The sequence below is a fragment of the Anomaloglossus baeobatrachus genome, chromosome 10 (genome assembly GCF_048569485.1).
Source record: "Anomaloglossus baeobatrachus isolate aAnoBae1 chromosome 10, aAnoBae1.hap1, whole genome shotgun sequence".
NCBI lineage: Eukaryota > Metazoa > Chordata > Amphibia > Anura > Aromobatidae > Anomaloglossus > Anomaloglossus baeobatrachus.
In genome coordinates, this window is record NC_134362.1 from 205,906,575 (window position 1) to 206,050,109 (window position 143,535).

At 51.2% G+C, this 143,535-nt stretch overlaps 2 protein-coding genes across 4 annotated transcripts; one reads left to right on the forward strand and one right to left on the reverse strand.

Annotated features, from left to right (window-relative positions):
- The first annotated feature begins 59,969 nt into the window (after window positions 1–59,969).
- SIAH1 (siah E3 ubiquitin protein ligase 1) lies at window positions 59,970–121,482 on the forward strand. Of its 3 annotated transcripts, XM_075326188.1 has the most exons (3): window positions 59,970–60,167; window positions 104,583–104,652; window positions 119,008–121,482. In XM_075326188.1, exon 3 carries the CDS (start codon window positions 119,010–119,012, stop codon window positions 119,856–119,858), a length of 849 nt encoding a protein of 282 aa, XP_075182303.1. In that variant the 5' UTR covers window positions 59,970–60,167; window positions 104,583–104,652; window positions 119,008–119,009; the 3' UTR covers window positions 119,859–121,482. The 3 variants fall into 3 exon arrangements, with proteins under 3 accessions (XP_075182303.1, XP_075182304.1, XP_075182302.1); XM_075326189.1 differs by lacking the exon at window positions 104,583–104,652; XM_075326187.1 differs by lacking the exons at window positions 59,970–60,167; window positions 104,583–104,652 and adding an exon at window positions 112,413–112,736.
- A 6,598-nt stretch (window positions 121,483–128,080) lies between these two features.
- On the reverse strand, window positions 128,081–140,758 carry LOC142254851 (lon protease homolog 2, peroxisomal-like). Its single transcript, XM_075326190.1, is given in 6 exon segments — window positions 128,081–128,929; window positions 135,384–135,574; window positions 135,655–135,798; window positions 135,801–135,824; window positions 135,827–135,860; window positions 140,460–140,758. Coding segments are annotated over 6 exon segments (882 nt in total). The 5' UTR covers window positions 140,727–140,758; the 3' UTR covers window positions 128,081–128,707.
- Between the last annotated feature and the right edge of the window lie 2,777 nt (window positions 140,759–143,535).

The window sequence follows — 143,535 nt, forward strand, 5'->3', positions numbered from 1 at the left end:
CCCCATATACACCTGTAATATACATCACTACACCCCCATATACACCTGTAATATACATTACTACACCCCCATATACACCTGTAATATACATCACTACACCCCTTTATACACCTGTAATATACATCATGACACCCCCATATACACCTGTAATATACATCACTACAACCCCATATACACCTGTAATATACATCACTACACCCCCATATACCCCTGTAATATACATCACTACACCCCCATATACACCTGTAATATACATCACTACACCCCCATATACACCTGTAATATACATCACTACAACCCCATATACACCTGTATTATACATCACTACACCCCCATATACACCTGTAATATACATCACTACACCCCCATATACACCTGTAATATACATCACTACACCCCCATATACACCTGTAATATACATCACTACACCCCTTTATACACCTGTAATATACATCACTACACCCCCATATATACTTGTAATATACATCACTACACCCCCATATACACCTGTAATATACATCACTACACCCCTATATACACCTGTAATATACATCACTACACCCCCATATACCCCTGTAATATACATCACTACACCCCCATATACACCTGTAATATACATCACTGCACCCCCATATATACTTGTAATATACATCACTACACCCCCATATACACCTGTATTATACATCACTACACCCCCATATACACCTGTAATATACATCACTACACCCCTATATACACCTGTAATATACATCACTACACCCCCATATACACCTGTAATATACATCACTACACCCCCATATACACCTGTAATATACATTACTACACCCCTTTATACACCTGTAATACACATCACTGCACCCCCATATATACTTGTAATATACATCACTACACCCCCATATACACCTGTAATATACATCACTACACCCCTATATACACCTGTAATATACATCACTACACCCCCATATACACCTGTAATATACATCACTGCACCCCCATATACACCTGTAATATACATCACTACACCCCCATATACCCCTGTAATATACATCACTACACCCCTTTATACACCTGTAATATACATCCCTGCACCCCCATATATACATGTAATATACATCATGACACCCCTTTATACACCTGTAATATACATCACTACACCCCCATATACACCTGTAATATACATCACTGCACCCCCATATACACCTGTAATATACATCACTACACCCCCATATACACCTGTAATATACATCACTACACCCCCATATACACCTGTAATATACATTACTACACCCCCATATACACCTGTAATATACATCACTACACCCCTTAATACACCTGTAATATACATCACTGCACCCCCATATACACCTGTAATATACATCACTGCACCCCCATATATTCATGTAATATACATCATGACACCCCTATATACACCTGTAATATACATCACTACACCCCCATATACACCTGTAATATACATCACTGCACCCCCATATATACATGTAATATACATCATGACACCCCCATATACACCTGTAATATACATCACTACACCCCCATATACACCTGTAACATACATCACTGCACCCCCATATATACATGTAATATACATCACTGCACCCCCATATACACCTGTAATATACATCACTACACCCCCATATACACCTGTAATATACATCACTGCACCCCCATATACACCTGTAATATACATCACTGCACCCCTATATACATCACTGCACCCCCATATACACCTGTAATATACATCACTATACCCCTATATACATCACTGCACCCCCATATACACCTGTAATATACATCACTGCACCCCCATATATACATGTAATATACATCACTGCACCCCCATATATACATGTAATATACATCATGACACCCCTATATACACCTGTAATATACATCACTACACCCCCATATACACCTGTAATATACATCACTGCACCCCCATATATACATGTAATATACATCATGACACCCCCATATACACCTGTAATATACATCACTACACCCCCATATACACCTGTAACATACATCACTGCACCCCCATATATACCTGTAATATACATCACTGCACCCCCATATACACCTGTAATATACATCACTGCGCCCCCATATACACCTGTAATATACATCACTGCACCCCCATATACACCGGTAATATACATCACTACACCCCTATATACACCTGTAATATACATCACTGCACCCCCATATACACCTGTAATATACATCACTGCATCCCCATATACACCTGTAATATACATCACTGCACCCCTATATACATCACTGCACCCCCATATATACCTGTAATATACATCACTGCACCCCCATATACACCTGTAATATACATCACTGCACCCCTATATACATCACTGCACCCCCATATACACCTGTAATATACATCATTATACCCCTATATACATCACTGCACCCCCATATACACCTGTAATATACATCACTGCACCCCCATATACACCTGTAATATACATCACTACACCCCCATATACACCTGTAATATACATCACTACACCCCCATATACACCTGTAATATACATCACTACACCCCCATATACACCTGTAATATACATTACTACACCCCCATATACACCTGTAATATACATCACTACACCCCTTAATACACCTGTAATATACATCACTGCACCCCCATATACACCTGTAATATACATCACTGCACCCCCATATATTCATGTAATATACATCATGACACCCCTATATACACCTGTAATATACATCACTACACCCCCATATACACCTGTAATATACATCACTGCACCCCCATATATACATGTAATATACATCATGACACCCCCATATACACCTGTAATATACATCACTACACCCCCATATACACCTGTAACATACATCACTGCACCCCCATATATACATGTAATATACATCACTGCACCCCCATATACACCTGTAATATACATCACTACACCCCCATATACACCTGTAATATACATCACTGCACCCCCATATACACCTGTAATATACATCACTGCACCCCTATATACATCACTGCACCCCCATATACACCTGTAATATACATCACTATACCCCTATATACATCACTGCACCCCCATATACACCTGTAATATACATCACTGCACCCCCATATATACATGTAATATACATCACTGCACCCCCATATATACATGTAATATACATCATGACACCCCTATATACACCTGTAATATACATCACTACACCCCCATATACACCTGTAATATACATCACTGCACCCCCATATATACATGTAATATACATCATGACACCCCCATATACACCTGTAATATACATCACTACACCCCCATATACACCTGTAACATACATCACTGCACCCCCATATATACCTGTAATATACATCACTGCACCCCCATATACACCTGTAATATACATCACTGCGCCCCCATATACACCTGTAATATACATCACTGCACCCCCATATACACCGGTAATATACATCACTACACCCCTATATACACCTGTAATATACATCACTGCACCCCCATATACACCTGTAATATACATCACTGCATCCCCATATACACCTGTAATATACATCACTGCACCCCTATATACATCACTGCACCCCCATATATACCTGTAATATACATCACTGCACCCCCATATACACCTGTAATATACATCACTATACCCCTATATACATCACTGCACCCCCATATACACCTGTAATATACATCACTATACCCCTATATACATCACTACACCCCCATATACAGTTAGGTCCAGAAATATTTGGACAGTGACACAAGTTTTGTTATTTTAGCTGTTTACAAAAACATGTTCAGAAATACAATTCTATCTATATATATAATTGCCTTATTCTGTCTGTCTGTCTGTCTGTCTGTCTGTCTGTCTGTCTGTCTGTCATGCTCCAAAATTGTGTCCTTACGGTGACACAAAGCTGATTGGCCGCTGGGCTCGCCATGGCCCCGCCCCCCCACACGGATTGGCCGCTCGCCCAGGCTGCGCCCCCACACGGATTGGCCAGCCGCTCGCCCAGGCTCCGCCCCCCCCACAGATTGGCCTCTCGCCCCGGCACCCTGCAGGCATTGGCAATTCAGCCACGCCACGCCCCGCCCCCCTCACGCAATGCACGTTAGCTCTGGCCCCACCCCCTCCCTCCCCCCGCGCATTTCTCTAACTGACACGGCTGTCACGGAGGTGAGTACGGTACTCCCTATCCCCCCCCAACCCCACCCCCCCCCCCCCCCCGGCCCCCGCTCCCAAAGGGGTGGTGTGGATACTCGCATGGTTACAAGCGCTGTCACGGAGGTGAGTACTGTACTCCCTCCCCCTCCCCCGGCCCCCGCTCCCACGGCAGTGGTGGGAGTGGTGTGGATACGTTGGTAACCATGCTCGCATGGTTACAAGCCCATCAAGGTCCTGCTGCGCCGGAAGGTCCACACGCACACACACAAACATACACACACATCAGATCACACTCACACTCACTCTCATACACACCTCACACACACCTCACACACACCTCACATCGCATCCACATACTCACGACATCCTGGGATATCGCTTGCTTCTCGGCGGCGAAAATGTGCTGTTGTGATCTTCCAGGACCTGACGGAGGATCACATGGCCAGAAGCATGTGATATCCCCGGATGTTGTGAGTATGAGCGCGTAAGTGCGATATCGTCAGTGTCTGTGTGTGTGAGTGGATGCGATCGGGTGTGTGTGAGTGGATGCGATCGGGTGTGTGTGAGTGGATGCGATCGGGTGTGTGTGAGTGGATGCGATCGGGTGTGTGTGAGTGGATGCGATCGGGTGTGTGTGTGAGTGGATGCGATCGGGTGTGTGTGTGAGTGGATGCGATCGGGTGTGTGTGTGAGTGGATGCGATCGGGTGTGTGTGTGAGTGGATGCGATCGGGTGTGTGTGTGAGTGGATGCGATCGGGTGTGTGTGTGAGTGGATGCGATCGGGTGTGTGTGTGAGTGGATGCGATCGGGTGTGTGTGTGAGTGAATGCGATCGGGTGTGTGTGTGAGTGGATGCGATCGGGTGTGTGTGTGAGTGCATGCGATCGGGTGTGTGAGTGTCGGCAGAGGAGCAGGGCGTGCTGGAGAAGGCTGGGAGCAGAGAGGCTGATCATGGGGAAGAGGGAAATGCTGATGCTGAAGGAGGCTGGGATGGGAAGGCTGGGAAGAAGGAGGCTGGGAGGAGAGAGGCTGATCCTAGGGAAGGCTGGGGAGAGGAGGCTGATGCTGAGGGAGGCTGGAAGGAGAGAGGCTGATGCTGAGGGAGGCTGGGACGAGGGACGCTGATGCTTAGGGAAGCTGATGCTGGAGGAGGCTGGAAGAACAGAGGCTGATGCTGGTGGAGGCTGATGCTTTGGGAGGCTGATGCTGGGGGAGACTAGGAGAGGAAGGCTGATGCTGAGGGAGGCTGGGAGGGGGAGGCTGGGAGGAAGGAGGCTGGGAAGAGAGAGGCTGATCCTTGGGAAGGCTGGGAAAGGGAGGCTGATGCTGAGGGAGGCTGGAAGGAAAGAGCCTGATGCTAGAGACAGAGACGCTGATGCTGGGAGGAGAGAGGCTGATGCTGCGGGCAGAGAGGCTGATGATGCGGGTAGAGAGGCTGATGCTGGCGCAGCATGGCGGATGGAGCACGTTTGGGAGTGCGCGGCATGGCGGATGGAGCACGTTTGGGAGTGCGCAGCATGGATGATGGAGCACGATGGGGGGTGCGCAGCATAGGGGATAGAGCACGATGGGGAGTGCGCTGCATGGGGCATGGAGCACGATGGGGAGTGTGGAGTATGGCGGATGGAGCACGTTTGGGAGTGCGCAGCATGGTGGATGGAGCACATTTGGGAGTGCGCAGCATGGCGGATGGAGCACGTTTAGGAGTGCGCAGCATAGGAGATGGAGCACGATGGGGAGTGCGCAGCGTGGCGGATGGAGCACGATGGGGAGTGCGCAGCATAGAGAATGGAGCACGATGGGGAGTGCGCAGCATGGCGGATGGAGCACGTTTGGGAGTGCGCAGCATGGCGGATGGAGCACGTTTGGGAGTGCGCAGGATGGGAGATGTAGCACGATGGGGGGTGCGCAGCATAGGGGATGGAGCACGATAGAGAGTGCACACCTCCCCCCAACACACACACACGCGCGCGCGCGCACTGCACAACACACCACACACACACACTGGAAACCACAAACAACTGCCCTACACAGACACCCACACACAGACAACGCTGCACACACAAATATACGCACATACCGCACATATATATAACAAAAATCATACATGAACTACACAATACGTAAATTCTAGAATACCCGATGCGTAGAATCGGGCCACCTTCTAGTATATAATATGGGCTGAAAGTGCACACTCCCAGCTGCAATATGAGAGTTTTCACATCCAAATCGGAGAAAGGGTTTAGGAATCATAGCTCTGTAATGCAAAGCCTCCTCTTTTTCAAGGGACCAAAAGTAATTGGACAAGGGACTCTAAGGGCTGCAATTAACTCTGAAGGCGTCTCCCTCGTTAACCTGTAATCAATTAAGTAGTTAAAAGGTCTGGGGTTGATTACAGGTGTGTGGTTTTGCATTTGGAAGCTGTTGCTGTGACCAGACAACATGCGGTCTAAGGAACTCTCAATTGAGGTGAAGCAGAACATCCTGAGGCTGAAAAAAAAGAAAAAATCCATCAGAGAGATAGCAGACATGCTTGGAGTAGCAAAATCAACAGTCGGGTACATTCTGAGAAAACAGGAATTGACTGGTGAGCTTGGGAACTCAAAAAGGCCTGGGCGTCCACGGATGACAACAGTGGTGGATGATCGCCGCATACTTTCTTTGGTGAAGAAGAACCCGTTCACAACATCAACTGAAGTCCAGAACACTCTCAGTGAAGTAGGTGTATCTGTCTCTAAGTCACCAGTAAAGAGAAGACTCCATGAAAGTAAATACAAAGGGTTCACATCTAGATGCAAACCATTCATCAATTCCAAAAATAGACAGGCCAGAGTTACATTTGCTGAAAAACACCTCATGAAGCCAGCTCAGTTCTGGAAAAGTATTCTATGGACAGATGAGACAAAGATCAACCTGTACCAGAATGATGGGAAGAAAAAAGCTTGGAGAAGAAAGGGAACGGCACATGATCCAAGGCACACCACATCCTCTGTAAAACATGGTGGAGGCAACGTGATGGCATGGGCATGCATGGCTTTCAATGGCACTGGGTCACTTGTGTTTATTGATGACATAACAGCAGACAAGAGTAGCCGGATGAATTCTGAAGTGTACCGGGATATACTTTCAGCCCAGATTCAGCCAAATGCCGCAAAGTTGATCGGACGGCGCTTCATAGTACAGATGGACAATGACGCAAAGCATACAGCCAAAGCTACCCAGGAGTTCATGAGTGCAAAAAAGTGGAACATTCTGCAATGGCCAAGTCAATCACCAGATCTTAACCCAATTGAGCATGCATTTCACTTGCTCAAATCCAGACTTAAGACGGAAAGACCCACAAACAAGCAAGACCTGAAGGCTGCGGCTGTAAAGGCCTGGCAAAGCATTAAGAAGGAGGAAACCCAGCGTTTGGTGATGTCCATGGGTTCCAGACTTAAGGCAGTGATTGCCTCCAAAGGATTCGCAACTAAATATTGAAAATAAAAATATTTTGTTTGGGTTTGGTTTATTTGTCCAATTACTTTTGACCTCCTAAAATGTGGAGTGTTTGTAAAGAAATGTGACAATTCCTACAATTTCTATCAGATATTTTTGTTCAAATCTTCAAATTAAACGTTACAATCTGCACTTGAATTCTGTTGTAGAGGTTTCATTTCAAATCCAATGTGGTGGCATGCAGAGCCCAACTCGCCAAAATTGTGTCACTGGCCAAAGATTTCTGGACCTAACTGTACACCTGTAATATACATCACTACACCCCCATAAACATCACTGCACCCCCATATATACATGTAATATACATCATGACACCCCTTTATACACCTGTAATATACATCAATACACCCCTATATACATCACTGCACCCCCATATATACATGTAATATACATCATGACACCCCTTTATACACCTGTAATATACATCAATACACCCCTATATACATCACTGCACCCCCATATATACCTGTAATATACATCACTACACCCCCATATACACCTGTAATATACATCACTACACCCCTATATACATCACTGCACCCCCATATATACCTGTAATATACATCACTACACCCCCATATACACCTGTAATATACATCATGCACCCCCATATATACCTGTAATATACATCACTGCACCCCCATATATACCTGTAATATACATCACTACACCCCCATATACATCACTGCACCCCCATATATACATGTAATATACATCAATGCACCCCCATATACACCTGTAATATACATCACTGCACCCCCATATATATACATGTAATATACATCACTGCACCCCCATATATACCTGTAATATACATCATGACACCCCCATATACATCACTGCACCCCCATATATATATGTAATATACATCACTACACCCCTTTATATACCTGTAATATACATCACTGCACCCCCATATACATCACTGAACCCCCATATATACCTGTAATATACATCACTGCACCCCCATATATATATGTAATATACATCACTACACCCCTTTATATACCTGTAATATACATCACTGCACCCCCATATACATCACTGAACCCCCATATATACCTGTAATATACATCACTGCACCCCCATATATACCTGTAATATACATCAATACACCCCTATATACACCTGTAATATACATCACTACATCCACATATACATCACTAGACCCCTATATACTACACCTGTAAAACTACATTGCCATATACTACATCACTACACCCAAATATTACTCACCAGTTACCCCCCCCTCCACTCCACTCCACTCCCCCCTTTGTCCCCTCAGATTACTAGTCACCACTCACCTTTCCCTCCTCAGGCACCTCTGTACGGGCTCCCGCTGACATCATTCTTCTCTTGTACGGCCCCCGCTGAGCTGCTTCCTCTCTCCATAGAGGCCCCGGCTGCTGCATCTTCTTCTCCTGCCGGGCGGGAACTTTTCAAATGACACACACGCGCACCGTACTGACGACATCAGGGCGCGCGCGTGTGTGTCACAGAGAAAGTGCCGGCAGGCAACAGAGGACAGATTCCTGCGTTCCGCTGCTGCACTGTGCGGCCCTGCAGGATCTGTCCTCTGTTCCCTGCACGCCGGCACGCAGCGTGTGATGAGGGCAATCTGACCACGGGCCGCCCGGAGCCTGGAGCTCCGAACAACAGGTCAGATTGCCCTCATCAGTGACCGGCCAGCAAGGACGCCCTGAGCCAGGCGGGCCGGTCACAGAGAGTAGGCGGGCCGGATGTGGCCCGCGGGCAGCCCCTTGCCCAAGTCTGTCGTAGACTATGTTTTGACAGGAAAATTTAACCCCACGCTTTACAGTTACTCTCCAAAAAACATGCCTTCATTAAAGTAAACGGAGCCTGGAACTACAGGTTATTAGTAGGAGCTGTGATTGGTTGCTATAGGAACAAAAGACATTCATAGTATAAGAAGCTTATATGTGAGGTAATAAGATGTCGGTGGGGAGACGGATAGAGAGAGACAGACAGACAGGGAAAGAGACAGACAGAGAGACAGAGACAGACAGGGAGAGAGACAGACAGAGACAAACGGTGAAAGAGACAAAGACCTGGAAAGAGACAGACAGAGAGACAGACAGACATGCAGACAGGGACAGAGACGGGGAAGGAGGAGACAGCCAGAGAGACAGACAAAGATAGATGGGGAAAGACACAGACCTTGATAGAGGCAGACGGGGAAAGAGGCAGACGGGGAAAGAGGCAGACCTGGAAATAGGCAGACTGGGAAAGAGACAGATGGGGAAAGAAACAGATCTTGAAAGAGACAGACGGGGAAAGAGACAGACGGGGAAAGAGACAGATCTGGAAAGAGACAGACAGAGCACATTACTTGGCCAATTTAGTTAAATCTGTGTGGAATATCTGTGGTGTTGAAATATATGTTGTGAAATACTTCTATTAGCTTAGTTTTTGCCTTTTAATAATTACATTTCTATCTATTTGTTTTGTGGTTTTTGTGTGCAGAATACATTTTTGTTAATACATTCTATTTTGTTAACAACAGTTATTAACCTGGGCGAAGCTGGGTAGTACAGCTTGTGTGTGTGTGTGTGTGTGTGTGTGTGTGTGTATATATATATACACACATACACACACACACATATAATAAAAAAAATAAAATAATGTAAAATAATAACATATATATAAAAAATAAAATAATAACTATTATATATATATATATATATATATATATATATATATATATATATATATATATGCCAAAAATTACGAGACCACTTCCAAATTTTCAGTTTTTCTTATTCTTCTCTTTATATTTTTGAGGTAGCAACACATTTTGTATTTATTTTTTGAAAATGAGAAATGGTCGTGTTGTCGTTAGACGGAGACCCGGAGAGGCATACAAGCCCCAGTGTATTGCACCCACTGTGAAATTTGGTGGAGGATCAGTGATGATCTTGGGCTGCTTCAGATATAAAAATAAATAAAAATATATAAAAAATATATAAAAATAATAAAAATAGTAAAAATAGAAAATAAACTAGTAAAATAATATATAAAGCATTATATATATATATATATATATATATATATATATATATATATACACAGTTAGGTCCAGAAATATTTGGACAGTGACACAAGTTTTGTTATTTTAGCTGTTTACAAAAACATGTTCAGAAATACAATTAAATATATAATATGGGCTGAAAGTGCACACTCCCAGCTGCAATATGAGAGTTTTCACATCCAAATCGGAGAAAGGGTTTAGGAATCATAGCTCTGTAATGCATAGCCTCCTCTTTTTCAAGGGACCAAAAGTAATTGGACAAGGGACTCTAAGGGCTGCAATTAACTCTGAAGGCGTCTCCCTCGTTAACCTGTAATCAATGAAGTAGTTAAAAGGTCTGGGGTTGATTACAGGTGTGTGGTTTTGCATTTGGAAGCTGTTGCTGTGACCAGACAACATGCGGTCTAAGGAACTCTCAATTGAGGTGAAGCAGAACATCCTGAGGCTGAAAAAAAAGAAAAAATCCATCAGAGAGATAGCAGACATGCTTGGAGTAGCAAAATCAACAGTCCGGTACATTCTGAGAAAAAAGGAATTGACTGGTGAGCTTGGGAACTCAAAAAAGCCTGGGCGTCCACGGATGACAACAGTGGTGGATGATCGCCGCATACTTTCTTTGGTGAAGAAGAACCTGTTCACAACATCAACTGAAGTCCAGAACACTCTCAGTGAAGTAGGTGTATCTGTCTCTAAGTCAACAGTAAAGAGAAGACTCCATGAAAGTAAATACAAAGGGTTCACATCTAGATGCAAACCATTCATCAATTCCAAAAATAGACAGGCTAGAGTTAAATTTGCTGAAAAACACCTCATGAAGCCAGCTCAGTTCTGGAAAAGTATTCTATGGACAGATGAGACCAAGATCAACCTGTACCAGAATGATGGGAAGAAAAAAGTTTGGAGAAGAAAGGGAACGGCACATGATCCAAGGCACACCACACCCTCTGTAAAACATGGTGGAGGCAACGTGATGGCATGGGCATGCATGGCTTTCAATGGCACTGGGTCACTTGTGTTTATTGATGACATAACAGCAGACAAGAGTAGCCGGATGAATTCTGAAGTGTACCGGGATATACTTTCAGCCCAGATTCAGCCAAATGCCGCAAAGTTGATCGGACGGCGCTTCATAGTACAGATGGACAATGACCCCAAGCATACAGCCAAAGCTACCCAGGAGTTCATGAGTGCAAAAAAAGTGGAACATTCTGCAATGGCCAAGTTAATCACCAGATCTTAACCCAATTGAGCATGCATTTCACTTGCTCAAATCCAGACTTAAGACGGAAAGACCCACAAACAAGCAAGACCTGAAGGCTGCGGCTGTAAAGGCCTGGCAAAGCATTAAGAAGGAGGAAACCCAGCGTTTGGTGACGTCCATGGGTTCCAGACTTAAGGCAGTGATTGCCTCCAAAGGATTCGCAACAAAATATTGAAAATAAAATTATTTTTTTTGGGTTTGGTTTATTTGTCCAATTACTTTTGACCTCCTAAAATGTGGAGTGTTTGTAAAGAAATGTGACAATTCCTACAATTTCTATCAGATATTTTTGTTCAAACCTTCAAATTAAACGTTACAATCTGCACTTGAATTCTGTTGTAGAGGTTTCATTTCAAATCCAATGTGGTGGCATGCAGAGCCCAACTCGCGGAAATTGTGTCACTGGCCAAATATTTCTGGACCTAACTGTATATATATATATATATAATGTAAATGAATAAAGAAATATGGAATTAATACTCACCTGTCAGATCCCTCCACTCATTGACGGCCGCCTTCCTGGTCCTGCATCACAGATGTCATCATTCGCATGACCGCTGCAGCCAATCACTGGCGCTTGTGTGTATGTCATGTGACTATTGAAGTGAATGATGTACATGGCGTGGACCACCAGAGCTGGAGCAGCAGGAATATAATGAATGGTTAATGGTTATTTTTATAAAACTTATTTTGTTTCTCTTCTCGCAATCCCTTTAACGCTCTCTTTTGGGAGATGAAATATTGTTTTTGAGCCTTTTTGATAAATAAAATCCCGCACTCAGTAAATATTATTGTGGGAGATTATGATCAGGAGCCCAGTCCTTGCAGTAACCCGGGGCCCGATCCTCTCGGGCAGGAAGCCTATCGGTACAGATGTGACGGCCCGGTGACACCGTCCTGCTGGGGATACTTCCGTTTATTTTCCTTTCTGCTATAAGTGATCTTGGCTTTGTTCACACTGTATGGCGCTGCAGCTGGGCTGGACGCTGTATGATCTATGGTGAAAGCCGCCTGCACATTTGGAGAATGGACCTGGAAAGGAGCCCGCTGTCCTTAAATACGCTGCAGACAGATCAAACCCAGATGTTAACATGGAATAAAATATTAACAAATGGTCCCCGAGAGCCAAGAGGAAAAGAAATCTGTAAGTGGAAAGAATCCATAAAACTGAAGACATAAAATTGGACACAATGGGAGATACTTAACGAGGATGATTATTTATAGATGCTGGAGAAAACAGAAATGTTAATAGTGTCAGATGTGGCGGAGGTCTAGACAGAAGGGGCTGCCACTGCCTGACATGAGAGCTGGCACCCAGAGGCGGGCAGAAGACATCTCCCCCAGAGCTGAGCTCACGAGACAAGCCATAGTGATCCATTCCTAGGATTAAAGATGGATGCTCGGGTCATGGTGTGGTGCGACGGGTCACGGGAGCCGCCGCCACCGCCGGAGATCATATAGGGACCGGCACAGTCACTCTACAATTATGGGCAGGTTTAGCACCAAGGTCATAATTGGTGGGGGTCCGACACACGACGCCCCCACCAAGCAGATGTTTGAAGTTGACTTCATATGCTGGAGGGGATGCCAATGAGAAGACTGTGACCAGTCAGTGCTGTAGCCCACCCCCACCCCAATGAAAGGTGGAATAGTCGTATTGGGGTCTTAAAACCTCAATATCTCCACCCTACTAGACTGTTGAGGGACCTCTGCAAAGATATTTACTGTATGAGCCTTAAAACATCCCGGCCATTAGTTTTTCAAGATGTAAGACCCCTATAGACAATAGATAGATGTCGGGCGGACAATCGCTAGGGTGAGAGGTATGTCTCCCGACTCCTCCATACACAGGAATGCTCAGCCGAGCGCTCCTGTGTTCTCTATGAGAAAGCCGCTGCCAGACACTTCTGTCCTCTTGGAGACTCCTCTATCCTCTTCTGTCCTCCTCCAGACTCCTCTGCCCTCCTCCAGACTCTTCAATCCTCCTCTGCCCTCCTCCAGACTCTTCTATCCTCCTCTGCCCTCCTCCAGACTCTTCTATCCTCCTCTGCCCTCCTCCAGACTCCTCTATCCTCCTCTGCCCTCCTCCAGACTTTTCTGCCCTCCTCCATACTCCTTTGCCCTCCACCAGACTCCTCTGCCCTCCACCAGACTCATCTATCCTCTTCCAGACTCCTCTGTTCTCTTTTGCATTCTTTAGACTTCTCTGCCCACCAGACTCATCTGTTCTCCTCCTCCTGACTCCTCTGTACTCATCCAGACACTTCTGTCCTCTTCCTCCTAATTCCTCTGTTTTCCTCCTCGAGACTCTTCTATGTTCATCCAGACTTCTCTGTGTTTCTACTACAAACTCCTCTGTACTCCTTCAGACTCTTCTGTCTTCCTTCAAACTCTTCTGTCCTCATTCAGATTCATCTGTCCTTCTCTTCCTGTCTTCCAGACTCTTCTGTACTCATCCTGACTCTTCTGTCCTCCTCCAGAGTCCTCTATCCTCCTCTCCTTCAGACTCTTCTGTCCTCCTCCTCTGGACTCGTCTGTCCTCCTTCTCGAGACTCCTCTATCCTCCTCCTCACTATTCTGTCCTCCTCTAGACTCGTCCATTCTCCTCCAAACTCGTCTGTACTCCTCCTCTGGACACCTCCATCCTTCTCCTACAGACTCCTCTGTCCTTCTCCATTCGCTTCTGTGCTCCAGATTCCAGTCATCCTACAGACTCCTCTTTCCTCCTCAAGACTTCACTGTGCTCCTCCAGACTCCTCCATTCTCCTCCTCCAGACTTACCTGTCCTCCTCCACCAGAATCCTCTGTTCTCCTCTAGGCTCCTCTCTTCTCAAGACTTCTCTGTCAACAGCTTTCCTTGCGGAGAACAATATCATCTTTCTGGGGTGAATAAGGAGGCCCCATATACATTAGACCATTGGAGTGAATGGAGCCGGGATACCACAATTCCGTACACTGTTTTCTAGTACTGCAGGTTTGATCACATTCACGACACTAGGAGCAGAGTGCAGTACCTGAGAGCGGCCACTATTTGGTATGCGGCGCTGTGGTATCCCACCCTTGTTCACCATTATTTTCTGGCTGATCTGTGGTTGGGCCACGTGTCGGACCCCACGGATCTGACAGTGACCTCTCCTATCTCCTCCTATTTCGATTCATGTTTTTTTCCATATCTTGTATGGTGAAAGTGTAGTGCCCATGAGCCACTCAGGGCCCTACAATGAACTGCATCCTGTTGGGGATGCAGGACCTACCCCCTGGGACCTGGAGTACCAGTGCCGATACCAACAAAGCACAACCAAAATCCTTCTGCTCCACTCCACATCGGGACTACAGGGTTAACCAAGTAAGCGGATAGTCGCCTAGAGGTAGGAACGAGCCCCGGGTTTAGCCAGCCTGGTGAGAGGGGTCAGTCAGTCAGATGTGTGGCACACAGAGAGGTGTGCGGACGTGACTGAGCAGGGTCCGTGCAATGATGACTCCGGAGGCATGAGAGACAGGTCGCCAGGGCGGGTACGGACAGATACCGCTGGAACCGGAGCACGCACGGGGCACAGGGCCCTAGATCAGGTACCAGTTCTACATGGCTTGATAATCACCTGCACAGTGATGACACCTTCATGGACTTCACCGAACCAAATAATCCGGGGGCATCTGCAGTAAACTAGGATCGGGGTTCGGACACTTACCTCCCCACAGGGTCCGCACTGCTCGGAGTATGGAGAAGGGGACTGTTACCCCAAAAGGGACAGTCAGGCCCCAAACACTCCACGCTACGGGGACCCAACCAACAGAGTGCCGGGGACATAGCAACCTGGGTCCCTACATTGGCACTGATACTCCATGGAACCTGAACCAGTAATCCAAGGGTCTGAGTGAGTAGAGACTGTTCATGATAACCTGGTGTGGTCTTCGTTATTGCCCTTCACATCTCCCAGGCACGGCCCTACCTGCGGAGGGCCTAACATCATTGCTGCAACCACCACCAGCCCTGGGAGTACCCACATTCAGCAGCCGCGGTTCCACATCCTTAACCGCAAACCGCAGGTGGCGTCACGTACACTAAAGCAGGCTTTACACGCTGCGACATCGCCCGAGCGATCTCGTTGGGGTCACGGATTTTGTGACGCACATCCGGTCGCTTTAGCGATGTCGTTGCGTGTGACACCTATGAGCGATTTTGAATCGTCGCAAAAACAGTCAAAATTGCTCATCGGTGACATGCCCCCTATTCTCGAATATCGCTGCTGCTCGGTGTACAAAGTAGTTTGTCGCTCCTGCGGCAGCACACATCGCTATGTGTGACACAGCAGGAACGAGGAACCTCACCTTACCGGCGACCGCCCGCAATGAGGAAGGAAGGAGGTGGGCGGGATGTTACGTCCCGCTCATCTCCGCCCCTCCGCTTCTATTGGGCGGCGGTTTGGTGACGCTGCTGTGACGCTAAACGAACCGCCCCCCTTAGAAAGGAGGCGGTTCGCCGGTCACAGTGACGTCGCTAGGCAGGTAAGTAGTGTGATGGGTCAGCGCGATGTTGTGCGCCACGGGCAGCGAATTGCCCATGTCGCACAACCGATGGGGTCGGGTACGCATGCTAGCGATATCGGTCACAATATCGCAGCGTGTAAAGCGGCCTTAACTTTCACTCCTACTGTAAATACCCCCTTTTACAAGAGAAGCCCCAGGGCACGGGACCGGGCAACGGCCACCAGAGTGACATTCCCATTTGCAATCGCCGGGATCGAGTACCCCCTTCCGTAGGCGACACAAAAGCAGCTGACAAATTTCGTGCACTTTTTACCTTTTCCCTATATGGATAATATTTTATGCATTAACCTTTACATTGACCCCGAACCTGTCACCTTTTCCTTCCACCTTGGCCCTAAACCTCATCACGGCAGCCATTGCCTTGATCTAGAGAGACCGCTACAAATGTTTCTTTCCAATATTACAAGCCATAATTTGCAACTATGGGAAACATAATCATTTGGGAAAAGAACATTAACAGAAGAGAAGTGAGATCAGTTTACAAGACAAACAAGACTGAGACCAAAAAGCCTCCGCGCCGAGAATAAACACGACTTGTGCAATAGGACGACCGCCCCCCTAATTAAAACACATAGCAGCCAAAACTGCGCGGCTCCGACCCGAGGAATCCCATCCTGGATCGGCTTCTTTCCATCATTTCATGGAGCTCGTTCAGCCCCGGACATCTGTCACTTCCACAAATAATCTGCCTCTGTTTTGGATACTAGAAAACTGTTTATTCTACGTCCCCTAGCAATTCGTAGACCGCGTCGATAAAAGCAAATCAACAAATAAGAAAAAAGTTGATCTTGGCGTCCGGCCGGCCACGTCGTAGGCATGTGTCCACACATTCGAGCCCCGGTGGGCTATAGGAGTGGGTATGTGGAAGGTCTTCAAAGCCGAATAAATCCACAAAACTGGCTCCGGGATTGTTGAGATGTTCTTGGCTTCTCCGCTTGGTTTTCAGCCACCGCAATCATTCGCTGGACACGACGAGATCTGGTGCATTCTGCAGGCAAAACCTGGGTGTAAATCCAGCAGCTTCTCTCATCAGCAGCGTCCATGAAGTCATCATTCTTGGTGGCTCCATGGCAGAAACTAATTGTTACTAATTATCATCCATATTTCTTTTTGTTTTACTACTACAATGGCGAGCACAGACAGAAAAGAGCCCTGGTGCAAGAACAATTGTAACACTCGCGGCCGGTGTAGGAGCAGAGAGCGGAATTACTGCACCCACTGGACTACAGGGGGGACCTGGGGTCACCATTAAGGAGGAGGGCGCCAGGTACCACTCCCAGGGCAGTAACCGGGACCGTAGCAGCTGACCCCAAGGACAGGAGACAGACTCGAGTACGGATCCAGAATTCGACAGTTACAGGTGGGATGACCGGAGCAGACAGTCAAGCGGGTATGGACAGGTATGGTGGGCACGGCAGGAACAGATAGGTATGGGAAGGCAGGTATAGGGTGGCGGACACAGGGATACCAGTACAGAAGCACAGGAACCTGACAACTATCTAGCAGCACACTGGAATATTAACTGAGGATCTTGTGCAGGCACCTCCACTAATGGGAGGGTGCCTTAAATACATAGTGCCTTTCATCCATAGGCTGAAAGACATTTCCTAGAAATAGCATGCCAGCTCTTTAAGAGGAGGGCTGAGGTGTGTGTGCATGCCTTAGGCACACTCCCGGGAGACCTGGGCTGCATGCTCAGGCCCCAGGAGGGGAAAGAGGCAGCAGCACACATGGATGGCCGGGGGAGTGCTGAGGAGGACACGACTCAGCCAATGCAGTGAGTAAGTTGGTGTCCCTGCAGGCATGCTGGCGCTACAACAATATATGGGTCCTTTGCTGTCCAAGAGCTTATCAAATTGCACAATTCCTCCTGGTTTGAAGATACAAAAGGGCCCCCTGATATCTTGAGCCCCTGTAGGTTGCACCAACGATATGTCTGCCCCTGAAATCTGCATTACAAACATTAATGCTCCATCCTTAGGAAGAACAGACATAATAGCCAAGAAACAGATATCATGTACTTTACAGGTTGTTCCCAAACTACGACGTTATAAACTATCTGTCAAGATGTTTCTGCAGGATAGGGAGGGACAAGGGGCTCTTATGCTGTCCCTCACGCAGGGGGACCAAAAGCTAGCCATAACCTTACCCCTAATGGTGGAGATTCCTGAGTCCCATGCCTGGCTATTCTCCTGACCAGAACTAATTGGTTAATCCCCCCTCTCCCTAACATTACCCCTACCAGTGGAGTCCCATGCCTGGCTATTCTCTTGACCAGATCTAACCATTAACCTCCCTACCCTAACCTTACCCCTAATGGTGGAGATGCCTGAGTCTCCTGCCTGGCTATGCTTCTGATCAGAACTAATCATCAGGGAAGGAAGGGACAGGAGTGTGATGGTAACACAGAATAAGACAGACAAAAAAAAACAAATCTCAGACACACTGCAAACTCACAGAAACAAACAGTAGAAGAGAGTACTAAGGAGAAAAGCAAGAGCAGCAAGGACAACAAAGGACAACAAGGGTTAACACCAGAACTGCTCACAGCAATAATGCACAACAACCACAAGTAAGTCTACATCAAAACACTTCACCAGACCAGTATAGACAAGCTATAGCTGGCATTAATGAAATAGTCCAGTCAGTATATATAAGAGGGGAGGGGAGCACATGGGGCTCCCCCACAGCATGCGATCAAAGAGACTAACAAGCAGCCCAGCAGAGATTAACTCTTGCAAACCTGCCTAAGCCTGTGGGTTGATGCTAGTGTCTCCCTCCGTTGATCACAGACCTCAGAGAAGTTAGCAGGCAGAGTGCCAGAATCTGTAGTTTCCACAAATCCAGACACCGCCATAAGAGTTGGCGAAGCCACAAAAATCTCCTTATAACACAATCCATAGGAGACAGGATTACCCACTGGGATAGCCCCAAGGTTGGGGATCTATCTTGAAGGGGTTGTCCAGGCTTGGGGCGCAAGTCTGCAGTTACTATCTGTGACTGCAGACTTGTGACTCTTCACTGTTACGACTGAGCCTTTCCACTCATATGGGAACAAACAAACCAGGGAGGATGTTAACCACAAGTCCCTATACAGACTAGAAGTACCCTAAACCTGACCGTATTTTGTCCCTACCTGACCGCGGAGATTGGCACCCTAAAGTTACAGCACCCTCACTTAACGTCGGCTGACCCCGAGTGCCCTTAATTGCACCCTAAACTATAAATAAAGTGTAACACAAAATACCAATACACATAAAGAAAGTGTATACAGGCAGAGGGTGATACACAGGGCTAAAGACATGTTCACACAGCTGTACAGGGAAGACGGAAGAAACTGAAAGAAAACCCAAAATTATGAGGTACGAGGCATATTCCGAACCTTAGATGGCATCTTACCATTTCTCCACTGTCTATCATATATAGAGAGGAGGCATTTCCCCAATCTTAGATGACACTTTCCTGTTTCTCCGCTGTTTACGTATAGGTACGAGGCATTTTCCCAACCTTAGATGGCCCCTTCCCATTTCTCCGCTGTCAACGTATCGGTAGAAGGCATTTTCCCAACCTTAGATGATGCCTTTCCATTTCTCAATTGTCTGCATATAGGTATGAGGCATTTTCCCAACCTTAGATGACATCTTCTCATTTTTCCACTGTCTACGTATAGGTACAAGGCATTTTCCCAACCTTATATGACACCTTTCTATTTCTCGTTTTTTACGAGGAATTTACCCAATCTTAGATGGCGTCTTCCCATTTCTCCTCTGTCTACGTATTGATGGAAGGCATTTTTCCCAACCTTAGATGGCGCCTTCCCATTTCTCCACTGTCCACATATAGGTACGAGGCATTTTCCCAACCTTAGAGGTGCCTTCCCATTTCTCCATGGTCTACGTATAGGTATGAGGCATTTTCCAGCCTTAGAGGCACCATCCCATTTCTCCTCTGTCTACGTATAGGTACGAGGCATTGTCCCAGCCTTAGATGACATCTTCCCATTTCACCACTGTCTACGTATAAGTGCGAGGCATTTTCCCAATTTTAGATAGCGCCTTCCCATTTCTCCCATGTCTACGTATAGGTGCGAGCCATTTTCCCAATCTTAGATGGCACCTTCCCATTTTGCCACTGTGTACGTGGCATTTTCCCAACCTTAGAGGCGTCTTCCCATTTCTCCAAGGTCTACGCATAAGTACGAGGCATTTTCCCAACCTAGGATGGCACCTTCCCATTTCTCCACAGTCTACGTATAAGTGCAAGGCATTTTCCCAGCCTTAGAGGCGCCTTCCCATTTCTCCATGGTCTACGTATAATAGGTATGAGGCATTTTCCAGCCTTAGAGGAGCCTTCCCATTTCTCCACTGTCTACGTATAGGTACAAGGCATTTTCCCAACCTTAGAGACGCCTTCCCATTTCTCCAAGGTCTACGCATAGGTATGAGGCATTTTCCAGCCTTAGAGGCGCCTTCCCATTTCTCCAAGGTCTACGTATAGGTACAAGGCATTTTCCCAACCTTAGAGACGCCTTCCCATTTCTCCAAGGTCTACGCATAGGTATGAGGCATTTTCCAGCCTTAGAGGCGCCTTCCCATTTCTCCAAGGTCTACGTATAGGTACGAGGTATTTTCCCAACCTTGGAGGCACCTTCCCATTTCTCCATGGTCTACGTATAGGTACAAGGCATTTTCCCAATCTTGGAGGCGCATTCCCATTTCTCCAAGGTCTACGCATAGGTACGAGGCATTTTCCCAATCTTGGAGGCGCCTCCCCATTTCTCAATGGTCTACATATAGGTACAAGGCATTTCAGTGCTGGAGGCAGATACTCACTATCACTTTCAGAATTCATTTCATTCCAATCGCCTGGGAATCTGAGGAACGTTACATCCACTAATGATAATCTTTCACTGTGTCGCTTTCATTTAGGAATCTCATCGTATCATCTCCTCTTTCTTTCCATGCACCGCGGTTGTTTCTGTGCACACGGTCAGGACAGACATCATGACTTTCTTCCTTCTGCTTTGTCTTTTGGCCTTTAAAACAAATGGCTGAGACCAGATGTTTCTGATGGGATCATCTTACATTTTCTGTTGCTAAGTGCGTTCCAGAGTAAAAACAAGAAAAGAAAAAAAAGTGAAAATAAATATTATTGTGAATCAGCGCGGATGGGTCCCGGGGGAATCCTCGCTGCTCATTTAGTGATATCCAACATTTTTTACATAATAGCAGCTGCAGAGCATTTTACATTCTTGCTGGATTTTTTTTCTTACAGAAAGACTTGCGATGAGTTAGTATAACGCTCAGATTTATGTACCATAAAATACACGTTATAGAGCACAGCACAAAGAAAATATCAAAGCCTCGTATGTGCAAGTATGTAAGACCCCAGGGGGGCAAGAAAGAGAAGGTTGCACCAACCGTGCCGTCCGGAAAGAAATATATAAGAAAGGAGCCTTTTTATGTTCCCTGCGTGATTGGCTGCAGCGGTCACGTGGATGATGGATAACATGTCATCACCGCAGGATGGACCAAGATCGATGTAGCTGTAGCAGTGACCTTGGAATATTGCAAAAGTCCCGATTGGGTACTGTCACACAGTGTTTGGCTCTAAACTCGCTGAGTGTCATGGCGGCATCAGACGCTGTTCAGACTACAAACTCTGACACTCCACACTATTCTTTCTCTGGTGTTTCTCAGTTGCAGAGACAGGCTCAGGCATCGACCAGCTGTATGTTCATTAGTGATCGGGCTAGCAAGAGTTCATTTCTGCTAGCCTGCTGGTTACCTGTAGAATCACGTGTTGCTGGAGACCTATAAGAACTACTCTCTGCCTTTTTAAGATGGAGGAATCTTTCTTCCCATGCCGACTATAGCTTTTGCTAATCCAGTCCTTATGCTGTTGTGTTCCAATTGCGTCCTGCTTGATGTGCTGTGGAAACCCTCTCGTCATCTGGTTATTTCTCTCCTTAGCATGTATTGTCTTATATCTCCATGTGTTCTAGCTGTGTGATAGTTTTGGTTTACCCATTTGTCCTTATGTGTGGGTTCAGCTACTCCTGTCTTGGCCCTCCCCTGGGTTTGGGGAGAGGGGGTATTATATCAGGGCGATCAAGGAGCAGGAAAAGAGGCAGCCCAGACATTTTCACCATCAGAGATATCTCTGGGATCAGGGACAGCTAGCCTTAGGGTCAGATTAGGAGACCCGGTCCCCTATATTCCCCTCACACCCTGTGACAGGTACTCCTTATCACTATGTGATGGCTTTTATACTTTTCAGGGCTGTCCAGTAACAGGGCAAGGAAGGTGGCCCAGACATCTTCACCATCACAGGTATCTCTGGGATCAGGGACAGCTAGTCTAAGGGCCTGATTAGGAGCCTCAGTCCCCTATAATCCTCTCACACCTCATGACAGGTACACCTTTTCTGGTGGGATGGCTTTTATGCTTTTCAGGGCTGTCTAGGAACCGGGCAAAGAAGGCGGCCCAGATATCTTCACCAATAGAAGTACCTTTGGAATCAGGAACAGCTAGTCTGAGGGCCAGATAAGTGTTTACTAAGTACCCTATGTTGTTTACATATACAATTCATTCATCTACTTACTACAGGGTATTTACTCATTTTGTTTTTGTCCATTTTCTACTCTTTGTCAACTTTTCATAAAGCCCCAAAGTCCCCATTATCCGTTGATACCTTTTACTGGTGGACAGCCCATGTGATCTCTTCTAGGTGATGTCAATCAGTTTTCCAGTAGTCCAAAATTCCTAAATGTTCCAACTCCTCAGTAATACATAATACACAAAGATAATGGAAAAAAAAACTCCTAATGAAGTGTAAAGGCCACCATATCGCTTGTCAATCAGCGTCTACAAAAAAAGGAATGACAAGGAAAGTGTCATGGTTCTGTTGTGCGTAGCATTTTGCATTTGGAAATGCTCTTGTCACGGCTCCACTGTGGGAGCATTTTGCATTTGCAGGTTGTCTTTCAGCACTGGGGTCCACGCTGGTTTTGGGAGGTGCCTTCAGAAATGTGCCTCGTTCCTGCTGATTGCTCTGTTTCTTTACTGAGCTTGCTCTGTCTGTACTTTATCAGTCATTCTTTCTGTTTGCTCAGCGTGCTCTTGGCTCCTGTTTGGTGTAAGTGTTCTGATCTTGGCTTCTGACCTCAGACCTCTTCCTGACCATGTCTATATCTGCTCCCTGAACCTTATACATTACCTCCCGCTTCTGACCTCGAACCTCTTCCTGACCATGTCTCTGTCTGCTCCCTATATCTTATACATTACCTCCTGGCTTGTAACGTCGGTCCTCCTTCTGCTCGCATCTCTGTCTGCTCCTTGAACCTTATACGTTACCTCCCAGCGCGTGACCACAGACCACTGCCTGACCACGTCTCTGCCTGCTCCCTGAACCTTATACGTTACATCCAGGCTTCTGACCTCGGACCTCTTCTTGATCACATTTCTGTCTGCTCTTTGAACCTTATACAATACCTCCCAGCGCGTGACCGCAGACCTCTTCCTGACCACGTCTCTGTCTGCTCCCTATATATTATACATTACCTCCTGGCTTGTAACGTCGGTCCTCCTTCTGCTCGCATCTCTGTCTGCTCCCTGAACCTTATACGTTGCCTCCAGGCTTCTGACCTCGGACCTCTTCTTGATCACATTTCTATCTGCTCTTTGAACCTAATACGTTACCTCCCGGCTTCTGACCTCAGACCTCTTCCTGACCACGTCTCTGTCTGGTCCATGGACCGTATACGTTACCTCCTGGCTTCTGACCTCGGACCTCTTCCTGATCACGTCTCTGTCTGGAATCTTATGTTACCCCCTGGCTTGTGTTCCCAGCTTGTCTGACTACTCTTCTATTCATACTCCTCACAGTGTCCAGCATCACAAAACAGAATTTGGATCAGTCCAAGGATTCTTACGTATTGATCATTTTCTATAATACTCTTTTAAAAAGACTATCTCTTTGCCCCGTAGAGTCATCACATTCACGGCTCCCTATAGCTGTGTCTTCACGTGATGCATCTCCCCCCGGAAAAGTGCAGATGAGCAGCACTTTCTTCTGTCCAGAAGCCTTGCCTCAGGCCGATGCAATGTCATCAATATCCCGTACACCTAAGATCCGTTCCTGCTGCTCGAGCATTTGCTGATATCTCTGATTTCCAGGATAATGGCTTCTCGGAATTGTTCCTTTGGGTCACTCGACTGAAACATTCATCAAACATTGTGTAGATTTTGAATGTTTGCTGCTTGTTGTGAAGCAAAACCGCAAATGCTTCAATGTGGAGAGTCCAGGAATTTCCTAGAAAACATTTGTGCTGCATTTTCTTTTTTATTTTTGCTGTTCATGGACTAAATGAACTATTCGGGATTGCTGAAAAAGTTCTAGACTCCAGTTATCCTTTTTGTTGAGAACTTTAAAAAAAAGTTTCTGGGGTATCCGACTTACGAAAATTCCCCCAATCGATTGATCAGAAGGTGCACAATTTGCCACAGTGTCGAGGATTTTATTTTGTGGGGCTGAATGAATTATTTTTCTGAAGTTTTGTTGTTTTTTTTTAAAGAAATTTTGAAGAGTTTGTAAATTATTTATTTCATGAAGTGTTTTTGCAGTCTTTCAAGTGGATTCCAGGAGATACTTCAAAGAAGTGACAGATACTTTTTTTTTCCCAACAAGCGTTTTCAAAACCTAACGGGAAAACCCCCCAGCAAATCTCCACAAATTAATACAGATTTTCTTAAAAATATACAGTACAGACCAAAAGTTTGGACACACCTTTTCATTCAAAGAGTATATATGTTTCCCTCCGGGGCCCCTCCTGCTATATACTGTCCCCTTGCTGGTATATATGTTCATCTCCTGGTATATACTGTCCCCCTTCTGCTATATATGTTCCTCTCCTGGGTCCCTCCTGATATACACCGTCTCCCTCCTGGTATATATGAATAAGAAATAAACAGTACACACCAAAAGTTTGGACACACCTTCTCATTCAAAGAGTTTTCTTTATTTTCATGACTCTGAAAATTGTAGATTCACATTGAAGGCATCAAAACTATGAATTACCACATGTGGAATGAAATACTTAACAAAAAAGTGTGAAACAACTGAAAATCTGTCTTATATGCTAGGTTCTTCACAGTCGCCGCCTTTTACTTTGATTACTGCTTTGCACACTCTTGGCATTCTCTTGTCACCGGAAATGGTCTTCACTTCACAGGTGCGCCCTGTCAGGTTTAATAAGTGGGATTTCTTGCCTTATAAATGGGGTTGGGATCATCAGTTGTGCTGTGCAGAAGTCTGGTGGATACAGCTGATAGTCCTACTGAATAGACTGCTAGAATTTGTATTATGGCAAGAAAAAAGCAGCTAAGTAAAGAAAAACGAGTGGCCATCATTACTTTAAGAAATAAAGGTCAGTCAGTCTGAAAAATTGGGAAAACTTTGAAAGTGTCCCCAAGTGCAGTGTCAAAAAAGATCAAACGCTACAAAGAAACTGGCTCACATGAGGACTGCCCCAGGAAAGGAAGACCAAGAGTCACCTCTGCTGTGGAGGATAAGTTTATCCGAGTCACCAGCCTCAGAAATCGCAGATTAACAGCAGCTCAGATTAGAGACCAGGTCAATGCCACACAGAGGTCTAGCAGCAGACACATCTCTAGAACAACTGTTAAGAGGAGACTTTGTGCAGCAGGCCTTCATGGTAAAATAGCTGCTAGGAAACCTCTGCTAAGGACAGGCAACAAGGAGAAGAGACTTGTTTGGGCTAAAGAACACAAGGAATGGACATTAGACCAGTGGAAATCTGTGCTTTGGTCTGATGAGTCCAAATTTGAGATCTTTGGGTCCAACTACTGTGTCTTTGTGCGACGCAGAAAAGGTGAAGGGATGGACTCTACATGGCTGGTTCCCACCGTGAAGAATGGAGGAGGAGGTGTTAGGGTGTGGGGGGCTTTGCTGGTGACACTGTTGGGGATTTATTCAAAATTGAAGGCATACTGAACCAGCATGGCTACTACAGCATCTTGCAGCGGCATGCTATTCCATCCGGTTTGCATTTAGTTGGACCATTATTTATTTTTCAACAGGACAATGACCCCAAACACCTCCAGGCTGTGTAAGGGCTATTTGACTAAGAAGGAGAGTGATGGGGTGCTACACCAGATGACCTGGCCTCCACAGTCACCAGACCTGAACCCAATCGAGATGGTTTGGGGTGAGCTGGACCACAGAGTGAAGGCAAAAGGGCCAACAAGTGCTAAGCATCTCTGGGAACACCTTCAAGACGGTTGGAAGACCATTTCCGGTGACTACCTCTTGAAGCTCATCAAGAGAATGCCAAGAGTGTGCAAAGCAGTAATCAAAGCAAAAGATGGTTACTTTGAAGAACCTAAAATATAGGACATGTTTTCAGTTGTTTCACACTTTTTTGTTAAGTATTTCATTCCACATGTGATAATTCATAGTTTTGATGCCTTCAATGTGAATCTACAATTTTCGGAGTCATGAAAATAAAGAAAACTTTTTCAATGAGAAGGTGTGTCCAAACTTTTGGTGTGTACTGTATATTTCTTATTCATATATACCAGGAGGGAGACAGTGTATATCAGGAGGGACCCAGGAGAGGAACATGTATAGCAGAAGGGGGACAGTATATACCAGGAGGGGCCAGGAGAGGAACATATGTACCAGCAAGGTGACAATATATACCTGGAAGGGGACAGTATATAGCAGGAGGGGCCCAGGAGGGAAACATATATACCAGGAGGGGGACAATATATGCTAAGAGGGGCTCAGGAGAAGAACATATATACCAGGAGGGGGACAGTATATATCAGGAGGGATCCAGGGGAGGAACATATATACCAGCAAGGGGACAGTATATACCAGAAGGGGGACAGTATATACCAGGAGAGGTCCAGGAGGGGGGACAGTATATAGCAGGTGGGGGACAGTATATACCAGGAATGGGGACATATTTACTAGGATGTGAGACATAAAAACCGGGATGGGGAACATATACAAGGATGGGGAACATATATACCAGGATGGGGGACATATATATCAGGAACTAGCCCAGGATGGGGGACATTAGAACAGGATGGGGACATTACTACATAATGGGGAGGAGGGCAACTTGTATATCTTGATAGGATTTAGAACACTAGATGTACTGTATACATACATATACTGTACATGCATCTTAACATGCGGGGATAGGGGGACCCAGGTCCAAATTTTGCACCGGGGCTCATCAAATACTAGTTGCGCCACTGGAGAGGGGAGTCGGCCTCTACATATTCCTTGTGTGGTCCATTTCCTTGCAATATTCTCTTTACACCACAAGAGGAAAAAAGGCACAAAGGATTCAATTAACGTCAAGTACCGCGTGAAACTTTTATTTTTCTTGAAGCGTTTCCAGGCCTGTGCACAATGATTCTCTTTGCTGATGCTTTTAACTAATTGGTTGTACCCTTGTTCCCGAAGAAAGGCGCCGTTAATCAGGTCGGTTTGAGGTTTGCACACACGGCGGCTGATTTGTTGCTCCCTCGGAGCATGGTCACCGAGATGATGTTGATCTCATGGTTGTAAAAGCCGGTCATGATTGTTCTCCTCCACTAAGTACTGGTCCAGTGCGGTAGCAATACAGCATTTTTATGCCTTTTTATAAACTCGCAGTGGGAAGATCAGCGGATATCATAAAATAAACAGGGTTTATCTTCTTGTTGAATAGTTTTATTACTGGGATTATTTCGTGCTTACTGAGATTGGAGCACAGAAGGAGGAGAGACGCTTGCTGGAGAGGATCGGACGGAGACATCTGCCAGCGGAAAGTCCTGTAGTTATAAGGGAATAGACCAAAGTGCACATACGAGGATATTGATTGATGCTTCAAGATTCATTCTTATTCAGATCTCAGCCTTTCATGGATGAGACTGGAATAACTTCATCCAGACTCTGACCACTGGAAGTGGAGCCATGGTAAAAGGAAATGCAGAAAAAGGAGAGACGACGTGTTCATTCCGTGCCGCTGCTGGAGACTTTCCAAGGGAAGATCCAAAACGTGTTCACTCTGTGCTGCTGCTGGAGACTTTCAAGGAAAAATCCAAGACGTGTTCACTCTGTGCTGCTGGAGACTTTGCAAGGGAAGATCCAAGACGTGTTCATTCCGTGCCGCTGCTGCAGACTTTCCAAGGGAAGATCCAAGATGTGTTCATTCCGTGCCGCTGCTGCAGACTTTCCAAGGGAAGATCCAAGACGTGTTCATTCCGCGCCGCTGCTGCAGACTTTCCAAGGGAAGATCCAAGACGTGTTCATTCTGTGCTGCTGCTGGAGACTTTCCAAGGGAAGATCCAAGATGTGTTCATTCCGTGCCGCTGCTGCAGACTTTCCAAGGGAAGATCCAAGATGTGTTCATTCCGTGCCGCTGCTGCAGACTTTCCAAGGGAAGATCCAAGACGTGTTCATTCCGCGCCGCTGCTGCAGACTTTCCAAGGGAAGATCCAAGACGTGTTCATTCCGTGCTGCTGCTGGAGACTTTCCAAGGGAAGATCCAAGATGTGTTCATTCCGTGCCGCTGCTGCAGACTTTCCAAGGGAAGATCCAAGATGTGTTCATTCCGTGCTGCTACTGGAGACTTCCCAGGAGAAGATCTAGGACGTGTTCACTCTGTGCCACTGCTGGAAACTTTCCAAGGGAAGATCCAAGGCGTGTTCACTCCGTGCTGCTGGAAACTTTCCAAGGGAAGATCTAGGACGTGTTCACTCCGTGCCGCTGCTGGAGACTTTCCAAGGGAAGATCCAGGATGTGTTCACTCCGTGCTGCTGCTGGAGACTTTCCAAGGGAAGATCCAAGACGTGTTCACTCTGTGCTGCTGCTGGAGACTTTCCAAGGGAAGATCCAAGACGTTTTCATTCCGTGCTGCTGCAGACTTTCCAAGGGAAGATCCAAGATGTGTTCATTCCGTGCTGCTGCAGACTTTCCAAGGGAAGATCCAAGATGTGTTTATTCTGTGCTGCTGCAGACTTTCCAAGGGAAGATCCAAGATGTGTTCATTCCGTGCTGCTGCAGACTTTCCAAGGGAAGATCCAAGATGTGTTCATTCCGTGCTGCTACTGGAGACTTCCCAGGAGAAGATCTAGGACGTGTTCACTCCGTGCCGCTGCTGGAGACTTTCCAAGGTAAGATCCAAGACGTGTTCACTCCGTGCCGCTGCTGGAGACTTTCCAAGGGAAGATCCAGGACGTGTTCACTCCATGCTGCTGCTGGAGACTTTCCAAAAGAAGATCCAAGAAGTGTTCACTCCGTGCTGCTGCTGGAAACTTTCTAAGGGAAGATCTAGGACGTGTTCACTCCGTGCCGCTGCTGGAGACTTTCCAAGGGAAGATCTAGGACGTGTTCACTCCATGCTGCTGCTGGAGACTTCCCAAGAGAAGATCCAAGAAGTGTTCACTCCGTGCTGCTGCTGGAAACTTTCCAAGAGAAGATCTAGGACGTGTTCACTCCGTGCCGCTGCTGGAGACTTTCCAAGGGAAGATCCAGGACGTGTTCACTCCATGCTGCTGCTGGAGACTTCCCAAGAGAAGATCCAAGAAGTGTTCACTCCGTGCTGCTGCTGGAGACTTTCCAAGGGAAGATCCGGGACACTAGTGGAGATAAGTGGGTTTATTTATTTTAATAAAAAAACACTTATCTCCACTGATGTGTCCTGGATCTTCATTTGAAAAGTCTCCAGCAGCGGCGCGGAGTGAACACGTGTTCTGTCCATTTTCTGCATTGTCTGCACTGTCCTGTGGACTTGTGTATCTGGAGCAGCTGTCAAGGGGATGTCCGGTGCATGGAGGTTACAACGTGATTGAAAGGGATAGGAAGACCCTGATGATAAGGAGCGAGGAATGGGTCACCTCCTGACACTAAGTTCTGTCTAGCCCCCTTGTTGACGTCATGTGCCTGGTCCCTAATTATTCCTCCACTCACCCTGTCTAGTGCCAAGACTAGTGAGTACACTAGACGTCCCCACTACTTTAATATAACACAGCGGAATATAGACAAAAGGATATTAAACAAACGTGACTGCTGCATCCAAACACCAGGGCAGCAGACAACATGGCTCCAACAACAGAACTCTAGCAGCAGATCCCCAGCAGCCACTAGAGACTTCCTTCTTCAACGGTGGTCAGAATAGAATGAATCTTTATAACCGGCATCAGGTGATGGGACATGTGACTATTTAAAGGGCATGGGAATGGTCACAAACCAGCTGCACCTGAGATGAACTAACAAGAAGCTACCAGCAAGAAAAGAGTACTAAACCCTTGCTATACTGGAAAAAAAGCAAATACAAGGCAATGTGAGACCAATCCCAGAGCTCTCACGTCTTCCAAGAGTGAGAGACACTCGTGGCAGCAGCTACTCCATTTTTAAGAGCATGCCTTGTTGTTTGTCACAAAACTTGAAAAGATGAGTATACATCTTCCTCTTTTATTCAGTTTATACCAGATAAGACCCTATTTTGCGCTTTTGCGACTAGTCTTCTATCATGGTAATAGGAAAAATAGGAAAAGTGGCTGAGCTAAGCTTTTCCGTAACTGCCATAGAAATAAGTGGCTGGTATTCACGGACCGTGCTCAGCTCGGAAGACCCAACCTGACGGTGAGGTTTTCTGAATGGAGCTCTTGCTTCATGAGTATATAGGGAGCAGTTGGGTCAGGTTGGGACAACTCGTGGGGAGGCTTGGGGAATTACGATCCGAGCATGGTCTGTGTTTGACGATAAACCGGCCTTACTGAGACAGCGTGGCTTAGCCGCCCTTGTCGTTGTCCATAGCTCCAGCTTCAGTGGTCAGAGACTTTCATATACGCCCAGCTGAGCAAATGGGCTACCAGAAGAAATTAACTATTGTTCCCAGTTTTAAGGGTGGATCAACGGGTAGGATAAATAATCAATGTAGCGCTGGCGTCTCTGCTGAGACTAACTTACTCACCGCCCCAGGCAGGTTGCGTCCTGGCTGAGAGGCACTGTGTATTTAAGGCATCCTCCCATTAGGGGAGGTGTCTGTGCATTGCCTCCCAGAGCCTGTGCATGCAGAGTGTGTTTAGAGCACACAGACATGCCTCAGCCCTCCCCTTAAAGGGTCAGAGTGCTATTTCCAGGAAATGACTCTCAGCCTATGGCTTAGAAGAGCTATGTATTAAGGCACCCTCCCATTAGGGGAGGTGCCTACGCAACATCATCAGTTAGTTAGTATTCCAGTCTGCTGCTAGCTAGTTGTCAGGTCCTGAGCTCCTGTCCTGTTATCCCTGTGTCCGTCCCCAGTACCTGCCTTCCCATACCTGTCTATACCTGCCGGGCTCACCATTTCTGCCCGTACCCATCTGTCCAGCCTGCCTCAATCACCCCGCTATACCTGAGTCCTGGGGGTCAGCTGCCACAGTCCCAGTCACTGCCCTGGGAGTGGTACCTGGCGGGTGGTCGATTAGTTAAGCCACTATCACTAAGGGGTAAGCCCGGGTCCTCCCTGTGGTCCAGTGGGTACACTAACCCCGCTCGCTGCTTCTACAGCGGCTGCGAGCGTTACAATCAATATCAGATTGGTGGGCTCCAACAGCCGGCACCCCCACTGATCCGCTGTACATCTCCATCCACTCTGTAGTGGCCCATGGTGCTGCACATGTTTTTCTTTGCACTGCAGATCCAGCAGATTTGCACCTAAGCATTAATGTTACTACCGATAGCCAAGGACATTAGCCCGATATTTAGGCATAAATTGTATTATTTTAATGCAAAACCCCAACATCCGAAGACGACAAACGTCCCAATCCACGTCGATGTCAGGGGCCCCGGAGCTATTTTTCCCTATTTGTCTCTTTTCCGCGGATGAGCCGCCCATTGTAAAAGGCTTTTACCGTACAACGCTGTGAGATGAGTGACCTAAATAGAAGATAATAACGATGTAACTGAGATACCGTATGAAACCCTATCTCCTTAAAAATGGGAATCGTGGCAGATATAATGCTGCGTCTGCACCAAAATAAATTCTCATTTCTGAAGAAAAGTCTCTTCAGTAGATTCTATATTTATCCGGAGTCGTTTTCCTTTGGGTTCTTGAGTCGGATTGTGCTTGAAATCCAACCTTAGGGGATCTCCGCTTATCTCTGGCTCTAATGTATCACTCTTAAAATATTCATTCACTTTTCTTATAGTGCCGAGCATAGCGTACGGCTTCCTATAATACAATCATGTGTGCGGCCGGGCCTGGTATATCCATCAAAGACCCAACATTGTACACCTACTGATAGCAATGATAGAAATAATAGCAGCAAGAGGGGAAAAGACCGTGCACTAAAAAATACCCCCAGATATACCTGGTCCTGCTTTATAGGACAAGAACTGGTCAAGTAGAACACTTTCATGATTTGCAAATTATTCTTTTTTTTTGCTTTCCCTTTTTCCAAGTGCTTGAACTTTTCATTTTTCTGACACTGCAGGATTTTTTTTTTTTTTTGCAAAGCAAGTTGTAGTTCACATTAACATTTAGGCCCCGTGCAGTTTTTGATGCTTAATTTGGTGCATTTTGTTGCCCAAATCTGCATGTCTATCCTTATCCCAGAAATCAGAAATGCTGTGCGCACATTGCTTCTTATTTCCTTGCAGGTTTTGGTGCAGAGAAAAGAAGCACTATGTTAAATGTTGGTCAGTTTTTTCTGCATTTTTTAGCCCTTCCAGCCATTGAAGTCAGTAAAAAAATGCACCAAAAACACACTAAAAATGCACAAAAAACACACCCAAAAAATGAACCAAATATGCACCTAAAAAATGTACCAAAAACACACATAGGCTATGTGAACACTAGGCGTTTTTTTCACGCTGCGTTTTTTGTGTTTTGGTCCGCAAAAAACGCACAAAAATGCACCCGCGGCGTTTTTACCGCATTTTTACTGCGTTTTTGTGCACTGCATTCAATGAGTGCAAAACGCAGAAATAATTGACATGCTGCGTTTTTTTGTGGGCACCACAAATATGCAGCTAAAAAAAACCCGCTGTGTGTGGACAGCACTTCTGAAAATCCATAGACATTGCTGGAAAAGCAATGTCACAGCGTTTTCAGCACAAAAACGCGGCCAAAAACGTCTAGTGTGCACATGGTCTAAAACTGCACAAAAACGCACACAAAAAATAAACCAAATACATACCTAAAAAATGCACCCAAAAAAATGCAACAAAAACACCAAAAAATGCACAAAAAACGCAGCCAAAAAATGAAAAAAGAAAAAATAAACGGACGAAAAACATAGCCAAAAATGCACCAAAACCACACCCAAAAATGCATTAAAAGCGCAGCCATAAAATGAACCAAAAATGCACCAAAAACAGGTAGTTGTAACCTCAGCTGTAGCCACTCCCTTCTGCTACAAATATCCGCTCCTCACGCCTCTCTATACTGGCTATAGCTCATACCTATGCTGTCCAGTTTGTAGGGGTTAAGGTGAATTTATATCATGCAGTGATCTAACAGGTAGTTGTAACCTCAGCGACAACCACTCCCTTCTGCTATAAATATCTGCTCCTCACTCATCCCCATGCTGGCGATAGCTCATACCTATGTTGACCATGTTGCAGGGGTTAAGGTGCATTTATATCCTGCAATGATCTACCAGGTAGTTGTAACCTCAGGTGCAGCCACTCCCTTCTGCTATAAATATCTGCTCCTCACTCCTCCCTATGCTGGCTATAGCTCATACCTATACTGACCATGTTGAAGGGGTTTAGGCACATTTTTATCCTGCAATGATCTACCACGTAGTTGTAACCTCAGGTGCAGCCACTCTCTTCTGTTATAAATATCTGCTCCTCACTCCTCCTAATGCTGGCTATAGCTCATACCTATGCTGACCATGTTGAAGGTGTTTAGGTACATTTTTATCCTGCGGTGATCTAACAGGTAGTTTTAATCTCCCCGTAGCTACTCCCTTCTGCTATAAATATCCGCTCCTCACTCCTCTCTATGCCGGCTATAGCTCATACCTATGCTGACCATGTTGAAGGTGTTTAGGTACATTTTTATCCTGCGGTGATCTAACAGGTAGTTTTAATCTCCCCGTAGCTACTCCCTTCTGCTATAAATATCCGCTCCTCACTCCTCCCTATGCCGGCTATAGCTCATACCTATGCTGACCATGTTGAAGGTGTTTAGGTTTAGGTATCTCAGCTGCAGCTGCTCCTTCTACAAATATCTGCTCCTGCTCCTTTTGCATGCTGCAAAAATGCTCATCGGCACTGCCCCATGGAATAACATCGTTCTGGAAAAATGCTCAAATTTCCCATTGACTTCCATTATCCTTGGATACTCAAGTCGCGCCCATCCTAGCATTTAGCCTACGATTACCCAGCTCCCCTCGTGGAAAAAAAAGCAGAAAATGCTTCTGGATATAATACTCATTATGGGATACTGATGCTTGGCAACATTTGTATAAATGGTATACCCGTGCAGATTGTCATTGCTCTTCTGCAAAGAACAGGCCAGTCATATTTTGCTTTTTTTGTTTTTGCTAAATGAGGTCTAACAGCTGGTGTAATGTTAAAGGCTCCTCTGAGAACGTTTACTGAAATCAAGAAACCAAACACCTCCGAACAGCACTTGTCTACTGTGACTGCCGGTGTCCTGGTGATAGAAACCACCCTGAATTATTCATGGCCCATTTGGCTGAAATGTCCTGAAACAGCCGATGTGAGACAGTGGATGAGCATTCATAAGCAAAAAGAAAAAAAAAATATATATACTCTGTGATTCCATAGATGTATACGCTAGATATGTGGTGCAGTACAACGGTCATAAACGGCTCAGCGCCGTGCGTCCGTCTAGCTGAAATAATATGAGCTGAAGACTGAAATGTGCAGTGTCGAGTTATACAACTTCAAAGCTATAAAATCTGGCAGACATGTTCACTATTACCACGGGGAACCGATGCCAGCTTATACCATAGTAGAGCCTAATAAAAACAGACTATGCGAGCTCAGTAACGGAGACGTGGAAAAAAAAAAGGCTCCTAAAAATAAGGGATGACGTAATGATGCTCTACTCAGCCATTCCAGGTAGGAGATGATCCTGAATGTCACCTTCACGGTGCCGGCAGAGGTTGTCATCGTCCCCCCAGATTCCTAAACATCATTTAGCCTTGTTCTGCAGAGATGAGCTGCAAAAAAAAAGATTATTATTATGGGATATTAGCAATATTGTACGTATATGCCAAGGGATCCAGTCCAAGTGTCCCACGAAGTCTGGAAAAAAACAAAGAGGTTGTAGTAAATTAAGACCATGGGCACACACTGCACTTTTGATGCATTTGTTTGGGTGCAGATTTGTTACCTTACGTCAGCAAAGTCAGTGAGAATTCTGAAGTGTTGTGCACACGTTGCTTTTTTTTTTGCTTGCAGATTTAATGCAGAAAATAATCTGCAGCATGTCAATTATTGGCGCATTTTTTGCAGCATTTTTCAGTCCTTCTACCCATTGTCTTCATTATTAAAAACACATGCAAGAAATGCACCAAATATGTACGAAAAATGCCCTCGCTTTTGGTACATTTTTCTGCCAGAAGATGCAGATTTGGTGCAGGAAATTTCTGTACCAAATCTACTAGAAGATGCAGATTTGGTGCAGGAAATGTCTGCATCAAATTTACCAGCAGATGCAGATTTGGTGCAGGAAATGTCTGCATCAAATTTACCAGAAAACGCAGATTTGGTGCAGGAAATGTCTGCACGAAATCTACCAGAAGATGTAGATTTGGTGCAGGAAATGTCTGCACCAAATCTACCAGAAGATGCAGATTTGGTGCAGGAAATACCTGCACCAAATCTACCAGAAGATGCAGATTTGGTGCAGGAAATACCTGCACCAAATCTACCAGAACATGAAGATTTGGTGCAAGAAATTTCTGTACCAAATCTACCAGAGGATGCAGATTTCGTGCAGGAAGGTTTTGCACCAAATCTACCAGAAGATGCAGATTTGGTGCAGGAAATTTCTGCATCAAATCTACCACAAGATGCAGCTTTGGTGCAGGAAATTTCTGCACCAAATCTACCAGAAGATACAGATTTGGTGCAAGAAAATTGCAAAACCAAATACTCAATGTGCACATACAGCATAAAAGTCAGCAAGAAAGTCTGAATGAGCTCCTGGTTCCACTTATTCCTCTAAAAGGAGATGAGCCTTAGTACAAGGGGTTGGAATAGTATCATGGCACGGGTAAAAGAACCCATACACATAAGACAAAGGTGGGCAAATGAGCGATCACGAGTAGTGCTAAATAGACTCATGTCAGACTAAGATTTGTGCTTATGATGCGCCGAAAAAATCTGGAACGATAACGAACATTTGTTAACGGCTGCAGAAAACAATGGTTTAGATGACAACCTAAAAGGATGAGAAGCAAATAATAAAGTTATTTTGCAAATGTCTCGTTTTTTGGGGGGGAGGGAGGAAAAATGTATAAAATGCTGAAGCAGAATTACTGTCCTTCATAGCATATAAAGAGTTTGCAAGAAACCTGCAGTGTAACTTGAGAAGGTTTGTGTTGTGTTGAGGCTGCACATTGTGCGTTATATTTGCTGACGTTGTCCTACCGGTACATTACAGACGTGGCGCTCCATGCACCCTCTCATCAGGTGACTGTGAGTCATGGAGCCCGGAGAAGGTAACGGCTGATGTAACCCTGCGCACACGCATCCGATCACTCGTCACAAGCTCTTCCTTTAAGGTTACGTTCCCACCATGAGTATTTACTGCACCTTTTATTCTGCAGCATTTCTGCACCCATTAGCTCATTTCGCTTGCTTGCATTTTTCCATTGCGTTTTCACCTGAGTTTTATGCATTTTTAGCACATTTTTTCTACTGCGTTTTTTGTCTCCTTTGTTTTGGAAACTTTGTAGATACCCTTTCCCCATAGATTTCAGTGTATGTGCACACGCTGCAGATTTGGTGCAGAAATTTTAGGCATCTAATCTGCACCTTCTGGCAGAAAAACGCACCAAAAAACTTATACGGTTTTGGTGCTTTTTTTTCCATACAGTTTTTATTGTAAAGTCAATGGCTCGAAAGGTTCAAAAACAAAAAGAAAACCACAGCAAATACTCATCGTGGGAACTTAGCTTTAGGGCAGTTTTTTTGTCCGAACGTTCATGTTGTTATTTTTTTGTGTTAGTTTATGCAATTCTAGATGAAATTCTGACCTAGTTTTAAACTGTGCACAAAAGAGCAACTTTCTCAAAGATATTAGGTTTCTCCTCGTACGTAATTACTTTCTCTGCAGGAATGTCATAGCAAGAAAATGTGTCATTTTGCAAAAGTTACATAAAGTTAAGAATCATTAAAGATTCTCAGAATTCTTCAAATAGTTACATTGAAGGCGACAATAACTGAATAATAGCTAAAAAGGTCTGAAATCTCAAAGGCACAATGACTGATTTTATCAAGTATTCCACCTTGAAATCCACTTAAAAGCCACCATCAAAACAGATCCGTATGTTTTCAATAGGGATGAATTTGAAAACGGCGTCAAGAGGTGTCATGTCTGTCATAACGTGGGGTAATTTTGTGAGGACCCTACATGAAAGTGCAAATGCACGGGAGAAAACAAGGATTCCACACCTTTTTATTTCCAGGGATCTGCATCTAAAAACATAATAGCAATGTCTGATTATTGTGTTTTTGCTGCATTTTTCCCATAATTTTCTACATTTTTCCCATATTTTTGTGCATTTTTTTCCCTGCATATTTGTGCATTTTTTCTGCGTTTTTTCTAATATTTTTCTACGTTATTCTCATATTTTTTTGCATTTTCCCCATATTTTTTTTCTACATTTTTCCCAGATTATTCTGCATTTTTCCCGTATTTTTTCTTCATTTTTACCATATTTTTCTGCATGTTTTTTCTGCATTTTCCCCATATCTTGCTGCATTTTTTTTTTACATTTTTCCATATTTTTCTGCATTTTTTCCCTACATTTTCCTGTATTTTCCCCATATTTTTCTGCATTGTTTTCTACAGTTTCCCCACATTTTTCAGCGTTTTCCCATATTTTGTCTGCATTTTTCCATATTTTTCAGCATTTTGTTTCATATTTTTTTACATTTTCCCCATATTTTGCTGCATTTATTTCTACATTTTCCCAAATTTTCCTTCATTTCCCCCCCATATTTTTCTGCATTTTTTCTTACATTTTCCCATATTGTTCTGCATTTTTCAGCATTTATATTTTTTTTCTTCTGCATTTTCTCCATATTTTTCTGCATTTTTCCAATATTTTGGTGCATTCTTTATGCAGAGCTGAAGTAGTGTTTTTGAAAAGCATTGTACATTTTTTTTCAGACACCCCATAGAAATCTATAGGGAAAAGAGCATCTAAAACTAGGTGGTGCCATACTTTAAAAATCATAATGCTGCACTCCGCCATGTAAACAGCATGTGAATCTCAAATATTCATTTTTTTAAATAATCCACACAATAAATATGAAATTTAACTGTGGAACAACCCCTTTAAACTAATAAGGCTAATGCTACCTTTAGGCGAGGTTGTAGTGCTTTGGATCCTTTACCTTGCTGTTCCAGCAGTTCCACTGATTCCCTTCCAGGTAACATGTTATTAGGAGTATGTAGCAGGATCTGGTGCTCTGTTATAATAAGCAGGACTTGCTCTGAAGTTGGAGAGGTTCATTGATTTTGGAAGGAGGAAACTATCTGGCACCTTAAAACAAAACAAAATCTCTCTAGGGAACAGTAGGAGTCTTGTAGTATTTTCGGTTTTGACCCCCAAATACCTAATTCCTTATGTACTGTCAGCTTTTTAAGAAAATATCAAAAGCAACATTTCCAAAAAGTGAAAGCGACTGCAAACAAAAAGAAGAGCAAGAGACGTGAGAAATGGTAATTAGCTCGTTACTTTGTAACACATCCTTTTGTCTGTGTTTGAATTTGTGCAATATGTGAAATACATGGCCAATTTATAAACATTATTATTATTAATAACATATGGCCAGTTCCCTCGCTTGATTTTCCACTTGATAGTAGAAATTATCGACTCATCTGCACCTAATATGAGGGGCTGCTGATAAGTCTTTAGCTTTCCCAGAAAGAAACGAGATAGGATGCTGAAACTTTCCATTTCTTCCACATACTCTCCACTGATGACAACACACTTCTTACATCGGTATTCCATGTTCTGTAAGCCTAGCAAAAAGAAGGATTTTGGTTATGCCTCAAACCAGGCATCTGTAGAAGCCATGGCATCAGAAATGGTGTGAAATTTGGTGCCCTTGAGATCCTTCTTCACGTTTGGAAACAGATGATAGTCGGAGGGAGCTAGATCTGGTGAATAAGGTGGGTGGTCACCAGCTGGAAGCCTAGCTCTGCCAGTTTTGCCGTGGTCGCTTGTGCAGTGTGAGCGAAGGCGTTGTCTCGCAGGTACAAGATTCCTTTGGACAGCTTGCCGCGCCTTTTGGCCTTCAGAGCTGCCTTCAATTGGTCCAAAAGTTCAATATAATACCTTGCATTCAGGGTGGAACCCTTTTGAAGGTAGTTAACTAGCAGCACACCCTCCTTATCCCAGAACACAGACCTTAGTGGCTGATTTTTGCCCCCTGAACGTCTTTGAACGAGGAGAACCCTTGTGCCTCCACTCTTTTGACTGCTCCTTATTTTTAGGGTCGTACAAATAAATCCAGGTGTCATCCATAATGACCAGTCTCTCCAGGAAGTTCTTATCAGTCCGGAAACACTGACAAATGGACCGGGAAGTTCTCACTCGTTGCTTCTCTGATCTGTTGTTAGACATTTGGGGATCCACTTTGCAGATCGCTTCCTGATGTCCAAATGTTCATGGATAAAGACACAAACACGGTCACGGGAAGTCCCCATGATGTCTGCTATTGCTTTAGCTGAAATTTGTTGATTCTCCAGTATGAGGTTGTGCGCAGCATCGACGATCTCCGGAACAACAACCACTCTCGGGCATCCAGGACGTTCCACAACGTTGGGGCTGAAGTGGCCTGTTTTAAATTTGGCAACTCAGTTCTTAACTGTGGAATATGAAGGGCATTGATCCCCCAATGTCTGCGACATATCAACGTGAATATCCTTTGCGGACTTTCCTTGCAGAAACAAGAATTGTATCCCTCCTCTGCTCTCAGTTGCCGCATTAGAGTCCGCTATTTTGTTTTCCCGCGTGCGTAAAACACGGACGCCATAAGCAACAAACACAAAATTTTGAAACATATATTAGCCACATAAGGCTTTCATGTGATGTAACATTTGTTATCATAGAAACAAAAAAAGATCACAAAGTCAAAGACTTATCAGCAGCTCCTCGTGTAATAAAAATAAGGATATTATGAAAATTCCATCCAAACAGCAGATAATTATTTTTAATTGGGGGGGGAAATAAAACAAAAAGAATCTTCTGCTCTTTTGTGCTCTTCTTTCTTGACTTTGTGTCTGAGGACAGTCGGGCGACGCGCAGATTCCTACTGCTTAGACCAGATGTTCTTATGTGGTCAAATGGATTCTACAGAATCCTAATAAAAGATGTGAGCGGCTCCCATGCTGGCCGCTGTGAGCTGTCCTTGTATTACATGAGGGGCCATTTATTAGACTGGTTGGTTTATAATACTATATCCTCAGTGCATGGTTGCCCATGGCCTTTCAATTGGAGAACAGATGTTCGTGAAGACCTCCATACACATTAGAGCTGTGGGCAGGACGATCATTTGGCCGTCAGATTGGTGGAGCGCTCTTCTGTCCTCCTACAAGCTTCACTGGCAGAAGCTTGTGTCATCGTGAACAAAGGGAAGACCATTGAAGATCCAACCAGCCAGATCTTCTTTTTCCTGACATCATCTGTCAGGAGAGAGTTGGAGGGCTCAGAGGCACATTCAGACCGTCAGCCGATCCTTCGTATTCAGCCAACTTGTCCTTGTCCCCCCCTTTCTTTGTTGGGGTCCCTCAAGGCTCTGTTCTGGAACCCTTGTTCTTCTCCATCTTTACCTGTGGCCTGGGACAACTCATAAAGTCCCATGGCTTCCAGTACCACCTATACGCTGATGACCCTCAAATCTACCTCTCTGGCCCAATGTCACATCTCTGCTGTCCAGAATCCTGGAGTGCCTATCGGCTATATCCTCCTTCTTCTCCTCTCGCTTCCTAAAGCTCAATGTGGACAAAACTGAACTCCTGATCTTCCTTCCATCTCACCTACCTCCCCTACCCGATCTATCTATCATTATAAATGACATCTCGCTCTCCCCAGTACCAGAAAGCCTCTGCTTCAGAGTGACCCTTGACTCTGCCTTGTCCTTCTCACTGCACATCCAAGCTCTCGTCAACTCCTGCTACCTACAACTCGAAAATCAGGGTGAATAAAAATCAATGTTTTTTTTTAAAAAAAAAAAAAAAAAAAAAAAAAAAATCGGATTTTTTTTATTTAAATCGGATTTTTTTTCAATAAACTACTTTTTGAGGAAAATATTTTACAATCCAAAGGTTCTTCCATCATGAGATAAAGCTGAGTTGTTTAACTCAGTAGAATAAAGGCTGTATATGTGTAACATTCACAATGCCATGCTCTTCCAGAGGTTTCTGTAGGATTAGTGGGCAGTTTCTCTCCTATATTATCACAGACGCTCGCTTTACTTACGCAGTTCTCAAAACTGAATTTGACTCCGCAGAGGTCCCAGCCTCTTCTTCACGGCAAAAATATTACAACATGAACAGAGTTGAGAAAAAGACCTTAATCCTATTGTTCTACAAACCTATGAACACAGAATCAACCCCTTCAGTGCCAAGTCCAAGAAGTTAGACAATATGTTTCTGATTGTTTGGAGTGGAATAGATCTGCACAACACAAGAAGAATGTGAATCTAAGTGTGAGGAGGAGGAAGGGCAAGCAGACAAGAAAATGAAAGTGAAACTTTGAGCACAATACTGCAGCATAGCCACAGACAGACAAGTCTGGATCTGTTTGTGTGTACAATCTGAGGTTTATTACATTCTTTCCTTATAATGGCAGCAGGCCGTAAAAGAGACCCAGTTTGGGAATATTTTAATGAAGCTCCTTCGCCTATCGGTAAGGCAGGCATGCGTGCAAAATGCAAACGATGCAACAAAGAGATGCAAGGCCTGGTGGCGCGAATGAGGCAACATCATGACAAGTGCGGTGATGAAGATGACCAAAGAAACACTTCTGAACAGGCAGGATCTTCAGGTTGGTAAACATTTTTATTGAATCCTATTTCTAAAGACTGAACTGTCATGTGTGAGAAAAATTATATTTCTTATTATTACTGCATGTTACTGTCATTTGGTACAGTTATGAAGAAGAACAAATATTCCTTTTGGGGCAGGGGCAGTGATGTGTTGTGCACAATAAGCAGAAATTGTATAACAAACAATAAAATAACAGCATTGACTTTTTTTGTTTAGGGGAATTCATGGATTCTGGAAACTATCCACCTCCAAGATCACCATCATCCTGTTCTACAGTTTCAGAGTTCTCCATCCAGGATAGTGCTTCATTAGCAGCAGCATCATCATCAGATACCCACAGCCACATATCACCATCACCAAAAAGGAAGAAAAAACCTTTACCTCCTGGAACCACCATAGATAGGTTTGTGATAAGAACTAGCAGATTAGAAAAAGAGTTGATTGATGAAAAATTGCCCAGTTTATTTATGCAACGAACTCTTCTTTCTGTCTGACTGAGAACCCACATTTCATTAATATGGTTCAGTCACTGAGACCAGGATACAGTCCACCCAGCAGAGCTGATGTTGCAGGGAAACTGCTGGATCAAGTGTATGACAGAGAAATGGAGCAATGTGCAACAGCTCTGGAGGGTAAAATTGTTACCCTAAGTATTGATGGGTGGAGTAATGTCCACAATGATCCTATTGTATGTGCTTGTATAACAACAGAAGAAGGTAAAGTCTTCCTTGCACAAACAACTGATACGTCAGGAAATGCACACACAGCAGAATACTTACAAGAAGTGGCAGTAAAAGCTATAACGACATGTGAACAAAAATTCAAATGTCTAGTACGCAGTTTGGTCACTGACAATGCTGCAAACGTATCCAAGATGAGAAGAGATTTAGAAGAGCAGGGAGGGAATACAAAGCTGCTAATAACATATGGTTGCAGTGCTCATTTGCTGCACCTCTTAGCCAAAGACTTAAGTGTTCCAGAAATAAAGGCTAATGTTGTTGAAATTGCTAAATACTTCCGTAATAATCATTTTGCTGCAGCAGCTCTGAAAAGGATGGGTGGAACCAAGCTAACGCTCCCACAAGATGTTAGATGGAACTCTGTGGTGGACTGTTTTGAGCAGTATATCAAAAACTGGCCTATTCTGATGACCCTTTGTGAAGAAAATCGAGATAAAATAGATTGCACTGTCACGGCCAAAATCCTCAACATTGGGCTTAAGAGAAATGTTGAACATATGCTGAGCTTCCTGAAACCCATCTCTCAAGCTTTAAACAAAATACAGAAAAATAGCTGTTTTATTGCGGATGCTGTTGAAATTTGGAAGGAACTGAGTGAACACTTAAAAACAGAACTACACATGGACAAAATTAAATTACAAGCAGTAAACAAACGAATGGGACAAGCACTGACTCCAGCTCATTTTTTGGCAAATATTGTCAATATCCAATATCAGGGTCAAAACCTAAGTGCTGAGGAAGAGGAGTTAGCTATGACATGGGTATACAGCAATCATCCATCTTTAATGCCAACTATAATAAACTTCAGAGCTAAGGGGGAACCATTCAAGAAATATATGTTTGCTGAAGATATTTTAAGGAAGGTCACACCAGTAAACTGGTGGAAGTCACTTAAGCGCTTGGATTTAGACACTGTTGAAGTAGTGATTTCACTTTTAAAAGCAGTAGCTTCTTCTGCAGGCGTTGAAAGAATATTCTCTTCCTTTGGACTCATTCATTCTAAATTGAGAAATCGGTTGGGACCCAATAAAGCAGGAAAGCTTGTTTTTTTTTTCCAGATTATGAATAGGAACAAAGAAGAAGATGATGAAGATGACAACAAGTGAGGTACAGAGGACAGCAGGGACAGTAGTATTTAAGTTTTTCATGTGTCGGCTGGGCTGACAGTCTAAGTTTCTTAAAATATATATATATTTTGTTTAGCCAAATTAGTTAACAAACATGGATATTTGTTTAAGCAAATAACTTATGCTGTAATGTTGTTATTGTTTCAGTTGAATAAATCTATTTAAATTGTTATTAAGGTCAGGATTATTTTTCTCTTTCCTAAGTACAACAGAACAGTGGTGTCCAAATATGAATGATTAACCCATTAAACTGGGGAGAAAAAAGTAATATAAAAAGTGATTCTAAAAATCTTCATCTACTTGCATGTTAAAGTAGCAAGAACTAGTTTAGGTAGAAACTTTGATTTAAATCACTGATTTAAATCAAGCCTTACTGACTAGTGATTTAAATCAAATCCACCCTGCCGAAAACATTTCCAGAATGCGTCCTTTCCTCACACCCTAAATCTACAAAAACACTAGTGCATGCCCTCATAATCTCCCACCTATAATAATAATGTTTTATTTCTATAGCACCAACATATTCCGCAGCGCTTTACAATTAAGAGGGGACATGTACAGACAATATGAGACAATACAAAATAACAAAATTAAGATACCAGGAGGATTGAGATCCTTGCTCGTAAGCTACAGTCTATGAGGAAATAGCGGAGGCACAAAAGGTGAATGGGGGGGGAGAAAAGCTTGTCATATATGGTCCAGCCATCGATTTAATAGGGGGTTCAAATACAGCTGCATGAACCCGTCGATGAGAATTTATACAGGTACAGGTGACGAGAACTGGAATTAAATTTTTTGAAGGGCAGAAAGGGACTAGATTAGATCAGGGCAGTGATGTGATAGGCTGGTCTAAAGAAATGCGTTTTTTAGGGCCCGCTTAACCCCTTCAGCCCCGGGGCACTTTCCGTTTTTGCGTTTTTGTTTTTTGCTCCCCTTCTTCCGAGAGCCGTAACTTTTTTATTTTTCCGTCAATCTTGCCATATGAGGGCTTGTTTTTTGCGGGACAAGTTGTACTTTTAAATGAAACCATAAGTTTTACCATATGGTGTACTGGAAAGCAGCAAAAAAATTCCAAGTGTGGAAAAATTGCAAAAAAAGTGTGATGGCACAATAGTTTTTGGGATGTTTTATTCACGGTGTTAACTATATGGTAAAACTGATGTGTGGGTATGATACCTGAGGTCGGTGCGAGTTTGTAGACACCAAACATGTATAGGTTTACTTGTATCTAAGGGGTTAAAAAAAATTCACAAGTTTGTCCAATAAAAGTGGCGCACGTTTTGCGCCATTTTCTGAAACACGTAGCGTTTTTATTTTTTGGGATCTGTGGCTCAGTGACGGCTTATTTTTTGCGTCTCGAGCTGACGTTTATAATGGTACCATTTTTGCGCAGATGCTACGTTTTGATCGCCTGTTATTGCATTTTGCGTAAAACTTGCGGCGACCAAAAAACGTAATTTTGGCGTTTGGAATTTTTTTGCCACTACGCCGTTTACCAATCAGATTAATTGATTTTATATTTTGATAGATCGGGCATTTCTGAACGCGGCGATACCAAATATGTGTATATTTATTTATTTTTTAACCCTTTAATTTTCAATGGGGAGAAAGGGGGGTGATTTGAACTTTTAGGTTTTTTTATTTTTTTTTAATTTTTTAAAACTTTTTTTTTACTTTTTTTATTTTATTTTACTAGTCCCCCTAGGGGGCTATAGCGATCAGCAATCCGATTGCTGATCGCTATCTGCTGATCACAGCTATTCCGCTGTAAACAGCAGAAATAGTCACTTTCTTTCTTCCTCTGCTCCGTGCCGAGGAAGAATGAAAGTGAAACTTCTTAGCACCAGGCGTCATCACATGACCCTGTGCTACGATGGCAACCACCGAACGTCACGTGATCACTCACGTGACGTCCGGAGGGGGCGGAGGTAAGAAAAAAAGATGGCCGCGCGCATATAGATCTCGCTGCCAGACTTTGGCAGCGAGATCTAAGGGGTTAATGTTCCGGGTGGAATGCGATTCCACTCGGAACATGTAGGCACACATGTCAGCTGTTGAAAACAGCTGATATGTGTGCCGATCCACGCCGCCTGCCCGCGGCAGGGGGCGGGGATTACCGGGACACGATCCATGACGGAAAGATCCGTCCATGGTCGTGAAGGGGTTAAAGGTGTGGATGTTGGGAATTAATCGGATTTCTTTTGGTAGTGTTTTCCAGAGCATAGGTGCAGCTCGTGAGAAATCTTGAAGACGGGAGTGGGAGACTAGACTACTAGACTACTGCAACATCTTCCACTGTGGCCTCCCTGCTAATACTCTGTCATGTCTCCAGTCCATCCTTAATTCTGCTGCCCGACTAATCCACCTCCACATCACCACCACCACTGGAGCTGCCGCCTCACCATTACCGGAGCTACCACCTCACCACCACTGGAGCTGCCACCTAAAAACTACCAGAGCTACCACCTCAACACCACTGGAGCTGCCTCCTCACCACCATCGGAGCTGCCACGTCAACACCACTGGAGCTGCCACCTTCCCACCACTAGAGTTGCCGCCTCATCACCCCCTGAGTTACCGCCTCAGCACCACAGGACACCGGAGATGCCACCTCAACTCCACCGGAGCTGCCACCTCACCACCACCAGAGCTGCCACCTCACCACCATCTTAGGTGTTGCCTCAAGACCACTGGAGCTACCGCCTCACCACCACTGGAGCTACCACCTCATTACTACTGGAGCTGCCGCCTCACCACCACTGGAGCTACCACCTCATTACTACTGGAGCTGCTGCCTCACCACCACTGGAGCTACCACCTCACCACTACTGGAGCTGCCGCCTCACCACCACTGGAGCTACCACCTCACCACTACTGGAGCTGCCGCCTCACCACCACTGGAGCTACCACCTCATTACTACTGGAGCTGCTGCCTCACCACCACTGGAGCTACCACCTCACCACTACTGGAGCTGCTGCCTCACCACCACTGGAGCTACCACCTCACCACTACTGGAGCTGCTGCCTCACCACTATAGGAGTTGCCACCTCATTACTACTGGAGCTGCCGCCTCACCACCGCCAGCGCTGCCACCCACCAACCAACAAATAAATTGCTTATTTGGCAGGTGATCGGATCAATTGCCATCGTTGTCAGGAGCACAAATAAAACAAGAGCAAACAAAAAAATTTAATATTTACCAAGAAACTTTTTGGAAAGTTAAGAGGTGCTCTACTTTACCTTTGTTGACTTCTTCCCTACTTTCTCACACGGTGGCCCTACATTTGCTGCATACACTATACACTACAACGCTCATTTTTCTCACGGACACCATGTGTTGAGATCGTATTGGTAACATAAACATTAGCGGAACTCCTCTATGTATTTGCTATAATAAGCTCCAGAATTATATATAGCTTGGCTGTCTGTGTGCCGGATCCACCGCAGTCACTTGTTATTATGTCAGCGCTGCCGTCCTCTCGGATTTAAGGGAACTTCCCATACGTACAAGTCGGAGCCTGTTCTGGAACCTGCCGGGTTTCGCTTGACAACTGACAGTTCAGTAAGCGGGACATGTGGAAACTTTTACCCCGAGATGAATTATCACCATTATGGAGGGAATTTCTGCTTTACATCAGAGGGATTGTAGTTTCTGCTTAAGAAAAATACATTTGAGTCCAATTTATCGCTATTAAGAGATGAAATTATTGAACTGCCGTACCAGTAATCATTGGAGATTAACCGCGTAGCATCACAGAGAGCGCTAATTCACCATTGTATCAGGCTTCTGGGCTACTTTATCATCTATACGGATATAACAAAAAATAATATTATGCAAAATATGGAAAGCGAAAAAACGAGCACAAATAATTCATGATGGATGAAAATCAGCAGATGACTTCAAAGGCAGTGAAAGCCGCCACGGATGAGGATCGCAGCAGGGTGCGGGGGAAAATCTTGTCTCCGATATTTCTAGTTTATTACTATTTTGTTACTATTTCGCTTTCTTTTTTTTTTCCTCACATGTTTAATTAACATTTTGTCCGCTTGTACTCTTTTCCAACATTGATATACAGGACTCCAGATAGGATCCGGAAGCCTCTTTCTACTTTTTCCCACCGCAATATCGTGTAGAAATCGTGCCGCAACGATGACATTGTGCCGGACATACAAATGAGAAGAGGCGACGGGCATGTTAGCGGATAGGAGGAGGTTTGCAGGGCTCCGGACCAAAGGATGCGGAGTAACAACGTGGCCGCTGGACCATGGTCTTGCAAATCATTTCACTCTTGACTCGGAAGGCCAATACATAAAGTGATGAATACCCGGCTGTCCGTAGACTGCACTATCGTGGACTAAAGGGGGCTTTACACAGTAGCGATATCGCTAGCAATTTCTAGCGATAGCGGCCGTTTAAGTACCCGCCCCCGTCGCGCATGCGATTGTTTGTGATCGCTGCTGTAGCGAACATTATCGCTACGCAGCGTCACAAATACTTACCTGGTCGGCGGCGTCGCTGTGACTGCCGAACAATCCCTCCTTCAAGGGGGAGGGACGTTCGGCATCACAGCGACGTCACCGCAACGTCACTAAGCGGCCGGCCAATGAAAGCAGAGGGGCGGAGATGAGCAGGACGTAACATCCCGCCCACCTCCTTCCTTCCTCATTGGGGCCGGTGGCAGGTAAGGAGACGTTCCTCGCTCATGCGGTGTCACACATAGCGATGTGTGCTTGCCGCATGAGCGATGAACCACAACGCTAAACAACCCTTACCGATTTTTTACTTTGGGACGACCTCTCCATGGTGAACGATTTTCACCATTTTTGAGGTCGCCAGTAAGTATTACACGCTGCGATATCGTTAATGACGCCGGATGTGCGTCACTAACAACTTGACCCCGGCGACCAAACATTAACGATATCGTAGCGTGTAAAGCCCCCTTTAGTATAGAAGCAATATGTTATAGTCCACAAGTCGCCTGGAGCAGGGGTGCGCAGCTCATGACTCGCGATCCCCTTATGTTTGGTGCATTAGAGTCGGGTCTAAGAAACAACCCAAATTTTTTTTCCAGTGCAGGAAAAGTTGCTCAGTACTTACCAAGAGTACGAAGCGGAGGAGCCATAAAAAGGCTGTAACCATTAACACCAAGCCAAAGAGCGGTGCGTGTGCACGGGCAGGGTGATCGGGCAGCATGAAATATGCATGCGTCGGCTTTTAGGTGAACAGTAAAGGCGCTGTACAGTGCTGGATGCTTCCACATTGGAGGTGATGACGGGCGCTAATCATGTTACAACCCACATACATGTGGAGACACCAGCACGATATCTGACGATCATGCACGGATCACGTGGGCTCAGAAAGTCTACAGCACTGTAAACCTACAATGTGGGAGTTAGCGGCCAAAGACAACCCCTTTAAGGAAAGAGAACGCTTGATAAAATGTTGCGATACTTCCAAATGGTGCTGGTATGAACCACACATACTTCTGATGGAAGGAAAAGTGTTGTAAGGATTGTGGGTGTCCCAGTCATTCTTCCATGATTTTAGAGGGACTGTCTCAACTTCTTTTCTGCAGGAGACAAATGCTCAAGGCTTCATGTTTTGCACTCCTGAAGATTGACAGTTTGGATTAGTGCGATGGTAGTGCCATGGGACCGAACTGTTAGGCTCACCTGGTGAGGTGGATCCTCCAGCCTAAGATCCAGGTGGGCACACGGGCTATGGGCACTGGTGCAGCAGGCAGAGGAGGCATGTGGGAAACGGGTAGAAGCAGTACTGGAAGCCGCAGGAAGACGGGAGGTTGGAAGCAAAAGTAGAGACATCCTGGAGACCACTGACAGCAGAAGATTTGTAGAGAGCAGTCAGGTAGTAAAGGTACTTGGAGCCTCAGGCAGACAGGAGATTGGAACAGAGGAACCGGAAACCACAGGCAGAGAGCCTGGACGTCCTGGAGACTACAGACAGGTTGCAAAGGTCCTGAAGACAGCAGGCTCAGGTAGCAGAGGTACCAGACGCCGCAGGCAGACAAGAGACATAATGGAGGCTGCAGACATGAAACAGAGGTCCTGGAGACAGAAGGCAGACAGATGTCCTGAGACCGCAGACAGGTAGGAGAGGTACCAGAAGCTGCAGGTGGACAGGAGACATAATGAAGGCTGCAGACATGTAACAGAGGTCCTGGAGACAGCAGGCAGAAAGGAGATGTCCTGAGACCGCAGACAGATAGGAGAGGTACTGGAAGCTGCAGGTGGACAGGAGATATCCGAGAGACTGCTGACAGGTACCACAGGTATGAAAGACGAAGGCAGACAGAAGATGTGCTGGAAACTGCAGACAGGTAGCAGAGGTATGGAAGACACAGGCAGACAGGAGACATCCTGGAGACTGCAAACAGGTTACAAAGGTCCTGGAGACAGCAGACAGATAGTAGAGGTACTGAAAGCCTTAGGCAGGCAGGAGATGTCCCAGAAACTGCTGACAGATACCGAGGGTAAAGGAGGTGAGGGAAGCAAAGCAAAGCCCAGTCCTGGGAACAATGTGCTGTTCCAGGCTAATAGTACAGCATGAGATAAAGCAAAAGCTGGTGTCATCGAGCGGTTAGGCCAGCTTCAGAGTGCCACAAGGCGGTGTAGAGCCTGCTGGTGGTGCAAGCTCCTTACCTAGGTAGCTGACCATGCTGAGATGGCGGGGCGGCCAATACCCATGAGCTGTAAAGTATAGAATTAAAAATCATTTGTGACAACACAGAGAATATTTAATAAGAGGTTGATTGCATAGATACTTAATTTTTGCAAACATTTTGCAATTTTAACCACGTAAGAACTTGAGACGTCTCCTATTTATGGCAAATCATCACACTAATACGTGAAGTATTCTCAGAGCAAAACCACATTCATGACTTTAGTAAAAGGGACAGACGACAGATGGTGAAGAGGTTTGTTTTGTCTCGTTCACACTCAGATATGGAAGAAGCCGACAGGGGGGATGAGTAATGAGAATTTCACTAGGACTCATTGAGATTTATGTGTGAGAATCCGATCACCCTGGGACATGTATATCTCTATATCTGCGAGTCTGGGCTATATGGGCTCAGTCAAGTGTGAAGCCTCTTTCACAATCCCTCAGCGAGCGCAGACGCCCATACTAAGGCCTGGGAACGACTCGTGTAAATCGAGGGATTCCGAGCGGCTAAAAATAAGTGAGAAAATCCCGCTATAAGAAATGGCCGAGGCCCAAAACCCAGAAAATCAGGCATCCCCCCAAGCTCCGGCATCTTCCAGTCTCCTCCCTTAGGCTGGTTTCATACTTGTGTTGAACAGCATCCGTTGCATTGCGTTGTGTGACGCATGCAACGGATGCGTTGCATATAATGGCACAACGCATGCAACGGATCGTACAAAACAACGGAAAGCTTTTTTTTTTTTCTTCTTTAGTTTTACCGACAGCAGACTATTGTGAACGATCAGCTGATCACCCAGTGGCCGGGCGCTCAGCTAATCGCTCTCAAAAGCCGTCTGCCGGGCGCTCAGCTGAGAGCTCTCACATGCCGGCGACCGGGCGATCAGCTAATCGCTCTCACATGTCTGCAGCCGGGGGCGTTCAGCTGAGAGCTCTCACATGTCTGCAGCCGGGGGCGTTCAGCTGAGAGCTCTCACATGCCGGCGACCGGGCGATCAGCTAATCGCTCTCACATGTCTGCAGCCGGGGGCGTTCAGCTGAGAGCTCTCACATGTCTGCAGCCGGGGGCGTTCAGCTGAGAGCTCTCACATGTCTGCAGCCGGGGGCGTTCAGCTGAGAGCTCTCACATGCCGGCGGCCGGGCGCTCAGCTGAGAGCTCTCACATGCCGGCGGCTGGGGGCGCTCAGCTGAGCGCTCTCACATGTCGGCTGCCGGGGGCGCTCAGCTGAGAGCTCTCACATGTTGGCGGCCGGGGGCGCTCAGCTGAGCGCTCTCACATGCCGGCGGCCGGGCGTTCAGCTGAGAGCTCTCACATGTCGGCGGCCGGGGGCGCTCAGCTAATCGCTCTCAAAAGCCGGCTGCCGGGCGCTCAGCTGAGAGCTCTCACATGTCGGCGACCGGGCGCTCAGCTGAGAGCTCTCACATGTCGGCTGCCGGGGGCGCTCAGCTGAGAGCTCTCACATGCGGGCGGCCGGGCGCTCAGCTGAGAGCTCTCACATGCTGGTGGCCGGGGGCGCTCAGCTAAGAGCTCTCACATGCTGGCGGCCGGGGGCGCTTAGCTGAGAGCTCTCACATGTCGGCGGCCGGGGGCGCTCAGCTGAGCGCTCTCACATGTCGGCGGCTGGGGGCGCTCAGCTGAGAGCTCTCACATGCGGGCGGCCGGGGGCGCTCAGCTGAGAGCTCTCACATGCGGGCGGCCGGGGGCGCTCAGCTGAGAGCTCTCACATGTCGGCGGCCGGGGGCGCTCAGCTGAGAGCTCTCACATGTCGGCGGCCGGGGGCGCTCAGCTGAGAGCTCTCACATGTCGGCGACCGGGGGCGCTCAGCTGAGCGCTCTCACATGCCAACGGCCGGGCGCTCAGCTGAGAGCTCTCACATGTCGGCGGCCGGGGGCGCTCAGCTGAGCGCTCTCACATGCCGGCGGCTGGGCGCTCAGCTGAGAGCTCTCACATGTCGGCGGCCGGGGGCGCTAAGCTGAGCGCTCTCACATGCCGGCGGCCGGGCGCTCAGCTGAGAGCTCTCACATGTCGGCGGCCGGGGGCGCTCAGCTGAGCGCTCTCACATGCCGGCGGCCAGGCGCTCAGCTGAGAGCTCTCACATGCCGGCGACCTGGGGCGCTCAGCTGAACGTTCGGCCACCGAGAGACAAAATAACAAAATAAAGTTTATGCGCTGCTCAAAAAAACGTTACATGCTGCGTTCCTTCCACCCGGCGCAGCGTCAAAATAATGAAGCTGCGTCGTCCAGCGGATGCAACGCTGACACTTGCGTTACAGTGCGTCGTCCATACAAGTCTATGGAGAATAGCGCAGTGCGTTAACGGACTGCGCTATTCTCCATAGTGACTAACTGCGCTGAACGCAAGTGTGAAAGTACCCTTAGGCTATGTGCCCACGCTGCGGAAAATGCGCGGATTTTGCCGCGGATTTTTCAGAAATCTGCAGCACAGCTACTCCCCAGCCATTTCTATGGCATTTTGGAAATGCTGATTTCCGTGCGCAATAATCTGCAGCATGTCAATTATTGTTGCGGATTTACCTGCGGATTTTGCCTATTCAATTGAATGTAAAAAAAAAAAAAAAAAAAAAAAAAATCGCAAAATCCGCGACAAATCTGCACAAAATCAGCACCTATGAAAAGGTGCGGATTCCGGGGGAATGCTGCGGATTTAGCTGCAGAAAAATCCGCAGATACAGAGTCCCGTGGGCACATAACCTTAAGATCAAGCGATTTAACTTTTTTTTTTCAATGTAACTTTTCTACTTTTCTATTAACGGCACAGTATGACGGTTTATTTTATTGGCTATTTTTTACTTACAGCATTTGGTGCTAATCCCCTCCATCAGTTTTGAAATTTCCTTCCCCCTTTGCCTTCTTGAGTTTCTGTGTTGCAATGTCTATTGCTGGCTGCAGAATGAGGTAACTGAGAATCCATCAGTGAGCTGGTTTTGACAGCCAGAGAGGAGAGTTTACAACTATTACCTGTCCTTTATTGACTTGCTTTAAGCTGATTTATGACCATGGACCACATGAACGTTGAATGTGTTGGGAAACAAAGAGCTAAAAAAAAACCCAAACCCTAAAATGGTGTAAAATGTTTTATAAAAATAATAATAAAAGAAAAAAAATCTCAAAAGGTGGACAACCCCTCTAAATTATACTAAATTTAGAGGGGTGTTTCCCAGGCAGGCCATAAATGTCTGTTATTAGACAGATAGCTGCCGGCTGAATCATTGACACCCCCAGACATCTATTGTGTATGCGGCTGATTATTGTGCCCTAATATTCTTTACCAATCCTATAGGCACCAATGGCATTAATTTGGGAGTCCCCAACCTGAGTGACGGAGGGGGTCATCAACCCGAGTGACAGAGGGAGTCCCTAACCCGAGTGACAGAGGGAGTCCTCAACCTGAGTGACGAAGGGAAACCCCAACATTAGTGACGGAGGGAGTCCTCAACCTGAGTGACAGAGGGAGTCCCCAACCTGAGTGACGGAGGGAGTCCCCAACCTGAGTGACGGAGGGAGTCCCCAACCTGAGTGATAGAGGGAGTCCCCAACCTGAGTGATAGAGGGAGTCCCCAACCTGAGTGATAGAGGGAGTCCCCAACCGGAGTGATAGAGGGATTCCCCAACCTGAGTGACAGAGGGAGACCCCAACCTGAGTGACAGAGGGAGACCCCAACCTGAGTGACAGAGGGAGACCCCAACCTGAGTGACGGAGGGAGTCCTCAACCCGAGTGACAGAGGGAGACCCCAACCTGAGTGACGGAGGGAGACCCCAACCTGAGTGACGGAGGGAGTCCTCAACCTGAGTGACAGAGGGAGACCCCAACCTGAGTGACGGAGGGAGTCCCCAACCTGAGTGACGGAGGGAGTCCCCAACCTGAGTGACGGAGGGAGACCCCAACCTGAGTGACAGAGGGAGCCCCAACCTCAGTGACGGAGGGGGACCCCAAAATGAGTGACGGAGGAAGTCCCCAACCTGAGTGACAGAGGGAGACCCCAACCTGAGTGACAGAGGGAGACCCCAACCTGAGTGACAGAGGGAGTCCCCAACCTGAGTGACAGAGGGAGACCCCAACCTGAGTGACAGAGGGAGTCCCCAACCTGAGTGACAGAGGGAGTCCCCAACCTGAGTGACGGAGAGAGTCCTCAACCTGAGTGATAGAGGGATTCCCCAACCTGAGTGACGGAGAGAGTCCTCAACCTGAGTGATAGAGGGATTCCCCAACCTGAGTGACAGAGGGAGACCCCAACCTGAGTGACGGAGGGAGACCCCAACCTGAGTGACAGAGGGAGTCCCCAACCTGAGTGACAGAGGGAGACCCCAACCTGAGTGACAGAGGGAGACCCCAACCTGAGTGACGGAGGGAGTCCTCAACCTAAATGACGGAGGGAGACCCCAACCTGAGTGACGGAGGGAGACCCCAACCTGAGTGACGGAGGGAGACCCCAACCTGAGTGACGGAGGGAGTCCTCAACCTGAGTGACAGAGGGAGACCCCAACCTGAGTGACGGAGGGAGTCCCCAACCTGAGTGACGGAGGGAGACCCCAACCTGAGTGACGGAGGGAGACCCCAACCTGAGTGACAGAGGGAGCCCCAACCTCAGTGACGGAGGGGGACCCCAAAATGAGTGACGGAGGAAGTCCCCAACCTGAGTGACAGAGGGAGACCCCAACCTGAGTGACAGAGGGAGCCCCAACCTGAGTGAGAGGGAGACCCCAACCTGAGTGACAGAGGGAGACCCCAACCTGAGTGACGGAGGGAGACCCCAACCTGAGTGACGGAGGGAGACCCCAACCTGAGTGACGGAGGGAGACCCCAACCTGAGTGACAGAGGGAGACCCCAACCTGAGTGACGGAGGGAGTCCCCAACCTGAGTGACGGAGGGAGACCCCAACCTGAGTGACGGAGGGAGACCCCAACCTGAGTGACAGAGGGAGCCCCAACCTCAGTGATGGAGGGGGACCCCAAAATGAGTGACGGAGGAAGACCCCAACCTGAGTGACAGAGGGAGCCCCAACCTGAGTGACGGAGGGGGACCCCAACCTGAGTGACAGAGGGAGACCCAACCTCAGTGACGGAGGGGGACCCCAAAATGAGTGACGGAGGAAGACCCCAACCTGAGTGACAGAGGGAGCCCCAACCTGAGTGACGGAGGGGGACCCCAACCTGAGTGACAGAGGGAGACCCCAACCTGAGTGACAGAGGGAGACCCCAACCTGAGTGACAGAGGGAGACCCCAACTTGAGTGACAGAGGGAGCCCCAACCTGAGTGACAGAGGGAGACCCCAACCTGAGTGACGGAGGGAGTCCCCAACCTGAGTGACGGAGGGAGTCCCCAACCTGAGTGATAGAGGGAGTCCCCAACCTGAGTGATAGAGGGAGTCCCCAACCGGAGTGATAGAGGGATTCCCCAACCTGAGTGACAGAGGGAGACCCCAACCTGAGTGACAGAGGGAGACCCCAACCTGAGTGACAGAGGGAGACCCCAACCTGAGTGACAGAGGGAGACCCCAACCTGAGTGACGGAGGGAGACCCCAACCTGAGTGACGGAGGGAGTCCTCAACCCGAGTGACAGAGGGAGTCCTCAACCCGAGTGACGGAGGGAGACCCCAACCTGAGTGACGGAGGGAGACCCCAACCTGAGTGACGGAGGGAGTCCTCAACCTGAGTGACAGAGGGAGACCCCAACCTGAGTGACGGAGGGAGTCCCCAACCTGAGTGACGGAGGGAGTCCTCAACCTGAGTGACAGAGGGAGTCCTCAACCTGAGTGACAGAGGGAGACCCCAACCTGAGTGACGGAGGGAGACCCCAACCTGAGTGACGGAGGGAGACCCCAACCTGAGTGACGGAGGGAGACCCCAACCTGAGTGACAGAGGGAGACCCCAACCTGAGTGACGGAGGGAGTCCCCAACCTGAGTGACGGAGGGAGACCCCAACCTGAGTGACAGAGGGAGCCCCAACCTCAGTGACGGAGGGAGACCCCAACCTGAGTGACGGAGGGAGTCCTCAACCTGAGTGACAGAGGGAGACCCCAACCTGAGTGACGGAGGGAGACCCCAACCTGAGTGACGGAGGGAGTCCCCAACCTGAGTGACGGAGGGAGTCCCCAACCTGAGTGACGGAGGGAGACCCCAACCTGAGTGACGGAGGGAGTCCTCAACCTGAGTGACAGAGGGAGTCCTCAACCTGAGTGACAGAGGGAGACCCCAACCTGAGTGACGGAGGGAGACCCCAACCTGAGTGACAGAGGGAGACCCCAACCTGAGTAACGGAGGGAGACCCCAACCTGAGTGACGGAGGGAGTCCTCAACCTGAGTGACAGAGGGAGACCCCAACCTGAGTGACGGAGGGAGTCCCCAACCTGAGTGACGGAGGGAGACCCCAACCTGAGTGACGGAGGGAGACCCCAACCTGAGTGACAGAGGGAGCCCCAACCTCAGTGACGGAGGGGGACCCCAAAATGAGTGACGGAGGAAGACCCCAACCTGAGTGACGGAGGGAGACCCCAACCTGAGTGACAGAGGGAGCCCCAACCTCAGTGACGGAGGGGGACCCCAAAATGAGTGACGGAGGAAGTCCCCAACCTGAGTGACAGAGGGAGACCCCAACCTGAGTGACAGAGGGAGCCCCAACCTGAGTGACAGAGGGAGCCCCAACCTGAGTGACAGAGGGAGACCCCAACCTGAGTGACAGAGGGAGCCCCAACCTCAGTGACGGAGGGGGACCCCAAAATGAGTGACGGAGGAAGTCCCCAACCTGAGTGACAGAGGGAGACCCCAACCTGAGTGACAGAGGGAGACCCCAACCTGAGTGACAGAGGGAGCCCCAACCTGAGTGACAGAGGGAGCACCAACCTGAGTGACAGAGGGAGCCCCAACCTCAGTGACGGAGGGGGACCCCAAAATGAGTGACGGAGGAAGTCCCCAACCTGAGTGACAGAGGAAGACCCCAACCTGAGTGACAGAGGGAGACCCAACCTGAGTGACAGAGGGAGACCCCAACCTGAGTGACAGAGGGAGACCCCAACCTGAGTGACGGAGGGAGTCCCCAACCTGAGTGACGGAGGGAGACCCCAACCTGAGTGACGGAGGGAGACCCCAACCTGAGTGACGGAGGGAGACCCCAACCTGAGTGACGGAGGGAGACCCCAACCTGAGTGACGGAGGGTGACCCCAACCTGAGTGACGGAGGGAGTCCTCAACCTGAGTGACAGAGGAAGACCCCAACCTGAGTGACGGAGGGAGACCCCAACCTGAGTGACGGAGGGAGTCCCCAACCTGAGTGACAGAGGGAGACCCCAACCTGAGTGACGGAGGGAGACCCCAACCTGAGTGACAGAGGAAGACCCCAACCTGAGTGACGGAGGGAGACCCCAACCTGAGTGACAGAGGGAGCCCCAACCTCAGTGACGGAGGGGGACCCCAAAATGAGTGACGGAGGAAGTCCCCAACCTGAGTGACAGAGGGAGACCCCAACCTGAGTGACAGAGGGAGCCCCAACCTGAGTGACAGAGGGAGACCCCAACCTGAGTGACAGAGGGAGCCCCAACCTCAGTGACGGAGGGGGACCCCAAAATGAGTGACGGAGGAAGTCCCCAACCTGAGTGACAGAGGGAGACCCCAACCTGAGTGACAGAGGGAGACCCCAACCTGAGTGACAGAGGGAGCCCCAACCTGAGTGACAGAGGGAGCCCCAACCTGAGTGACAGAGGGAGCCCCAACCTCAGTGACGGAGGGGGACCCCAAAATGAGTGACGGAGGAAGTCCCCAACCTGAGTGACAGAGGAAGACCCCAACCTGAGTGACAGAGGGAGACCCAACCTGAGTGACAGAGGGAGACCCCAACCTGAGTGACAGAGGGAGACCCCAACCTGAGTGACGGAGGGAGTCCCCAACCTGAGTGACGGAGGGAGACCCCAACCTGAGTGACGGAGGGAGACCCCAACCTGAGTGACGGAGGGAGACCCCAACCTGAGTGACGGAGGGTGACCCCAACCTGAGTGACGGAGGGAGTCCTCAACCTGAGTGACAGAGGAAGACCCCAACCTGAGTGACGGAGGGAGACCCCAACCTGAGTGACGGAGGGAGTCCCCAACCTGAGTGACGGAGGGAGACCCCAACCTGAGTGACGGAGGGAGACCTTATCTCTGTCTTACCCCTTAGGACCTGGCCAGTTGCCATCTTTGTGCTTTTGTTTTTTCCTCCCCTTCTTCCAATAGCCAAAATATGGCGAACAAAGAAACAGAAACTTCTTTGCAGTGTATTTACTATGCAAATATGGTACAATGTCAAACATTATTGATAACAGTACCTAAAACCGATATACAGCCGGCTGTGTGCCCCCACTCCCCCTACACTGGGGACAGAGCGTGTACATGTGGGGAAATCTGCACATTTTTACCTCAGCCGAAAAAAAGAGCGGGAACAGGAGCGCGCACACAGAGCTGAGGCGGGGTGGGCGTGTCCACACGGCAGGGAGGCGGGGCCGCCGGAGAGAATCCACGCCCCGGCCCTGTATGATCGGCGTACGTGCGCGCTCCCGCGGACTGACAGCAGTGACGTCGTCGCCGCCGTCGTCGTCTCCCTCCGTGCACGCGCCCGCTCCCCTCCGCAGTGTCTTTCTCTGAGGGCGGAGGAGGCGCGCGCTTCGGACACGGTAACGGCTGCTCGTCAGAGAGGAAGGATCCGGGGCCGGCGGTGGCGGCGGAGGAGGCGGAGAGGAGAGCGGCCTTCACCTCACGGCGGCGCGGCGGCTGGGGCAGAGCAGAGGTGAGCGCCGCCATTGTGTGTGAGGACGGAGCCCGGTGTACCGGCCGCCGCATTGTGTCTGCGGCCTTCCCTCCCTCCCTCCATTGTTCTCCTCACCTCACACCCTGTCATCACGTCTTCCCCATTCACCGGAGATTTTTTACGCTTTCCTTAGTGTTTCCATAGCAACAGCGACCCCATTGATAAAATACCCGGCGCCTCGTTTCATTTGTTTATTTTTTTTTCACTCGCTTTTCCTTTAACCTGGATTTGCTGGGGAAAAAAAAAATAAAAAATCCTTCTGTGTGGACGATTTTTAATTTATTTTTTTTTCATAGCCAACCCCTGGATATTTTTTTTTTTTTCCAGGCTTTATGTAAGGGGTTAATAGCGGTGATGGTGGACGGTCGCCGTGGTGACAACCGAGTCTCTGGGACCATTCTGTTGCCAGGTTTGCCACAAAAAGATGTTTAATCGGCATTGCGAAACCTGCAACCTGCGTCCTAGGCCATCACTGATCCCCACCGCAAACCCCTCCCTCCCCCCTTTCCGCTGGGGGCATAATCTATGACAGACCCCCCCGCCCCTTTCCGCTGGGGGCATAATCTATGACAGACCCCCTGCCCCTTTCCGCTGGGGGCATAATCTATGACAGACCCCCGTGCCCCTTTCCGCTGGGGGCATAATCTATGACCCCCGCGCCCCTTTCCGCTGGGGGCATAATCTATGACCCCCCGCCCCTTTCCGCTGGGGGCATAATCTATGACCCCCCGCCCCTTTCCGCTGGGGGCATAATCTATGACCCCCCGCCCCTTTCCGCTGGGGGCATAATCTATGACCCCCCCGCCCCTTTCCGCTGGGGGCATAATCTATGACCCCCCCGCCCCTTTCCGCTGGGGGCATAATCTATGACCCCCCCCCCTTTCCGCTGGGGGCATAATCTATGACAGACCCCCCCCGCCCCTTTCCGCTGGGGGCATAATCTATGACAGACCCCCCGCCCCTTTCCGCTGGGGGCATAATCTATGACAGACCCCCCCGCCCCTTTCCGCTGGGGGCATAATCTATGACAGACCCCCCCCGCCCCTTTCCGCTGGGGGCATAATCTATGACAGACCCCCCCCGCCACTTTCCGCTGGGGGCATAATCTATGACAGACCCCCCCCGCCACTTTCCGCTGGGGGCATAATCTATGACAGACCCCCCCCGCCACTTTCCGCTGGGGGCATAATCTATGACAGACCCCCCCGCCCCTTTCCGCTGGGGGCATAATCTATGACAGACCCCCCCCCGCCCCTTTCCGCTGGGGGCATAATCTATGACAGACCCCCCCCGCCCCTTTCCGCTGGGGGCATAATCTATGACAGACCCCCCCCGCCCCTTTCCGCTGGGGGCGTAATCTATGACAGACCCCCCCGCCCCTTTCCGCTGGGGGCGTAATCTATGACAGACCCCCCCCGCCCCTTTCCGCTGGGGGCGTAATCTATGACAGACCCCCCCCGCCCCTTTCCGCTGGGGGCATAATCTATGACAGACCCCCCGCCCCTTTCCGCTGGGGGCATAATCTATGACAGACCCCCCTGCCCCTTTCCGCTGGGGGCATAATCTATGACAGACCCCCCCCGCCCCTTTCCGCTGGGGGCATAATCTATGAACCCCCCCGCCCCTTTCCGCTGGGGGCATAATCTATGACAGACCCCCCCGCCCCTTTCCGCTGGGGGCGTAATCTATGACAGACCCCCCCCGCCCCTTCCGCTGGGGGCGTAATCTATGACAGACCCCCCCGCCCCTTTCCGCTGGGGGCATAATCTATGACAGACCCCCCGCCCCTTTCCGCTGGGGGCATAATCTATGACAGACCCCCCGCCCCTTTCCGCTGGGGGCATAATCTATGACAGACCCCCCCCCGCCCCTTTCCGCTGGGGGCATAATCTATGACCCCCCCGCCCCTTTCCGCTGGGGGCATAATCTATGACAGACCCCCCCCGCCCCTTTCCGCTGGGGGCATAATCTATGACCCCCCGCCCCTTTCCGCTGGGGGCATAATCTATGACCCCCCGCCCCTTTCCGCTGGGGGCATAATCTATGACCCCCCCGCCCCTTTCCGCTGGGGGCATAATCTATGACAGACCCCCCCGCCCCTTTCCGCTGGGGGCATAATCTATGACAGACCCCCTGCCCCTTTCCGCTGGGGGCATAATCTATGACAGACCCCCGTGCCCCTTTCCGCTGGGGGCATAATCTATGACCCCCGCGCCCCTTTCCGCTGGGGGCATAATCTATGACCCCCCGCCCCTTTCCGCTGGGGGCATAATCTATGACCCCCCGCCCCTTTCCGCTGGGGGCATAATCTATGACCCCCCGCCCCTTTCCGCTGGGGGCATAATCTATGACCCCCCGCCCCTTTCCGCTGGGGGCATAATCTATGACCCCCCCGCCCCTTTCCGCTGGGGGCATAATCTATGACCCCCCCGCCCCTTTCCGCTGGGGGCATAATCTATGACCCCCCGCCCCTTTCCGCTGGGGGCATAATCTATGACCCCCCCCCTTTCCGCTGGGGGCATAATCTATGACAGACCCCCCCCGCCCCTTTCCGCTGGGGGCATAATCTATGACAGACCCCCCCGCCCCTTTCCGCTGGGGCATAATCTATGACAGACCCCCCCGCCCCTTTCCGCTGGGGGCATAATCTATGACAGACCCCCCCCGCCACTTTCCGCTGGGGGCATAATCTATGACAGACCCCCCCCGCCACTTTCCGCTGGGGGCATAATCTATGACAGACCCCCCCGCCCCTTTCCGCTGGGGGCATAATCTATGACAGACCCCCCCCGCCCCTTTCCGCTGGGGGCATAATCTATGACAGACCCCCCCCGCCCCTTTCCGCTGGGGGCATAATCTATGACAGACCCCCCCCGCCCCTTTCCGCTGGGGGCATAATCTATGACAGACCCCCCCGCCCCTTTCCGCTGGGGGCGTAATCTATGACAGACCCCCCCCGCCCCTTTCCGCTGGGGGCGTAATCTATGACAGACCCCCCCCGCCCCTTTCCGCTGGGGGCGTAATCTATGACAGACCCCCCCGCCCCTTTCCGCTGGGGGCATAATCTATGACAGACCCCCCGCCCCTTTCCGCTGGGGGCATAATCTATGACAGACCCCCCCGCCCCTTTCCGCTGGGGGCATAATCTATGACAGACCCCCCCCGCCCCTTTCCGCTGGGGGCATAATCTATGACCCCCCCGCCCCTTTCCGCTGGGGGCATAATCTATGACAGACCCCCCCGCCCCTTTCCGCTGGGGGCGTAATCTATGACAGACCCCCCCCGCCCCTTTCCGCTGGGGGCGTAATCTATGACAGACCCCCCCGCCCCTTTCCGCTGGGGGCATAATCTATGACAGACCCCCCGCCCCTTTCCGCTGGGGGCATAATCTATGACAGACCCCCCGCCCCTTTCCGCTGGGGGCATAATCTATGACAGACCCCCCCCCGCCCCTTTCCGCTGGGGGCATAATCTATGACCCCCCCGCCCCTTTCCGCTGGGGGCATAATCTATGACAGACCCCCCCCGCCCCTTTCCGCTGGGGGCATAATCTATGACCCCCCGCCCCTTTCCGCTGGGGGCATAATCTATGACCCCCCGCCCCTTTCCGCTGGGGGCATAATCTATGACCCCCCGCCCCTTTCCGCTGGGGGCATAATCTATGACCCCCCCGCCCCTTTCCGCTGGGGGCATAATCTATGACCCCCCCCCCCTTTCCGCTGGGGGCATCATCTATGACAGAACCTCCCCCCCTTCTTTCCGCTGGGGGCATCATCTATGAGACAGCCCCCCCCCACCCTTTCCGCTGGGGGCATAATCTATGACAGACCCCCCCGCCCCTTTCCGCTGGGGGCATAATCTATGACCCCCCCGCCCCTTTCCGCTGGGGGCATAATCTATGACAGACCCCCCCCGCCCCTTTCCGCTGGGGGCATAATCTATGACCCCCCGCCCCTTTCCGCTGGGGGCATAATCTATGACCCCCCCGCCCCTTTCCGCTGGGGGCATAATCTATGACCCCCCCCCCTTTCCGCTGGGGGCATCATCTATGACAGAACCTCCCCCCCTTCTTTCCGCTGGGGGCATCATCTATGAGACAGCCCCCCCCCACCCTTTCCGCTGGGGGCATAATCTGACAGAACCCCCCCCTTCTTTCCGCTGGGGGCATAATCTGACAGAACACCCCCCCCCCCCCATTTTCCGCTGGGGGCATCATCTATGACAGAACCCCCCCCCTTTCCGCTGGGGGCATCATCTATGACAGACCCCCTCCTCCCCCTTGAGGTGTCCAGTGATGGCCTGGGATGGAAGGGTTTTTGTTTATTTTAACCACTTGATGGCCATCTAAGTATTCCACAAAAATGGCGGCTGTCCGGACCGGCACTGATCACGCCTGCAGTCGTGCAGCTTACATCGCTGAGTTGAGCCGCCAGTAACCGATAACCAGTGACCACCGAGCCCACTGATTGGCTGCAGGGGTCATGTACTGGCAGCTTGTAAACAAAAGCCCTCTTAGGGTATGTGCCCATGATCAGGACCCACTGTGTCCTGGACCTGCGGACCACATATCTCCACCACAGGAAAAAGCAACTGCCCATGAGCAGTGTTCGTGGAGCTGCAGTCTCTCGCTTGTGTTCTCCCTATGGAGAACGCTTGCGACTCTGCAGCAAAGAATTGACATGCTGGGGCTTGGAAAGCCACACCGCAGGTCTTTTTTCATTGCGGGCTATACATGTATTTCTAGAAATCCTATCCACTATGCTTGTACAGCAGTGTTTTGGACGCAGCGAATACACGCTACATCCAAAATGATGCAAACACTGATCGTGGGCACTCTGTTCTACAAGGATAACGGCACTTGTACGCAAACCGTGCCTGATTATATCCCAGTGTGAACTGGATCCTCCCAACTAGTGAGCAAAACCATCCATCATCAGATATTTTATTTTTCCCATCATTATTGGCGGTGGCCCGTTGCTGGTGTTGGCAGAAGATGTCTGGACGGGGATCGTACGAGCCATTGTTCTGTCCCCATCACTACTCCTAGGCCAGTGGATGCAGAGCAGCTAATGACGTTATTCAAGTCCATTGGCGCCGATTAGTGGCCCATGTAAATGGGTCAGTAGTCCAGCGATCGTTGGCACAGTCCATCGTGTACCCCATAAACAGTGCAGGCTCAATTAAATTCCTGGCTGCTCTTGTGGCCGGGGAGCAGAAATCTCCCGTCCTGACAATTGATGTTGGTGCCAGCAGATAACTGCCGCACATTACCCCTTTGGTCATGTTGGGATAGATTCTATTCTGGCCAGTACTATAGACCAGTGTGTGAGGGTCCTCCTGTGTCATCACAGGGGTCTCCATATACATTAGCAGCTGTACATTCTTACTGTTTTTTGTATTCTTAGATCTGACCCAGAATGCGATCTTCTGTGGTCCTAACCCACTGGCTAGGTTTACGAGACAGAGGGACGTCAGACTTGTTACATATGCAATTTTATTTTAAAGCCACAAATCGTCATTGGAGGATTTGTTCTGCTTTTCATCCGGTGTTCACCGAGCCATTATTTTTCAAGTCTTTGTCCCCAATATGGATGATCTTGTCGGTCAGTAGACGGCGGCTGTGACTTATTCTTGTCTTGGTCCTGATATTGATGCTCTTGTTGGTCAGTAGACGGCGGCTGTGACTTGTTCGGGTCTTGGTCCCGGTATTGATGCTATTGTCTTGGTCCTGATATTGATGCTCTTGTTGGTCAGTAGAAGGCGGCTGTGACTTGTTCGGGTCTTGGTCCCGGTATTGATGCTATTGTCTTGGTCCTCATATTGATGCTCTTGTTGGTCAGTAGACGGCAGCTGTGAATTGTTCGGGTCTTGGTCCTGATATTGATGCTCTTGTCGGTCAGTAGACGGTGGCTGTGACTTGTTCGGGTCTTGGTCCTGATATTGATGCTCTTGTTGGTCAGTAGACGGCGGCTGTGACTTGTTCGGGTCTTGGTCCTGATATTGATGCTCTTGTTGGTCAGTAGACGGCGGCTGTGACTTGTTCGGGTCTTGGTCCTTATAGTGATGCTCTTGTCGGTCAGTAGACGGCGGCTGTGACTTGTTCGGGTCTTGGTCCTGATATTGATGCTCTTGTCGGTCAGTAGACGGCGGCTGTGACTTGTTTGGGTCTTGGTCCCGATATTGATGCTCTTGTCGGTCTGTAGACGGCGGCTGTGACTTGTTCGGGTCTTGGTTCCGATATTGATGCTCTTGTCGGTCAGTAGACGGCGGCTGTGACTTGTTCGGGTCTTGGTCCTTATAGTGATGCTCTTGTCGGTCAGTAGACGGCGGCTGTGACTTGTTCCGGTCTTGGTTCTGATATTGATGCTCTTGTCGGTCAGTAGACGGCGGCTGTGACTTGTTCGGGTCTTGGTCCTTATAGTGATGCTCTTGTCGGTCAGTAGACGGCGGCTGTGACTTGTTCGGGTCTTGGTCCTGATATTGATGCTCTTGTCGGTCAGTAGACGGCGGCTGTGACTTGTTTGGGTCTTGGTCCCGATATTGATGCTCTTGTCGGTCTGTAGACGGCGGCTGTGACTTGTTCGGGTCTTGGTTCCGATATTGATGCTCTTGTCGGTCAGTAGACGGCGGCTGTGACTTGTTCGGGTCTTGGTCCTTATAGTGATGCTCTTGTCGGTCAGTAGACGGCGGCTGTGACTTGTTCCGGTCTTGGTTCTGATATTGATGCTCTTGTCGGTCAGTAGACGGCGGCTGTGACTTGTTCGGGTCTTGGTCCTTATAGTGATGCTCTTGTCGGTCAGTAGACGGCGGCTGTGACTTGTTCCGGTCTTGGTTCTGATATTGATGCTCTTGTCGGTCTGTAGACGGCGGCTGTGACTTGTTCGGTCTTGGTCCTTATAGTGATGCTCTTGTCGGTCAGTAGACGGCGGCTGTGACTTGTTCGGGTCTTGGTCCTTATAGTGATGCTCTTGTTGGTCAGTAGACGGCTGTGACTTGTTCGGGTCTTGGTCCTGATATTGATGCTCTTGTCGGTCAGTAGACGGTGGCTGTGACTTGTTCCGGTGTTGGTCCCGATATTGATGCTCTTGTCGGTCAGTAGACGGCGGCTGTGACTTGTTCGGGTCCTGGTCCTGATATTGATGCTCTTGTCGGTCAGTAGACGGCGGCTGTGACTTGTTCGGGTGTTGGTCCTGATATTGATGCTCTTGTCGGTCAGTAGATGGCGGCTGTGACTTGTTTGGGTCTTGGTCCTGATATTGATGCTCTTGTCGGTCAGTAGACGGCGGCTGTGACTTGTTCGGTTCTTGGTCCTGATATTGATGCTCTTGTCGGTCAGTAGACGGCGGCTGTGACTTGTTCGGGTCTTTGTCCTGATATTGATGCTCTTGTCGGTCAGTAGACAGCGGCTGTGACTTGTTCGGGTCTTGGTCCTGATATTGATGCTATTGTCGGTCAGTAGACGGCGGCTGTGACTTGTTCGGGTCTTTGTCCTTCTAGTGATGCTCTTGTCGGTCAGTAGATGGCGGCTGTGACTTGTTCGGGTCTTGGTCCTTATAGTGATGCTCTTGTCGGTCAGTAGACGGGGCTGTGACTTGTTCGGGTCTTGGTCCTGATATTGATGCTATTGTCGGTCAGTAGACGGCGGCTGTGACTTGTTCGGGTCTTTGTCCTTCTAGTGATGCTCTTGTCGGTCAGTAGACAGCGGCTGTGACTTGTTCGGTTCTTGGTCCTTATAGTGATGCTCTTGTTGGTCAGTAGACGGCTATGACTTGTTCGGGTCTTGGTCCTGATATTGATTCTCTTGTCGGTCAGTAGACGGCGGCTGTGACTTGTTCGGGTCTTGGTTCTTATAGTGATGCTCTTGTCGGTCAGTAGACAGCGGCTGTGACTTGTTCGGGTCTTTGTCCTTCTAGTGATGCTCTTGTCGGTCAGTAGATGGCGGCTGTGACTTGTTCGGTTCTTGGTCCTGATATTGATGCTCTTGTCGGTCAGTAGACGGCGGCTGTGACTTGTTCGGGTCTTTGTCCTGATATTGATGCTCTTGTCGGTCAGTAGACAGCGGCTGTGACTTGTTCGGGTCTTTGTCCTTCTAGTGATGCTCTTGTCGGTCAGTAGATGGCGGCTGTGACTTGTTCGGGTCTTGGTCCTTATAGTGATGCTCTTGTCGGTCAGTAGACGGGGCTGTGACTTGTTTGGGTCTTGGTCCTGATATTGATGCTCTTGTCGGTCAGTAGACAGCGGCTGTGACTTGTTCGGGTCTTTGTCCTTCTAGTGATGCTCTTGTCGGTCAGTAGATGGCGGCTGTGACTTGTTCGGGTCTTGGTCCTTATAGTGATGCTCTTGTCGGTCAGTAGACGGGGCTGTGACTTGTTTGGGTCTTGGTCCTGATATTGATGCTCTTGTCGGTCAGTAGACGGGGCTGTGACTTGTTTGGGTCTTGGTCCTGATATTGATGCTCTTGTCGGTCAGTAGACGGCGGCTGTGACTTGTTTGGGTCTTGGTCCTTATAGTGATGCTCTTGTCGGTCAGTAGACGGCGGCTGTGACTTGTTCGGGTCTTGGTCCTGATATTGATGCTCTTGTCGGTCAGTAGACGGCGGCTGTGACTTGTTCGAGTGTTGGTCCTTATAGTGATGCTCTTGTCGGTCAGTGGTGAGATGGTTCTTATTTATGCACCTATGTCCCATGTCTGGCACTCGCACACTGTATATGAATCTATAGGGCCGGTTTTGTTTTCTAGCCCAGTGTCTGGGCCGGCACCTCCTGTATTGACAGTTTTGTCCGTTCTCCCATGATGCAATAGCTTCCTGTACGCTGCTGCGGCCGCTGTGTGCTCATGGTTTTGTGTTCGGATTAATCCTAATGTGCAGAGCTGACATGGATTTGCATAAATATATTTATCTGCTGGCGAGGCCACACGTTCTGTGCTGACGGAGGATCCTCGGCTGAGCTCCTTTTCTTTTTGGAGAGAACGGGTGGATGTTCTGTGTGTGATAGCGGTCGGGCGCTAATCCCTTGTGATGTGATCTTGTGCGGGCTTTGTTGTCGTGGTGTTTTTTTTTTTTTTTTCCTTACGTGTCGGCATGGCGAGGCCCAGCTTTATCCTTGCAAGGGTCTTGAAATATGGGGGCGGGGGTCTTCCGTGACACATCTATTGTTCCCAACATGCGGCTCCTGGGTATAACCTCTGCAGGCGAAGGACGGGCCTGCTTATTATGTCTTCATGCCTGGCTGTGCTTGTGTTTTGCATTGAATGACTTGCAATAGTGATACTGAGCAGCGAGATCTGATTTCTTCTTTTCTGCTGTTTTTTTTTTTTTTGCATATTTATTATTAATGCTGAGTTGAGAAGTAAATGTATTCAGTCTCTGGTGGAGATGATCCAGGTACTGAAGCTCGGAGAAAAGTCTTCTTGAAGGTGCCTGTATTATCCATAGATTGGAGGACGGAGCACGAGAGGCCGGATAATAATCTAGAAATGCGATGGGTCAGTTACCTAGAAAGTGAGAGGAGAGCGGTTTGTCGGCCGTGGTGTGATGTACATGCTGATAAACAGTGGAAAACGCTGGCGCAGGCATTGTTCCTGGAAACAGGGCGAGCTATGAAGTGACAAATCCGGCCAATAGATAAGTTTCTGTAACTAAAGGAAAAAAAAAACTGCTTAGAAGCCTAAACTGTTAATTTTAGGAGTCAAATTTAATTTTTACTTTCCAAATTTTGATCCCAAATTAATCTTGTGAGTAAAAAGCTGTTGTGTGCGCTGAGTCTCTCCTCCTAGGCGCCTTTGGTTGTGTTCTTATCACGTCTTTGCCACACGTCAGGTCTTCCTTCAGAATCCCGTTTTTCAGCGGTTTAGGTGAAGGCCCGACAGCCACTGACGTGGAAAAGTGTAATGTGAACACTGATTTAAAGGGAACCTGTCAGGTGCAATATGCACCCAGAGCCATGAGTAGTTCTGGGTGCCTATTACTAATCCCTGCCTAACTGTCCCTGTATACACTCGCTTAGAAAGAGATCTTTAGAAAAAGTATTTGTAACGATCTTATATCGTATGCTAATGAGCGAGGGGACTAGTCCCCTGGGCGTTAGTTCCCTGACCAGTCGCCCCCATTAGCATGTTAGTACGCTAACATGCTAATGAATACGCAGCGTCACAGGATGATCTCACCTCTCCGCCGCCAGACGCTGGTTTTCGGCTCTGCGCATGACCCCGTAGTTTGGGTCATGCGCAATATGAAGCCAGGTGTACGCGTCCTGGCTTCAAACTGAAGTAGTGCGCATGACCCAAACTCCGAAGTTATGCGCACTGAGCTGAAATCCTCTGTTGGACACGATGGCGGCGGAGAGATGATTGAGATCATCCTCTTGACGCTGCACGTTTGTTAGTACGCCCCTTGTGGGCATGTTATGCTAACATGCTAATAGGTGCGACTGGTTAACGCCCAGTGGACTAGTCCCCTCGCTCATTAGCATACGATATAAGATCTTTAGAAATACTTTTTCTAAAGATCGCTTTATCTATGCGAGTGTATACAGGGACGGTTAGGCAGGGATTAGCAATATGTACCCAGAACTGCTTGCGGTTCTGAGTGCATATTGGACCTGACAGGTTCCCTTTAAGCTGGCCATATACATCAGGATAGCTGTCAGCCGAGGTAATGTATTTTCCACAGGGAGAGCGGTGAAGGCCATGGTCACCTCTGGCATCAGCTCATCTACCCTGAAAACAAAAGGCTCAGGTGTTAAAATTCCATCAGCTCTATCCTGCTCCGATACCACCTGTCAGGGGGAGTCTGGAGCCCCCAACACATCAGGGGCGCCCGGTCCCTGCATAGTTGGATTCAGCCAGCTTTCGTCTGGTTTCTGGTGGAACTCACTATATTGCTCTTTTTTTTTTTTTTTTTCTTTCTTCAATATGTGGCCTGTGTCTTGGCAGACATGTTTAGTGGGTGCTGAGGCATAATCATATTGGGGCTAGTGGCAAATGATGAGATAACGTACAGTATTTGCTGTCATTTATAATGGGGTGTATCGGTGTCACGTTTGGTGGTCACCCTCCGGAGCCCTGCGTTGGGCCGCCAATAACCCGCCAGTACATACGATCCTTCTGTCAATGGATTTGGCTTAAAAAACCGCATTAGGCAAAATGCGGTAAAAACGCGCCAAGCGCATGCATTTCTGCTACGGGCGCGTTTTTTGGGGCCAAAAATGCTTCATCATTGTGGTTAGAAAAGACGCACTGTGTGAACATGGCCTAAGGGTTTTTTTTAGGCACTTAAATGAGTTTTCAACACAGAATTTTGTTTTTATTTTTATGGATGCTTTTTAAAAAAAAAACTAAGGGCTGCTCATCTACAGGCAGCACCATGGATGCAGTGAAGGATTCTCCCGAGGGCTGGATTTTAGTGAAAAATGCTACCAAGGTCTGGATTTTAGTGAAAAATGCTCCCGAGGTCTGGATTTAGTGAGGGATGCTCCCGAGGTCTGGATTTAGTGAGGGATGCTCCCGAGGTCTGGATTTAGTGAAGGATGCTCCCGAGGTCTGGATTTAATGAAGGATGCTCCCAAGGTCTGGATTTAGTGACGGATGCTCCCGAGGTCTCGATTTAGTGACTGATGCTCCCGAGGTCTGGATTTAGTGAAGGATGCTCCCGAGGTCTGGATTTAGTGAAGGATGCTCCCGAGGTCTGGATTTAGTGAAGGATGCTCCCGAGGTCTGGATTTAGTGAAGGATGCTCCCGAGGTCTGGATTTAGTGAAGGATGCTCCCGAGGTCTGGATTTAGTGAAGGATGCTCCCGAGGTCTGGATTTAGTGAAGGATGCTCCCGAGGTCTGGATTTAGTGAAGGATGCTCCCGAGGTCTGGATTAGTGAAGGATGCTCCCGAGGTCTGGATTTAGTGAAGGATGCTCCCGAGGTCTGGATTTAGTGACGGATGCTCCCGAGGTCTGGATTTAGTGACGGATGCTCCCGAGGTCTGGATTTAGTGACGGATGCTCCCGAGGTCTGGATTTAGTGACGGATGCTCCCGAGGTCTGGATTTAGTGACGGATGCTCCCGAGGTCTGGATTTAGTGACGGATGCTCCCGAGGTCTGGATTTAGTGACGGATGCTCCCGAGGTCTGGATTTAGTGACGGATGCTCCCGAGGTCTGGATTTAGTGACGGATGCTCCCGAGGTCTGGATTTAGTGACGGATGCTCCCGAGGTCTGGATTTAGTGACGGATGCTCCCGAGGTCTGGATTTAGTGACGGATGCTCCCGAGGTCTGGATTTAGTGACGGATGCTCCCGAGGTCTGGATTTAGTGACGGATGCTCCCGAGGTCTGGATTTAGTGACGGATGCTCCCGAGGTCTGGATTTAGTGACGGATGCTCCCGAGGTCTGGATTTAGTGACGGATGCTCCCGAGGTCTGGATTTAGTGACGGATGCTCCCGAGGTCTGGATTTAGTGACGGATGCTCCCGAGGTCTGGATTTAGTGGAGGATGCTCCCGAGGTCTGGATTTAGTGGAGGATGCTCCCGAGGTCTGGATTTAGTGGAGGATGCTCCCGAGGTCTGGATTTAGTGGAGGATGCTCCCGAGGTCTGGATTTAGTGGAGGATGCTCCCGAGGCCTGGATTTAGTGACTGATGCTCCCGAGGTCTGGATTTAGTGACGGATGCTCCCGAGGTCTGGATTTAGTGACGGATGCTCCCGAGGTCTGGATTTAGTGACGGATGCTCCCGAGGTCTGGATTTAGTGACGGATGCTCCCGAGGTCTGGATTTAGTGAAGGATGCTCCCGAGGTCTGGATTTAGTGAAGGATGCTCCCGAGGTCTGGATTTAGTGGAGGATGCTCCCGAGGTCTGGATTTAGTGGAGGATGCTCCCGAGGTCTGGATTTAGTGGAGGATGCTGCCGAGGTCTGGATTTAGTGGAGGATGCTCCCGAGGTCTGGATTTAGTGGAGGATGCTCCCGAGGTCTGGATTTAGTGGAGGATGCTCCCGAGGTCTGGATTTAGTGGAGGATGCTCCCGAGGTCTGGATTTAGTGGAGGATGCTCCCGAGGTCTGGATTTGGTGGAGGATGCTCCCGAGGTCTGGATTTGGTGGAGGATGCTCCCGAGGTCTGGATTTGGTGGAGGATGCTCCCGAGGTCTGGATTTGGTGGAGGATGCTCCCGAGGTCTGGATTTGGTGGAGGATGCTCCCGAGGTCTGGATTTGGTGGAGGATGCTCCCGAGGTCTGGATTTAGTGGAGGATGCTCCCGAGGTCTGGATTTAGTGGAGGATGCTCCCGAGGTCTGGATTTAGTGGAGGATGCTCCCGAGGTCTGGATTTAGTGGAGGATGCTCCCGAGGTCTGGATTTAGTGGAGGATGCTCCCGAGGTCTGGATTTAGTGGAGGATGCTCCCGAGGTCTGGATTTAGTGGAGGATGCTCCCGAGGTCTGGATTTAGTGGAGGATGCTCCCGAGGTCTGGATTTAGTGGAGGATGCTCCCGAGGTCTGGATTTAGTGGAGGATGCTCCCGAGGTCTGGATTTAGTGGAGGATGCTCCCGAGGTCTGGAGGCAGGGGAGGATGCTCCCGAGGTCTGGAGGCAGGGGAGGATGCTCCCGAGGTCTGGAGGCAGGGGAGGATGCTCCCGAGGTCTGGAGGCAGGGGAGGATGCTCCCGAGGTTGGTGCCGACTCAGAAAGGGATGTTTGCTCCATTCGGAAGGCCCAGGACCGCTGAAACCTGTGATTGGCTGCAGCGTCGGGTGAATAGAAGAGCCTGTTGGTGTTGATACGCTGTTCTAGTCACCTTTCAAGCTGTCAATCACAAGGTTCAGCAGTCCTGTGACTTCTAGAGGGAGCAGACATTACTTCCCAGGCTTGCACAGTTCTCTGGAGCTGCATGCATTGGATCCTCAGGTCTTTTTACCACCTAATCTGAGAGCAGCATAAAGTAGAGACAGAGACCCTGATTCCAGCGATGTATCACTTGGGGCTGCTAGCTGTAGTTTTGATAAATTCACAATGTTATGAGCAGGAGACTATCACTAAAGGACTAGTAAACCTGTTGCCTTGTATTCATCCATATTTATGAACTCTATAGTATCCCACCCCAACACTGATTGGTACCTTTCTGCCTATGCACAGTATACAAAGTATAGCTGTCAATCTGTGGTGTGGGCGGGGTTATACAGAGCTTCGCATTCAGAGCGCTGATAGGTCTGCGGCTGAGAAGTTATTTTATCAAACTGCAGGAAATGGCTCAGTAAGTGACACATCGCTGGAATCAGGGTCTTGTCCCCTACATCACACTGCACTGAAATGGGGTCACAAGAACCCGGCGATAGATTTCCTTTACCAGAAATGTAATATTCCTTACCATCGGACACGCTGCCGCCTCTAGAATACCGAAATCTTGTATATGTTCAATTTCTGCGCATAGTCATGGTCTGAAATATTAACACCCTTGAAATTGTTCCACAGAATGAAGTATTTCTTAGGCTACTTTCACACATCAGTTTTCTGCATTCAGGCACAATCCTTTTTTTTTCCTGATGCAAAGGATCCGGCAAAAACGGATGCAAACCGTATCCACCGTATCCGGTTTTTAACGGATCCGTTATGCCGGATGCGTACAAAACCGGATCCGGTGGATACGGTTTGCATCCGGTTTGTCCTTTTTTTTGAAGGATCAGCTTTTTTAATTAATTTGGTGCATGCGCAGTTTACAAAAACGGATCCGGTAGCCGCATCCATTTTTTACCGCATTGCGCGGATCCGGCGTCCATAGGCTTTCATTGTAAAACACGCCGTATCGCGCCGGATCCGGCGCGATGCGGTTTTTTTGCCGGACAAAAAAACGTTGCAAGATACGTTGCCTCCGGCCGCCGCTTTGATAAATTTTGCCGCATCCGGAAAAAACCTGATGCAACGCAAAGCCATCAGGTACAATCCGGTTACAATGCAAGTCTATGGGGATAAAAAGGATGCGGTACCGGATCCGATTTACCCATTTTTTTCCGGATTGTACCTGATGGCAAAAACCTGATGTGTGAAAGTAGCCTTACAGAAAATTATTGGAATTTTTCCTTTATACACATGTTTATTTTGTGTGTATTGGATAAACAAAACCAACAACAAAAAAGGCAAATTGGACATAATTTCACACAAGACTCCAAAAATGGGCCGGACAAAATTGTTGGCACCCACAACTTAATATTTGGTTGCACACCCTTTGGAATAAATAACCCTAAACAGTCGCCTCCTATCCTCGTCCACAAGCGTCTTACACCTCTCACCTGGAGTTTGGACTCTTCTTTATAAATGTCTCCAGATCTCTCATATCTGAAGGCGTCTTCTCCCAATAGCAATTTTAAGCTCTCTCCACAGGTGCAATGGGGTTTAGATCTGGACTCATGCTGCCATTTCAGGACTCTCAAACGCTTTGTTTCCAGCCATTTCTGGGGCTTCTTGAAGTGTTTGGGGTGATTGTCCTGTTGGAAGACCCTTGACCTATTACGCAAACCCAGCTTTCTGACACTGGATGCTACATTGCAGCCCAAAATCCATTGGTAATCTTCAGATTTCATATCTTGCACACAGTCAGGGCCTCCAGTGCCAGAAGCGGCAAAACAGCCCCAAGCATCTTTGACCTCCACCATCTGTGCTTGTAGGTCCTGTGGTCTTTACTTTGTAGGCCTCATTCCATTTTCTGTAAACAGAATGATGTGCGTTACCAAAAATCGCTATCTTGGTCTCATCTGTCCACAAGATATTTTCACAGAAGGATTTTAGTTACACTCATATATTTTCTTTTTTACGTCTGTGTCAGCAGTGGGGTCCTCCTGGGTCTCCTCAGCAGAGTTTCATTTCTTTCAGGTGTGGACGGATAGTTTGCACAGACACTTATGCCACCTGAGCTTGCAGGATGCCTTGGATATCTTTGGAACTTGATTGGGGCTTATCCACCATCTGGATTATCCTGTGTTGCGACCTTTCAGCAATTTTTCTCTGCACCAACGGAGATTGGCTACAGTGCCATGCGTTGTAAACTTCTTGATTGTTTCTCACAGTGGACAAAGGAACATCAAGATCTCTGGAAATGACTTGTAGCTAGAGTTTAGCGGACTGTCAATAATCCGGGTCCGGCAGATCACCGGCGGGTTGTCAAAGAAGTCCGGATCCGATCCGGAATCCGGCCCCATATGTCAATGGGGAGCGGAATCCGGGACGAGAGAGAGAGACACAGTTCTCTTCTCCTCTTTCTGTTCTCCATGCTTAGTGTGGCACACACAATGCAAAGATTGAGTCCAACGTCTCCCCTTTTTATCCAATTTCAAGTGTTTTTCATATTGCCCACACCTGTTACTTGCCACAGGTGAGTCTGAATGAGCATCGGACGCTTGACACAGTTATTTACCCACAATGTTTGGGGATTTGTGTGAAAAATGAAGTGCAATTTGCTTTTTCTTTGTCGCTCCATTGGGAGACCCAGACAATTGGGTGTATAGCTTCTGCCTCCGGAGGCCACACAAAGTATTACACTTAAAAGTGTAACCCCTCCCCTTCTGCCTATACACCCCCCGTGCATCACGGGCTCCTCAGTTTTTATGCTTTGTGCGAAGGAGGCTGACATCCACGCATAGCTCCACAGCTTGGTCAGCAACAGCTGCTGACTAGGTCGGATGGAAGAAAAGAGGGCCCATATCAGGGCCCCCGGCATGCTCCCTTCTCACCCCACTCTGGTCGGCGGTGTTGTTAAGGTTGAGGTACCCATTGCGGGTACACAGGCAGGAGCCACATGCTGTTTTCCTTCCCCATCCCTTATGGGCTCTGGGTGAAGTGGGATCCTAATCGGTCTCCAGGCACTGGGACCGTGCTCCCTCCGCAGCCCCTGGGGAATCTGCTGGATAGGAGCCGGGTATCGTCAGGGACAAGGCCCTGCTACTGTGAGGTACTCTGTGTCCCCGTGGGGACCGCGCATGGAGCGCTTGTGCCATACACATTGCAGCACTGCTGGGTGTGTTAGTGCGCCGGGGACTACCGCGCGGCCGCGCTTATTGCCGGCCGCGCTTATAACTTTAGTCCCCGGCTTTTGTGGCCTAGTATCGCATATTCCCGCCCACAGGCCTGCCAGTCAGGGGAAGGGCAGGACGCTGCACAGGACGTCAGCGCTGTGGGCTGGAGCATACTTTAGTATCCTCCTCCCCCCTCACTCAGTACAGTGGGGCACTAGATTCCCGCACTTTCTTGGGCACGCCCACGGTCCCCTCCTCCCCACAGAACGCCGGCAGCCATTCCTGTCAGCACTTCTGACGCTGGAGAGGAGAGACAACACAGGGAGACCCAGGCAGGGAATCTGGTGATCACACAACCGCTCTGAGCGGTCGGTAAGCAGCACCTCTGGTGCTGGCCCCACTGAGTGCCGAAGGGTATATATATATATATATATAGGCTTATAGGCTATACATTTGCACTGTACGGTCGCACTGTTGATTTTTGGCTATATACCCTCCTGGATTGTACTCAGAGGAGACAACAGCATGTCGTCCGCAAAAAGCAAGGGTGCCAAAGCACAGGCTTACTTTGCAACCTGTACCTCATGTGCAGCTATACTACCGGCAGGTTCCACTGACCCTCATTATGTGCAATGCTCGGCCCCTGTGGCACTTACTCAGCCGGAGCCTCTGCTACTGGTGGCCCAGGTGGATCCACCTGCTACCACTGTCCAGGTGACAGGGACGGAGTTTGCAACTTTTGCTGACAAACTGTCTGAGAGTATGGATAAATGGTCTGCTAAAATACTAGAAGCCTTACAGTCCAGACCGGTGATTCAGGCCCCGGGCACTGTTCAATCTTTGACCCCAGGCCCCCCTCAATTGGAACAGCAAAGTGCTCCTGGGGTGACCCATAGGTCCCAGGGTGAGGTCTCTGACACGGACTGCAGTCCCAGGCCGCCTAAGCGGGGTCGCTGGGAAATTCCCTCCACTTCATCACACTGTTCAGGGTCTCAGCAGGAGGACTCTCTGGATGATGAAGCGGAGGTAGCAGATCAGGGTTCTGATCCTGAAGCCGCTCTCAACCTAGATACACCTGAAGGTGACGCCATAGTGAATGACCTTATAGCGTCCATCAATCAGGTGTTGGATATTTCTCCCCCAGCTCCTACAATTGAGGAGTCAGCTTCTCAGCAGGAGAAATTCCGTTTCAGGTTTCCCAAGCGTACATTGAGTACGTTTCTGGATCACTCTGACTTCAGAGATGCAGTCCAGAAAAACCGAGATTGTCCAGATAAGCGTTTTTCCAAGCGCCTTAAGGATACACGTTATCCCTTCCCCCCTGATGTTGTCAAGGGCTGGACTCAGTGTCCTAAGGTGGATCCTCCAGTCTCCAGACTGGCGGCCAGATCCATAGTTGCAGTGGAAGATGGGGCTTCACTCAAAGATGCCACTGACAGACAGATGGAGCTCTGGTTGAAATCCATCTATGAAGCTATAGGCGCGTCTTTTGCTCCAGCATTCGCTGCCGTATGGGCACTCCAAGCTATCTCAGCTTGTCATGCGCAGATTAATGCAGTCACACGTGCCTCTACTCCGCAGGTTGTGTCTTTAACCTCTCAGGCGTCGGCGTTTGCGTCCAACGCCATTAATGCTGTCCTGGACTCTGCGAGCCGTACGGCGGTGGCATCCGCCAATTCGGTGGTACTCCGCAGGGCCATGTGGCTACGTGAATGGAAGGCAGACTCTGCTTCCAAAAAGTTCTTAACCGGTTTGCCATTGTCTGGCGACCGCCTGTTTGGTGAGCGATTGGATGAAATCATTAAACAATCCAAGGGAAAGGATTCATCCTTACCCCAGTCCAAACCAAACAGACCTCAACCACGGAAGGTACAATCGAGGTTTCGGTCCTTTCGGACCGTGGGCAGGTCTCAATTCTCCTCGTCCAAAAGGCCTCAGAAAGATCAGAGGAACTCCGATTCATGGCGGTCTAAGTCACGTCCTAAAAAGACCGCCGGAGGAACCGCTCCCAAAGCGGCCTCCTCATGACTTTCGGCCTCTTCAAACCGCATCCTCGGTCGGTGGCAGGCTCTCCCGCTTTTGCGACGCCTGGCTGCCACAGGTAAAAGACCGATGGGTGAGAGACATTCTATCTCACGGTTACAGGATAGAGTTCAGCTCTCGTCCTCCGACTCGATTCTTCAGAACATCTCCGCCCCCCGAGAGAGCCGATGCTCTTCTTCAGGCGGTGTGCACGCTGAAGGCAGAAGGAGTGGTGATCCCTGTTCCTCTTCAGCAACGGGGTCACGGTTTTTACTCCAACTTGTTCGTGGTGCCAAAAAAGAACGGATCCTTCCGTCCTGTTCTGGACCTAAAACTGCTCAACAAGCACGTAAAAACCAGGCGGTTCCGGATGGAATCGCTCCGCTCCGTCATCGCCTCAATGTCCCAAGGAGATTTCCTGGCATCAATCGACATCAAAGATGCTTATCTCCACGTACCGATTGCGCCAGAGCATCAGCGCTTCCTGCGTTTCGCCATAGGGGACGAACACCTTCAGTTCGTGGCACTGCCTTTTGGCCTGGCGACAGCCCCACGGGTCTTCACCAAGGTCATGGCAACAGTAGTAGCAGTTCTGCACTCGCAGGGACACTCGGTGATCCCTTACTTAGACGATCTGCTTGTGAAGGCACCCTCTCAAGTGGCATGCCAACACAGCCTGAGCATCGCTCTAGAGACTCTCCAGAGCTTCGGGTGGATCATCAATTTTCCAAAGTCAAATCTGACACCGGCCCAATCACTGACATATCTTGGCATGGAGTTTCATACCCTCTCAGCGATGGTGAAGCTTCCGCCGGACAAACAGCGTTCACTACAGACAGGGGTGCAGTCTCTCTTTCAAGGCCAGTCACACCCCTTGAGGCGCCTCATGCACTTCCTAGGGAAGATGGTAGCAGCAATGGAGGCAGTTCCTTTTGCGCAGTTTCATCTGCGCCCACTTCAATGGGACATTCTCCGCAAATGGGACAGGAAGTCGACGTCCCTCGACAGGAACGTCTCCCTTTCGCGGGCAGCCAAGGCTTCCCTTCAGTGGTGGCTTCTCCCCACTTCTCTGTCGAAGGGGAAATCCTTCCTGCCCCCATCCTGGGCTGTGGTCACGACGGACGCGAGCCTGTCAGGGTGGGGAGCGGTCTTTCTCCACCACAGGGCTCAGGGTACCTGGACTCAGCCGGAGTCCTCCCTTCAGATCAATGTTCTGGAGATAAGGGCAGTGTATCTTGCCCTAAAGGCGTTCCAGCCGTGGCTGGAGGGCAGGCAGATCCGAATTCAGTCGGACAACTCCACAGCGGTGGCATACATCAACCACCAAGGCGGCACACGCAGTCGTCAAGCCTTCCAGGAAGTCCGGCGGATTCTGCTGTGGGTGGAAGCCACAGCCTCCACCATCTCCGCAGTTCACATCCCGGGCGTAGAAAACTGGGAAGCAGACTTTCTCAGTCGCCAGGGCATGGACGCAGGGGAATGGTCCCTTCACCCGGACGTGTTTCAGGAGATCTGTTGCCGCTGGGGCATGCCGGACGTCGACCTAATGGCATCCCGGCACAACAACAAGGTCCCGGCATTCATGGCACGGTCTCCAGATCACAGAGCTCTGGCGGCAGACGCTTTAGTTCAGGATTGGTCGCAGTTTCAACTCCCCTATGTGTTTCCTCCTCTGGCACTGTTGCCCAGAGTATTACGCAAGATCAGGTCCGACTGCCGCCGCGCCATCCTCGTCGCTCCAGACTGGCCGAGGAGGTCGTGGTACCCGGATCTGTGGCATCTCACGGTGGGCCAACCGTGGGCACTACCAGACCGACCAGACTTGCTGTCTCAAGGGCCGTTTTTCCATCTGAATTCTGCGGCCCTCAACCTGACTGTGTGGCCATTGAGTCCTGGATCCTAGCGTCTTCAGGGTTATCTCAAGAGGTCATTGCCACTATGAGACAGGCTAGGAAACCAACGTCCGCCAAGATTTATCACAGGACGTGGAAAATTTTCCTGTCGTGGTGCTCTGCTCAGGGTTTTTCTCCCTGGCCATTTGCCTTGCCCACTTTTCTGTCCTTCCTTCAATCCGGATTGGAAAAGGGTTTGTCGCTCGGCTCCCTTAAGGGACAAGTCTCAGCGCTCTCTGTGTTTTTCCAGAAGCGCCTAGCCAGACTTCCACAGGTACGCACGTTCCTGCAGGCGGTTTGTCACATCGTTCCTCCTTACAAGCGGCCGTTAGAACCCTGGGATCTGAACAGGGTGCTGATGGCTCTTCAGAAACCACCTTTCGAGCCAATGAGGGATATTTCTCTCTCACGCCTTTCGCAGAAAGTGGCCTTCCTAGTAGCAGTCACATCACTTCGGAGAGTGTCTGAGCTAGCAGCGCTGTCATGCAAAGCCCCTTTCCTGGTGTTTCACCAGGACAAGGTGGTTCTGCGTCCGGTTCCGGAATTTCTCCCTAAGGTGGTATCCCCCTTTCATCTCAATCAGGATATCTCCTTACCCTCTTTTTGTCCTCATCCAGTTCACCAATGTGAAAAGGATTTGCACTTGTTAGATTTGGTGAGAGCACTCAGACTCTACATTTCTCGTACGGCGCCCCTGCGCCGCTCGGATGCACTCTTTGTCCTTGTCGCTGGCCAGCGTAAGGGGTCACAAGCTCCAAATCAACCCTGGCTCGGTGGATCAAGGAACCAATTCTCGAAGCTTACCGTTCTGTTGGGCTTCCAGTTCCCTCAGGGCTGAAGGCCCATTCTACCAGGGCCGTGGGTGCGTCCTGGGCTTTGCGGCACCAGGCTACGGCTCAGCAGGTGTGTCAGGCGGCTACCTGGTCGAGCCTGCACACTTTCACGAAACACTATCAGGTGCATACCTATGCTTCGGCAGATGCCAGCCTAGGTAGGCGAGTCCTTCAGGCGGCGGTTGCCCACCTGTAGGACGGGGCCCGTTTTCCGGCTCTATTATGAGGTATTTATTTACCCACCCAGGGACTGCTTTTGGACGTCCCAATTGTCTGGGTCTCCCAATGGAGCGACAAAGAAGGGAATTTTGTTTACTTACCGTAAATTCCTTTTCTTCTAGCTCCAATTGGGAGACCCAGCACCCGCCCCTGTGCCCTTCGGGCTGTTGTTCTTTGTGTACACATGTTGTTCATGTTGAATGGTTTCAGTTCTCCGATATTCCTTCGGATTGAATTTACTTTAAACCAATTTATAACTTTTCCTCCTTCTTGCTTTTGCACCAAAAATGAGGAGCCCGTGATGCACGGGGGGTGTATAGGCAGAAGGGGAGGGGTTACACTTTTAGTGTAATACTTTGTGCGGCCTCCGGAGGCATAAGCTATACACCCAATTGTCTGGGTCTCCCAATTGGAGCTAGAAGAAAAGGAATTTACGGTAAGTAAACAAAATTCCCTTCTTTTCCTCTGTATACTTTTTTTTTTTTCTTTTTCTTCCTTCTTTTGTATTATCTTTTGTATATTTTTATAAACACTGCCTTCTTTTTGGATTAAATACATAAGATTTAATAGCTTGGTTCCTCTTGCTCTATAAATGGCATCCCCGAAGCCATATACCACCTGTAACGGGCGTCCAATGCATTTGGCCTGTAAAGCAATTAATGGTGGCAGCTAGTTTTCCTTGGTGTTATTGCGGGGCTTGGCAGTGACCATACTGGTGTGTATCAATATATCTTACATCCTAATTTCTTAATCGTTCATGATGCTTGAGATCATCTGGATTTTAGTTTTGGATTGTCTGTCATTGTTCTTTCCAAAATGTAATTCTCGTCTTTGTATCCCCTTTTTTGTTACTGAGGCTATGCAAACAGCAAAGTAATATATGATGCTGCTAGTCTGGGTCACAACATTTGCAGGCGGTGCGGGAATTGTCTGTGTCTGTAATATTTACTAAAAAATGCCTTCTATACTTTCATGTGAAGCTTCCCTTATCCTGTAAAGCTGTGTCCTGACCGAATACTGCGCAGACACGGTGTATAAATGGATTTATTGGCTCGGTCTTTGCTGCCACTTGTGCCCCTGCCCAAAATGTCTTCAGAGCCAGACAATTATAAAAAGCTAAAAGGGCCGATCAGTGACTGGTATTTCTACAGGAATAGTGTAGCACCCACGCGGCAAGGGGTTGGATACTCGTCCCCGGGCTCGATGACGTCGGGTCTGGGGATGTCACGGGTGGCCCTTTCGCCCAGTTTCGTGGCCCTGAGGTGTACAATAAAGATGGCGGTGATTAATGGAGGTCTGATTTTGTGATGCCACCTCCAGTACGCAGCCAGGGAATTGCCGCCACTGCTGTAGCTGTCTTCCGGGGCTGATGGTAGTAGCAGCTGAGATGTTCATGATCCCCACAGGTGGAGCAGGCCCCGGGGAGGATGATGAGGGGAGTAGTAATGGCAGGCGCCGGCAAGGACAGGCAGGCGGGTTCAAGGCTTTCTTTACTCACAGTCCTGGCTTTGCCCGGAAGATGTCGGTCACCGCCGTGGTGGGCCCAAGCCGATCCTGAATCGGTTGGAGGTCAGAACCGGTACAGTGGATGGTGAGCCCTTCCTCCTTGCACTTCTAAATGTGGATCCCCGTGGCTTGAAGCTTCTTGGGGACCCCGGTACTTGGAAAGTGTTTACTCCCGTCCTGTATGCAGGTGCCGCGGGTCTGTTGTAGGGCAGGTTTTGAAACACGACCCCGGATCCTATGTAGCCCTGTGCTTCAGGAACTGTGGGGGCTGGAGGGACGTGCAATCCCACTGGCCTGCAGATTTTGGTGGACAACCTGAAGTATAAGCCACCCTAGGATTCTGTACCCTGCACTGCGCCGATCCCGAGGGAGCAATGGAACTCTCCCCTCAAATAGTCTCCTGCTTCCCACCAGATCCGCTGGTAAAACACGACTGCTCTCTTACTCTCCTGCTGGAGAACTCCCTAACTGTCATGTTGCTCCTAAGTCCCCCTGGTGGCTGCTCCCCCCCCCCCGTCCCAGGTTCCCGCCACTAGTGTATTGGGGATCCCATGTGTGGTGGTATCCTAAAGACCCAACCACGTTGGCAACACCCCTTTTGACCCAAACCTAGCCCAGTCCACGGTAAAGGAGGGCAACCTACTGTGTGTGTGTGTGTGTGTGTGTGTGTGTGTGTGTGTGTGTGTGTGTGTGTGTGTGTGTGTGTGTGTGAATTGGTGTGTTGGTGTGTTGTGAAACCGGTAGCGACCTCCTCCAGACCCAGGATTAGTACCGCACCTTAAGTGAGGTGCAGGACCCTGTGGCGACTGAAGCCTCAGGGGCGCCACAATAGCACAAGTTCCTCCTAATACTCTGTGCTCCCATGAGTATTCCTTTGTGGTAGGACACAGCATTTTGGGGCAGGTCAGTTGTTTTTTTTTTTCATTGTGAAGCTACCCAGTGTTATCTATGACCTCGAATGGCCTGATGCTGCCAATATGAATAGTATTCCTTGGGGTTATTGCAGAGCTCGGCAGTGGCCTTTCTGTCTGTCTGTCTCCCTAACAGGTTAATTTTTTTATCCGATACCTTGGTCAAAGTTATGCTATCATAAATCTCCAAGGGTGCCCAAACTTTCGTATCTGCCATTTTTTCCTTTTTGTAATTTTTAAAAAGTTATTGTTTATATACATTTGTTTTGCCTTTGCAAAAAAGGAAAATGGTTCGACACACAAGTTTAGGCACCCTAGGAGATTTGTGTGCTCAGATAACTTTGACCAACGTTTCAGACCTTAATTATACTATTAGGGTTATGGCTTGTTCACGATCACCAGGTGATGCAAATTTCACAGCTTTATAAATACCCAGCCTCCTTTAACCTTGTGCCAAAAACAGCTGCCATGGGTTCTTCTAAGCAGCTGCCTAGCACTCTGAAAATGGTGGAGGCCCACAAAGCAGGAGAAGGCAATAAGAAGATAGTGTTTTCAAGTTGCCCTTTCTTTAAGGCCCCGTCACACTAAGCAACATCGCTAGCAACATCGCTGGTAACGAACAACTTTTGTGACGTTGCTAGCGATGTTGCTGTGTGTGACATCCAGCAACAACCTGGCCCCTGCTGTGAGGTCGTTGGTTGTTGCTGAATGTCCTGGGCCATTTTTTAGTTGTTGCTGTCCAGCTGTGAAGCACAGATCGCTGTGTGTGACAGCGAGACAGCAACAACTAATGTGCAGTGAGCAGGAGCCGGCTTCTGCTGAGGCTGGTAACTAATGTAAACATCGGGTAACCAAGAAGCCCTGTCCTTGGTTACCCGATATTTACCTTTGTTACCAGCCTCCGCCTCTCTCACTGCCAGTGCCGGCTCCTGCTCTGTGCACATTTAGCTGCAGCACACATCAGGTAATTAACCCGATGTGTGCTGTAACTAGGAGAGCAAGGAGCCAGCGCTAAGCATTGTGCGCTGCTCCCTGCTCTGTGCACATTTAGCTGCAGCACACATCGGGTTAATTAACCTGATGTGTGCTGTAACTAGGAGACTGGGGGCTGGTCACTGGTTGCTGGTGAGCTCACCAGCAACTCGTGTAGCCACGCTCCAGCGATCCCTGCCAGGTCAGGTTGCTGGTGGGATCGCTGGAGCGTCGCAGTGTGACAGCTCACCAGCAACCTCCTAGCAACTTACCAGCGATCCCTATCGTTGTTGGGATCGCTGGTAAGTTGCTTAGTGTGACTGGACCTTTAGTTTGAAATGTAATTAAGAAATGTCATTTACCAGGAACAATGGAGGCCAAGATAAGGTCTAGAAGACTAAAGGTACCTTCACACATAACGACTTACCTGCGATCCCAAAAACGATGTGACCTGATAGGGATCGCAGGTAAGTCGCTGGGAGGTCGCAGGTGAGATGTCACACAGTGAGATCTTACCAGCGATGCAGAACAATACAGATCGCAGTAGCGACCTGTATAACGATCTCAGCAGTCACTGTGATCCTGTCACACAGTGTCAAACACAGCGATGTGTCCTGCCCAGCAGGACATCACCTTTGAAGAAAATGACCTGGACCATTCTGCAACGACTAGCGATCTCACAGCAGGGGCCTGATCGCTGGTAGGTGTCACACATAACGAGATCGCTAACGGGATCGCAACTGCGTCACCAAAACGGTGACTCAGCTGCGATCTCGCTAGCGATCTCGTTATGTGTGACAGTACCTTAAGTAACATTTCTGTGACAGCTGCTCGTAGGATTGCTAGAGAGGCAAATCAGTATCCCTGCATGACTGCAAAAGACGTTCAGTAATATTTAGCAGACTCTCTGGAGTTGTGGTAGATTGTTCTACTGTTCAGAGACACCTGCACAAACATGGCCTTCATAAAAGTCATCAGAAGGAAACCTCTCCTGCATCCTCACCATAAAATTCAGCATCAGAAGTCTGCAAAAGAACATCTACACAAGCCTGATACAGTTTTGGAAGCAAGTCCTGTGAACCAATGAGGATAAAATAGAACGATTTGGCCACAATGATCAATGGTAGGGGTTTAGAAAAAAGGGCACAGAATTTCAGTAAAAGAACATCTCAACAACCATTAAGCATGGGGTGATCAATCATGCTTTGGGGTTGTGTTGCAGCCAATGGCACAGAGAATATTTTGTTGGTAGAGGGAAGAATGGATTCAATGAAATTTCAACAAAAAAAGCTCTAGTTGAAAGAGGCGTAAAAGTGGAGAAAAGAAGCTGGCTTCTACAAATGAATAATGATCCCAAACACTGGAAAAAGTCCACAATAGACCACCTCAAAAGCCACAAGCTGAAGATTTTACAATAGCCTCACAGTCCCCTGATCTGAACAGCATTGAAAATCTGTGGCTAGACCTTAAAAGAGCAGTGCATGCATGCAAGACGAGCCAGGAATCTCACAGAACTGGAAGACTTCTCCAAGGAAGAGCAGTGCATGCAAGATGAGCCAGGAATCTCACAGAACTGGAAGACTTCTCCAAGGAGGAGCAGTGCATGGAAGACGAGCCAGGAATCTCACAGAACTGGAAGACCTCTCCAAGGAAGAGCAGTGCATGGAAGACGAGCCAGGAATCTCACAGAACTGGAAGACCTCTCCAAGGAAGAGCAGTGCATGGAAGACGAGCCAGGAATCTCACAGAACTGGAAGACCTCTCCAAGGAAGAGCAGTGCATGGAAGACGAGCCAGGAATCTCACAGAACTGGAAGACCTCTCCAAGGAAGAGCAGTGCATGGAAGACGAGCCAGGAATCTCACAGAACTCGAAGACCTCTCCAAGGAAGAGCAGTGCATGGAAGACGAGCCAGGAATCTCACAGAACTGGAAGACGTCTCCAAGGAAGGACAGTGCATGGAAGACTAGCCAGGAATCTCACAGAACTGGAAGACTTCTCCAAGGAAGAGCAGTGCATGGAAGACGAGCCAGGAATCTCACAGAACTGGAAGATGTCTCAGAGAAAGAGCAGTGCATGGAAGACGAGCCAGGAATCTCACAGAACTGGAGGACCTCTCCAAAGAAGAATGAATGAAAATCCCTCAAACAAGAGTTGAAATACTCTTTACTGCTACAAAAAGAGTTTACAAGCTGTTATACTTGCCAAAGGGGCGCCACTAGGTACTAACCATGCAGGGTGCCAAAACTTTTGCATAGCCCCATTTTTATTACATTTATTTTCATTATTTTGCCTAAAATACCAAGGAAATGTGTCATCTTATACATTTTTCCTTGTAGATATCATCTTTACCTTCACAATAACAGTAATTTTGACCAGGGGGTGCAAAAATGTTTGCATGCTACTGTACTGCTGTACCCATAGTATATCACAAGTGAGTACACCCCGCACACTTCTGTAAATATTTTCTCTCTTCATGGGACAACGCTGGAGATCGGACTCTTTGTTGTTGAGAGTGTGAGCGATAACACCAATTGTTATAACCTGCTCCCCATACACACCTGAGACCTTGTAACATTGAGTCACATGACCTTGGGAGGGAGTATGGCTAATTGGGCACAGTGTGGCTATTTTGACTTGGGGTGTACTCACTTTTGTTGCCAGCGATCTAGACATTAATGTCTGTGTTTACACTGTTATATAACTGCACACTGACACTGCACATTGTATCACGGTCAGATCTGCAGCGCTGTCCCATAAAAGGATATGAGGGGTGTACTCTTGTGATTCGCTGTGAAAGCGCCCAATAACCGGCACAGTAGAGCAGTCCATCGTTGGTCAGTTGCGTCTTGTCCTGATGATTGGTGGCAGCGGTGGGATATCTGCGTGATCTCTCGGGCTGTGACACAGTCCCGGAGCGTGGATCCTGTGGCTGATGGGGATGGTTGTACCTGACTTGTCCATGTCGCGGTCCCGGACACCCGTCACATGTAACTTATTACACACCGGTAACGCCTTTACTGCTCAATTACAGAGCCGCGTTTAACACCTTCAGAATGTCTTTTATGTGCTGGAAACACCTACACAGGTTCCTTATGACTGGTCCGAAACAAGGAAATAATGGCAAAATGATGGACTGTTTTCATCTTCCTGCCACAGTGTGTAATCTAATCTGGAAAACCCTAAATCCAGTGAATTCCATCGCTCCCGTCCGTGTTGAGTGCGCATGACACCGCATGATACCGCAGCCGGCGAGCATTCCTGGGGAAGCGTGATCCTTTCTGTATGGGGCATGTGCCTGCAGTCTCCAATTAGCAATGTACTGCCCTTTATGTTTATCAGGGTGACCTATCACTCTCCAGAACTACATGTCCCAGCATGCCCTGGCAGTCTCCAGCAGCTGGTGCATGCTGGGAGTGGTAGTTTTGCATCAGCTGGGGAGGCCCAGGATATTACAGTAATGTGCAGTGTGTAATCCGACTACAATGAGCCATAATGACTTGACCCGATGTGATCTGAGATCATCTCCACTATTGAAACCCAATCTGGCTTATTGTGCAGGTGACGGCCGCACGCAACTGGAGCCTCGTCGCTGCGTAAATGGTTCTGCAGTGAAGGATGTAGTTGTGCTCGGCCCTCATAGTAATATATTGGATCCCAAGCACTCACATTAGGACAAAGAGAATAAATGCAAAAAAGTGTTATTTTATTGGACTATTTGCAAACAAGAAAACGCCACCACAATATAGCAAAAGCCGACATTTCGGCCTATATTTAGGCCTTTTTCAAGGTTTTTTTTTTTCAAGGCCTCCTGCCTCCATCACAGACCTCTGGGACCCTGTCCCCATTCCTTGTGCTATCCAGGCATCCTCTTTCTTCCTCCACCTGTCTTCTGGGCCTCCCTGGCCTCCGTGACGTACCCTTGCAAAGCAAAGCAAACGCCACATGGTACAATCCCTTGACGTCTAATTCGTCCCATCCACCCTCCCACTATACGCAAAAACCTTGAAAAAGGCCTAAATATAGGCCGAAACATCGGCTTTTGCTATATTGTGGTGGCGTTTTCTTGTTTGCAAATAGTCCAATAAAATAACTTTTTTGCATTTATTCTCTTTGTCCTAATGTGAGTGCTTGGGATCCAATATATTACTTAGCGCTTTCTTTCCCTTAAGCACCTTCTTCCTTAGGCGGTTGAGCCCAGCTCTACCCATTTCTTTCGGCCCTCATAGTAACACAATTACATGTCAGGTGGCAAAAAACCCAGAGACACTATTATTATTTATTATTAATAATAATATTTTTTCATTTATATAGCGCTATTAATTCCACAGCACTTTACATGCATTGGCAATACTGTCCCCATTGGGGCTCACAATCTAAATTCCCTATCAGTATGTTTTGGGAGTGTGGGAGGAACCCGGAGGAAACCCACGCAAACGCGGGGAGAACATGCAAACTCCTTGCAGATGTTGTCCTTTGTGGGAATTGAACCCAGGACCACTGAGCCAACGCAAGGCTGCAGTGCTAACCACTGAGCCAACGCAAGGCTGCAGTGCTAACCACTGAGCCAACGCAAGGCTGCAGTGCTAACCACTGAGCCAACGCAAGGCTGCAGTGCTAACCACTGAGCCAACGCAAGGCTGCAGTGCTAACCACTGAGCCAACGCAAGGCTGCAGTGCTAACCACTGAGCCAACGCAAGGCTGCAGTGCTAACCACTGAGCCAACGCAAGGCTGCAGTGCTAACCACTGAGCCAACGCAAGGCTGCAGTGCTAACCACTGAGCCAACGCAAGGCCCGAGACTTGACACGATGGCGACCATAGGCTGAGCACCTCTGTTATGTGGTGCACCCGGCTAAATAAACGCAGTCTGCTCCGCTGGTTTTCATCCTCTACTCGCTTTATACCGTCTTGTGATGTCATGGGGCACTGCGCACTTTGCGGTCATTGACCAACGCTTATATATACTTCATGACCCTGCAAGAAATATAACATTGCTATAAAGTTAGCTGCCAGGACTGTAGTAGTGGTCAGAGTCCGCTCACCTGTGGACACCCCGATTAGCAGGAGATTGTCGTACAGGACCCCTGTCGGGGGGCAGCACTGTGTAATCGGCCCCCTCAATACAAACTCCCCTTCAGTTCATGTATGGGATTGATGTGAGAGTGGTCTTCATCTGTACATGATGCTGCTCTGTAAATGCTGATGTATATTCCCCTCTGCTCCCGCACTCCCGGGGTGCCGGCCCCCGTACACCTGCCCTGCCCAATTAATATCCAGAGAGGGCTGCATCTATAGGCTCCTACGCTCTAGTAGTGTGTAAAGCCGGAGTGTCTGCTACTTTAGTTTTTTGCAGACCGCAGTTTGGGCTAATGTTTGGCCCATAGGCTCATGGCCGCCTGTATACAGTTACATGGAATGCAGATACAAAGCAGCCAGACAAAGGCCTGAAGAAGAAACTTGTGGCCTCTGTCCAGTCAACGGGGCCTATGGGAACTGGAGAGGGAAAAGCTCCCAACATTATACTTTAGGCCAAGTACATGACCGCTGTGTGCACTTAGCCTAAGAACTTCCATAGCCAGTCAGTAGTAGCTATTGTTTGTCCGTGCAGCCCTGGTGCAAAGTTATGTTACATGGCCTTAAACGGGTGGGTCCGACCCCCCCCCCCCCCCTCGGCCCCTGTGGGAGTGACGGCTGTCACAAGAAGCACGTCTGTGATGGACTGTACAGAACATGCCGTGAGCCTTGTAAGTCGCTGGTGGCTTTAGGATTCCTACACCTGTTTTTTGTCGGCCGGGTTCAGTTATTTCACTTTAAGGCTGTGTTCACACACTGCGTCTTTTACCTGCGTTTTTGGTCCGTTTTTGCTGCAGAAATTTCTTGAGAAATTCTTGTAACCTTTCTGCAGACATTCCCCAGCAAAACCTATGGCAAAAAAAATTAGCTGTGCGCACACTGCATTTTTTTCTTAAGAAAATTCTTTCAGTAGATTTTCTTAAGAAAAAGAATGAGCAGTCACTTCTTTTCTGCAGCTAACTGCGTTATTTGCCATAGATAATGGCACAATAACGCAGGGAGCAACCAGCGGTAAAAACGCACAAAAAATGCGGCAAAAACGCAGGTGCACTAATCCTTCACTCTTACGAAATTTCTTAAGAAAAATCATTTTTCTAGTGTGAACATAGCCTAATAGTTTCTGGACGGGTTTGAGATATAGAGATATAGAGATATAGAGATATAGAGATATAGAGATATAGAGATATAGAGATATAGAGATATAGAGATATAGAGATATAGAGATATAGAGATATAGAGATATAGAGATATAGAGATATAGAGATATAGAGATATAGAGATATAGAGATATAGAGATATAGAGATATAGAGATATAGAGATATAGAGATATAGAGATATAGAGATATAGAGATATAGAGATATAGAGATATAGAGATATAGAGATATAGAGATATAGAGATATAGAGATATAGAGATATAGAGATATAGAGATATAGAGATATATCAAACCCGTCCAGAAACTATTAGGCTATGTTCACACTAGAAAAATGATTTTTCTTAAGAAATTTCGTAAGAGTGAAGGATTAGTGCACCTGCGTTAAAAAATATATGTGTGTGTGTGTATATATATATATATATAAAATCTACATATATATAATCTATATATATACACACACACATATACACATACATACACACACAGTATGTGTGTATATATATATATATATATATATATATATATATGTGTGTGTGTAGTGCAGATTGGGAAATCTAGGTGTCCGTATGGGAATGGGATCATACAAATGTGCAGCAAATGCAACGTACAAAACACTAATTCCCTGAGAGCCCGGTCTGTGGTGCAATCAATGCATTATCCAGAGGTGGTGTAGAGCCCCCTGAGTGCTGGTTTGTATGGGGGGGCCCGTAGGTTGCGGTTTGTGTGGGGGGGGCCCGTAGGTTGCGGTTTGTGGGGGGGGGGCCCATATGTTGCGGTTTGTTCTCATAAGAAGTTTTCCCCCAGCGGTGCAGGGCAGTCGTCCGTCAGTGAGTCCAGTATCCCATTACTGCGAGTGGCGCTCCGTTACCTGCCGCTCCATGGCCCATTGTTTGTATTCAGTCTTCTGGATCCAGTGATACTCATTAAATTCTTAATACTGCATACCTCTGAAACCCAAACGTGTGCGGTGCCAGCCTAATCAGCAGCACAAAGGAAACTTACATCCTAACTTCTTACTCGTTCATGATGCTTGAGATCATCTGGATTTTAGTTTTGGATTAATTGTCATTATCATTTCCAAAATCTATCTTTTATCCCATTTCAGACAATTTTTTTTTTCTTGAGCAGCACAAAATGAGTTTTTCTAGTGGAAAACATTTTTAGGGAACACTTTGTTTTTGGGGAAGCTTTTTTTTTTTTTTTTGCAGCGTTTTGTTTGGATAGTGCCTGGTTTGGACCAGGTTTCATCAGAAGCTGCTGCAAAGAAGTGACAGGCGATTTCCCCCTCCCCCCAATATGATGCTGTTAGTCTGGGTCACATCACTTGCAGGGGGTGCGGGAATTGTCTGTAATATTTACCAGAAAGAGAACCGCTTCCATAATGTCATATTAGGCTTCCCTTATCCCGCAAAGCCACGTGGTACTGATCCGGCGTATCCGCGGATTGTTTATTGGCTCTGTCTTTGCTGCCACTTGTCCATGCCCAAAATGTCTTCAGAGCCAGACGGGTTATAAAAAGCTAAAGGGCCGATCAGTGACTGGTATTTCTACAAGAATAGCGCAAGTTCCTCCTGAAATACTCTGTGCTCCCATCCCTTTGTGGTAGGACACTCTGCATTTTGAGCAGGTCAATTGTTTATATTTTACCAGGAATGACTTACTGTAAGTGCATTATACCGGTCACTAGTGCATGCGGCAGGTGTGTGGGGTCCATACACCTGACCCCTCCATATATGTGAAAACATTAGGCCGGCCTCCGGTCACTCTAAAAACAGCGTTTCAGCAGCTATGGGTCCGTATCTGCTCAGCATTATGTATCCAGACAACTTATCCTCCTCAACTTTTTATATTTAGGCTTGGACCAAGATGGCGTTGTGTGGTCATAGATTGCTTTTTACCACTGCCATCTTGCACTGAAAAGTCCGATCCAGTTGGATTTTTTTTTTATGGTCAAGGTCACAGTATCTTGTCTTCTGTGTTCCTCATTCACGTGCATTACGCTGCGATGCAGCAGCACCGAGCGATCCTCGGCTGCACCACTGAGCGATCCTCGGCTGCACCACTGAGCGATCCTCGGCTGCACCACTGAGCGATCCTCGGCTGCACCACTGAGCGATCCTCGGCTGCACCACTGAGCGATCCTCGGCTGCACCACTGAGCGATCCTCGGCTGCACCACTGAGCGATCCTCGGCTGCACCACTGAGCGATCCTCGGCTGCACCACTGAGCGATCCTCGGCTGCACCACTGAGCGATCCTCGGCTGCACCACTGAGCGATCCTCGGCTGCACCACTGAGCGATCCTCGGCTGCACCACTGAGCGATCCTCGGCTGCACCACTGAGCGATCCTCGGCTGCACCACTGAGCGATCCTCGGCTGCACCACTGAGCGATCCTCGGCTGCACCACTGAGCGATCCTCGGCTGCACCACTGAGCGATCCTCGGCTGCACCACTGAGCGATCCTCGGCTGCACCACTGAGCGATCCTCGGCTGCACCACTGAGCGATCCTCGGCTGCACCACTGAGCGATCCTCGGCTGCACCACTGAGCGATCCTCGGCTGCACCACTGAGCGATCCTCGGCTGCACCACTGAGCGATCCTCGGCTGCACCACTGAGCGATCCTCGGCTGCACCACTGAGCGATCCTCGGCTGCACCACTGAGCGATCCTCGGCTGCACCACTGAGCGATCCTCGGCTGCACCACTGAGCGATCCTCGGCTGCACCACTGAGCGATCCTCGGCTGCACCACTGAGCGATCCTCGGCTGCACCACTGAGCGATCCTCGGCTGCACCACTGAGCGATCCTCGGCTGCACCACTGAGCGATCCTCGGCTGCACCACTGAGCGATCCTCGGCTGCACCACTGAGCGATCCTCGGCTGCACCACTGAGCGATCCTCGGCTGCACCACTGAGCGATCCTCGGCTGCACCACTGAGCGATCCTCGGCTGCACCACTGAGCGATCCTCGGCTGCACCACTGAGCGATCCTCGGCTGCACCACTGAGCGATCCTCGGCTGCACCACTGAGCGATCCTCGGCTGCACCACTGAGCGATCCTCGGCTGCACCACTGAGCGATCCTCGGCTGCACCACTGAGCGATCCTCGGCTGCACCACTGAGCGATCCTCGGCTGCACCACTGAGCGATCCTCGGCTGCACCACTGAGCGATCCTCGGCTGCACCACTGAGCGATCCTCGGCTGCACCACTGAGCGATCCTCGGCTGCACCACTGAGCGATCCTCGGCTGCACCACTGAGCGATCCTCGGCTGCACCACTGAGCGATCCTCGGCTGCACCACTGAGCGATCCTCGGCTGCACCACTGAGCGATCCTCGGCTGCACCACTGAGCGATCCTCGGCTGCACCACTGAGCGATCCTCGGCTGCACCACTGAGCGATCCTCGGCTGCACCACTGAGCGATCCTCGGCTGCACCACTGAGCGATCCTCGGCTGCACCACTGAGCGATCCTCGGCTGCACCACTGAGCGATCCTCGGCTGCACCACTGAGCGATCCTCGGCTGCACCACTGAGCGATCCTCGGCTGCACCACTGAGCGATCCTCGGCTGCACCACTGAGCGATCCTCGGCTGCACCACTGAGCGATCCTCGGCTGCACCACTGAGCGATCCTCGGCTGCACCACTGAGCGATCCTCGGCTGCACCACTGAGCGATCCTCGGCTGCACCACTGAGCGATCCTCGGCTGCACCACTGAGCGATCCTCGGCTGCACCACTGAGCGATCCTCGGCTGCACCACTGAGCGATCCTCGGCTGCACCACTGAGCGATCCTCGGCTGCACCACTGAGCGATCCTCGGCTGCACCACTGAGCGATCCTCGGCTGCACCACTGAGCGATCCTCGGCTGCACCACTGAGCGATCCTCGGCTGCACCACTGAGCGATCCTCGGCTGCACCACTGAGCGATCCTCGGCTGCACCACTGAGCGATCCTCGGCTGCACCACTGAGCGATCCTCGGCTGCACCACTGAGCGATCCTCGGCTGCACCACTGAGCGATCCTCGGCTGCACCACTGAGCGATCCTCGGCTGCACCACTGAGCGATCCTCGGCTGCACCACTGAGCGATCCTCGGCTGCACCACTGAGCGATCCTCGGCTGCACCACTGAGCGATCCTCGGCTGCACCACTGAGCGATCCTCGGCTGCACCACTGAGCGATCCTCGGCTGCACCACTGAGCGATCCTCGGCTGCACCACTGAGCGATCCTCGGCTGCACCACTGAGCGATCCTCGGCTGCACCACTGAGCGATCCTCGGCTGCACCACTGAGCGATCCTCGGCTGCACCACTGAGCGATCCTCGGCTGCACCACTGAGCGATCCTCGGCTGCACCACTGAGCGATCCTCGGCTGCACCACTGAGCGATCCTCGGCTGCACCACTGAGCGATCCTCGGCTGCACCACTGAGCGATCCTCGGCTGCACCACTGAGCGATCCTCGGCTGCACCACTGAGCGATCCTCGGCTGCACCACTGAGCGATCCTCGGCTGCACCACTGAGCGATCCTCGGCTGCACCACTGAGCGATCCTCGGCTGCACCACTGAGCGATCCTCGGCTGCACCACTGAGCGATCCTCGGCTGCACCACTGAGCGATCCTCGGCTGCACCACTGAGCGATCCTCGGCTGCACCACTGAGCGATCCTCGGCTGCACCACTGAGCGATCCTCGGCTGCACCACTGAGCGATCCTCGGCTGCACCACTGAGCGATCCTCGGCTGCACCACTGAGCGATCCTCGGCTGCACCACTGAGCGATCCTCGGCTGCACCACTGAGCGATCCTCGGCTGCACCACTGAGCGATCCTCGGCTGCACCACTGAGCGATCCTCGGCTGCACCACTGAGCGATCCTCGGCTGCACCACTGAGCGATCCTCGGCTGCACCACTGAGCGATCCTCGGCTGCACCACTGAGCGATCCTCGGCTGCACCACTGAGCGATCCTCGGCTGCACCACTGAGCGATCCTCGGCTGCACCACTGAGCGATCCTCGGCTGCACCACTGAGCGATCCTCGGCTGCACCACTGAGCGATCCTCGGCTGCACCACTGAGCGATCCTCGGCTGCACCACTGAGCGATCCTCGGCTGCACCACTGAGCGATCCTCGGCTGCACCACTGAGCGATCCTCGGCTGCACCACTGAGCGATCCTCGGCTGCACCACTGAGCGATCCTCGGCTGCACCACTGAGCGATCCTCGGCTGCACCACTGAGCGATCCTCGGCTGCACCACTGAGCGATCCTCGGCTGCACCACTGAGCGATCCTCGGCTGCACCACTGAGCGATCCTCGGCTGCACCACTGAGCGATCCTCGGCTGCACCACTGAGCGATCCTCGGCTGCACCACTGAGCGATCCTCGGCTGCACCACTGAGCGATCCTCGGCTGCACCACTGAGCGATCCTCGGCTGCACCACTGAGCGATCCTCGGCTGCACCACTGAGCGATCCTCGGCTGCACCACTGAGCGATCCTCGGCTGCACCACTGAGCGATCCTCGGCTGCACCACTGAGCGATCCTCGGCTGCACCACTGAGCGATCCTCGGCTGCACCACTGAGCGATCCTCGGCTGCACCACTGAGCGATCCTCGGCTGCACCACTGAGCGATCCTCGGCTGCACCACTGAGCGATCCTCGGCTGCACCACTGAGCGATCCTCGGCTGCACCACTGAGCGATCCTCGGCTGCACCACTGAGCGATCCTCGGCTGCACCACTGAGCGATCCTCGGCTGCACCACTGAGCGATCCTCGGCTGCACCACTGAGCGATCCTCGGCTGCACCACTGAGCGATCCTCGGCTGCACCACTGAGCGATCCTCGGCTGCACCACTGAGCGATCCTCGGCTGCACCACTGAGCGATCCTCGGCTGCACCACTGAGCGATCCTCGGCTGCACCACTGAGCGATCCTCGGCTGCACCACTGAGCGATCCTCGGCTGCACCACTGAGCGATCCTCGGCTGCACCACTGAGCGATCCTCGGCTGCACCACTGAGCGATCCTCGGCTGCACCACTGAGCGATCCTCGGCTGCACCACTGAGCGATCCTCGGCTGCACCACTGAGCGATCCTCGGCTGCACCACTGAGCGATCCTCGGCTGCACCACTGAGCGATCCTCGGCTGCACCACTGAGCGATCCTCGGCTGCACCACTGAGCGATCCTCGGCTGCACCACTGAGCGATCCTCGGCTGCACCACTGAGCGATCCTCGGCTGCACCACTGAGCGATCCTCGGCTGCACCACTGAGCGATCCTCGGCTGCACCACTGAGCGATCCTCGGCTGCACCACTGAGCGATCCTCGGCTGCACCACTGAGCGATCCTCGGCTGCACCACTGAGCGATCCTCGGCTGCACCACTGAGCGATCCTCGGCTGCACCACTGAGCGATCCTCGGCTGCACCACTGAGCGATCCTCGGCTGCACCACTGAGCGATCCTCGGCTGCACCACTGAGCGATCCTCGGCTGCACCACTGAGCGATCCTCGGCTGCACCACTGAGCGATCCTCGGCTGCACCACTGAGCGATCCTCGGCTGCACCACTGAGCGATCCTCGGCTGCACCACTGAGCGATCCTCGGCTGCACCACTGAGCGATCCTCGGCTGCACCACTGAGCGATCCTCGGCTGCACCACTGAGCGATCCTCGGCTGCACCACTGAGCGATCCTCGGCTGCACCACTGAGCGATCCTCGGCTGCACCACTGAGCGATCCTCGGCTGCACCACTGAGCGATCCTCGGCTGCACCACTGAGCGATCCTCGGCTGCACCACTGAGCGATCCTCGGCTGCACCACTGAGCGATCCTCGGCTGCACCACTGAGCGATCCTCGGCTGCACCACTGAGCGATCCTCGGCTGCACCACTGAGCGATCCTCGGCTGCACCACTGGTCACAGCCAAAGCCGCCATCTATCCCCAGCATTAAACAAAGTGTAACCAAAAAAGAGCCAATACAAAGCACAGATCTGATAGTAATATATAAACCATAAAATATTCTTTATTAATGATTACATCAAGACGCAATAAAATGGAGGAAAAGACAACAAGTGTGACAACAAGATACTTCGTGTTTCAAATATATGCAGTTAGAGGTTATATAGATACTGTAGATGGTGCGATCACTATGGAAACATATAATGGTTAAAATAAACAATGCATACAATTCATAGTAAACAATACTTGAAAGTGACTTGTGCAAAGGTGCATGTGCTGTAAACTGCTGATCAGACTGATACCACAAAGTATGGATTGTACCGGCCTTATTCATATTAGTTCTTTCTATGCAATAACCTCAGCTCCTCACCTACAAATACGCACCTGAGACCAGCCTCCTTACATCCATAAGCAGCCGGGACCAGCCTCCTTACATTCATATACGCACCTGAGACCAGCCTCCTTACATCCAGAAGCAGCCGGGACCAGCCTCCTTACATTCATATACGCACCTGAGACCAGCCTCCTTACACCCATAAGCAGCCGGGACCAGCCTCCTTACATTCATATAGGCACCCGAGACCAGCCTCCTTACATCCAGAAGCAGCCGGGACCAGCCTCCTTACATTCATATACGCACCTGAGACCAGCCTCCTTACACCCATAAGCAGCCGGGACCAGCCTCCTTACATTCATATGCGCACCTGAGACCAGCCTCCTTACATCCAGAAGCAGCCGGGACCAGCCTCCTTACATTCGTATACGCACCCGAGACCAGCCTCCTAGGTGCTAGCTCAGTCTTAAGCAGGTATATATCCTACTTTTCCTTGTCCTTTCATACACGGACACACGTATATAATTCTACCATCTGGTAACTAATATGAAGCATCGGTAATTTTCGGCATAAGTTCTTCGTGTGCGGGTCTTTTTGCTTACCTGATGTACTTTTGTGCATGATACAATAATTGGTATATATTTCATAAGAATTGTTTGCACCTGCCCTTACATTGTATAGGATTTGTCACCAGCACGGTTTACAGCTGATGATCCTTTATAAAGGTCACTTTCTAGCATTGTTTACTATGTGAATATTCTGCATTGTTTATTTTGGCCACTACAGGTTTCCGTAGTGATCGCACCATCTACAGTATATATGTATCCTCTAACTACGTAGATTTGAATCATGAAGTATCTGGTTGTTACACTAGTTGTCCTTTCCTTTTTGATTCCTCCCATTTTATTGTGTCTTGATGTTTTTGTTAGTAAGAATATTTTATGGTTTATCATATACAAGAGACCATTGTGTCTATAATCTGATCCTTAAACTGAAGGTGGCTTGGTAGTAACTATGCAAACTGACACAGACAATGGTTGTCATTATTTTTTTATTTTTTTTGTGTGCCTTATTACTGTGAATAACAAAGGACATAAGCAGAGAGCGTGCACACAGCTCTATATAGGACTATGCTGCCAGGTGATGGCTGTGAGCGGAGAGCGTGCGCAGCTCTATATAGGACTATGCTGCCAGGTGATGGCTGTGAGCGGAGAGCGTGCGCAGCTCTATATAGGACTATGCTGCCAGGTGATGGCTGTGAGCGGAGAGCATGCACACAGCTCTATATAGGACTATGCTGCCAGGTGATGGCTGTGAGCGGAGAGCGTGCACAGCTCTATATAGGAGTATGCTGCCAGGTGATGGCTGTGAGCGGAGACCGTGCACAGCTCTATATAGGGCTATGCTGCCAGGTGATGGCTGTGAGCGGAGAGCGTGCACAGCTCTATATAGGACTATTCTGCCAGGTGATGGCTGTGAGCGGAGAGCGTGCACAGCTCTATATGGGACTATGCTGCCAGGTGATGGCTGTGAGCGGAGACCGTGCACAGCTCTATATAGGACTATGCTGCCAGGTGATGGCTGTGAGCGGAGAGCGTGCACAGCTCTATATGGGACTATGCTGCCAGGTGATGGCTGTGAGCGGAGAGCGTGCACAGCTCTATATAGGACTATGCTGCCAGGTGATGGCTGTGAGCGGAGAGCGTGCACAGCTCTATATGGGACTATGCTGCCAGGTGATGGCTGTGAGCGGAGGCCGTGCACAGCTCTATATAGGGCTATGCTGCCAGGTGATGGCTGTGAGCGGAGAGCGTGCACAGCTCTATATGGGACTATGCTGCCAGGTGATGGCTGTGAGCGGAGAGCGTGCACAGCTCTATATGGGACTATGCTGCCAGGTGATGGCTGTGAGCGGAGAGCGTGCACAGCTCTATATAGGACTATTCTGCCAGGTGATGGCTGTGAGCGGAGAGCGTGCACAGGTCTATATAGGACTATGCTGCCAGGTGATGGCTGTGAGCGGAGAGCGTGCACAGCTCTATATAGGACTATGCTGCCAGGTGATGGCTGTGAGCGGAGAGCGTGCACAGCTCTATATAGGACTATGCTGCAAGGTGATGGCTGAGCGGAGAGCGTGCACAGCTCTATATAGGACTATGCTGTCAGGTGATGGCTGTGAGCGGAGACCGTGCACAGCTTTATATAGGACTATGCTGCCAGGTGATGGCTGTGAGCGGAGAGCGTGCACAGCTCTATATAGGACTATGCTGCCAGGTGATGGCTGTGAGCGGAGAGCATGCACACAGCTCTATATAGGACTATGCTGCCAGGTGATGGCTGTGAGCGGAGAGCGTGCACAGCTCTATATAGGAGTATGCTGCCAGGTGATGGCTGTGAGCGGAGAGCGTGCACAGCTCTATATAGGACTATTCTGCCAGGTGATGGCTGTGAGCGGAGAGCGTGCACAGCTCTATATGGGACTATGCTGCCAGGTGATGGCTGTGAGCGGAGACCGTGCACAGCTCTATATAGGACTATGCTGCCAGGTGATGGCTGTGAGCGGAGAGCGTGCACAGCTCTATATGGGACTATGCTGCCAGGTGATGGCTGTGAGCGGAGAGCGTGCACAGCTCTATATAGGACTATGCTGCCAGGTGATGGCTGTGAGCGGAGAGCGTGCACAGCTCTATATGGGACTATGCTGCCAGGTGATGGCTGTGAGCGGAGGCCGTGCACAGCTCTATATAGGGCTATGCTGCCAGGTGATGGCTGTGAGCGGAGAGCGTGCACAGCTCTATATGGGACTATGCTGCCAGGTGATGGCTGTGAGCGGAGAGCGTGCACAGCTCTATATAGGACTATGCTGCCAGGTGATGGCTGTGAGCGGAGAGCGTGCACAGCTCTATATAGGACTATTCTGCCAGGTGATGGCTGTGAGCGGAGAGCGTGCACAGGTCTATATAGGACTATGCTGTCAGGTGATGGCTGTGAGCGGAGAGCGTGCACAGCTCTATATAGGACTATGCTGCCAGGTGATGGCTGTGAGCGGAGAGCGTGCACAGCTCTATATAGGACTATGCTGCCAGGTGATGGCTGAGCGGAGAGCGTGCACAGCTCTATATAGGACTATGCTGTCAGGTGATGGCTGTGAGCGGAGAGCGTGCACAGCTCTATATAGGACTATGCTGCCAGGTGATGGCTGTGAGTGGAGAGCGTGCACAGCTCTATATAGGAGTATGCTGCCAGGTGATGGCTGTGAGAGGAGAGCGTGCACAGCTCTATATGGGACTATGCTGCCAGGTGATGGCTGTGAGCGGAGAGCGTGCACAGGTCTATATAGGACTATGCTGCCAGGTGATGGCTGTGAGTGGAGAGCGTGCACAGCTCTATATAGGACTATGCTGCCAGGTGATGGCTGAGCGGAGAGCGTGCACAGCTCTATATAGGACTATGCTGTCAGGTGATGGCTGTGAGCGGAGAGCGTGCACAGCTCTATATAGGACTATGCTGTCAGGTGATGGCTGTGAGCGGAGAGCGTGCACAGCTCTATATAGGACTATGCTGTCAGGTGATGGCTGTGAGTGGAGAGTGTGCACAGCTCTATATAGGACTATGCTGCCAGGTGATGGCTGTGAGCGGAGAGCGTGCACACAGCTCTATATAGGGCTATGCTGCCAGGTGATGGCTGTGAGCGGAGAGCGTGCACAGCTCTATATAGGGCTATGCTGCCAGGTGATGGCTGTGAGCGGAGAGCGTGCACACAGCTCTATATAGGGCTATGCTGCCAGGTGATGGCTGTGAGCGGAGAGCGTGCACAGCTCTATATAGGGCTATGCTGCCAGGTGATGGCTGTGAGCGGAGACCGTGCACAGCTCTATATAGGAGTATGCTGCCAGGTGATGGCTGTGAGTGGAGAGCGTGCACAGCTCTATATAGGACTATGCTGCCAGGTGATGGCTGTGAGTGGAGAGCGTGCACAGCTCTATATAGGACTATGCTGCCAGGTGATGGCTGTGAGTGGAGACCGTGCACAGCTTTATATAGGACTATGCTGCCAGGTGATGGCTGTGAGCGGAGAGCGTGCACAGCTCTATATAGGACTATGCTGCCAGGTGATGGCTGTGAGCGGAGACCGTGCACAGCTCTATATAGGACTATGCTGCCAGGTGATGGCTGTGAGCGGAGACCGTGCACAGCTCTATATAGGACTATGCTGCCAGGTGATGGCTGTGAGTGGAGAGCGTGCACAGCTCTATATAGGACTATGCTGCCAGGTGATGGCTGTGAGTGGAGAGTGTGCACAGGTCTATATAGGACTATGCTGCCAGGTGATGGCTGTGAGTGGAGAGCGTGCACAGCTCTATATAGGACTATGCTGCCAGGTGATGGCTGTGAGCGGAGAGCGTGCACAGCTCTATATAGGACTATGCTGCCAGGTGATGGCTGTGAGCGGAGAGCGTGCACAGCTCTATATAGGACTATGCTGCCAGGTGATGGCTGTGAGCGGAGAGCGTGCACAGCTTTATATAGGACTATGCTGCCAGGTGATGGCTGTGAGTGGAGAGCGTGCACAGCTTTATATAGGACTATGCTGCCAGGTGATGGCTGTGAGCGGAGAGCGTGCACAGCTCTATATAGGACTATGCTGCCAGGTGATGGCTGTGAGTGGAGAGCGTGCACAGCTCTATATAGGACTATGCTGCCAGGTGATGGCTGTGAGCGGAGAGCGTGCACAGCTCTATATAGGACTATGCTGCCAGGTGATGGCTGTGAGCGGAGAGCGTGCACAGCTTTATATAGGACTATGCTGCCAGGTGATGGCTGTGAGTGGAGAGTGTGCACAGCTCTATATAGGACTATGCTGCCAGGTGATGGCTGTGAGCGGAGAGCGTGCACAGCTCTATATAGGAGTATGCTGCCAGGTGATGGCTGTGAGCGGAGAGCGTGCACAGCTCTATATAGGACTATGCTGCCAGGTGATGGCTGTGAGCGGAGAGCGTGCACAGCTCTATATAGGACTATGCTGCCAGGTGATGGCTGTGAGTGGAGAGCGTGCACAGCTCTATATAGGACTATGCTGCCAGGTGATGGCTGTGAGCGGAGAGCGTGCACAGCTCTATATGGGACTATGCTGCCAGGTGATGGCTGTGAGCGGAGACCGTGCACAGCTCTATATAGGACTATGCTGCCAGGTGATGGCTGTGAGCGGAGACCGTGCACAGCTCTATATAGGACTATGCTGCCAGGTGATGGCTTTCTCTATATGTGACTCGTCCAGACGTCCTTGTCCTCCTCTAGCCCGGTCCCTCTTGGCTGGAAAATGTCACTCCAGCCCAGATCGGGTGTCCTGCAGGTAGTTCAGCCAGCGGTCTGTGCTGGCAAGATGCAGCGTAGATTTCTACAAGGAGGTCACCTCTATGTAACGGGTGAAGCAGATATACTTGTGGCAGTTCTGCGGGTGCTAAAGAATGGGGGGAACTACAAGTAACGCTCAGTCAAAAGAACTGTTTCAATTTTTGCAGATGAGGCAGCCTTCAGGAGTTTACTGACCACGTCATCGACTGCAGGGGACAGACGTCAGCTGAGTACTAGGTGAGTAGGTGGGTACTGTGCACTCCCATGGGGAAGGGGGTCTTTATTTTAAACTGTGGAAACTTCAGCAAATTTACCTGTATTTAGTACGATATATATTTTGTGTAACAAGTCATCTGGGAGATGCTGTACAGGGGCTGTGTAAGGAATAGGCTGTTCATTGTGACTGTGTGTGAAGGCAGAGGTGGTCCTGGGTGGTGGTCCGGAGATCTCCGCTCAGATCTGGAGTATAATATACAATCAAGAGATCCTCAGTCATGAGCCGGTTAAAACACTCATAACAAGGGAATAGTGACCTTAACAAGAAGAGAAGAGTAAAATACTAAATTTTATTAATAGGAGATCTTAAAATTCAAATCACATTATAAAAAACAATTTATGGACGAGAATTTCCCTTATACTAGCAGCAACAACCCAGGAAAATAAAGTGCATCGTGCAGAGACCAATCATTAGATATTACCTGATAATACGTGATTATTTATCAAAAAAATAAATATTCTGATGGTAAAATGCTAAAACAGCTCAAATATCTCGTGTATATAGTGAACGGTGTGGAATAGATTATATAGGAGAGGTTCTGTACCTTTAATATATGGTCTGGTGATCCTGCTTGTTGCATACCTCGACGCGCGTTTCGTGCGGTAGTCTTCCTCAGGGGGTGCCATACTCTGGAGTATAAAATGCAGCACTATATAGAAGAGTGTCAGATATATATGTAAAGCAATATGATCCAAGTTAAAGGTGAGGAGGACCAGACTCGTCCGGGGTCTAGTGATCTGGAGCGGATATTGCCTGTAATATTGCATTGCTGGGGTCCGATCTCTGCAGGTCTCTGTCCATGTGGCCGGTTCAGTAAAACCTTTCCTGTTGTAGATCAGATTTGGTGTAAAGGGGACCTCTTTAAACATCGGGGTCTTGTGTGACATTGTGACCTGTTCAGTTTTGCACCATGCTCTCGTGATTAGACCTGGTAATGGTGAGGTGGTGAGCCGTACCCTATTCTATGCCTGACCACAGGGAACACAGCCCTGATATTGTACCCAGCCCCCACATACGGTAATATTCTGTAACCAAGGACCCCGGGGGATCATTTACTTCTGGGCAAGCGCTTTTATTTATTTTTCTACTCCGTCCAGTCTTTGCCAAGTGAACCCCGCTGTCCCCCCTCACAGGTTTATTCCATACTCTGATCATAGTGATTCTTGGAAGGGATTCAGAGCCGGCTCCTCTTCACTGGAGCTGATCTTATCGCACCAAACGCGCACATTTCTGGCTTATTTTTTGCCACTCCAAAAATAAGTGAGCAAAAACCTAACATAAGAGCCCCTGTGTATACATCACCGGGTGGCACAATGCGGGGGTATGTGCCCATCATAGGAATAGGCATGTACGCCATGGCTGTGCTTGGGAGCCCTTAGGCCTCATTCACACTTGTGTAATGCAGGGAACGAAAAATGTCAATGCATGGAAAGTAGTATTTTGTTTTTTGTTTTGGGGAAGGACAGTTTAGTTTTGTTCTCTTTTAATTATAAGAGGGGTTTTGTTGTACGGACGCTTGATTTAGCCCATAGAGGTGAATGGGTTAATTATTACTGCTGATTTCCTGCGGATTTGTTTTGTTTTATCTTTTGGCAACATGAAACTGACACAGTTAATTCTTTATAAAAAATATTGATGAAAAACAAATCAGCGCATTATATTGAAAGACCACAACTTGTGTATGAAGATATGGGTCAGAGGTTCCCAAGTACAAAAAGACCCCCATCAACCTGGTATTTGAGGGACCCCCAGGAATCTGTCTGCTCTCTCCCCGGCGTTGTGCTGCGCGGTCTGCTCTCTCTCTCCCGGCGTTGTGCTGCGCGGTCTGCTCTCTCTCTCCCGGCGTTGTGCTGCGCGGTCTGCTCTCTCTCTCCCGGCGCTGTGCTGCGCGGTCTGCTCTCTCTCTCCCGGCGCTGTGCTGCGCGGTCTGCTCTCTCTCCCGGCGCTGTGCTGCGCGGTCTGCTCTCTCTCCCGGCGCTGTGCTGCGCGGTCTGCTCTCTCTCCCGGCGCTGTGCTGCGCGGTCTGCTCTCTCTCCCGGCGCTGTGCTGCGCTGTCTGCTCTCTCTCCCGGCGCTGCGCTGTCTGCTCTCTCTCCCGGCGCTGCGCTGTCTGCTCTCTCCCCCGGCGCTGCGCTGTCTGCTCTCTCCCCCGGCGCTGCGCTGTCTGCTCTCTCCCCCGGCGCTGCGCTGTCTGCTCTCTCCCCCGGCGCTGCGCTGTCTGCTCTCTCCCCCGGCGCTGCGCTGTCTGCTCTCTCCCCGGCGCTGCGCTGTCTGCTCTCTCCCCGGCGCTGCGCTGTCTGCTCTCTCCCCGGCGCTGCGCTGTCTGCTCTCTCCCCGGCGCTGCGCTGTCTGCTCTCTCCCCGGCGCTGCGCTGTCTGCTCTCTCCCCGGCGCTGCGCTGTCTGCTCTCTCCCCGGCGCTGCGCTGTCTGCTCTCTCCCCGGCGCTGCGCTGTCTGCTCTCTCCCCGGCGCTGCGCTGTCTGCTCTCTCCCCGGCGCTGCGCTGTCTGCTCTCTCCCCGGCGCTGCGCTGTCTGCTCTCTCCCCGGCGCTGCGCTGTCTGCTCTCTCCCCGGCGCTGCGCTGTCTGCTCTCTCCCCGGCGCTGCGCTGTCTGCTCTCTCCCCGGCGCTGCGCTGTCTGCTCTCTCCCCGGCGCTGCGCTGTCTGCTCTCTCCCCGGCGCTGCGCTGTCTGCTCTCTCCCCGGCGCTGCGCTGTCTGCTCTCTCCCCGGCGCTGCGCTGTCTGCTCTCTCCCCGGCGCTGCGCTGTCTGCTCTCTCCCCGGCGCTGCGCTGTCTGCTCTCTCCCCGGCGCTGCGCTGTCTGCTCTCTCCCCGGCGCTGCGCTGTCTGCTCTCTCCCCGGCGCTGCGCTGTCTGCTCTCTCCCCGGCGCTGCGCTGTCTGCTCTCTCCCCGGCGCTGCGCTGTCTGCTCTCTCCCCGGCGCTGCGCTGTCTGCTCTCTCCCCGGCGCTGCGCTGTCTGCTCTCTCCCCGGCGCTGCGCTGTCTGCTCTCTCCCCGGCGCTGCGCTGTCTGCTCTCTCCCCGGCGCTGCGCTGTCTGCTCTCTCCCCGGCGCTGCGCTGTCTGCTCTCTCCCCGGCGCTGCGCTGTCTGCTCTCTCCCCGGCGCTGCGCTGTCTGCTCTCTCCCCGGCGCTGCGCTGTCTGCTCTCTCCCCGGCGCTGCGCTGTCTGCTCTCTCCCCGGCGCTGCGCTGTCTGCTCTCTCCCCGGCGCTGCGCTGTCTGCTCTCTCCCCGGCGCTGTGCTGTGCTGTCTGCTCTCTCCCCGGCGCTGTGCTGTGCTGTCTGCTCTCTCCCCGGCGCTGTGCTGTGCTGTGCTGTCTGTTCTCCCCGGCGCTGTGCTGTGCTGTCTGCTCTCCCCGGCGCTGTGCTGCGCTGTCTGCTCTCCCCGGCGCTGTGCTGCGCTGTCTGCTCTCCCCGGCGCTGCGCTGCGCTGTCTGCTCTCTCCCCGGCGCTGCGCTGCGCTGTCTGCTCTCTCCCCGGCGCTGTGCTGCGCTGTCTGCTCTCTCCCCGGCGCTGTGCTGCGCTGTCTGCTCTCTCCCCGGCGCTGTGCTGCGCTGTCTGCTCTCCCCGGCGCTGCGCTGCGCTGTCTGCTCTCCCCGGCGCTGCGCTGCGCTGTCTGCTCTCCCCGGCGCTGCGCTGTGCTGTCTGCTCTCCCCGGCGCTGCGCTGCGCTGTCTGCTCTCCCCGGCGCTGCGCTGCGCTGTCTGCTCTCCCCGGCGCTGTGCTGCGCTGTCTGCTCTCCCCGGCGCTGCGCTGCGCTGTCTGCTCTCCCCGGCGCTGTGCTGCGCTGTCTGCTCTCCCCGGCGCTGTGCTGCGCTGTCTGCTCTCCCCCGGCGCTGTGCTGCGCTGTCTGCTCTCCCCCGGCGCTGTGCTACGCTGTCTGCTCTCCCCGGCGCTGCGCTGTGCTGTCTGTTCTCCCCGGCGCTGTGCTGCGCTGTCTGTTCTCCCCGGCGCTGTGCTGTGCTGTCTGCTCTCCCCGGCGCTGTGCTGCGCTGTCTGTTCTCCCCGGCGCTGTGCTGTGCTGTGCTGTCTGCTCTCCCCGGCGCTGTGCTGTGCTGTCTGTTCTCCCCGGCGCTGTGCTGTGCTGTGCTGTCTGTTCTCCCCGGCGCTGTGCTGCGCTGTCTGTTCTCCCCGGCGCTGTGCTGTGCTGTGCTGTCTGCTCTCCCCGGCGCTGTGCTGCGCTGTCTGTTCTCCCCGGCGCTGCGCTGTGCTGTCTGCTCTCTCCCCGGCGCTGTGCTGTGCTGTGCTGTCTGTTCTCCCCGGCGCTGTGCTGTGCTGTCTGCTCTCCCCGGCGCTGTGCTGCGCTGTCTGCTCTCCCCGGCGCTGTGCTGCGCTGTCTGCTCTCTCCCCGGCGCTGCGCTGCGCTGTCTGCTCTCTCCCCGGCGCTGCGCTGCGCTGTCTGCTCTCCCCGGCGCTGTGCTGTGCTGTCTGTTCTCCCCGGTGCTGTGCTGTGCTGTGCTGTCTGCTCTCCCCGGCGCTGTGCTGTGCTGTCTGTTCTCCCCGGCGCTGTGCTGTGCTGTGCTGTCTGTTCTCCCCGGCGCTGTGCTGCGCTGTCTGTTCTCCCCGGCGCTGTGCTGTGCTGTGCTGTCTGCTCTCCCCGGCGCTGTGCTGTGCTGTCTGTTCTCCCCGGCGCTGCGCTGTGCTGTGCTGTCTGTTCTCCCCGGCGCTGTGCTGCGCTGTCTGTTCTCCCCGGCGCTGTGCTGTGCTGTGCTGTCTGCTCTCCCCGGCGCTGTGCTGTGCTGTCTGCTCTCCCCGGCGCTGTGCTGCGCTGTCTGTTCTCCCCGGCGCTGTGCTGTGCTGTGCTGTCTGCTCTCCCCGGCGCTGTGCTGTGCTGTCTGCTCTCCCCGGCGCTGTGCTGTGCTGTGCTGTCTGCTCTCCCCGGCACTGTGCTGTGCTGTCTGCTCTCCCCGGCGCTGCGCTGTGCTGTGCTGTCTGCTCTCCCCGGCGCTGTGCTGCGCTGTCTGCTCTCCCCCGGCGCTGTGCTGCGCTGTCTGCTCTCCCCCGGCGCTGTGCTACGCTGTCTGCTCTCCCCGGCGCTGCGCTGTGCTGTCTGTTCTCCCCGGCGCTGTGCTGCGCTGTCTGTTCTCCCCGGCGCTGTGCTGTGCTGTCTGCTCTCCCCGGCGCTGTGCTGCGCTGTCTGTTCTCCCCGGCGCTGTGCTGTGCTGTGCTGTCTGCTCTCCCCGGCGCTGTGCTGTGCTGTCTGTTCTCCCCGGCGCTGTGCTGTGCTGTGCTGTCTGTTCTCCCCGGCGCTGTGCTGCGCTGTCTGTTCTCCCCGGCGCTGTGCTGTGCTGTGCTGTCTGCTCTCCCCGGCGCTGTGCTGTGCTGTCTGTTCTCCCCGGCGCTGCGCTGTGCTGTCTGCTCTCTCCCCGGCGCTGTGCTGTGCTGTGCTGTCTGTTCTCCCCGGCGCTGTGCTGTGCTGTCTGCTCTCCCCGGCGCTGTGCTGCGCTGTCTGCTCTCCCCGGCGCTGTGCTGCGCTGTCTGCTCTCTCCCCGGCGCTGCGCTGCGCTGTCTGCTCTCTCCCCGGCGCTGCGCTGCGCTGTCTGCTCTCCCCGGCGCTGTGCTGTGCTGTCTGTTCTCCCCGGTGCTGTGCTGTGCTGTGCTGTCTGCTCTCCCCGGCGCTGTGCTGTGCTGTCTGTTCTCCCCGGCGCTGTGCTGTGCTGTGCTGTCTGTTCTCCCCGGCGCTGTGCTGCGCTGTCTGTTCTCCCCGGCGCTGTGCTGTGCTGTGCTGTCTGCTCTCCCCGGCGCTGTGCTGTGCTGTCTGTTCTCCCCGGCGCTGCGCTGTGCTGTGCTGTCTGTTCTCCCCGGCGCTGTGCTGCGCTGTCTGTTCTCCCCGGCGCTGTGCTGTGCTGTGCTGTCTGCTCTCCCCGGCGCTGTGCTGTGCTGTCTGCTCTCCCCGGCGCTGTGCTGCGCTGTCTGTTCTCCCCGGCGCTGTGCTGTGCTGTGCTGTCTGCTCTCCCCGGCGCTGTGCTGTGCTGTCTGCTCTCCCCGGCGCTGTGCTGTGCTGTGCTGTCTGCTCTCCCCGGCACTGTGCTGTGCTGTCTGCTCTCCCCGGCGCTGCGCTGTGCTGTGCTGTCTGCTCTCCCCGGCGCTGTGCTGCGCTGTCTGCTCTCCCCCGGCGCTGTGCTGCGCTGTCTGCTCTCCCCCGGCGCTGTGCTACGCTGTCTGCTCTCCCCGGCGCTGCGCTGTGCTGTCTGTTCTCCCCGGCGCTGTGCTGCGCTGTCTGTTCTCCCCGGCGCTGTGCTGTGCTGTCTGCTCTCCCCGGCGCTGTGCTGCGCTGTCTGTTCTCCCCGGCGCTGTGCTGTGCTGTGCTGTCTGCTCTCCCCGGCGCTGTGCTGTGCTGTCTGTTCTCCCCGGCGCTGTGCTGTGCTGTGCTGTCTGTTCTCCCCGGCGCTGTGCTGCGCTGTCTGCTCTCCCCGGCGCTGTGCTGTGCTGTCTGCTCTCCCCGGCGCTGTGCTGTGCTGTCTGCTCTCCCCGGCGCTGTGCTGTGCTGTCTGTTCTCCCCGGCGCTGTGCTGCGCTGTCTGCTCTCCCCGGCGCTGTGTTGTGCTGCGCTGTCTGTTCTCCCCGGCGCTGTGCTGTGCTGTCTGTTCTCCCCGGCGCTGCGCTGTGCTGTGCTGTCTGTTCTCCCCGGCGCTGTGCTGCGCTGTCTGTTCTCCCCGGCGCTGTGCTGTGCTGTGCTGTCTGCTCTCCCCGGCGCTGTGCTGCGCTGTCTGTTCTCCCCGGCGCTGTGCTGTGCTGTGCTGTCTGCTCTCCCCGGCGCTGTGCTGCGCTGTCTGTTCTCCCCGGCGCTGTGCTGTGCTGTGCTGTCTGCTCTCCCCGGCGCTGTGCTGCGCTGTCTGCTCTCCCCGGCGCTGTGCTGCGCTGTCTGCTCTCCCCGGCGCTGTGCTGCGCTGTCTGCTCTCCCCGGCGCTGTGCTGTGCTGTGCTGTCTGCTCTCCCCGGCGCTGTGCTGCGCTGTCTGCTCTCCCCGGCGCTGTGCTGTGCTGTGCTGTCTGCTCTCCCCGGCGCTGTGCTGTGCTGTCTGTTCTCCCCGGCGCTGTGCTGTGCTGTGCTGTCTGCTCTCCCCGGCGCTGCGCTGTGCTGTCTGCTCTCCCCGGCGCTGTGCTGTGCTGTGCTGTCTGCTCTCCCCGGCGCTGTGCTGTGCTGTCTGTTCTCCCCGGCGCTGTGCTGTGCTGCGCTGTCTGCTCTCCCCGGCGCTGTGCTGTGCTGTGCTGTCTGCTCTCCCCGGCGCTGTGCTGTGCTGTCTGTTCTCCCCGGCGCTGTGCTGTGCTGCGCTGTCTGCTCTCCCCGGCACTGTGCTGTGCTGTCTGCTCTCCCCGGCGCTGTGCTGTGCTGTCTGCTCTCCCCGGCGCTGTGCTGTGCTGCGCTGTCTGCTCTCCCCGGCACTGTGCTGTGCTGTCTGCTCTCTCCCCGGCGCTGTGCTGTGCTGCGCTGTCTGCTCTCCCCGGCACTGTGCTGTGCTGTCTGCTCTCCCCGGCGCTGTGCTGTGCTGTGCTGTCTGCTCTCCCCGGCGCTGTGCTGTGCTGTGCTGTCTGCTCTCCCCGGCGCTGCGCTGTGCTGTGCTGTCTGCTCTCCCCGGCGCTGCGCTGTGCTGTGCTGTGTTGTGTTGCACTGTTCTGCAGGAGGAGGAGACTTTGGTGTCTCGCATTAACCCTCCCCGCGTCTCCTTCCTGTGACCAGTGAGCGGGTTGCAGGAGCCGGGGAGGGACGTGTGGGCGCGGGCAGCAGACGGCGCATGCGCCCCGGGGCCGCTGCGGGTGTGGTCGGTGCTGGAGCTGCAGTGCTCGGTGCGCGGCGTCTCTCGGTGTCCGGCGGCTTCTCCTGCTCCGGGGATGTGATCGGAGGTGGTGGCGCTGCACGGAGGACACTGGCTACCCCCGGCCTGAGACCGCCACAGCCGAGGCTTCACCGGGGGAGGGGGCTCCGCTATGAACGGTCCAACCCATGACTGGCAAAGCGACCCAGCGCGTCCTCTACTCGTGGAAAGGGGTGCTGTTCACCTGCCTGTCCGGGGGTGACCCGAGGAAACGCAAAGGTAACGCACCGCAGACGGGGACGTCCTGTGCGACAGGGATGAGTGTAATGTCATCGTGCGGCCTGGCCTGTCAGCCCTCCCCAATACTGGGGTCCCCGGCCTGTCACAGGCCCACCCCGATACAGGGGTCCCCGGCCTGTCACCGGCCTCCCCCGATACAGGGGTCCCCGGCCTGTCAGCGACCCCCCCCAAATACAGGGGTCCCCGGCCTGTCAGCAGCCCTGGCGGAGTCCCCAGCCTGTCAGCAGCCCCCCCCCCCAATATAGGGGTCCTCAGCCTGTCAGCAGCCCCCCCCAATATAGGGGTCCTCAGCCTGTCAGCAGCCCCCCCCATCCAATATAGGGGTCCTCAGCCTGTCAGCAGCCCCCCCCCCCCCCAATATAGGACTCCTCAGCCTGTCAGCTGCCCCCCAAATACAGGGGTTCCCAGCTTGTCAGCAGCACCGATGCAGAGGTCCTTAGCCTGTCAGCTGCCCCCATACAGGGTCCTTGGCCCTGTTACTGCAGAGGAGCCCCTGGAGCGTGTGCCATCAGCCTGTCCTATGATCCACCTCTGATGCGTCTTGTATGGTTCTGCCTGTGGATCGGGTCAGTAACCTTTCCCCCGGCCGGTGTGTGATCTGCTCTGCTGTGTGGTGCTGTGGCCCCTGCAGTGGTGACGTATCGTGAGCTCGCTGTAGACCGGCAGTTCCCAGTGTCTGCTGATACATTTCTTCATTTCTCTGCTCCTTCCGTCTGTGGAAAATGTTTTGTTTGAAACGGCAACAAATGTGCCTGTAAAGCCGCGCTGGTGTGCCTGTGAAGCCGCGCTGGTGTGCCTGTAAAGCCGCGCTGGTGTGCCTGTAAAGCCGCGCTGGTGTGCCTGTGAAGCCGCGCTGGTGTGCCTGTAAAGCCGCGCTGGTGTGGCTGTGAAGCCGCGCTGGTGTGGCTGTGAAGCCGCGCTGGTGTGGCTGTGAAGCCGCGCTGGTGTGGCTGTGAAGCCGCGCTGGTGTGGCTGTGAAGCCGCGCTGGTGTGGCTGTGAAGCCGCGCTGGTGTGGCTGTGAAGCCGCGCTGGTGTGGCTGTGAAGCCGCGCTGGTGTGGCTGTAAAGCCGCGCTGGTGTGGCTGTAAAGCCGCGCTGGTGTGGCTGTAAAGCCGCGCTGGTGTGGCTGTAAAGCCGCGCTGGTGTGGCTGTAAAGCCGCGCTGGTGTGCCTGTGAAGCCGCGCTGGTGTGCCTGTGAAGCCGCGCTGGTGTGCCTGTGAAGCCGCGCTGGTGTGCCTGTGAAGCCGCGCTGGTGTGCCTGTGAAGCCGCGCTGGTGTGCCTGTAAAGCCGCGCTGGTGTGCCTGTAAAGCCGCGCTGGTGTGCCTGTAAAGCCGCGCTGGTGTGCCTGTAAAGCCGCGCTGGTGTGCCTGTGAAGCCGCGCTGGTGTGCCTGTGAAGCCGCGCTGGTGTGCCTGTGAAGCCGCGCTGGTGTGCCTGTGAAGCCGCGCTGGTGTGCCTGTGAAGCCGCGCTGGTGTGCCTGTGAAGCCGCGCTGGTGTGCCTGTGAAGCCGCGCTGGTGTGCCTGTGAAGCCGCGCTGGTGTGGCTGTGAAGCCGCGCTGGTGTGGCTGTAAAGCCGCGCTGGTGTGGCTGTAAAGCCGCGCTGGTGTGGCTGTAAAGCCGCGCTGGTGTGGCTGTAAAGCCGCGCTGGTGTGGCTGTAAAGCCGCGCTGGTGTGGCTGTAAAGCCGCGCTGGTGTGGCTGTAAAGCCGCGCTGGTGTGGCTGTAAAGCCGCGCTGGTGTGGCTGTAAAGCCGCGCTGGTGTGGCTGTGAAGCCGCGCTGGTGTGGCTGTGAAGCCGCGCTGGTGTGGCTGTGAAGCCGCGCTGGTGTGGCTGTGAAGCCGCGCTGGTGTGGCTGTGAAGCCGCGCTGGTGTGGCTGTGAAGCCGCGCTGGTGTGGCTGTGAAGCCGCGCTGGTGTGGCTGTGAAGCCGCGCTGGTGTGGCTGTGAAGCCGCGCTGGTGTGGCTGTGAAGCCGCGCTGGTGTGCCTGTGAAGCCGCGCTGGTGTGCCTGTGAAGCCGCGCTGGTGTGCCTGTGAAGCCGCGCTGGTGTGCCTGTGAAGCCGCGCTGGTGTGCCTGTGAAGCCGCGCTGGTGTGCCTGTGAAGCCGCGCTGGTGTGGCTGTGAAGCCGCGCTGGTGTGGCTGTGAAGCCGCGCTGGTGTGGCTGTGAAGCCGCGCTGGTGTGGCTGTGAAGCCGCGCTGGTGTGGCTGTGAAGCCGCGCTGGTGTGGCTGTGAGGCCGCGCTGGTGTGGCTGTGAGGCCGCGCTGGTGTGGCTGTGAGGCCGCGCTGGTGTGGCTGTGAGGCCGCGCTGGTGTGGCTGTGAGGCCGCGCTGGTGTGGCTGTGAGGCCGCGCTGGTGTGGCTGTGAGGCCGCGCTGGTGTGGCTGTAAGGCCGCGCTGGTGTGGCTGTAAGGCCGCGCTGGTGTGGCTGTAAGGCCGCGCTGGTGTGGCTGTAAGGCCGCGCTGGTGTGGCTGTGAAGCCGCGCTGGTGTGGCTGTGAAGCCGCGCTGGTGTGGCTGTGAAGCCGCGCTGGTGTGGCTGTGAAGCCGCGCTGGTGTGGCTGTGAAGCCGCGCTGGTGTGGCTGTGAAGCCGCGCTGGTGTGGCTGTGAAGCCGCGCTGGTGTGGCTGTGAAGCCGCGCTGGTGTGGCTGTGAAGCCGCGCTGGTGTGGCTGTGAAGCCGCGCTGGTGTGGCTGTGAAGCCGCGCTGGTGTGGCTGTAAAGCCGCGCTGGTGTGGCTGTAAAGCCGCGCTGGTGTGGCTGTAAAGCCGCGCTGGTGTGGCTGTAAAGCCGCGCTGGTGTGGCTGTAAAGCCGCGCTGGTGTGGCTGTAAAGCCGCGCTGGTGTGGCTGTAAAGCCGCGCTGGTGTGGCTGTAAAGCCGCGCTGGTGTGGCTGTAAAGCCGCGCTGGTGTGGCTGTAAAGCCGCGCTGGTGTGGCTGTAAAGCCGCGCTGGTGTGGCTGTAAAGCCGCGCTGGTGTGGCTGTAAAGCCGCGCTGGTGTGGCTGTAAAGCCGCGCTGGTGTGGCTGTAAAGCCGCGCTGGTGTGGCTGTAAAGCCGCGCTGGTGTGGCTGTAAAGCCGCGCTGGTGTGCCTGCCATAAACCTGTGAACGCTGGCTGCTCGCGCAGCTGTCAGGTGGTTATGAGAATGTCCGCTCCTGCCTGAATTGGAGCTGTGCGCGATCCCCGGGCTATGTATGGAGGCAGCCACCGCAGGAGAGCAGCTATTTGGTTGTAGTGGATAGTGGGGCACTGGGGAGGGTGGAGGTCTGCGTTCCGGACAGGTTGGGGGTGTAGGGGAGTTGGTGAGGGACCTTTTGGTCTGGGGCACATTTTGGGGGCCGGGTTTTTACGTCCCGTCCCCCACACCCCCTGCATGCACAGGCTATCCCGCATCACACACACTGCTCGGGCCACAACATGACGTGTTTATTGAATTCTTGCCAATTAGTCGCATTCAGAATGTACATTGGAATCGTGTACGCTGGGGAAAAAGTGAGTTGGTGGGAGCCGGGCGCAGCTTTCCGTACTCCTGAATAAGCCCTTTAATAACAGTGATGTAATGTGGTGCAAGTCCGTCCCCGAGAGCAGGACGGAGGCCACAGGTGCTGTTTACAAGCAGCGTCGCCAGGAGGAATAGGTATGGAAACCTCCCAGGCTGCCCCGCTCGCCCGGCCAGGATCATTAATGACAGTGCAGCAGCAGAAGGCAATGAAATGTAGGAATTTGTTCATAGTAAGGTAACACCGGCCCCGTGGGAGGCGTGCGCTTTATTGTGGTGTCCTCCACGTCACCGCTCCAGTGTGTGCGGTGCTCGGGTATTTTTAGACCAGTTCCTCAACTTTGCTCCTAATAGTTGTTGCTTTGGACGAGGCAGTCATTACCGAGCTGTAGAGAGAGGCGAAGCTCCGCTCTGTGCAGACAGGTCTCATGTGACCGAAATGTAACGAGCAAACACACATGTGACTACAAGGTCAGAGCGCGGAGCACAGCCATGACCGGCATGGGACTGCGCACCCAGGGGGAGTATAGAGATGAGGAGCACAGCCATGACCGGCATGGGACTGCGCACCCAGGGGGAGTATAGAGGAGAGGAACACAGCCATGACTGGCATGGGACTGCGCACTCAGGGGGAGTATAGAGGAGAGGAAGGAGAGGAGCACAGCAATGACCGGCATGGGACTGCGCACTCAGGGGGGAGTATAGAGGAGAGGAGCACAGCCATGACCGGCATGGGACTGTGCACAAAGGGGGAGTATAGAGGAGAGGAAGGTGAGGAGCACAGCCATGACCGGCATGGGACTGCGCACCCAGGGGGAGTATAGAGATGAGGAGCACAGCCATGACCGGCATGGGACTGCGCACCCAGGGGGAGTATAGAGGAGAGGAACACAGCCATGACTGGCATGGGACTGCGCACTCAGGGGGAGTATAGAGGAGAGGAAGGAGAGGAGCACAGCAATGACCGGCATGGGACTGCGCACCCAGGGGGAGTATAGAGGAGAGGAACACAGCCATGACTGGCATGGGACTGCGCACTCAGGGGGAGTATAGAGGAGAGGAAGGTGAGGAGCACAGCCATGACCGGCATGGGACTGCGCACCCAGGGGGAGTATAGAGGAGGGGAAAGCAGGGAGCACAGCCATGACCGGCATGGGACTGCGCACCCAGGGGGAGTATAGAGGAGGGGAAGGTGAGGAGCACAGCCATGACCGACATGGGACTGCGCACCCAGGGGGAGTATAGAGGAGAGGAAGGCTGGGAGCAAGAGGCCTTCACCAGTCCCATGCCGGTCATGGCTGTGTTCCTCGCCCTCCCCTCCTCTGTACTCCCCCCTGGGTGCACAGTCCCATGCTGGTCACGGGACTGTGCACCCAGGTGGTATATACAGGAGGGGAATGTGAGGCATGCTTTCCTAGGGGCCAGGGATGTGGATACAGTGAAGGGCCCGGTGGTGAATGCTGCAGAGGTCACCAGTCCAGGAATGAGGAAGCGTTCCCTTGTATTATGCTGATTTGCTGAATCCCTCTTTTACACAGGTGCAATCTGTCTATAAATGCTGCAATGTGATACTACAACTCCCAGCCTCCCGCACACCTGTAGGGACTTGTAGTTGCACTAGAGCAGCTTTAGGCTGTGCACATAGTGTGTTTTTATCACTTTGTAATTGTTTTTGAGTGCCGTTTTATCCCAAAACATGCAAATCCTTATGCTGGTAACGTCAATGAGAATCCTGATGTTTTTTTCCCCTTGTAGAGTCATAAATAACTTTGCAGGGTGTCAATTCTTTCAGTGTTTTCCACTCCAGAATCCATAGAAAAGGCATTGAAAAAAGTATCAAAAACTGTTTTCTACCAAGAAATGCAGATTTGGTGCAGAAATTTCTGCAACTAGTCAATTGTGTGCACATAACCTGTGTGTGTGGTGCAGGCGCCATCCTGCCATGACATCTGGTCAATGCTTGCTTTCTACAGGCTGGGTAATATGGCAGCAGTGCCATTATAATTGAGTGCCCTGGCCCGCATTCCCTGCTGTCTCTAGCCTCCCCTTGTGCCCCCCCCTGCTGTCTGTAGCCTCCCCTTGTGCCCCCCCTGCTGTCTGTAGCCTCCCCTTGTGCCCCCCCCTGCTGTCTGTAGCCTCCCCTTGTGCCCCCCCCTGCTGTCTGTAGCCTCCCCTTGTGCCCCCCCCCCTGCTATCTGTAGCCTCCCCTTGTGCCCCCCCTGCTGTCTGTAGCCTCCCCTTGTGCCCCCCCTGCTATCTGTAGCCTCCCCTTGTGCCCCCCCTGCTGTCTGTAGCCTCCCCTTGTGCCCCCCCCTGCTGTCTGTAGCCCCCCCTGCTGTCTGTAGCCTCCCCTTGTGCCCCGCCCCCCCACTGTCTGTAGCTGCCCCTTGTACCCCCCATGCTGTCTGTAGCCGCCCCTTGTGCCCCGCCCCCCTGCTGTCTGTAGCTGCCCCTTGTACCCCCCTGCTGTCTGTAGCTGCCCCTTGTACCCCCCTGCTGTCTGTAGCTGCCCCTTGTGCCCCCCCTGCTGTCTGTAGCTGCCCCTTGTACCCCCCTGCTGTCTGTAGCTGCCCCTTGTGCCCCCCCTGCTGTCTGTAGCTGCCCCTTGTACCCCCCTGCTGTCTGTAGCTGCCCCTTGTGCCCCCCGCTGTCTGTAGCCGCCCCTTGTGCCCCGCCCCCCCGCTGTCTGTAGCTGCCCCTTGTGCCCCCCTGTCCTCTGCTTTTTCTGTAAGTGACTGCTTCTGTTCTGTCTTCCAGAAATGAGCCGTCAGACTGCCGCAGCCATCCCTACCGGTACTTCCAAGTGTCCACCTTCCCAGCGGGTGCCAGCCTTGACAGGAACAACGGCTTCAAACAATGACTTGGCGAGCCTCTTCGAATGCCCCGTGTGCTTTGACTATGTTTTGCCACCGATTCTCCAATGTCAGAGCGGGCATCTCGTCTGCAGCAACTGTCGCCCCAAGCTCACATGTTGCCCGACCTGCAGGGGGCCCTTGGGATCCATCCGCAACCTGGCAATGGAAAAAGTTGCCAACTCTGTCCTCTTCCCCTGCAAATACGCCTCTTCAGGTTGCGAGGTGACTTTGCCGCACACGGAGAAAGCCGACCACGAGGAGCTGTGTGAGTTTCGACCGTACTCGTGCCCCTGCCCCGGAGCCTCCTGCAAGTGGCAAGGGTCCTTGGATGCCGTGATGCCACATCTTATGCATCAGCATAAATCCATAACAACGTTACAAGGAGAGGATATTGTGTTTCTCGCCACGGACATTAACCTCCCCGGGGCGGTGGACTGGGTCATGATGCAGTCCTGTTTTGGGTTTCACTTTATGCTGGTGCTGGAGAAACAGGAAAAATACGACGGGCACCAACAATTCTTTGCTATTGTACAGCTAATAGGCACGCGGAAGCAAGCCGAGAACTTTGCTTACCGGCTGGAGCTAAACGGGCACCGGCGACGATTGACTTGGGAGGCCACTCCGCGCTCGATTCACGAGGGCATTGCCACCGCCATCATGAACAGCGACTGCCTAGTGTTTGATACGAGCATTGCACAACTCTTTGCCGAAAACGGCAATTTAGGAATAAATGTAACAATCTCCATGTGTTGAAAAAAAAAAAATGGCAACCACAAACTTCCAGGGCCAGTGTTTAAAGTCCTCGCTTTATATTTCACTTTCTACAATTGCAATTGACTTTCACTCCCGGGCCGCTGCAGACTGCAAAAAAAAAACAAAACAAAAAATATAAAAAAAAATAAAGAAAAAATGTGGCGCGGCCGGAGAACGGTGACCTACACAAACAGGAAGCAGATGCATGTAAAAAAGAAAAACACTAATATTTAAATCAACCACTGAAGAAACAAAAACCCTATACCCTCGACTCGGGCATCTTTTTTTTTTTTCTATTTTTTTTTTTTTTTAATTTAAAATGTAAAGGAAAAAAAGCAAAAAAAAAAAACCAAATAACCCCAAATTTGTTTGTAGTTTGTACAGTAAATTACTGTCCCACACCTCCCGCTCCTCCTCAATTTTTTTTTTTCCGGTAATATATTTTTGACGGACAAGCCATTTTTCGCGGCGTCCTCTCCGGGTCGCTGCGTTCCTCATTCGTAAGTCACTATATAGAATTGCTGCTGTTTGTGTATATTTTCTGTGTATTGCTAATTTTTATTAACTTCTAGTTTTTTTTTTCATTGAATAAATGTTGATTTTTTTTTTCTTTTTCTGTATGTAAGTATATAAATATATTATATATTTTTTTTGTACACATAAGTTTGCTATGCATAATTTCTCAATTTTTATTTTTTTTTTTTTGTTCCCCCACCCATATTTTTTTTTTTAATTTTTGCTCCCCAATCTGGAATGAGGAATGTTTAATATTTTCAGTGATATTTGACTCAAGATGGTGTTTATTTTATTTTTTTTTTTTCTATGATTTTTTTTTTTTTTTTTACTTTGACATTGTGGTACATACAATGGTTGGATGGGTCAGGCATGTACGACTAGAGCCTTATCTAAATGCTGGTTGCAATTTTGTATGACATGGTGCCTGCTCCTTGGAGAGCCGGGTTGTGCTGAATTGGTAAAGCATGGCTGATTTCTTTAAAAAGAGAAATAAAACAGCGCCTCTCCTGGATACAGGTTGTGTGTGGTATTGCAGCCGAACTGCACTAATAGGCACAACTAGAGCGGAGTGCATCAATCTGGAGGACCCTGGATCCCTATGAACAGCCTCCTGCCTGTCGGCAACCATGGCGCTCCGAACCTAATAATCGGAAGAGGCGCCAAGGTTGCCGACAGGTAGGAGGTGGTCCGCAGGGTTCCTGTCCGGTGGTCTCTCTTTGCTCATCTCTAGACACAGATGTGGCACACTTGGAGCAGCCATCTTTTCTAATTTTGGACTGTTGGGAAACAGTTATGGGCTTGATAAGTGAATCCATCATGGTAATTTAGCGATTCTGACTGTAAACCGGCGGCGGCATCATCCGGTGTGGAGGCGGCAGTCACCGGAAAGCATGGCCGCCCGGATTCTGCTCGAGCTTTAGATACGGCTGTAGGGGAAGCCGCTCGTACGTGCCGGGAGCTTTCAGGCGCAGGAGGCGGTTTGTTTTGTAGTGCAGAACTCCATTGTCTTCTCCAATTCTAATTGAAACCAGATATTGTTTAACGAGTTAGTCTCAAAATGAGATGTTCTCCCATCTTTTTATAATTGTCATTAAAAATAATACTTGGCAAAAAACCACCCTCTCCGCTGTGCTTTGTGCCGCTCGGATTCATCGTGTGACTATTCTGAGGTTTTAACGTCGTGTATCTTCCTTTTTGCAAAAAAAATCCTAATGGGAATCTGCCAGCACCAATTTAAATATATAGATATCTATCAATGAGAAATTTAGTGGAAACGTCACATGCAAATCAGACTCTAAATGTGCACGGGTGGGGGGTATCAGCAAGAAGGCAAAGTGCACGCACCCACCCCTGTGCACTTCAGCCAGGTTTGCATTGGCTTCTGCACTATTTATCTCCCCCCTCAAAAATGTTGTCTTTTTTTTATTCTGGTACAAGATGCACTTCAAGTTCTACAATTGCTGGCTTATTACAGAGCACATATTTATGATAGGATTTTTTTTTTTCTCAAGAAATTGCTCCATATTTGCATTGATGAGTTATATACTGCTGCCTGCAGCCACCACTAGGGGGAGCTCCTGGCATAGTGTGGATAAACACTGCCTGCAGCCACCACTAGGGGGAGCTCCTGGCATAGTGTGGATAAAGACTGCCTGCAGCCACCACTAGGGGGAGCTCCCGGCATAGTGTGGATAAAGACTGCCTGCAGCCACCACTAGGGGGAGCTCCCGGCATAGTGTGGATAAACACTGCCTGCAGCCACCACTAGGGGGAGCTCCCGGCATAGTGTGGATAAACACTGCCTGCAGCCACCACTAGGGGGAGCTCCCGGCATAGTGTGGATAAACACTTCCTGCAGCCACCACTAGGGGGAGCTCCTGGCATAGTGTGGATAAAGACTGCCTGCAGCCACCACTAGGGGGAGCTCCCAGCATAGTGTGGATAAACACTGCCTGCAGCCACCACTAGGGGAGCTCCTGGCATAGTGTGGATAAACACTGCCTGCAGCCACCACTAGGGGGAGCTCCCGGCATAGTGTGGATAAACACTGCCTGCAGCCACCACTAGGGGGAGCTCCCGGCATAGTGTGGATAAACACTGCCTGCAGCCACCACTAGGGGGAGCTCCTGGCATAGTGTGGATAAACACTGCCTGCAGCCACCACTAGGGGGAGCTCCCGGCATAGTGTGGATAAAGACTGCCTGCAGCCACCAATAGGGGGAGCTCCCGGCATAGTGTGGATAAACACTGCCTGCAGCCACCACTAGGGGAGCTCCCGGCATAGTGTGGATAAACACTGCCTGCAGCCACCACTAGGGGAGCTCCTGGCATAGTGTGGATAAGCACTGCCTGCAGCCACCACTAGGGGAGCTCCTGGCATAGTGTGGATAAACACTGCCTGCAGCCACCACTAGGGGAGCTCCTGGCATAGTGTGGATAAACACTGCCTGCAGCCACCACTAGGGGAGCTCCTGGCATAGTGTGGATAAACACTGCCTGCAGCCACCACTAGGGGGAGCTCCTGGCATAGTGTGGATAAACACTGCCTGCAGCCACCCCTAGGGGAGCTCCTGGCATAGTGTGGATAAACACTGCCTGCAGCCACCACTAGGGGAGCTCCTGGCATAGTGTGGATAAACACTGCCTGCAGCCACCACTAGGGGGAGCTCCTGGCATAGTGTGGATAAACACTGCCTGCAGCCACCCCTAGGGGAGCTCCTGGCATAGTGTGGATAAACACTGCCTGCAGCCACCACTAGGGGGAGCTCCTGGCATAGTGTGGATAAACACTGCCTGCAGCCACCACTAGGGGAGCTCCTGGCATAGTGTGGATAAACACTGCACAGCTCCTCCTAGTGGTGGCTGCGGGCAGTCACAATGTCATATGTCCATGCAGGGGACATGGCGTTCAGGCCTCAATGTTGATGGATATGAAGTGAATCTGGCGTTCTCCAGTGGATATGGCCTCATCGGTCCGTGTGTTCGGTCCTCTGCTGACTTTGTAGACACACTCAGAAGTATTTGTAATGAAGTTTGCAAAGGTTTATCATCCTTCTTTCCGTCTATTACATTGTCTGAATCGACAAACTCCAGCACCAGGATCTTCTGATTTCGGATGGGGCTTTCCATAAGATTTTAAAGTGTTATAGCAAATGTTGACAATATACACGTTTGACCTCGGCTCCATTCATTGTCTATCCGACTGCTGGAAATAGTGGAGTGCTGCGCTCAGCAGTCCCATAGACAATGAATGGAGCAGAGTCCAAACATGAACCTCTGCTCCATCCAGGATGGGACGGCAGAGCACTGATTTCGGAAATACTAGGGGACCAAGCGATTAGTAACTGTCCAATGGTTGGTTTGTTTTGTTTTTTTGGGGACGACGACATTGATTTAAAAGTATATTTATACCAGTTTCATATGTCTGATTTATTAAGTACAGGAGAAAATGGGTTTTTCAGTACTAGAAAAGACCGGCTTTCTTCCACAGACTCAGCCCGTGCCAAGGGTTGTGATGTTTTATGGAAGAAAGCAGCTGTGGTTTATGGACTATGGACATTTCTTTTGGTGCATGCAACTATTGCATGCACCATCTCTGGACTGTTACTTCATGTTGTCTGGAGCCGGGGCTCGTGCCGGGTGCTCTGGAGCCGGGGCTCGTGCCGGGTGCTCTGGAGCCGGGGCTCGTGCCGGGTGCTCTGGAGCCGGGGCTCGTGCCGGGTGCTCTGGAGCCGGGGCTCGTGCCGGGTGCTCTGGAGCCGGGGCTCGTGCCGGGTGCTCTGGAGCCGGGGCTCGTGCCGGGTGCTCTGGAGCCGGGGCTCGTGCCGGGTGCTCTGGAGCCGGGGCTCGTGCCGGGTGCTCTGGAGCCGGGGCTCGTGCCGGGTGCTCTGGAGCCGGGGCTCGTGCCGGGTGCTCTGGAGCCGGGGCTCGTGCCGGGTGCTCTGGAGCCGGGGCTCGTGCCGGGTGCTCTGGAGCCGGGGCTCGTGCCGGGTGCTCTGGAGCCGGGGCTCGTGCCGGGTGCTCTGGAGCCGGGGCTCGTGCCGGGTGCTCTGGAGCCGGGGCTCGTGCCGGGTGCTCTGGAGCCGGGGCTCGTGCCGGTATTTAGCAAGTAGCTGTGGATGCTAAGGCTATGTGCGCACGTTGCGTACAGTTCACTGCAGAAATGTCCGTAGTGAAGCTGATTCCATGCGCTCTGCCTGCAGCTCCTCCCATAGACAGAGCAGGAGCTGCCGGCGAAGCGCACGGAAGAAGTGACATGTCACTTCTTAGAACGCAGCGCTTCGGCAGTAGCCGAAGCGCTGTGCTCTAAAACGCCACGTGCGCACGGCCCCTGCACAATCTCCATAGACTGTGCAGGGGAGGCAGGACGCATGCAGTTACGCTGCGCTACAAAGCGCAGCGTAACTGCATGTATTTACGCAACGTGCGCACATAGCCTAACATGGGTCTCGCGTCATCTGCTGTACACCAAGCAGGGTCATTGCTGTATTTCTGCCTCTTGCTTTGCTCAGCCCCTCGTTACCGCCTCAATAATATCTATATGTACTAATGGAAAGGCCTGAACCTGCCGTCATGTCCTGCATGTACGATGCTGAGTGACTCCGAGCACTTTCTACCCTTTTATCATTTCAAAGCCTTCCTGGACGTCACTGCTGTTTCATGTATGACAATTAAAGGAAGGGCTTGTCCAAACACGGCTGCTCATAGGCACTGTGCACTCGCTGATTGCAGGTGATGTGAACACTGTGAGAAAGTAGTTACAGAAGGCCGAGCGTGCGGCGCACGAATAGTGTGTGCCCCACCGGTACTGCTGCAGGCCAAGCGTGCGGCGCACGTATAGTGTGTGCCCCACCGGTACTGCTGCAGGCCAAGCGTGCGGCGCACGTATAATGTTTGTCCCACCAGGACTTCTGCAGGCCGAGCGTGTGCCCCATCAGGACCTCTGCAGGCCGAGCGTGCGGTGCACGTATAGTGTTTCCTCCACCAGGACCTCTGCAGGCCGAGCGTGCGGTGCACGTATAGTGTTTCCTCCACCAGGACTTCTGCAGGCCGAGTGAGCGGCGCATGTATAGTATTTGCCCCATCAGGACTTCTGCAGGCTGAGTGTGCGGCGCAGTGTTTCCTCTACCAGGACTTCCGTAGGCCGAGCGTGCGGCGCACATAGTGTTTGCCCCATCAGGACTGCTGAAATAGAAAATATCCAGACACTAGTGGTTTTAAATAGTGATGCGCAAGCCCCACCATTCTCAGGTGCTTGGTCCCCATAAGGAGCAATCGGCCTCTTAGGTAGTCAAGATGAGCCCATTCAAGTATAATAGAAGTCAATGGGGAACTCCAAACATTTTTCTGGAAAGATTCTGAAGTTCCCCATTGACTTCCATTATACTTGAGTATTTGTGTACCAACTGCTCAATAGGTGGACCTGGGCAGGGTGGTGCTCACTCATCAATACTCTTAAGGCCCCGTCACACTAAGCAACATCGCTAGAAACATCGCTGCTAACGAACAACTTTTGTGACGTTGCTAGCGATGTTGCTGTGTGTGACATCCAGCAACAACCTGGCCCCTGCTGTGAGGTCGTTGGTTGTTGCTGAATGTCCTGGGCCATTTTTTAGTTGTTGCTGTCCCGCTGTGAAGCACAGATCGCAGTGTGTGACAGCAACAACTGAATGTGCAGGCAGCAGGAGCCGGCTTCTGCAGAGGCTGGTAACCAATGTAAACATCGGGTAACTAAGAAGCCCTGTCCTTGGTTACCCGATATTTACCTTTGTTACCAGCCTCCGCCGCTCTCACTGTCAGTGCCGGCTCCTGCTCTGTGCACATGTAGCTACAGGACACATCGGGTTAATTAACCCAATGTGCTGTACTAGGAGAGCAGGGAGCCAGCGCTCAGTGTGCGCTGCTCCCTGCACATTTAGCTGCAGTACACATCGGGTAATTAACCCGATGTGTGCTGTAACTAGGAGAGCAAGGAGCCAGCGCTCAGTGTGCGCTGCTCCCTGCTCTGTGCACGTGTAGCTGCGTGCACTGGTAACCAAGGTAAATATCGGGTTGGTTACCTGATATTTACCTTAGTTACCAAGCGCAGCATCTTCCACGCGGCGCTGGGGGCTGGTCACTGGTGAGCTCACCAGCAACTCGTGTAGCCACGCTCCAGCGATCCCTGCCAGGTCAGGTTGCTGGTGGGATCGCTGGAGCGTCGCAGTGTGACATCTCACCAGCAACCTCCTAGCAACTTACCAGCGATCCCTATCGTTGTTGGGATCGCTGGTAAGTTGCTTAGTGTGACTGGACCTTTAGGCTATATGCCCACGGGATAACCTGCGGATATTCTAGATAAATCAATGGGTTTACGCAAGTACAAAAACTCCCCATGTTATCCTATGGGATTTGTGAAGTGCTGTATCAATGTTGCGGTATTTGCAGCTGTGGAAAATGCTGTGAATTTCCCGCAGCAGCACATAACTGCATGTCCATTGTTAATGCGGAATTATCTGCGGAATTCCCGCCCCTCTAATATGGAGATACAGGGCAGCAATTCCGCACTATTTCCGCAGATATACCGCAGCAATGCATAGCTGAGGATTGCGGGGAGTTGCTGCGTGAACTTGCAGAATAGTCAGCAGGTACGATCTCTCATGGGCATATAACATTAAAGCTAAAAATATATATTTTTGCCATTTTTTTTTTTATTTTTGATCAGACCTAAATAAACAAAAAAACCTTGTGCACGAGTTCTTAGAATATTTGGGGGTTAAAGACCACATTTTTAAGTAACAGTTAACGCTATGGATGATTTGCATACATTATAATGCAATAATCTGCATCTCCAGCAGACGACTCTTCTTTATTTCAGCCCCATCCAGAATTAATAGATTAGAGAAGCATGATAACGATTTAATCTCTAGTAATCTGTAAAGCTGGTGTCACACATAACGACGACGACGTCGCTGCTACGTCACCATTTTCTGTGACGTTGCAGCGATGTCCCGTCGCTGTCGCTGTGTGTGACATCCAACAACGACCTGGCCCCTGCTGTGAGGTCGCCGGTCGTTGCTGAATGTCCAGCTTCATTTTTTGGTCGTCACTCTCCCGCTGTGACACACACATCGCTGTGTGTGACAGCGAGAGAGCGACGAAATGAAGCGATCAGGAGCCGGCACTGGCAGCTGCGGTAAGCTGTAACCAGCGTAAACATCGGGTAACCAAGGGAAGACCTTTCCCTGGTTACCCAATATTTACCTTCGTTACCAGCCTCCGCTCTTGCTCAGTGCCGGCTCCTGCTCTGTGACATGTGGCTGCAGTATGCATCGGGTAATTAACCCGATGTATACTGTAGCAAGGAGAGCAAGGAGCCAGCGCTAAGCAGTGTGCGCGGCTCCCTGCTCTCTGCACTGTGACATGTAGCTGCAGCACACATCGGGTTAATTAACCTGATGTGTACTGTACCTAGGAGAGCAAGGAGCCAGCGCTAAGCGCGGCTCCCTGCTCTCTGCACATGTAGCACAGCGACGTTATGATCGCCGCTTCTGCTGTGTTTGACAGCTAAGCAGCGATCATAACAGCGACTTACAAGGTCGCTGTTACGTCACCGAAAATGGTGACGTAACAGCGACGTCGCTGTCGCTTAGTGTGACACCAGCTTAAGGTGCTGGCCCACCCCCACCCGATCTGATCATTAAAGAGTTAATTAAATGCTTCGGCAGTAAATAAGTGTGGATTGTAATCTTTCTTTTTGCATATTTCCATCACAAAGGTGCAATGTTGGACGGCAGGGATTAAACATCCAGCAAACTCCTTGGAATATACTGATGTGGTGCTCCGGATAGACTATTATCAGATTAGTAGGGATCACTCCTGCAGCCCCAGTAAGCAAACCATAGATGGCACCGCTGCATCCACATTGTGGGGTGTCAGCTCCCATTCACTTCAATAAGAGTAGAGATACAGTGCTCTTGCTTTATAGACTGATAATAGTGGGGATACCATACTTTACCCCCACCCCTCATGATCTGACATTACCCATCATCAATATTATGGAAGGTGGAAAACTTGACTCCAGCAGGTACTAACTAAATTGCTAAACCTATGCCAAGGATCCAGCTGAAATGGATTTTGGGGACCAGCAGAATGTTCATGATTCTTCTAACCCAATCAAATTTGGGGGGTGTATTCTCAGCCTTACCGATTGGCTGTGAGAGCAGCTTAGAGGCGGGCATTTACTATTTCCCCACTGTCCTTTCCAGCTGGACACCAGGCACAGAACCAAACACCCCAGACTAAGGGACAGGCGCGCTCTCGCTGTCTTTTCTGTACATGTAGTGTAAAGTCCTTCACAGTTTGCTGTTGAGGAGCTCTTGTCCCCTCTTGAGGAGAAATCCCCCATCAAATGCGGCGTTCAGAACATCCTCCAGTGTTCCCGCCAGGATAAAAGTCAGATCCCGTCTCACATTTGCAGGGATCTCCTCCAGATCCTTTTCGTTCCTAAAAGGAATGATCACGCGTTTCAGCTTGGCCCTGTGCGCTGCCAGCACCTTGTCCTTGATGCCTCCGACCTGCATAAAAATAGAGAACAATTGAAACGACGCAGCTATATGGGGCAAAGAAGGGAATTTTGTTACTTACCGTAAATTCCTTTTCTTCTAGCTCCTATTGGGAGACCCAGACGATTGGGTGTATAGCACTGCCTCCGGAGGCCACACAAAGCATTACACTAAAAAGTGTAAGGCCCCTCCCCTTCTGGCTATACACCCCCAGTGGGATCACTGGCTCACCAGTTTTAGTGCAAAAGCAAGAAGGAGGAAAGCCAATAACTGGTTTAAACAAATTCACTCCGAAGTAACGTCTGAGAACTGAAAACCGTTCAACATGAACAACATGTGTACCCGAAAAACAACCAAAAATCCCGAAGGACAACAGGGCGGGTGCTGGGTCTCCCAATAAGAGCTAGAAGAAAAGGAATTTACGGTAAGTAACAAAATTCCCTTCTTCTTCGGCGCTCCATTGGGAGACCCAGACGATTGGGACGTCCAAAAGCTGTCCCTGGGTGGGTAAAGAAATACCTCATGTTAGAGCTGCAAAGACAGCCCTCCCCTACGGGGAGGCAACTGCCGCCTGCAGGACTCTTCTACCTAGGCTGGCGTCCGCCGAAGCATAGGTATGCACCTGATAATGTTTGGTGAAAGTGTGCAGACTCGACCAGGTAGCTGCCTGGCACACCTGTTGAGCCGTAGCCTGGTGTCGTAATGCCCAGGATGCACCCACGGCTCTGGTAGAATGGGCCTTCAGCCCTGATGGAAACGGAAGCCCAGCAGAACGGTAGGCTTCAAGAATTGGTTCTTTGATCCATCGAGCCAGGGTGGCTTTGGAAGCCTGCGACCCTTTGCGCTTACCAGCGACAAGGACAAAGAGTGCATCCGAGCGGCGCAGGGGCGCCGTGCGGGAAATGTAGATTCTGAGTGCTCTCACCAGATCTAACAAATGTAAATCCTTCTCATAGCGATGAACTGCATGAGGACAAAAAGAAGGCAAGGAGATATCCTGATTAAGATGAAAAGAGGATACCACCTTCGGGAGAAACTCCTGAATGGGGCGCAGCACAACCTTGTCCTGGTGGAACACCAGGAAGGGAGCCTTGGATGACAGCGCTGCTAGCTCGGACACTCTCCGAAGAGACGTGACCGCTACCAGAAAGGCCACTTTCTGTGATAGTCTAGAAAGTGAAACCTCCCTCAGAGGCTCGAAGGGCGGCTTCTGGAGGGCAACCAGTACCCTGTTCAGATCCCATGGATCTAACGGCCGCTTGTACGGGGGTACGATATGACAAACCCCCTGCAGGAACGTGCGTACTTTAGAAAGTCGTGCTAGACGCTTCTGAAAAAAGACGGATAGCGCCGAGACTTGCCCTTTAAGGGAGCCGAGCGACAAACCTTTTTCTAACCCAGATTGCAGGAAAGAAAGAAATGTAGGCAATGCAAATGGCCAGGGAGACACTCCCTGAGCAGAGCACCAGGATAAGAATATCCTCCACGTTCTGTGGTAGATCTTAGCGGACGTGGGCTTCCTAGCCTGTCTCATGGTGGCAACGACCCCTTGGGATAATCCTGAAGACGCTAGGATCCAGGACTCAATGGCCACACAGTCAGGTTCAGGGCCGCAGAATTCCGATGGAAAAACGGCCCTTGGGACAGCAAGTCTGGTCGGTCTGGTAGTGCCCACGGTTGGCCGACCGTGAGATGCCACAGATCCGGATACCACGCCCTCCTTGGCCAGTCTGGGGCGACGAGTATGACGCGGCTGCAGTCGGATCTGATCTTGCGTAGCACCCTGGGCAAGAGTGCCAGAGGTGGAAACACATAAGGGAGCCGGAACTGCGACCAATCTTGCACTAAGGCGTCTGCCGCCAGAGCTCTGTGATCGCGAGACCGTGCCATGAAGGTTGGGACCTTGTTGTTGTGCCGGGACGCCATTAAGTCGACGTCCGGCCTTCCCCAGCGGCGACAGATTTCCTGAAACACGTCCGGGTGAAGGGACCATTCCCCTGCGTCCATGCCCTGGCGACTGAGGAAGTCTGCTTCCCAGTTTTCTACGCCGGGGATGTGAACTGCGGATATGGTGGAGGCCGTGGCTTCCACCCACATCAGAATCCGCCGGACTTCCTGGAAGGCTTGCCGACTGCGTGTCCCCCCTTGGTGGTTGATGTATGCCACCGCTGTGGCGTTGTCCGACTGAATTCGGATCTGCCTTCCTTCCAGCCACTGCTGGAAGGCTAGTAGGGCAAGATACACTGCTCTGATTTCCAGAACATTGATCTGAAGGGAGGACTCCGGCTGGGTCCACGTACCCTGAGCCCTGTGGTGGAGAAAAACTGCTCCCCATCCTGACAGACTCGCGTCTGTCGTGACCACCGCCCAGGACGGTGGTAGGAAGGATCTTCCCTGTGATAATGAGGTGGGAAGAAGCCACCATTGCAGAGAGTCCTTGGCCGTCTGGGAAAGGGAGACTTTCCTGTCCAGGGATGTTGACTTCCCGTCCCATTGGCGGAGAATGTCCCATTGAAGTGGGCGCAGATGAAACTGCGCAAACGGAACCGCCTCCATTGCTGCCACCATCTTCCCGAGGAAGTGCATGAGGCGTCTTAAGGAGTGCGACTGACTTTGAAGGAGAGCCTGCACCCCAGTCTGTAGTGACCGCTGCTTGTCCAGCGGAAGCTTCACTATCGCTGAGAGAGTATGAAACTCCATGCCAAGATACGTCAGTGATTGGGTCGGTAACAGATTTGACTTTGAGAAGTTGATGATCCACCCGAACGTCTGGAGAGTCTCCAGTGCAACATTCAGGCTGAGTTGGCATGCCTCCTGAGAGGGTGCCTTGACAAGTAGATCGTCCAAGTAAGGGATCACAGAGTGTCCCTGAGAGTGCAAGACTGCTACCACTGCCGCCATGACCTTGGTGAACACCCGTGGGGCTGTCGCCAGACCAAATGGCAGAGCTACGAACTGAAGATGGTCGTCTCCTATCACAAAGCGTAGAAAGCGTTGGTGCTCTGTAGCAATCGGCACGTGGAGATAAGCATCTTTGATGTCTATTGATGCTAGGAAATCTCCTGGAGACATTGAGGCAATGACTGAGCGGAGGGATTCCATCCGGAACCGCCTGGCGTTCACATGCTTGTTGAGCAGTTTTAGGTCCAGAACAGGACGGAATGAGCCGTCCTTTTTTGGCACCACAAAGAGATTGGAGTAAAAACCTTGTCCTTGTTCCCGAAGAGGAACAGGGACCACCACTCCTTCTGCTCTTAGAGAATGCACCGCCTGCAGCAGGGCATCTGCTCGGTCGGGATGTGGGGAAGTTCTGAAGAACCGAGGCGGAGGACGAGAACTGAACTCTATCCTGTACCCGTGAGACAAAATGTCTGTTACCCACCGGTCTTTGACCTGTGGAAGCCAAATGTCGCAAAAGCGGGAGAGCCTGCCACCGACCGAGGATGCGGAGGGAGGCGGCCGAAAGTCATGAGGCAGCCGCCTTGGAAGCGGTACCTCCGGTTGCTTTCTTGGGGCGTGAGTGAGTCCGCCAGGAATCAGAGCTCCTTTGCTCTTTCTGAGTCCCTTTGGACGAGGAGAATTGGGGCTTGCCCGAGCCTCGAAAGGACCGAAACTTTGACTGCCACTTCCTCTGTTGAGGTTTGCTTGATCTGGGCTGGGGTAAGGAAGAGTCCTTACCCTTGGACTGTTTAATGATTTCAGCCAATTGCTCACCAAACAGTCTGTCTCCAGATAATGGCAAGCTGGTTAAACATTTTTTAGAAGCAGAATCTGCTTTCCATTCTTTTAACCACAAGGCTCTGCGCAAAACCACAGAGTTGGCGGATGCCATTGAGGTACGGCTCGTAGAGTCTAGTACCGCATTGATAGCGTAGGTCGCAAACGCAGTCATTTGCGTAGTTAAGGACGCCACTTGCGGCACTGCTGGACTTAAGAAAGAGTCCACCTGTGCCAGACCAGCTGAAATAGCTTGGAGTGCACACACGGCCGCGAATGCTGGAGCAAACGACGCGCCGATAGCTTCATAGACAGATTTCAACCAAAGGTCCATCTGTCTGTCAGTGGCATCTTTAAGTGAAGCCCCATCCTCCACTGCAACTATGGATCTAGCTGCAAGCCTGGATATTGGAGGGTCCACTTTTGGACACTGGGTCCAGCGTTTGACCACGTCAGGGGGAAAGGGGTAACGTGTATCCTTAAGGCGTTTGGAAAAACGCTTGTCCGGATAAGCATGGTGTTTCTGGATTGATTCCCTGAAGTCAGAGTGGTCCAGAAAAGTACTCAATTTACGCTTGGGATACAGGAAATGGAATTTCTCCTGCTGTGCAGCTGCCTCCTCTGCTGAAGGGGCTGGTGGAGAAATATCCAACAGCCTATTGATGGCCGCTATAAGGTCATTTACCATGGCGTCACCATCTGGCGTATCCAAATTGAGTGCGGTGTCAGGACCAGACTCCTGATCACCCACCTCTGTCTCATCATATAGAGACCCTTCTCGCTGAGACCCTAACCCGCGTGACGACGTGGAGGGTCTCTCCCAGCGAGCTCGCTTAGGCGGCCTGGGACTGTCATCAGAGTCAGAGCCCTCAGCCTGTGATGCCTGGGACCCCTTGAAGTACGGATTAGTTCCAACTGAGGGGGACCGGGGAACATAGACACAGCAGTGTCCATGGTCTGAGCAACTGGCCTGGACTGCAAGGTCTCCAGGATTTTTGTCATAGTCACAGACATTTTATCAGCAAAGACTGCAAATTCTGTCCCCGTCACCGGGGCAGGGTTCACAGGCGTCTCTGCCTGGGCTACCACCACCATAGGCTCTGGCTGACGAAGTGGCACAGGGACTGAACATTGCACACAATGAGAGTCGTTGGAGCCTGCTGGTAGATCAGCCCCACATGCAGCACAAGCAGTGTATACAGCCCGTGCCTTGGCACCCTTGCGTTTTGTGGATGACATGTTGCTGTCTCCTCAGAGCAATATAGGGGTATACAGCCAAGAAGCGACCTTACAGTGCAGTATATATATATATATATCTGGTACAGGAAAACGTACACCATACAACACTGTGGCACTAGTGGGGCCAGCACTAATGTGCTGCTTACCGCCCGCTAAACGCGGGTGTGTGGTCGCCAGAAATCCCTAGTCTGGGTCTCCCAGAGCCTGTGTCCGTCCTCCAGCCAGACTGCATGCAGGAATGGCTGCCGGCGTCCTGTGGAGGGGGGGGGGGCGGGCCCTGGGCGTGCTCAGACCAAAAGCGGGAAACTGCGTCCCACTGTGCCTAGTGAGAGGGGCTGGAGCATGTAAATAAGGCTCCAGCCCTCGGCGCTGACGATTGCACAGCGTCTGTCCCATTCCCTGATTGACAGGGAGGGGGCGGGAACGAAGCGGAGCTAGGCCGCAAAAGCCGGGGACTAAATTTATAAGCGCCGCCGCCGTAAAAGCGCGGTCGGCGCTAAGTCCCCGGCGCACTACAAGTCCCAGCCGCGCCGCCGCTCCGAGAGTGGCCGGCGCGGTAGTTCCCAGCACATGAAGTCACACAGCTAAGCTGCTGTGACTCAAACCCCAGCGTGCAGCGCTACTGTCCCCGGCGCACTAACACACCCAGCAAGTCTGGCGTGTGCGTGCCTGTCTGTACGGGGACACAGAGTACCTGAAAGTTGCAGGGCCTTGTCCCTGAACGGTACCCAGCTCCGTATCCAGCAGGTTCCATGGGTCTGTGGATGGAGCCCGGCCTCAGGGCTGTGGGCCGGTAAGATCCCACTTCCTCAGAGCCCCTCAGGGGGATGGGGAAGGAAAACAGCATGTGGGCTCCAGCCTCTGTACCCGCAATGGGTACCTCAACCTTACAAACCACAAGTGGGGAAAGAAGGGAGCATGCTGGGGGCCCCATATGGGCCCTCTTTTCTTCCATCCGACATAGTCAGCAGCTACTGCTGACTAAACAGTGGAGCTATGCGTGGATGTCTGACCTCCTTCGCACAAAGCAGAAAACTGGTGAGCCAGTGATCCCACTGGGGGTGTATAGCCAGAAGGGGAGGGGCCTTACACTTTTTAGTGTAATTGCTTTGTGTGGCCTCCGGAGGCAGTGCTATACACCCAATCGTCTGGGTCTCCCAATGGAGCGCCGAAGAAAAGTGAAACGACGCAGCTATATGGGGCAAAAAGTGAAACGACGCGGCTATATTGGGCAAAAAGTGAAACGACGTGGCTATATTGGGCAAAAAGTGAAATGAAACGACGCGGCTATATTGGGCAAAAAGTGAAATGAAACGACACGGCTATATTGGGCAAAAAGTGAAATGCAACGACGCGGCTTATATTTGGCAAAAAGTGAAATGAAACGACGCGGCTATATTGGGCAAAAAGTGAAACGACGCGGCTATATTGGGCAAAAAAAATGAAACGACATGGCTGTATTGGGCATCTTGAGAGTTATAATCCTATTTTGTATTTTTCGGCCACTTACAGGGAGCACCAGGCCTCGCAGGGTGATCTCTCCGGTCATGGCGACATCGGAGCACACCAGCCGGCCGCTGAAGAGTGAAGCGAGGCAGGCCACGATAGCGACTCCGGCGGATGGTCCATCCTTGGTGACGGCGCCGGCAGGGAAGTGCAGATGAATGTCGGTGCTGTCAAGTAGATCGAAGCTGCCCGATGCTGGAGGACAAAAGAGCAACATACTAACGTGCACACAGTATGGCGGTAGCATTTATAAATTGTCAGCTGTCGCCCTTTACCGTTGGACAGCTGATATTTCTTTGCGTTGCTGCGCAGCCAGCTGATCGCCAAGTGTGCTGATTCTTTCATGACATCGCCCAGCTGACCGGTCAGCGTTAACTGCCCTTCTCCATCCATACGACTGGCCTCGACGAACATAATCTCCCTCCCAGCGGGGTCCAGGCCAGTCGATGGCTACGCCCGGCTGATTGAGTCTCTCGAATACCTAAAAGAAAAGAACGTCGTCAATATAGCGGCACCTCCAAATACGCCGAACGGTTACTGGCCGATTGGGATGAAGCGGTGCGGCTCGCCGACATGTGCCACCGGCTGGTAATTGTCCTTGTACAAAAAAAGCTTTTTTTTTTCCTTCATACAAATGTTCCCAGTCCCCAAAAATAGCTGCACTTTGTCTGCAGCGAACGGGGAAGATCTGCCAACGCCGGCGAGATCAAACCGTTCCCCAAAGCACATCGTGTGCTGCAGATTCTGCCTCCACTGTCACCAGGCACAAGAAGAAATCCACAGTAATGGACAAGACCCCCCGTATGGAACTACAAGTCCCAGCCACTGCTTCAGATTCTGTCACCCAACCTCGAGCTGCTGATTTTCGAGGGGACACACATAAAAACAGTTTTCGGGACATTTATGGCACAATTCTATAATTCTTGAAACAGTTGCACCATTTTTTTTTTCTTTTTCCGATTTCTCCCTTTTCTGATGCATTTTGCACCCACAATTGTCCCATAAATGAAGATCATATATGGTCACAGATCTGGGCTGTAAGCTGATTTCACGGCCCGATATGTAGAACCGCCGCGTCTATTCATCTCCGCTGTAATTGAGCCCCTTGTTCTGCTAGAGCCCCTGTAAACGTCAGTGTGCCCTGACTACAGGGGGAGGGGGGGCGTCTGATGCCAATAATCCACTTAATGGTTCAGTTGCATCATTGTGGCAGCTGAATCCCCTTGTTGTTACAGGATTTCATCCAGGTACAGATGTGACAGCCTCAGATCTCCAGTTCCCCGAAGCGTCGGCGCAGCAGCCACCACCACCGCCTGAGTCACCTCGTCTGACGCTGCGAGAGCGTCTGTGCCTGGTCCAAGCCCCTGCGAGAGCCGAGCTGTAAGCTACATCATCCATAGAGAGACAGAGCCATAGATGAAGAGAGACACCGGGATAGCAGGGAGATGCAAACTAGATAGGGACGAGCAATAGAGATAATAAGCAAGAGACAGAGCGATATATAGAGACACCCCGGGATAGCAGGGGAGATACAAACTAGACAGGGACGAGCAATAGAGATACTGAGCAAGAGACAGAGCGATATAGAGAGACACCGGGATAGCAGGGGAGATACTAAGCAAGAGACAGAGCGATATAGAGAGACACAAACTAGACAGGGACGAGCAATAGAGATACTAAGCAAGAGAGAGCGATATAGAGACACCCCGGGATAGCAGGGAGATACAAACTAGACAAGGACGAGCAATAGAGATACTAAGCAAGAGAGAGCGATATAGAGACACCCCGGGATAGCAGGGGAGACACAAACTAGACAGGGATGAGCAATAGAGATACTAAGCAAGAGAGAGAGCGATATAGAGAGACACCAGGATAGCGGGGGAGATACAAACTAGACAGGGATGAGCAATAGAGATACTAAGCAAGAGAGAGTGAAAGCTAGAGAGAGACACTGCGATAGCAGGGGAGAAAGAAACTAGAGAGGGACAAGTGGTAGCGATACTAAGCGAGAGACAGAGCAATAGCTAGAGAGAGACACTGCAATAGCAGGGGAGATACAAACTAGAGAGGGATAAGCAATAGACAAAGCGATAGCTAGAGAGAGACACAGCAACAGCAGGGGAGATTGCTCGTCCCTCTCGTTTCAATAGAGATAGTAAGCAAGAGACAGCGAAAGCTGGAGCGAGAGACACTGCGATAGAAGGGGAGATTAGTATCGCTATCGCTCATCCCTGTCTAGTTTCTATCTCCCCTGCTATCACAGTGTCTCTCTTTAGCTATCGCTCTGTCTCTCACTTATGAGCAATATAGATACTAAGCGAGAGACAGAGCAAGAGCTAGAGAGAGACACTGCGATAGCAGGGGAGATAGAAACTAGAGAGGGATGAGCAATAGCAGCAGAGATAGAAACTAGACCGGGATGAGCAATAAAAGATATTAAGCAAGAGACAGAGCGATAGAGAGACACTGCAATAGTAGGGGAGATAAAAACTAGACAGGGATGAGCAATAGAGATACTATCTCCCTGCTATAGCAGTGTCTCTCTCTAGTTATCGCTCTGTCTCTTGCTTAATATCTCTATTGCTCATCCCTGTCTAGTTTCTAAGTGAGAGACAGAGTGATATCTAGCGAGAAACACTGCAATAGAAACTAGACAGGGATGAGTGGTAGTGTAATAGAGAGACTGCAACAGCAGGGAGATAGAAACTAGACAGGGATGAGCGACAGCAGCACAGCGCAATAAAGATACTAAGCGAGAAACAGAGACCGCAGGGGAAAAAGTAGACAGGACGAGTAATAAAGGCACAGAGCAATACAGATACTAAGTGAGAGACAGAGCGATAGATGGAGAGATACTGCCAGAGCAGGGGAGATACAAACTAGACAAGGATGAGCATTAAAGGAACAGAGCAATATAGATATTAAGCAAGAGCCAGAGTGATAGAGATTGGGAGAGTGATGGAGAAAGGAAAAGAGTGAGTCGAGAGAGATAGCAGCAGATGGAGACAGTATAAAAAAGAGTGAGCAATATAGAGAGCACTTGAGAGATCGGAGAGAGCCAGAGACCGCGCCAATGTTGGATACAGACAGTGACAGATATACAGAGAGTAATAGAGATATAGGAGACATTGAGGACACCGAAAAAAGTGCAAGAGGAAAAAAATGAGAGTAATAGTGACAGCATCTGATGGAAAGTGCAAATGAGAGACAGAGGGCAACAGAAAAGGAATGTGAGAGCAAGCGCCAAGAGGAAGAGACAGATAAGGAGCAAGTGGCAGATGAAAAGAGAGTGATCAACAGATGGAGACAGATAAAAAGCAAGTGGCAGATGGATAGAGCAAGTGGCAGATGGATAGAGAGCGAGCAACAGATGGAAAGAGAAAGCAAGTGAGAGATGGATAAAGAGCGAGCGGCAGAGGGAAAGAGAAAGCAAGTGAGAGATGGAAAGAGAAAGCAAGTGAGAGATGGAAAGAGAAAGCAAGTGAGAGATGGAAAGAGAAAGCAAGTGAGAGATGGAAAGAGAAAGCAAGTGAGAGATGGAAAGAGAAAGCAAGTGGCAGATGGAAAGAGAAAGCAAGTGAGAGATGGAAAGAGAAAGCAAGTGAGAGATGGAAAGAGAAAGCAAGTGGCAGATGGAAAGAGAAAGCAAGTGAGAGATGGAAAGAGAAAGCAAGTGGCAGATGGAAAGAGAAAGCAAGTGGCAGATGGAAAGAGAAAGCAAGTGAGAGATGGAAAGAGAAAGCAAGTGGCAGATGGAAAGAGAAAGCAAGTGGCAGATGGAAAGAGAAAGCAAGTGGCAGATGGAAAGAGAAAGCAAGTGGCAGATGGAAAGAGAAAGCAAGTGGCAGATGGAAAGAGAAAGCAAGTGGCAGATGGAAAGAGAAAGCAAGTGAGAGATGGAAAGAGAAAGCAAGTGGCAGATGGAAAGAGAAAGCAAGTGAGAGATGGAAAGAGAAAGCAAGTGGCAGATGGAAAGAGAAAGCAAGTGGCAGATGGAAAGAGAAAGCAAGTGAGAGATGGAAAGAGAAAGCAAGTGGCAGATGGAAAGAGAAAGCAAGTGGCAGATGGAAAGAGAAAGCAAGTGGCAGATGGAAAGAGAAAGCAAGTGGCAGATGGAAAGAGAAAGCAAGTGGCAGATGGAAAGAGAAAGCAAGTGGCAGATGGAAAGAGAAAGCAAGTGGCAGATGGAAAGAGAAAGCAAGTGGCAGATGGAAAGAGAAAGCAAGTGAGAGATGGAAAGAGAAAGCAAGTGGCAGATGGAAAGAGAAAGCAAGTGGCAGATGGAAAGAGAAAGCAAGTGGCAGATGGAAAGAGAAAGCAAGTGGCAGATGGAAAGAGAAAGCAAGTGGCAGATGGAAAGAGAAAGCAAGTGGCAGATGGAAAGAGTGATCCACAGATTGAGACAGATAAAAAGCAAGTGACAGGACGGATAGAGCAAGTGGCAGATGGATACAGAGCGAGTGACAGATGGACAGAGAGTGAGTGACAGATGGAAAAAGAGAAAGCAAGTGGCAGATGGAAAGAGAAAGCAAGTGACAGATAGAGAGGGAGTGACAGATGATAGAGAGTGAGTGACAGATGATAGAGAGTGAGTGACAGATGATAGAGAGTGAGTGACAGATGATAGAGAGTGAGTGACAGATGATAGAGAGTGAGTGACAGATGATAGAGAGTAAGTGACAGTTGGAAACAGAGTAAGTGACAGACTGATATAGACACAGATTTAGACACTTGTAGAGCCACAGACTCCTGACAGATCGGCCATGTTTCCCGGACGGTGGATTTAATCACATCCCATGTTTCTATGGTAGAAGAAATCTACAAAGCAGAAACGTCCCCCCCTTCATGGCTCACGCCCCTCCCCGCGTCACCCTGTATTACCAACCTTCACACAGTCTGCCATCATGGCCAACACGCTATATTGTATTAGGCATGTAGCAGAGCTGAGTTTATCAGTTGGCTCCACTCACGATCCTGTTCTCGTTTATTGATTTACATAGGACTGCAGGTAAACAGCTATAAGGAGTAAAGTAACAAATCCGGCTCTGCTGCATCTGCGCGTGCTGAGAGCGGCCCCTACCTCCGTCTCATACATGGGCGCCCCGAGGATGTCCTTCAGTGCGTGGTGATCGATCAGTATTGGCATCTCGGGGGGCAGGGACAGGTCGGCGGGGGCGCTGATGTCCCGGGGTTTGGGGTCCTCGGAGGCGCTGATGTCCCGGGGTTTGGGGTCCTCGGAGGCGCTGATGTCCCGGGGTTTGGGGTCCTCGGAGGCGCTGATGTCCCGGGGTTTGGGGTCCTCGGAGGCGCTGATGTCCCGGGGTTTGGGGTCCTCGGAGGCGTTCATCTTGCGATCTACCAAACAAACAATCACAAGGGAATTCAGGAAGAGAAGATTCAATGAGGACACAATGAATTGCGGGGGGCAGTCACCGGCCCGCAACGAGGGAACGACCACAGGGGGCTCCAGATACATGACTTTACTGCTCTACAATGTTTCCATTCACTGACAGCAAGTGGAGGTATTGAAAGTGTTAAGGAAATCCTGAAGAGCCAATACTGTTTACAGCTGAGGGTTTGGCACAGTTGTATCTAGATGATCTTCTATGGGGGAAATCCCTCCTGTCCTCAGAGTTTGTCACTTTCACCACCCCCCCCTCCCCCCCCCCCCCCCCCCCCCCCCCCCCCCCCCCCCCCGCCGCATGTAATTCGATCCCTCTGGGCTTCCCTATCCGCCTGACCTCTGCGGTGTAGGATACGTCCAGCAGATAGGGGGCCGCAGCTGTGCGTGTCCCCTGCAGGGGGCAACACTGTGCAGTATGACCTGGCGGCTGCCCCTGACAATACGGCGTCCCCTCCAGCTGTTCCCTGCACCCGTCAGCACATTTGTCCACATTCAGCTCCTAAAGGCCAGGTGTGAGATCTGCTGAGGAGGCACCGGCTGCTCCCCAGACCCTGCTCCTGACCAGACGCCCTGTGTCCGGGGCCGAGACAAACCAGGGAACACAACTGTGCAACAACTGAAAAGTGCAACATAGGACCGGAAGCAGAACACAGGGCGAGAATCAAGGGGGCACCGGATCACGACGTGAGACACGGGAAGTCAGGTCAGAGGCGCAGGGGGTAGGCGGCGGCCACGTCAGAGGCGCAGGGGGTAGGCGGCGGCCACGTCAGAGGCGCAGGGGGTAGGCACCGGCCAGGTCAGAGGCGCAGGGGGTAGGCACCGGCCAGGTCAGAGGCGCAGGGGGTAGGCGGCGGCCAGGTCAGAGGCGCAGGGGGTAGGCACCGGCCAGGTCAGAGGCGCAGGGGGTAGGCACCGGCCAGGTCAGAGGCGCAGGGGGTAGGCACCGGCCAGGTCAGAGGCGCAGGGGGTAGGCACCGGCCAGGTCAGAGGCGCAGGGGGTAGGCACCGGCCAGGTCAGAGGCGCAGGGGGTAGGCACCGGCCAGGTCAGAGGCGCAGGGGGTAGGCACCGGCCAGGTCAGAGGCGCAGGGGGTAGGCACCGGCCAGGTCAGAGGCGCAGGGGGTAGGCACCGGCCAGGTCAGAGGCACAAGGGGTAGGCACCGGCCAGGTCAGAGGCACAAGGGGTAGGCACCGGCCAGGTCAGAGGCGCAAGGGGTAGGCACCGGCCAGGTCAGGCGCAGAGGGGCAGGCACCGGCCAGGTCTGAGGCGCAAGGGGTAGGCACCGGCCAGGTCAGGCGCAGAGGGGCGGGTACCGGCCAGGTCAGAGTCGCAGGGGGGCGGCCAGGTCAGGGGGGCAGGGGCGGGGACCAGCCAGGTCAAAGGCACAGAGGGGCGGGCACCGGCCAGGTCAGAGGCGCAGGGGGTAGGCACCGGCCAGGTCAGAGGCGCAGGGGGCGGGCACCGGCCAGGTCAGAGGAGCAGGGGGTAGGCACCGGCCAGGTCAGAGGCGCAAGGGGTAGGCACCGGCCAGGTCAGGCGCAGAGGGGCGGGTACCGGCCAGGTCAGAGTCGCAGGGGGGCGGCCAGGTCAGGGGGGCAGGGGCGGGGACCAGCCAGGTCGGCACCGGCCAGGTCAGAGGCGCAGGGGGTAGGCACCGGCCAGGTCAGAAGCGCAGGGGGTAGGCACCGGCCAGGTCAGAGGCGCAGGGGGTAGGCACCGGCCAGGTCAGAGGAGCAGGGGGTAGGCACCGGCCAGGTCAGAGGCGCAGGGGGTAGGCACCGGCCAGGTCAGAGGAGCAGGGGGTAGGCACCGGCCAGGTCAGAGGCGCAGGGGGTAGGCACCGGCCAGGTCAGAGGCGCAGGGGGTAGGCACAGGCCAGGTCAGAGGAGCAGGGGGTAGGCACCGGCCAGGTCAGAGGCGCAGGGGGTAGGCACCGGCCAGGTCAGAGGCGCAGGGGGTAGGCAACGGCCAGGTCAGAGGCGCAGGGGGTAGGCAACGGCCAGGTCAGGCGCAGAGGGGCGGGTACCGGCCAGGTCAGAGGCGCAGGGGGGCGGCCAGGTCAGAGTCGCAGGGGGGCGGCCAGGTCAGGGGGGCAGGGGCGGGGACCGGCCAAGTCAGAGGCACAGAGGGGCGGGCAAGTTAGAGGAATGGAGGCGGAGGCTGGTCAGGGCAGCCAGGCCAAGAATGGTGGTCGGAAGGGTGGGGTGGTCATGTCAGACACAAGCAGAGCCGGCTGACACTTCAGGGGCGGATGGCAACACTTTGGAAGCGGAGGGAGCGGGGGGGGGTTATGCGGGTTTTTCAGTAGGACGCCGGCACTTGGATACCGGAGCGAAAGACAGAACAGACTGAATCACTGCCCATTACAATGTGTCTGCAGCTGATCAGCTCCAGGGGGATCACAGATTTTTGATTAATCGGACGGCACAGGGAGAAAACCTCGAGACGATCAAATGCCACAAACACAATTCCGCTGCTGCAGTTTGTTGCATTGGGATCATGCTCGCTGCCAGCCACTACCTCTGCTCGCTGCCAGCCACTACCTCTGCTCGCTGCCAGCCACTACCTCTGCTCGCTGCCAGCCACTACCTCTGCTCGCTGCCAGCCACTACCTCTGCTCGCTGCCAGCCACTACCTCTGCTCGCTGCAGCCACTACCTCTGCTCGCTGCCAGCCACTACCTCTGCTCGCTGCCAGCCACTACCTCTGCTCGCTGCCAGCCACTATGAACATTCTTAATTACATCCAGACA

Excerpts from the sequence above, each read along its gene's own strand:
- SIAH1 (XM_075326187.1), top strand. The coding sequence starts at position 112,646 with ATGACTGGCAAAGCGACCCAGCGCGTCCTCTACTCGTGGAAAGGGGTG. Across the intron at positions 112,737-119,007 it reads TGACCCGAGGAAACGCAAAG|AAATGAGCCGTCAGACTGCC; the intron begins GTAACGCACCGC and ends TCTGTCTTCCAG.